Source organism: Bufo bufo, chromosome 11, assembly GCF_905171765.1.
Source record: "Bufo bufo chromosome 11, aBufBuf1.1, whole genome shotgun sequence".
Taxonomy (NCBI): Eukaryota; Metazoa; Chordata; class Amphibia; order Anura; family Bufonidae; genus Bufo; species Bufo bufo.
The window spans coordinates 92,959,817-93,103,995 of NC_053399.1; the positions used below are offsets into that span (position 1 = coordinate 92,959,817).

Genomic DNA, 144,179 nt, shown 5'->3' on the forward strand with positions numbered 1-144,179 from the left:
TCTGTATACAGTCTAACTTCTGACGCTGCAGCAACCCAAAACAGCTGATGGGGGGGGGGGGGGTGCTGTGTTTCGGACCCCCACCACATCTGACATTGATGATCTATCTTGTAGATAGGTGATCAATGTCAGTAGCCCGAAAAACATGGCTGCTTTTTTTTTTTCCAGAAACAGCGCCACACGTTCCATCACACATGGTCAGAGCTAGGTAAGATGGGATATGGTATAGTAGAGCAAGCTGATATGTGGTACCATAGAAATCAATGGACTCCAAGCTATGATGCTTATTATCATGTATATTAATAGATGTTATCATGACTCATTATTCCACAAATATTTTTTCCCTATCTATTCATAAAAAACATGTGTTGTTTGCATCACCCGATATGTCATCATTTCATAGACTCCGGAGACAAAGGAAAGCTGTGTGTAATATACGAAGTCACTTGTGGCGATGGTTGAGTCATGTCTCCGTAAGAAGAGTATTCATTAGCAATTGGAGAATGTGTTACTAATTAGCAGTTAGCTATATTTATATCAAAATCATTAGCAGCAAGATGGACTTCCACATAAATACTTGGCAATACCATCCTTGCAGTGACATGTCATGTAGACGAGGAGGAGACGGCACAATCATCTACGTGTGTCACATGAATTAGTGTGAGCCTCAAAACCGAAGAATAACTCCTATATAATGTGACGGCTGCAGTGACCACATGGAAGGGTACACAAAGGGTATGATATTATCAGGAGGTATGGCAGGATGGTGCAGTGTATGTGGAGGTATGGTAGGATGGTGCGGTGTATGTGGAGGTATGGTAGGATGGTGCAGTGTACGTGGAGGTATGGCAGGATGGTGCGGTGTATGTGGAGGTATGGTAGGATGGTGCGGTGTATGTGGAGGTATGGTAGGATGGTGCAGTGTATGTGGAGGTATGGTAGGATGGTGCAGTGTACGTGGAGGTATGGCAGGATGGTGCGGTGTATGTGGAGGTATGGTAGGATGGTGCAGTGTACGTGGAGGTATGGCAGGATGGTGCAGTGTATGTGGAGGTATGGCAGGATGGTGCGGTGTATGTGGAGGTATGGTAGGATGGTGCAGTGTACGTGGAGGTATGGCAGGATGGTGCAGTGTACGTGGAGGTATGGTAGGATGGTGCAGTGTACGCGGAGGTATGGTAGGATGGTGCAGTGTACGTGGAGGTATGGCAGGATGGTGCAGTGTATGTGGAGGTATGGTAGGATGGTGCAGTGTATGTGGAGGTATGGTAGGATGGTGCAGTGTACGTGGAGGTATGGCAGGATGGTGCAGTGTATGTGGAGGTATGGCAGGATGGTGCGGTGTATGTGGAGGTATGGCAGGATGGTGCGGTGTATGTGGAGGTATGGTAGGATGGTGCAGTGTACGTGGAGGTATGGCAGGATGGTGCAGTGTACGTGGAGGTATGGTAGGATGGTGCAGTGTACGTGGAGGTATGGTAGGATGGTGCAGTGTACGTGGAGGTATGGCAGGATGGTGCAGTGTATGTGGAGGTATGGTAGGATGGTGCAGTGTATGTGGAGGTATGGTAGGATGGTGCAGTGTACGTGGAGGTATGGCAGGATGGTGCAGTGTACGTGGAGGTATGGCAGGATGGTGCAGTGTACGTGGAGGTATGGCAGGATGGTGCAGTGTATGTGGAGGTATGGCAGGATGGTGCGGTGTATGTGGAGGTATGGTAGGATGGTGCAGTGTACGTGGAGGTATGGCAGGATGGTGCAGTGTACGTGGAGGTATGGTAGGATGGTGCAGTGTACGCGGAGGTATGGTAGGATGGTGCAGTGTACGTGGAGGTATGGCAGGATGGTGCAGTGTATGTGGAGGTATGGTAGGATGGTGCAGTGTATGTGGAGGTATGGTAGGATGGTGCAGTGTACGTGGAGGTATGGCAGGATGGTGCAGTGTATGTGGAGGTATGGCAGGATGGTGCAGTGTACGTGGAGGTATGGTAGGATGGTGCAGTGTATGTGGAGGTATGGCAGGATGGTGCAGTGTACGTGGAGGTATGGTAGGATGGTGCAGTGTACGTGGAGGTATGGCAGGATGGTGCAGTGTATGTGGAGGTATGGTAGGATGGTGCAGTGTACGTGGAGGTATGGCAGGATGGTGCAGTGTACGTGGAGGTATGGCAGGATGGTGCAGTGTATGTGGAGGTATGGCAGGATGGTGCAGTGTACGTGGAGGTATGGTAGGATGGTGCAGTGTATGTGGAGGTATGGCAGGATGGTGCAGTGTACGTGGAGGTATGGTAGGATGGTGCAGTGTACGTGGAGGTATGGCAGGATGGTGCAGTGTACGCGGAGGTATGGCAGGATGGTGCAGTGTATGTGGAGGTATGGTAGGATGGTGCAGTGTACGTGGAGGTATGGCAGGATGGTGCAGTGTATGTGGAGGTATGGCAGGATGGTGCAGTGTACGTGGAGGTATGGTAGGATGGTGCAGTGTATGTGGAGGTATGGCAGGATGGTGCAGTGTACGTGGAGGTATGGTAGGATGGTGCAGTGTACGTGGAGGTATGGCAGGATGGTGCAGTGTACGCGGAGGTATGGCAGGATGGTGCAGTGTACGCGGAGGTATGGCAGGATGGTGCAGTGTATGTGGAGGTATGGCAGGATGGTGCAGTGTACGCGGAGGTATGGCAGGATGGTGCAGTGTACGCGGAGGTATGGCAGGATGGTGCAGTGTATGTGGAGGGATGGTGCAGTGTATGTGGAGGTATGGCAGGATGGTGCAGTGTATGTGGAGGTATGGCAGGATGGTGCAGTGTACGCGGAGGTATGGCAGGATGGTGCAGTGTACGCGGTGGTATAGTGTGAGTGTACATGGAGCTATGGTAATATTATATGGAGGTATGGTTACATGGTGCTTACCAAGAATAGGAGGAGAGTTGGCATTTTACCCAGTCCCGGACGTGCATGGAAGGGCAGTAGGGCTCCGTTCACTGACTGCATACCTTGCCCTTTCACAGCGGGGCGTGTCCTTGCGACTCCATCCCTATCACAGCTCAGGGGTTGTGCTCCTTCTGCTGCAGCTCTCTCTCCATCACAGCTTCTAACAATAGGGCTGAGGGCAGATGAAGAATGGAACTGAGCATGTGCAGTCAGCGATGCTACTGAGGCGCAAACAGCAGGTGGCGCTATGAGAGTACTAACAGGACAACCCCGAATAGATCTGGAATATTAGGCTTCATATATAATTACTTCTAAGCAAAATGTTTATATTGAGTTCAGTTTCACTGATAAATATTTACATCAAATTACCGTCACATCATTTATTTCTTAATTACCAGCGAGAAATAATTTGGCCCAATTAGCAGAAGACTGATTTCCATATTTTATCTCAGTAACAGACGACACCTGCACCTGTGCGCGGTTTATCCTCTCTATACTTATTATCAGTTACGGAGCGCAGCTCCGGAGACACCATCATCTCTGTTGTCTTAAGGTAGCCCTACACACTATATGGAGGCGCACATAATTAACTTGACAAAAACGGAAGTCACTCTGACCGCTTGGACAATTAGGGCTCGTTCATATGTGCGAAGCACGTGCTGTGGACGGCAAATTGCGGTCCGCAATGCGCGGGCACCGACCGCGGCCCAGCCGCGAGTGAATGGGTCCGCGATCCTTCCGTTCCGCAAAAAGATACAGCATGTTCTATCTTTTTGCGGTGCGGAGGCACGGAACGGAACCCCAGAAAGCAGCTTCCGTTCCGCATCACCGGATTTGCGGACCCATTGAAGTGAATAGGTCCGCATCCGTGATGCGGAATGCACACGGAATGGTGCCCATGTATTGCGGATCCGCAATACGGCGACGGGCAGCACACGTTCCTGTGAACGAGCCCTTACTTCCCTTTCTTTGAAAAAAAAAATCGGATTAATAATGCAGGTTAAGATGGGACGAAGCGTTACGCGACTATTTCTCTGCTTTTAGTTACGGCGTATGCACACTTCCGTGTTTTTTGTCCCCACCCATTCCTTTTTTTTTTGCGGGTTGGATGCGGACCCATTCACTTCAGCACCCGTTCCTATTCTTGTCCATTTTACGGACAAGGATAGGACTGTTCTATAGACGGCAGGACTTTGCGTTCCACAAAATGCGGAACGCGCACAGCTGGTATTCGCGTTTTGCGGATCCGCAATTTTACATATACGATCTGCGTTTCTTGCGGATCAGATGCTGACACATTCATCTCAATGGAGCTGCAAATGTTTGAGTCAGTTCTGCTGCCCGCAAAAAAAAAATTAGAACATGTCCTATTTTTGTCCATTTTGTGGCCAAGGATAGGACATTTCTGCAGGACTAAAAAAAAAAAAAAATTGGCGGCATTCACGCCGACAGTATTTGTGTTTTCCGGATCCGCGTTTTGCGGACTGCAGTACACTTATGGCTCTGTGCACTGGATACAGGGTGTTTTCATTCTGTCTCTGCACTGGACCGTTACGGTACGATTTACTGCAGACCTATAGGCCCCCCATTAGAGGGTATTTTCGTCCTCCTTTTAGCGACATCCAGTAAAAAAAAAAAAATTTGAATATGGGTGTCCGTAAAACGCAGGCGCATGAGATTTCTGTCCAGACACAGTGTGAAAAAGCACCAAATTCAAAAACAGGTTTCCTTCACTTTTTACGGTCTTATTAATCAGATTTTTTTTTTAAACACATATTCAAGTGTAGAACTTTCTTAAAGAGAAAGTACCTCCTTTTTATTTCGGAATTGTGGAATATTTTTACTCTGCTTTCTGTACATGATTATGAGGACGGCCATCTTGCCTGAGATGTTGTTAGCATTCAGAGATAGGCTTCATAGCAGCGGCATGGACTGTAGGATGGTGCTTTCTGGAAATGACTCATTGGCCTCTATGGGAGAGTATTGTGGGCATGCTCTGTGCAGAGGTCATTGTGCCGGGAGCAGGGAAGTGAGCTATGGTGGATCCTGCGTGAGTTTTTTTTTATTTTAACATAAAAACTTAACCACTGACCTCAGATCTCTATATGTTCCTACAACGTACTATCCCAAACCAACAGAGAAGCTCCCACTCACTCTACCCAAACTTCTAGGCATGACCACAAGTGGTGGTTGCTCTATCCTAACTTTTAAAACCAGAACTTGTTGTGCTTGGGACAAAAAGTTGGATCCTGTAGGACATGAGAAGTGCATTATGCCATGAAAAGGCTTAGCCAGTATGCTCATGGTTCGATTCAGTGCGGCCTCCACCTTGGGGTAGGTCTGTCTAGCCCATAGGGCTGGTGTGAAGTATTTACCTCCACCATTGAACCTTCAGAGAATACTTCTACATTTCTGAGGTCCTTTCATTTGGATTCACTGGGTTTCAAGGAGAGCAGGTGATGACACATGGACCTGTGAGGTCCTACAGAGCACTAGTCAATAACTTCAGCCTGTTCAGGGGACAACCTCAAACCCCAATTACCACCATATTTATAGGGTATATAGAAAAGGCTTGTTCTTATCAGACACCCCCTTTAAAGGGGTTGTCCTATCTGGACATATCCACAGGAAATACCATAAATGTCCTATAGGTCTGGGTTCCATATCTAAGAACCACACCTATCTTGAGAACTTGGGCTAACAAAGCTGAATGTACACAGAGATGCGCATGCGCAGTTACCTCTACATTCACGGTGGAGCAAGATAGGCGTGGAACCTACCTCTGGGAACCTTTTATGGCATATCCTATCTCATATGTGTCCAGATGGGAACCACACTATATGGACCTACCTGTAGATGCCAAGCAAGTAAGACTTGGCCATTGAACTTGACAGACCCCCCTCGGTTGCTGGGCCCCATGCCGGTGCATGTGAAGTTATGCCGTAGAAGATAATAGAGCAGGTAAAACCTACAGAAGAAGCCTCTTCATTGATCCTGCCCAACTTTCATGTCAGGCGACACGCTGAGGTGTACGTTAAACTAACTCAGCGTGAAATTTCTAAAGGCGGGGGGGGGGGTAGAAATCGTCTTTTGACTGGACATCAAACCAGAGCTATCAAACCGCAGAATCTCACAGTCTGGGCTCTATGATTTAACCCTTCTCAAACTCTTCGAGCCGCCAGGGAACGAAGGGGTGAAACCGACTTATGCTAACATCACAAAAAATAACGACGAGACGTTCTATTGGGGACTATGAGGTTAAATCCACTGGGGCCCATCGGAAGGGTAATAGAATGGAATTTAGATAATTTTTTTTGTAGCATGGCCAAAAAATGTCAAAAGTTTGCGTTCATTAATACCGTAGGAATAATCATCATCATTTGATTAATTTTTCTTAATGCTGAAGCTCGGCACCCGCATGTCTGTCTAAAATGTGTATTCTATATTAGAAGAAATTAGACGAGCCTTCATATAAAAGAATAAAATGTTATAAATTCATAATAATCAGTAAAAAGTAGAATAAAACAGTTAATAAACTGATGCCCTCACCTGTTGATACCCCAAAACCCATTCCAAGTTTCACCCACTTTAATAAACTCATGTCACCTTAAAAAAACAAAAAACATTATATATCATCATCACTGAACACAATAAAAAAAAACATAAAACATCAAAAGAAATCTACAATTTTCTTCATTTTTCCCCCCAATCCATTACCCTGTGCCTTCTATTTTTTTTCAATAGACAAAAGGTAAATTTGTGTAGTATTCTAATAAAAAATAAAATAAATGAAACATAATATAAAAAATCAAACTGTAAAATCCAATAAACAGATGCCAGAGAGTGGGTGCCTTCAGCGCGTCCGCGTCCGTGTTTCATGGATTAGGACACCTGTGGAATTCTAACCCTTTATATGTTTTTTTTTTAATTCTTCCTCATCGTTAAGACCCGGAGAAGAAAAAAACGTGAATGACTTACCTTGCGCTCCTGCCGGCTTCGAGAGAACTGAGATATATCACATTGTCAATGCAAATCTCTCATCTTCCCTTGACGCCAACACCCTTCTCAGGCGAAGGCACACACAGTAGTGTGGGTGGGCGAGACACACACACACACAGGCACACACTCACACACCACATACACGGGGCAGTGCTTCTCAAGGCTGTGGCTTTTCTACATTGGCCTTGCTCCCTTTGATTGTCAGCTTGGTAGGAGAGAGAGAGAGGTCTTAATCTGCCTGACATACAAGCCCCTATGGTGCGTGTGTGTGTGTGTGAGAGCTCGTGTGTGTGTGTAGGAGAAGTGCGTGTGTGTGTGTGAGAGCTCGTGTGTGTGTGTAGGAGAAGTGCGTGTGTGTGTGAGAGCTCGTGTGTGTGTGTAGGAGAAGTGCGTGTGTGCGCACAACTGATGTCATCTTTTCATAGGCACAGAAATGACACAATAGAGGTCTCCAGCTTCAAGGAGGATGGGGGGGGGGGAGTTGTAAAAAAAAAAAAAAAGACGATTAACCCTAACGTTGCTGGGTTTACTGTTTATAAAAAAAAAAAGAACGTGACTAGAAAAAAAGAGGAGTAATAAAACAAATAGTCCTTGGGGTACAAGGGTGGAGCTGAGCACTCGTCTCCACAACCAGTTGAGCTACCTAAAAAAAATTAAAAAAACATAAAAAAGCAAAAAAAATAAAAATAAATGGTCTTTGTTGTACACGGCAACCAATCGCAGCGCGGCTTACTTGTCTGATAGGGCTCTTGAAAAAATGAAAGCTGCTCTGTGATTGGTTGCTATGGGCAACAAAGACAGTTTTTCCTTGTAGACCGTTTCATGCTCGTGACCCATAGATTTTGGCTTCTGAAACTGCCCCCCCCCCCCTCCTCTCTCTTCTGTGGCATCTTACCTACGATTAAGGACTCGTGCGCACAAACATATATATTTTTTTCCGTTTATAGGTCTGTCAAAAAAAATACGGAAGTGACTCCGTGTTCATTCCGTTTCAGTATGTTCACAAAAATACAGAAAATTTCCTATTCTTGTCCGTTTCGCAAAATGGATCTGCAAAAAAACGCGGATCCATGTTTTGAGGACCGCAAAACACATACGGTCGTGTGCATGAGCCCTAAAGCATTGCTGTTGAGACCAGAAAGCGGACACTGGTGGGACCCCCATCGATCACAAGAACGGGGAGTCCTGTATCCCCTGTTGGAACGCGTGTAACATGTCCTCCATTTTGTACAGAGTGGCGGTCGAGCATGTGCATTTCCTCTCCAATCAAATTCTGCGGGACGGCCGTGCTCAGTAGTCCTATCAGCTTGGACTGGAGCGGTTATAGCTGATAGGACTACTGAGCACAGCTTGGAGAGCTCGACCACCACTCTGTACAAAATGGAGGACATGGGAGGTCAGGAGTCTCAGCAGTCAACCCCCTACCAATCTAACAGTTATCACTTCTTCAGTGGGTAGGGGATAACCTGTTGCTACTGGAATACCCCTTTAATTTGGGTACTGGTGGCTGTGTCTCCAGACCCCCCTCCTTCTTTTCTGACAAGTAACGGATTGGCCATGTTGAAATCCAACAGCCCGATCCTTCTTTCTTCCAGGAAAAAGCCAGCAGACCCTCAAATGCATTAGATGGTAGACCGGTCCTGTAGGTAGGTGGGTTCGGATGACATACAGTATATGGCAGTGGAATAGACGACGGAGGGACACCCTGGCATTCAGCGGCCACCCCTCGGTGCGGTATAATCGCTGTTTGTCCCCCACATTTCAGAAATGGCTGACCTCAGATAAGCGATATCTTACATTTTTCTAGGAGGGGGGGGGGGGACGCTCCTTTAACACTGACGGAACACAGAAAATCCGGTTATTCATGGGCGACCTTGGCGCTTTATCACACACCGCATTCTAGATCTGAACGCGTACACACAGACAGGTCGCCGCTTTCTGCAGATTATCCAATCCAAACTAAAAGTGATTGTTCTGCCCAAAAAAAGGGGGTCCTGGAGATATATCCCCCCCCCCCCCCGACTGGCTCCCCCCCCCTAACCACTTGACGTCCTGTGTATAATCTTATTATAACTTTAACTCATTCTCGTCCGCAGCATCTGCTTCCAGATCACCCAGAAGGGTTACAATGCTTGGTGTATAAGCGACATCCTCCCCCCAGTAAAAAATACTAGTAATAATTAGATTAATGAGCGGCGTATCTCTGCCTGCTGATTACAGCTAAGAGGCCTCATTTCCTGCCCGTAATGATGGCTTCATGTGGCTTGAGATAATGGTCTGAGGAGCAGGTAAGGAAACACAAGAGGACACATCATTAGTATTGGATTCAATACAGGACATGCCCTGTCCGGGCTCCACAGCAACCGCAGCCCGTATAGCGCCGGCCGTAAGACAGCGGCATCACGACATCCACCCGCTACACAGACTAATGGGACTGTGTATCTAAGCCTATTGTGTGCGATGCTGTCTGCTTGGACGGTGTATCTAATCCTATCCTGTGTGATACTGTCTGCTGAGCTGTGTATCTAATCCTATCCTGTGTGATACTGTCTGCTGAGCTGTGTATCTAATCCTATCCTGTGTTATACTGTCTGCTGAGCTGTGTATCTAATCCTATCCTGTGTGATACTGTCTGCTGAGCTGTGTATCTAATCCTATCCTGTGTGATACTGTCTGCTGAGCTGTGTATCTAATCCTATCCTGTGTGATACTGTCTGCTGAGCTGTGTATCTAATCCTATCCTGTGTGATACTGTCTGCTGAGCTGTGTATCTAATCCTATCCTGTGTGATACTGTCTGCTGAGATGTGTATCTAATCCTATCCTGTGTGATACTGTCTGCTGAGCTGTGTATCTAATCCTGTCCTGTGTGATACTGTCTGCTGAGCTGTGTATCTAATCCTGTCCTGTGTGATACTGTCTGCTGAGCTGTGTATCTAATCCTATCCTGTGTGATACTGTCTGCTGAGCTGTGTATCTAATCCTGTCCTGTGTGATACTGTCTGCTGAGCTGTGTATCTAATCCTATCCTTTGTGATACTGTCTGCTGAGCTGTGTATCTAATCCTGTCCTGTGTGATACTGTCTGCTGAGCTGTGTATCTAATCCTGTCCTGTGTGATACTGTCTGCTGAGCTGTGTATCTAATCCTATCCTGTGTGATACTGTCTGCTGAGCTGTGTATCTAATCCTGTCCTGTGTGATACTGTCTGCTGAGCTGTGTATCTAATCCTATCCTGTGTGATACTGTCTGCTGAGCTGTGTATCTAATCCTATCCTGTGTGATACTGTCTGCTGAGCTGTGTATCTAATCCTGTCCTGTGTGATACTGTCTGCTGAGCTGTGTATCTAATCCTATCCTGTGTGATACTGTCTGCTGAGCTGTGTATCTAATCCGATCCTGTGTGATACTGTCTGCTGAGCTGTGTATCTAATCCTATCCTGTGTGATACTGTCTGCTGAGCTGTGTATCTAATCCTATCCTGTGTGATACTGTCTGCTGAGCTGTGTATCTAATCCTATCCTGTGTGATACTGTCTGCTGAGCTGTGTATCTAATCCTGTCCTGTGTGATACTGTCTGCTGAGCTGTGTATCTAATCCTATCCTGTGTGATACTGTCTGCTGAGCTGTGTATCTAATCCGATCCTGTGTGATACTGTCTGCTGAGCTGTGTATCTAATCCGATCCTGTGTGATACTGTCTGCTGAGCTGTGTATCTAATCCTATCCTGTGTGATACTGTCTGCTGAGCTGTGTATCTAATCCTATCCTGTGTGATACTGTCTGCTGAGCTGTGTATCTAATCCTATCCTGTGTGATACTGTCTGCTGAGCTGTGTATCTAATCCTATCCTGTGTGATACTGTCTGCTGAGCTGTGTATCTAATCCTATCATGTGTGATACTGCCTGCTGAGCTGTGTATCTAATCCTATCCTGTGTGATACTGTCTGCTGAGCTGTGTATCTAATCCTATCATGTGTGATACTGTCTGCTGAGCTGTGTATCTAATCCTATCCTGTGTGATACTGTCTGCTGAGCTGTGTATCTAATCATATCATGTGTGATACTGACTGCTGAGCTGTGTATCTAATCCTATCCTGTGTGATACTTTCTGCTGAGCTGTGTATCTAATCCTATCCTGTGCGATACTGTCTGCTGAGCTGTGTATCTAATCCTATCCTGTGTGATACTGACTGTTGAGCTGTGTATCTAATCCTATCATGTGTGATACAGTCTGCTGAGCGGTGTATCTAATCCTGTCCTGTGTGATACTGTCTGCTGAGCTGTGTATCTAATCCTATCATGTGTGGTACTGTCTGCTGAGCTGTGTATCTAATCCTATCATGTGTGATACTGCCTGCTGAGCTGTGTATCTAATCCTATCCTGTGTGATACTGTCTGCTGAGCTGTGTATCTAATCCTATCATGTGTGATACTGTCTGCTGAGCTGTGTATCTAATCCTATCCTGTGTGATACTGTCTGCTGAGCTGTGTATCTAATCATATCATGTGTGATACTGACTGCTGAGCTGTGTATCTAATCCTATCCTGTGTGATACTTTCTGCTGAGCTGTGTATCTAATCCTATCCTGTGCGATACTGTCTGCTGAGCTGTGTATCTAATCCTATCCTGTGTGATACTGACTGTTGAGCTGTGTATCTAATCCTATCATGTGTGATACAGTCTGCTGAGCGGTGTATCTAATCCTGTCCTGTGTGATACTGTCTGCTGAGCTGTGTATCTAATCCTATCATGTGTGGTACTGTCTGTTGAGCGGTGTATCTAATCCTATCCTGTGTGATACTGACTGTTGAGCTGTGTATCTAATCCTATCATGTGTGATACAGTCTGCTGAGCTGTGTATCTAATCCTATCCTGTGTGATACTGTCTGCTGAGCTGTGTATCTAATCCTATCATGTGTGGTACTGTCTGTTGAGCTGTGTATCTAATCCTATCCTGTGTGATACTGACTGTTGAGCTGTGTATCTAATCCTATCATGTGTGATACTGTCTGCTGAGCTGTGTATCTAATCCTATCCTGTGTGATACTGACTGCTGAGCTGTGTATCTAATCCTATCCTGTGTGATACTGTCTGCTGAACTGTGTATCTAATCCTTTCCTGTGTGATACTGTCTGCTGAGCTGTGTATCTAATCCTATCCTGTGTGATACTGCCTGCTGAGCTGTGTATCTAATACTATCATGTGTGATACTGCCTGCTGAGCTGTGTATCTAATCCTATCCTGTGTGATACTGTCTGCTGAGCCGTGTATCTAATCCTATCCTGTGTGATACTGACTGCTGAGCTGTGTATCTAATCTTATCCTGTGTGATACTGTCTACAGAGCTGATGTATCTAATCCTATCCTGTGTGATACTGACTGCTGAGCTGTGTATCTAATCCTATCCTGTGTGATACTGTCTGCTGAGCTGTGTATCTAATCCTATCCTGTGTGATACTGTCTGATGAGCTGTGTATCTAATCCTATCCTGTGTGATACTGTCTGATGAGCTGTGTATCTAATCCTATCCTGTGTGATACTGCCTGCTGAGCTGTGTATCTAATACTATCATGTGTGATACTGCCTGCTGAGCTGTGTATCTAATCCTATCCTGTGTGATACTGTCTGCTGAGCCGTGTATCTAATCCTATCCTGTGTGATACTGTCTGCTGAACGGTGTATCTAATCCTATCCTGTGTGATACTGTCTGCTGAACTGATCTATCCAAGCCTCTTATGTGTGATACTGTCGCTGTGTTGATGTATCTAAGCCTATCCTGTTTGATACGTCTGTATCTAAGCCTGCCAAGTGTGACACAGAGGTGTATTATTTCAGCATGCAGGGTCTCTATCTGCAGCCCCCATATTGATTTCTTCTTGTCTTGATTCCTGCTGTTTCTCACTTCTCCTTTCATCCCCGTCCACCATCTCTCTGTGAATTTATTGACTTCTCGATACGAGAAGCTGCAGTTTTTACACCTACTCAAGGAAGTTAGGTTACTACAGATGTGACTTACACAGCCAGGGGCAAGCAGCGGCCCGCTTTTCTACTTGCCTGTCATTAGGGTTTGCTTTATGTCCTTGGTATCATTATTATTATATTGTACACAGTGATGTCACAGTACAGGGATAATAAACACAGTGATGTCACAGTACAGAGGTAATAAACACAGTGATGTCACAGTACAGAGATAATAAACACAGTGATGTCACAGCACAGGGATAATACACACAGTGATGTCACAGTACAGAGATAATACACACAGTGATGTCACAGTACAGGGATAATAAACACAGTGATGTCACAGTACAGGGATAATAAACACAGTGATGTCACAGTACAGGGATAATAAACACAGTGATGTCACAGTACAGAGATAATAAACACAGTGATGTCACAGTACAGGGATAATAAACACAGTGATGTCACAGTACAGGGATAATAAACACAGTGATGTCACAGTACAGGGATAATAAACACAGTGATGTCACAGTATAGGGATAATACACACAGTGATGTCACAGCACAGGGATAATACACACAGTGATGTCACAGCACAGAGATAATAAACACAGTGATGTCACAGTACAGGGATAATACACACAGTGATGTCACAGTACAGGGATAATAAACACAGTGATGTCACAGTACAGGGATAATAAACACAGTGATGTCACAGTACAGGGATAATAAACACAGTGATGTCACAGTACAGGGATAATAAACACAGTGATGTCACAGTACAGGGATAATAAACACAGTGATGTCACAGTACAGGGATAATAAACACAGTGATGTCACAGTACAGGAATAATAAACACAGTGATGTCACAGTACAGGGATAATAAACACAGTGATGTCACAGTACAGGGATAATAAACACAGTGATGTCACAGTACAGGGATAATAAACACAGTGATGTCACAGTACAGAGGTAATAAACACAGTGATGTCACAGCACAGGGATAATAAACACAGTGATGTCACAGTACAGAGGTAATAAACACAGTGATGTCACAGCACAGGGATAATACACACAGTGATGTCACAGAACAGAGATAATAAACACAATGATGTCACAGTACAGGGATAATAAACACAGTAATGTCACAGTACAGAGATAATAAACACAGTGATGTCACAGTACAGAGATAATAAACACAGTGATGTCACAGTACAGAGATAATAAACACAGTGATGTCACAGTACAGGGATAATAAACACAGTGATGTCACAGTACAGAGATAATAATCACAGTGATGTCACAGAACAGGGATAATAAACACAGTGATGTCACAGTACAGAGATAATAAACACAGTGATGTCACAGTACAGGGATAATAAACACAGTGATGTCACAGTACAGGGATAATACACACAGTGATGTCACAGTACAGGGATAATAAACACAGTGATGTCACAGTACAGAGATAATAAACACAGTGATGTCACAGTACAGAGATAATAATCACAGTGATGTCACAGTACAGGGATAATAAACACAGTGTTGTCACAGTACAGGGATAATAAACACAGTGATGTCACAGTACAGGGATAATAAACACAGTAATGTCACAGTACAGGGATAATAAACACAGTGTTGTCACATTACAGGGATAATAAACACAGTGATGTCACAGTACAGGGATAATGAACACAGTGATGTCACAGTACAGGGATAATAAACACAGTGATGTCACAGTACAGGGATAATGAACACAGTGATGTCACAGTACAGAGATAATAAACACAGTGATGTCACAGTACAGAGATAATAAACACAGTGATGTCACAGTACAGGGATAATAAACACAGTGATGTCACAGTACAGAGATAATAAACACAGTGATGTCACAGAACAGGGATAATAAACACAGTGATGTCACAGTACAGGAATAATAAACACAGTGATGTCACAGTACAGGGATAATAAACACAGTGATGTCACAGTACAGGGATAATAAACACAGTGATGTCACAGTACAGGAATAATAAACACAGTGATGTCACAGTACAGGGATAATAAACACAGTGATGTCACAGTACAGAGATAATAATCACAGTGATGTCACAGAACAGGGATAATAAACACAGTGATGTCACAGTACAGGGATAATAAACACAGTGATGTCACAGTACAGGGATAATACACACAGTGATGTCACAGTACAGGGATAATAAACACAGTGATGTCACAGTACAGGGATAATAAACACAGTGATGTCACAGTACAGGGATAATACACACAGTGATGTCACAGTACAGGGATAATAAACACAGTGATGTCACAGTACGGGGATAATAAACACAGTGATGTCACAGTACAGGGATAATACACACAGTGATGTCACAGTACAGAGATAATAAACTCAGTGATGTCACAGTACAGGGATAATAAACACAGTGATGTCACAGTACAGGGATAATAAACACAGTGATGTCACAGTACAGGGATAATAAACACAGTGATGTCACAGTACAGGGATAATAAACACAGTGATGTCACAGTACAGGGATAATAAACACAGTGATGTCACAGTACAGGGATAATAAACACAGTGATGTCACAGTACAGAGGTAATAAACACAGTGATGTCACAGTACAGGGATAATAAACACAGTGATGTCACAGTACAGGGATAATAAACACAGTGATGTCACAGTACAGGGATAATAAACACAGTGATGTCACAGTACAGAGGTAATAAACACAGTGATGTCACAGTACAGGGATAATAAACACAGTGATGTCACAGTACAGAGGTAATAAACACAGTGATGTCACAGTACAGAGGTAATAAACACAGTGATGTCACAGTACAGGGATAATAAACACAGTGATGTCACAGTACAGAGATAATAAACACAGTGATGTCACAGTACAGGGATAATAAACACAGTGATGTCACAGTACAGAGGTAATAAACACAGTGATGTCACAGTACAGGGATAATAAACACAGTGATGTCACAGTACAGGGATAATAAACACAGTGATGTCACAGTACAGAGGTAATAAACACAGTGATGTCACAGTACAGGGATAATACACACAGTGATGTCACAGTACAGGGATAATACACACAATGATGTCACAGCACAGATAACATGCACAGTGATGTCAGAGTGCAGGAATAATGCACAGTGATGTCACAGTATAGGAATAATGCACATAGTGATGTCACAGTATAGGAATAATGCACACAGTAATGAACCTTCTAATCTTAATACTATCTGATGTGTATGGGGGTGTTCCAACCCTCCCACGATGGCAGATCTGCGAGGAAAGAAGGTTCAAGCTTGTTTGATTTCAAGATGCCCAATCCTTGTACCTGCAGGAGGTGAGCAGCTGCCAGAGGAGTCTGGTAGGGACTCATTCCCCCTCAGTATGTATATGTATGGCTGGTTGGGGGGAGAAGATGACTAAGATGGTGAAAAGACAATGAAACAATTGTACACAGTCCATATTCAGTAATGTCGATGCTTTCCCTTTATCTCAGTTAAATTTCATACTCGCACAAAATAGTTGCTTCCCGCTGTCTAATTTCTGTATTTTTTGCTTAAAATAACAAAAGAGTGCAATTATACAGATTATGCAGATGCAAATTATTACGTTGCCAGGCGACATTACATGTGAAAATAAGTTTGTCATAACCGTCTTAAAAAATATCCCAAAAAACAATAAAATGCGCATAAAATGTAACGCAACTAAGACAAGTCCTAAATCCACTGATGTCCATAGGTAATGTATCACCTGAACCATCACTTCTATATAAAATCACACTTTTAATGTGTTTGATACAATAGCAGTTGTTTTAATTTCTGTTTAATTAGTTTTGAACCTAGAAGTGAAGGGGTCAGAGAGGACCCAAGACTGGTGTCAGGTCTAAGGTCTGATAATTTATGGGTCTGGTCTAGGGGACAGATGACTTGGCTGCCTGGGATCTCATAAATGAGGCATTTGGTTTGAGGTCTGATCATTTAGGGTTCTGATAATTTGGAGGTCATGGAGCTGATAATTTAGGGGTATAGTCTGGGGTCTGAATAATTTAGGGGTTTGGGGTTTGATCTGGATTATAAATTCATTTTCAAGCCTCAACTGTGATCTAAATGAATTTAGGGATCTGGTCTGGGGTCTTATAATTGAGGGATCTGCTCTGAAGTCTGATAGGGTTTTGCTCCGGGGTATGATAATGTAAGAATTTGGGCTAGAGTCTGAATTTATTTAGGGATCTGCTTTGAGGTCTCATAATTTATCGGTCTGGTCTCCAGTCTGATAACTTGGCTGCCTGGGATCTGATAATTTAGGGGTCTGATAATTTGGAGGTTTGGAATCTGATAATTTACGGGTCTGGTCTGTGGTCTGATGAATTCAGGAGTCTGATAATGAAAGATGTTTGGGATCTGACAAATTTAGGATTCTGATCTGGGGTCTGGGGTTTGATCTGCGTTATAAAGGAATTTTGAAGCCTCAACTGTGGTTTAAAGGAATTTAGGGATGTGGTCTGGGGTCTTATAATTTAGGGATCTGCTCTGGAGTCTGAATTTATATAGGGATTTGAGGCCTGAAAATTTATCATTCTGGTCTCCAGGTCTGATGATTTAGGCATTTGGTTTGGGGTTTAATCATTTAGGGGTCTGGTAATTTGGAGGTTTGGAATCTGATAATTTAGGGGTCTGGTCTGTGGTCTGATGAATTTAAGAGTTTGATCTGGAGTCTATGTAATTTACGGGTCTGTGGTTTGATTAATACAGGAGTCTGATTTGGGTTATAAAAGAATTTTAAAGTCTCAACTGGGGTCTTAATAAATGTAGAAATCTGGTCTGGGGTCCTATAATGTAGGGGTCTGGTCTGGGGTCTTATAATATAGGGGTCTGGTCTGGGGTCCTATAATGTAGGGGTCTGGTCTGGGGTCCTATAATGTAGGGGTCTGGTCTGGGGTCTTATAATATAGGGGTCTGGTCTGGGGTCCTATAATGTAGGGGTCTGGTCTAGGGTCTTATAATATAGGGGTCTGGTCTAGGGTCCTATAATGTAGGGGTCTGGTCTGGGGTCTTATAATATAGTGGCCTGGTCTGGGGTCCTATAATGTAGGGGTTTGGTCTGGGGTCCTATAATATAGGGGTCTGGTCTGGGGTCCTATAATGTAGGGGTCTGGGGTCTTATAATATAGGGGTCTGGTCTGGGATCCTATAATGTAGGGGTCTGGTCTGGGGTCTTATAATATAGGGGTCTGGTCTGGGGTCTTATAATATAGGGGTCTGGTCTGGGGTCCTATAATGTAGGGGCCTGGTCTGGGGTCTTATAATATAGGGGTCTGGTCTGGGGTCTTATAATATAGGGGTCTGGTCTGGGGTCCTATAATATAGGGGTCTGGTCTGGGGTCTTATAACTTAGGGGTCTGGTCTGGGGCCCTATAATGTAGGGGTCTGGTCTGGGGTCTTATAACTTAGGGGTCTGATAATTTAGGGTTTTGGTCTGGAGTATGATAATTTAGGAGTTTGGGCTGGAGTCTGAATTTATTTAGGGATCTGGTTTTGGTCTGGGGGTTGGATTAAGTTAGGCATCCGGTCTGGGGTAAAATTTCAGTGCGTTTCTGTTTGTTACCTGTAAAGGTAAGAGCACGTATGACCACTTCACATATGACCATTTCACGTATGACCACTTCACGTATGACCACTTCACGTATGACCATTTCACGTATGACCACTTCACGTATGACCATTTCACGTATGACCACTTCCCTGCTCAAATTCCGTTTTTTATTTTACAGAACTCAGTAGGAAAGTGTCCTTGTTTTAAAGGGGTTGTCCCATGAAAAATATCCTTTTTTCACATTCATCACAGGACAACCCCTTTTAAAGGGGTTGTGCCACTAATATAAATGTATGTCACCCAACAGATGGTGTTCCCCAAATACCACCATTTATAACAACATTTTTAGTCTCCCATTATCCTGTGCCAAATCTGTTTTGCTCTTCAGTTGCCGTTGGTCACGTCCTGCATTGGAGCCATATAAAGGACGCAGAAGTCTCATTGGTAGAAATAAGGGGCGTGGCTAGTGTCACGTGATCTGCTGATACAAGGACCATTCCACTGTCCTTAGTCATGATGGGACAGAAGACAATTGACAAGCCAGGAAGTAGGAATCCGGCATGGGGGATAAGAGAAAATTGCAAAGGAGGTAAATTTGAAGAAGAAAAAAAATATCCAAGGAAGAAAAGGGAGTTAGAGTAACAAATGAAAACATTTTTGAGTGAAAAGTAGTTTTTCCCTTTAACTTTCACACGGAACTGGTAAATATTCATGCTTGTGGGGTCCCATTGCTATGGGGCCCAGACTTTTCTAATTATGTCCCTGATCTGTCACTACTTCTGACAAGACAGGCTGCCCTAGAAAGAAAGAGACAGAGCCAGAACAGGAGGAGGATGGCCATACTGGGACTGAAGCCTCCTGTAATAAGCGGTCCTCTCACCGCAGGCTTTTACAATTATCCTCGTCTTCTTATTCAAATAGTTCAATTTTAGCTCAGATCTGTTTCCATAATTCATGTGGCGCATTGTCTTTAAGCTATTTAACTTTATAATCAAATCAGCGCTGCCGCGTTTCACTTCTCTGACGCTCAGAAGCGCTTCGCTGCGGCTCCCGTCATTTGTTGTAACCAGCAAGACTAATTAGCAACCTTATTAACAGCAATCAATGAATCAGGAGCATTTCACATGCAGCGGACTTCTTGTAGCCTGAAAACAGCCAAGATCTGCTGTACATATATCATTATATACAGGAGATGCCCAGGTTATACCAGCATGCTCCATATCACTATATACAAGAAGATGTATAACTTATACCAGCTGTACATATATAATTATATACAGGAGATACCCAGGTTATACCAGCATGCTCCATATCACTATATACAAGAAGATGTATAACTCATACCAGCTGTACATATATAATTATATACAGGATATACCCAGGTTATACCAGCATGGTCCATATCACTATATACAAGAAGATGTATAACTTATACCAGCTGTACATATATAATTATATACAGGAGATGCCCAGGTTATACCAGCATGGTCCATATCACTATATACAAGAAGATGTATAACTTATACCAGCTGTACATATATAATTATATACAGGAGATACCCAGGTTATACCGGCATGCTCCATATCACTATATACAAGAAGATGTATAACTTATACCAGCTGTACATATATAATTATATACAGGAGATACCCAGGTTATACCAGCATGGTCCATATCACTATATACAAGAAGATGTATAACTTATACCAGCTGTACATATATAATTATATACAGGAGATACCCAGGTTATACCAGCATGCTCCATATCACTATATACAAGAAGATGTATAACTTATACCAGCTGTACATATATAATTATATACAGGAGATACCCAGGTTATACCATCATGCTCCATATCACTGTATACAGGAAGATGTATAACTTATACCAGCTGTACATATATAATTATATACAGGAGATACCCAGGTTATACCAGCATGCTCCATATCACTGTATACAGGAAGATGTATAACTTATACCAGCTGTACATATATAATTATATACTGGAGATACCCAGGTTATACCAGCATGCTCCATATCACTATATACAAGAAGATGTATAACTTATACCAGCTGTACATATATAATTATATACAGGAGATGCCCAGGTTATACCAGCATGCTCCATATCACTATATACAAGAAGATGTATAACTTATACCAGCTGTACATATATAATTATATACAGGAGATGCCCAGGTTATACCAGCATGGTCCATATCACTATATACAAGAGGATGTATAACTTATACCAGCTGTACATATATAATTATATACAGGAGATGCCCAGGTTATACCAGCATGCTCCATATCACTGTATACAAGAAGATGTATAACTTATACCAGCTGTACATATATAATTATATACAGGAGATACCCAGGTTATACCAGCATGGTCCATATCACTATATACAAGAAGATGTATAACTTATACAAGAAGATGTATATAATTATATACAGGAGATACCCAGGTTATACCAGCATGCTCCATATCACTGTATAGAAGAAGATGTATAACTTATACCAGCTGTACATATATAATTGTATACAGGAGATACCCAGGTTATACTAGCATGCTCCATATCACTATATACAAGAAGATGTATAACTTATACCAGCTGTACATATATAATTATACACAGGAGATACCCAGGTTATACCAGCATGCTCCATATCACTATATACAAGAAGATGTATAACTTATACCAGCTGTACATATATAATTATATACAGGAGATACCCAGGTTATACCAGCATGCTCCATATCACTATATACAAGAAGATGTATAACTTATACCAGCTGTACATATATAATTATACACAGGAGATACCCAGGTTATACCAGCATGCTCCATATCACTATATACAAGAAGATGTATAACTTATACCAGCTGTACATATATAATTGTATACAGGAGATGCCCAGGTTATACCAGCATGCTCCATATCACTATATACAAGAAGATGTATAACTTATACCAGCTGTACATATATAATTATATACAGGAGATGCCCAGGTTATACCAGCATGCTCCATATCACTATATACAAGAGGATGTATAACTTATACCAGCTGTACATATATAATTATATACAGGAGATACCCAGGTTATACTAGCATGCTCCATATCACTATATACAAGAAGATGTATAACTTATACCAGCTGTACATATACAATTATATACAGGAGATGCCCAGGTTAGACCAGCATGCTCCATATCACTATATACAAGAAGATGTATAACTTATACCAGCTGTACATATATAATTATATACAGGAGATGCCCAGGTTATACCAGCATGCTCCATATCACTATATACAAGAGGATGTATAACTTATACCAGCTGTACATATATAATTATATACAGGAGATACCCAGGTTATACCAGCATGGTCCATATCACTATATACAAGAAGATGTATAACTTATACCAGCTGTACTTATATAATTATATACAGAAGATGCCCAGGTTATACCAGCATGCTCCATATCACTATATACAAGAGGATGTATAACTTATACCAGCTGTACATATATAATTATATACAGGAGATGCCAAGGTTATACCAGCATGCTCCATATCACTATATACAAGAAGATGTATAACTTATACCAGCTGTACATATATAATTATATACAGGAGATACCCAGGTTATACCAGCATGGTCCATATCACTGTATACAAAAAGATGTATAACTTATACCAGCTGTACATATATAATTATATACAGGAGATGCCCAGGTTATACCAGCATGCTCCATATCACTATATACAAGAAGATATATAACTTATACCAGCTGTACATATATAATTATATACAGGAGATGCCAAGGTTATACCAGCATGCTCCATATCACTATATACAGGGAGATGTATAACTTATACCAGCTGTACATATATAGTTATATACAGGAGATACCCAGGTTATACCAGCATGCTCCATATCACTATATACAAGAAGATGTATAACTTATACCAGCTGTACATATATAATTATATACAGGAGATACCCAGGTTATACCAGCATGGTCCATATCACTATATACAAGAAGATGTATAACTTATACCAGCTGTACATATATAATTATATACAGGAGATACCCAGGTTATACCAGCATGCTCCATATCACTATATACAAGAAGATGTATAACTTATACCAGCTGGACATATATAATTATATACAGGAGATACCCAGGTTATACCAGCATGCTCCATATCACTATATACAGGAAGATGTATAACTTATACCAGCTGTACATATATAATTATATACAGGAGATGCCCAGGTTATACCAGCATGATCCATATCACTATATACAAGAAGATGTATAACTTATACCAGCTGTACATATATAATTATATACAGGAGATGCCCAGGTTATACCAGCTGTACATATATAATTATATACAGGAGATACCCAGGTTATACCAGCATGCTCCATATCACTATATACAGGAAGATGTATAACTTATACCAGCTGTACATATATAATTATATACAGGAGATACCCAGGTTATACCAGCATGCTCCATATCACTATGTACAAGAAGATGTATAACTTATACCAGCTGTACATATATAATTATATACAGGAGATGCCCAGGTTATACCAGCATGGTCCATATCACTATATACAAGAAGATGTATAACTTATACCAGCTGTACATATATAATTATATACAGGAGATGCCCAGGTTATACCAGCATGGTCCATATCACTATATACAAGAAGATGTATAACTTATACTAGCTGTACATATATAATTATATACAGGAGATACCCAGGTTATACCAGCATGGTCCATATCACTATATACAAGAAGATGTATAACTTATACCAGCTGTACATATATAATTATATACAGGAGATACCCAGGTTATACCAGCATGGTCCATATCACTATATACAAGAAGATGTATAACTTATACCAGCTGTACATATATAATTATATACAGGAGATACCCAGGTTATACCAGCATGGTCCATATCACTATATACAAGAAGATGTATAACTTATACCAGCTGTACATATATAATTATATACAGGAGATACCCAGGTTATACCAGCATGCTCCATATCACTATATACAGAAGATGTATAACTTATACCAGCTGTACATATATAATTATATACAGGAGATGCCCAGGTTATACCAGCATGATCCATATCACTATATACAAGAAGATGTATAACTTTTCCCATCTCGTCCTCTGGCAGCACAGAATGGGTTAACCTCGTCGTCATCTTTTCCAGGACCGCCCACCTAGAACATATTAATTGACAATTAATCAATCAATTTACTCCCCTATAAGGTCTCCTCCCCCACAATGCATCCTTGTGGTTTTTTTTGTCCTCATCTGAGGATGAAGCCCACCTGTATCGTCCGGCCGTTATACCTTGTTGTGACAAGGTGCAGAGGCCTCAGAATGGGGATAGCCATGTGTCTCCTGGCTCCATGTCTGACCCGCTAAGCGCCCTTCGGATCCTACCTGCTGTAGGAAGTTCCGATGCCGATACTTCCGGTTTGGTGGAACGCATGTGGAACGCAGGCGCAGTGTGTCTGACGTCATCTGAAGCGGCCTCTCCCCCGATCTGGCGCCAAATTTGAATTTAAAAGAGCGGTGTTGCTGAGCCTCGGTGCCTGTTGTGCCTGGCAGCCGAGCTCTAGCGTTTTAAAGGTATAGGCCTGTCCTATTGTCAGGCAAACCTTCTAATAATATGGGAACCTGGGTGTTCTGAAATATGCAGCATATTTTATGTTTTAATGCTCTGCTTCTCCATTTAGATGTCCAGCGCGTCCGGCAGAGGAGAAAAAAGTTCCCGCAAAAGCAGGCACAGGATGTGCCAGTCATGTGAGCAGCCACTCCCAGATGACTTCCCTCAGGATCTCTGTGTAAGGTGTCATCGGGATACCCAGGAACCCTCTCCGCCAAGGAAAAAACGGAGGTCTAGCGCTCCCATCTGCATTTCCTGTCTTCAACCCCTACCGGATAATCACGCCACTAATATATGTGAGCAATGTTTTCACCCTGATTCTTCGGATGACGAAACGAGCAAGATGGTTTCCCTCTTTAAAGCCTTCCTGAAAAAATCCAAGGCAAAGAAGAAGGGTACTAAGAGGAGACCGCGTTCCCCATCCTCGTCTGAGAAATCGTCGCGCTCGGAAGGAGAAGTCTCATCCTTTTTGGATTCTCCCGTTATCGAAGATAATTTTTTGTTTGACAAAGCAGATACAAATCAGCTGATTAAAGAGGTCAAGAATATTATGGAAGCTAATAAGGAAAAATGCAGCAAACATAATGAAGAGGATCTTTTTTATTTTCCTAAAAAGAAGGCGTCAGTGTTCCCTGGGCACCCAGTCCTGGATGCCGTGATGTCTAAAGAATGGGAGCGTCCGGTAGGAAGAATAAACCTAGGGTCCAGGTTTAGAAGTGTATACAAAACAGATCCTGCAGAATCATCCTCCTGGGGAACTCCGGCTAAAGTGGACCCGGCTGTAGCTAGATTAGCAAAAAGATCTTTTTTTCCCTCTGACGATTCAGCCCTGTTGAAGGATCCCATGGAGAAAAAGGCGGATGGTCTCCTTAAAAGACAACATACCTATCTAGCCTCCCTTAATAAGGCTGCAATGGCGACCGTTCCTGTTGCTCGAGCACTTGGAGTGTGGCTCAGCCATCTGGGCAGGGACATCGAGGATGGAGTACCAAGAGAGGAACTCCTCAAGCAATTGCCTACACTTAAATCAGCAGCAGAATTTCTCTGTGACTTCCCGGTTGATACGATACGATTGTGTGCCAAGAACATGGCATTGGCCAACTCGATCCGTAGATCTCTCTGGCTGAAGATTTGGTCTGGTGACTCCTCTTCAAAAAACAACCTATGCGCCCTTCCCTTTGAACCTGGGAAGCTGTTTGGATCGCAGTTGGATAAATTGCTGGAAGCTAACAAAGAAGATAAAGCTTTGAACTTTCCGCAACCCAGACGCAGGGACAAAACCAGATTTTTTCGACCCTATAGGGGACAAGATTCAGGAAGATCAAACTTCAGAGGACGTCATGGACGTGGGAGATCTGATCGAAGAGCCTGGGCCTCCTCAGAGAAGTCTAAGAGGAAGGGAGAGGACAACAGACCCCCAAAATCCGAGTTTTGACGCCAGAAGACAGAAAGTAGGAGGTCGGTTATCTCTCTTCTACGAAAGCTGGTGTCACATCACGTCAGACATCTGGGTCCTAGGGATTATAAGAAGAGGTTACCGACTAGAACTCGATTACTTGCCAAGAAACAGATTTGTACTCAGCAAGGGAGAGAATCCACAAGTCTTTCTACTGCTAAAAGAGTTCCTGGGCAAAGGAGTTCTGGAGGAAGTCCCAAATTCTCAGAAAAATTCGGGAGTATATTCCAGGATCTTATGTATTCCAAAAAGAGATGGCAAAAGTCGGTTGATTATAGACCTCCGCTACCTGAACCGTTATATGAAGAAAATCCACTTCAAAATGGAGACGATAAGATCCATCACGGCGGTTCTCAGGAGGAAGGTGTTTATGGCGTCGTTAGACCTAAAAGACGCGTACCTCCATGTCCCAATAAGTCTAGAGTCAAGAAAATTCTTAAGAGTGGCCATCAGGAGAAATGGGGTGACACTCCACTACCAGTTCAAAGCCCTGCCATTTGGACTATGTTCAGCCCCAAGAGTCTTTACGAAGATAGCTGTTGTAATTGCAGTAGCACTTCGCCTCCAAGGGATCCAGATCTTCCCCTACCTGGACGACTGGCTAATTGCGGCCAAGTCGGAAGCCCTACTACGTTTCCATCTAAAGAAAACTATAGAACTCCTACAGTCAGTGGGATTCCTAGTGAACTGGGAGAAGTCGGATATCGTTCCAGCTACCTCCAAGACCTTCTTGGGCTTCACAATAGATACAAAGGCCATGAAGCTCTATCTCCCCCCTGGGAAAATAGGGACGCTGAAGAAAGAAATAAGAATATTGATGTCTCTTCAATTCCCATCGGTCCGCAGAGTGATAAAGACACTCGGACATCTCACATCAGTCTCAGATGCTGTTCCCTGGGCGAATATTCACAGCAGAGATCTGCAACAGGATATGCTACATGCCTGGCGTCGGAACAGGTTCAAATTGGACGCAAGAATGAGGATGAGACCCTCTACTATCCAGAGCCTCAGATGGTGGTTACGCACGAGTCATCTGACTATAGGAAAAAAAATTCAGTTTCTTACCCCAGTGATTATCACCACGGATGCTTCCGGTCAAGGATGGGGGGCTCACCTCCAGGACAAATGGGTCCTGGTCTTCCAAGGAGAGGAAAGAGTCCTCAAACTACAAAGAGATGAAAGCAGTCCTGTTAGCCCTTTACCGGTTCAAAACCTATATATCAGGGAAGCCTGTGCTGATTCGGTCGGACAACCTATCGACCGTATTTTATCTAAACAAACAGGGTGGGACAAGAAGCTCTCGTCTTCTGGAACTCTGCAAGGAAATATTCAAGTGGGCAGAATTACACCTGCTGGAATTAAAAGCAACGCATATCAGAGCTTGCTACAATACGCGAGCGGACCATCTGAGCAGGAAGACGATCAATCAAGCCGACTGGGAGCTCAACCCAATCGTCTTTCACCAGATCATAGCCAGATGGGGGACACCGACTTGGGATCTGATGGCATCAGCAAGAAACAAGAAGCTGGACAGGTTCTGCTCTCTAAACAGTCAAGACAACCCCACTGTAGTAGACGCATTTTCTATGAAATGGAAACATCTGTCGGTCTACGTTTTCCCTCCAGTCCCCCTTATCCCGAGAGTCCTGAGGAAAATAGTAGAGGAGAAACCTCAAGCCATAATAATAGCTCCTTTTTGGCCGAGGAGGTCATGGTTCCCGCTCCTATTCCAGCTGTCCAAAGGCAACTTCTGGAGACTTCCCCTACGTCCGGATCTTCTGATTCAGAATGGGCTGCATCACCAAAGTCTGGATCGTCTACACCTTACTGCTTGGAGGCTGAAAGAAGTAGATTAGAGGGAAAAGGCCTCTCACAATCAGTTGTTAATACGCTGCTTTCTTCCAGGAAAGATTCTACGAATAGAAAATATGGTAAAGTCTGGAGAAGGTTTATGTCCTGGATGTCGGAGACTGGCCATGAAAACATTAATGTTTCCTCCATCCTTCAGTTTCTCCAAGATGGATTCCAGAAAAAGCTGAAGCCCAATACCCTAAGATCACACATGACCGCTATTAATTCCATGACTGAGAATAAATACCTCCATCATCCGTTAATTTTCAGATTTTTTAAGGCGGTCAGAAGACTTAATCCTACGCATAGGAACCCGTTTCCGGTCTGGGATCTTTCCTTGGTTCTGAAAAGACTGACCCTCTCAGCACAAGTATACCCTCCCTAATAAAAAAAAAATTTTTGGCATCCACTATTTGTCGGAGTCTATTTTTTAAAACACAAGGATGCATTGTGGGGGAGGAGACCTTATAGGGGAGTAAATTGACTGATTAATTGTCAATTAATATATTCTAGGTGGGCGGTCCTGGAAAAGATGACGACGAGGTTAACCCATTATGTGCTGCCTTCGGACTCAAGGAAAGTAAAATCCCGGTAAGAATTTTCCCTATACCAGCTGTACATATATAATTATATACAGGAGATGCCCAGGTTATACCAGCATGCTCCATATCACTATATACAAGAAGATATATAACTTATACCAGCTGTACATATATAATTATATACAGGAGATACCCAGGTTATACCAGCATGCTCCACATCACTGTATACAAGAAGCTGTATAACTTATACCAGCTGTACATATATAATTATATACAGGAGATGCCCAGGTTATACCAGCATGCTCCATATCACTATATATAAGAAGATGTATAACTAATACCAGCTGTACATATATAATTATATACAGGAGATGCCCAGGTTATACCAGCATGCTCCATATCACTATATACAAGAAGATGTATAACTTATACCAGCTGTACATATATAATTATATACAGGAGATACCCAGGTTATACCAGCATGCTCCGTATCACTATATACAAGAAGATGTATAACTTATACCAGCTGTACATATATAATTATATACAGGAGATGCCCAGGTTATACCAGCATGGTCCATATCACTATATACAAGAAGATGTATAACTTATACCAGCTGTACATATATAATTATATACAGGAGATACCCAGGTTATACCAGCATGGTCCATATCACTAAATACAAGAAGATGTATAACTTATACCAGCTGTACATATATAATTATATACAGAAGATACCCAGGTTATACCAGCATGGTCCATATCACTGTATACAAGAAGATATGTAACTTATACCAGCTGTACATATATAATTATATACAGGAGATGCCCAGGTTATACCAGCATGCTCCATATCACTGTATACAAGAAGATGTATAACTTATACCAGCTGTACATATATAATTATATACAGGAGATACCCAGGTTATACCAGCATGGTCCATATCACTGTATACAAGAAGATATGTAACTTATACCAGCTGTACATATATAATTATATACAGGAGATGCCCAGGTTATACCAGCATGCTCCATATCACTGTATACAAGAAGATGTATAACTTATACCAGCTGTACATATATAATTATATACAGGAGATACCCAGGTTATACCAGCATGGTCCATATCACTATATACAAGATGTATAACTTATACCAGCTGTACATATATCATTATATACAGGAGATACCCAGGTTATACCAGCATGCTCCATATCACTATATACAGGAAGATGTATAACTTATACCAGCTGTACATATATAATTATATACAGGAGATGCCCAGGTTATACCAGCATGCTCCATATCACTATATACAAGAGGATGTATAACTTATACCAGCTGTACATATATAATTATATACAGGAGATGCCCAGGTTATACCAGCATGCTCCATATCACTATATACAAGAAGATGTATAACTTATACCAGCTGTACATATATAATTATATACAGGAGATACCCAGGTTATACCAGCATGGTCCATATCACTGTATACAAGAAGATGTATAACTGATACCAGCTGTACATATATAATTATATACAGGAGATGCCCAGGCTATACCAGCATGCTCCGTATCACTATATACAAGAAGATGTATAACTTATACCAGCTGTACATATATAATTATATACAGGAGATACCCAGGTTATACCAGCATGCTCCATATCACTATATACAAGAGGATGTATAACTTATACCAGCTGTACATATATAATTATATACAGGAGATGCCCAGGTTATACCAGCATGCTCCATATCACTATATAACGTATATATCTGCTGTACATATATAATTATATACAGGAGATACCCAGGTTATACCAGCATGGTCCATATCACTGTATACAAGAAGATGTATAACTTATACCAGCTGTACATATATAATTATATACAGGAGATACCCAGGTTATACCAGCTGTACATATATAATTATATACAGGAGATGCCCAGGTTATACCAGCATGCTCCATATCACTATATACAAGAAGATGTATAACTTATACCAGCTGTACATATATAATTATATACAGGAGATGCCCAGGTTATACCAGCATGCTCCATATCACTATATACAAGAGGATGTATAACTTATACCAGCTGTACATATATAATTATATACAGGAGATGCCCAGGTTATACCAGCATGCTCCATATCACTATATACAAGAAGATGTATAACTTATACCAGCTGTACATATATAATTATATACAGGAGATACCCAGGTTATACCAGCATGCTCCATATCACTATATACAAGAAGATGTATAACTTATACCAGCTGTACATATATAATTATATACAGGAGATGCCCAGGTTATACCAGCATGCTCCATATCACTATATACAAGAAGATATATAACTTATACCAGCTGTACATATATAATTATATACAGGAGATGCCCAGGTTATACCAGCATGCTCCATATCACTATATACAAGAAGATGTATAACTTATACCAGCTGTACATATATAATTATATACAGGAGATACCCAGGTTATACCAGCATGCTCCATATCACTATATACAAGAAGATGTATAACTTATACCAGCTGTACATATATAATTGTATACAGAAGATGCCCAGGTTATACCAGCATGGTCCATATCACTATATACAAGAAGATGTATAACTTATACCAGCTGTACATATATAATTATATACAGGAGATACCCAGGTTATACCAGCATGCTCCATATCACTATATACAAGAAGATGTATAACTTATACCAGCTGTACATATATAATTATATACAGGAGATGCCCAGGTTATACCAGCATGCTCCATATCACTATATACAAGAAGATATATAACTTATACCAGCTGTACATATATAATTATATACAGGAGATGCCCAGGTTATACCAGCATGCTCCATATCACTATATACAAGAAGATGTATAACTTATACCAGCTGTACATATATAATTATATACAGGAGATACCCAGGTTATACCAGCATGGTCCATATCACTATATACAAGAAGATGTATAACTTATACCAGCTGTACATATATAATTATATACAGGAGATACCCAGGTTATACCAGCATGCTCCATATCACTATATACAAGAAGATGTATAACTTATACCAGCTGTACATATATAATTATATACAGGAGATACCCAGGTTATACCAGCATGGTCCATATCACTATATACAAGAAGATGTATAACTTATACCAGCTGTACATATATAATTATATACAGGAGATACCCAGGTTATACCAGCATGATCCATATCACTATATACAAGAAGATGTATAACTTATACCAGCTGTACATATATAATTGTATACAGAAGATGCCCAGGTTATACCAGCATGGTCCATATCACTATATACAAGAAGATGTATAACTTATACCAGCTGTACATATATAATTGTATACAGGATATCCTGCATGTCATGGTGGACACTAAATGAAATAGTGTCCACACAGGAGTTGATATAGCAACCAAAAGCCGGTATGGCCGTCACATCACCCGTCCAGACCAGGATCAGGTCATCGATGTAGCGGCCATACCACCAAAAATGATGGGTGTCGATGAGGAGGAAGCTCCTCTCCCACCATGCCATAAAAATAGCCCCCATCGACACCCCTGATAATTGCAGAAGAAATTGCGCCTGAGGAGGAAGTCCACCACCAGAAGTACATATTCCTGCAACCCTGCGGTGATGTCACCATAGGTTCTAAGGAACCAGGCTAATGATTTAATAGCCAGTTCATGCGGGATATTGGTGTATAAGGACACAACGTCCGCCGTCATCCATGTATAATTTGATGACCATTCAATGTTCTCAATTATTTGTAAAACGGATGCTGTGTCTTTAAGAAAACCTGGTATGAGCGGTATTAGCGGTTGAAGTATAGAATCGACCCACTGGGAGATTCGTTCTGAAAATGAACCAATACCTTCTACAATAGGCCTGAGGGGAGGTGGAAAGATGTTTTTGTGTGTCTTGGGGAGAGCATGAAAAACCGGGATGACGGGAGATAGAACGTGTATGTATTCAGATTCCCTGTTAGTCAAAAAAACTGATTTAACTCCCAAATCCCAAATATTTTTCAGTTCCCTCTGAAAAGAGGAGAGGGGGTTGTCGCTGAGGGTGACATACACAGTGGTGTCACTTAGCCTAGATTCAATTTGGGTCTTGTATAGACCGCTATCTAATACAACAACCCCTCCCCCCCCCCCTTGTCAGATTGTTTGATAACAATGTCATCCCTCAGTTTCATGTCCTGCGAGGCCTTCATTTCATTTTTGGTTATATTTTTAGTACCAGCCGTATTCACATTCATTAGATCCTGTAACAGGACTAGATCTCGCTCTATCAGCTCCTGGTAGCGATCCAGTGCTGGGGATCTGGATTGAATGGGATAAAAATCCCGATTTTTAGTGTGAAAATACCAGGACCTGTTGTTCAGATCCAGATCACCCAGGACTGTGTTGGATTCCTGTAACCTCACATGCATCATTTCAAGAAAGCTCATGTTCCCAGTATAGTGAGAGCTGGCGTTATCATAAACAAGGGGATCGCTCGTGGGTGCCACAGGGTGCTCCGCGATCCCCATCTCCGCAGCACAACCATCGTGGTCGCCCACCTGGAAATGTCACCGGAGAGTGAGGGCGCGGGCCAGCCTGTGGACATCCGGGAGCGTCCTATACAAATCGGCGGTTTTCGATGTTTCCGACCCGCCCTCCGTTTTTTGAAGCCGCTTTGTGTGAATCAGTCGCTTTCACTTGAGAAGTATGTGCAGGTGAAGAGGTAGGTTCCTGCTCTGAATCAATGGAATCCAGGTCCGTCAAACTAAATGAAACCCTCGGGGAGTTTTTTCTATTCTTTTTACTGAGCAACTTTTTCAGAATCGAACGGGGTGTATGTTGTTTAGAAACCGTCCATGTATGCACTTGGTTCGACTCCTAGTCAAGCAGATCTCGATTATATTTCATCAGCTTAAACTTTATAAGATCGTCTTCCATTTTTTGCAGATCTTCCTTTAGTTTGTTATCCAGTTTGATGAATTCAGGATTATTTATACATACTGCTAGAGTTTCTTGTGTCTTCTTGATATTATCTCTGAACTCCATCAACGCTTGACTTTCATTGCGTATAATGAGATCCATTAATTTCATGGAACATTCGGATAGAAAGTATCCGAATATACGGTAGTTGGTTTTTTCTTAAGTCTGAGCCCTCTGGGAATCATCCCTTTATCTGTGTACTTTTTCAGTGGGGTAAGATCCCACCATGTACGGAGCTCTCTAGACATTAATTTCTTGCCATGCCCTGCTCAGGCTATGTGCGGAGGTCTGCCAGATTAGCAGCACGTGTCTAGCCTTTTGTTTTGGAGTCAAGCTAGATCCGCCTCCCTTCAGGTGCACTGGGTGGGGTCGTTGGTTTCAGTTTAAATCACACCCACTCCCAGTGTTCCCTGCGGGTTATAGCTTCTGTCTGGCTCTGTGTTTGCAAGGAAGGAAGGATTGGCTGTTCCTGCTCAAAAAGTTGGTTTTTGTTCTCTTGTGGTTCGCTGTCTTGGCTGTTAGAGAGACAGGTTCGGAGGGAGCAGGCTGCCTCTATTCCCCTCTCACCATCTTAGGGATTTTTAGGGTATTTTCAGCCCAGGCACGAGGACACGTTATTTCCACCTTAAGGGTCTGAACGTGGGCATAGCAGTATAGGGAGAGCTGGTAGGGATTTATCAGGAGGTGACCTTGATCCCCAGCTTCTCGCCTAGACACTTGTTTGTTTATTTATCTGTGTTTCTTATATCCTGTCCGCCGTGACATTTCTCAAGCGAGGACATTGACACAGTTAATTGTAAATTCTCCTGGATGGATTTGTCAGGTGTATCATAAATGGCGTTCATTCGCTGTAGTCTGTCCTCATCATCCTCTAGAGGACGTAGCGAGACATGTGCCATGACGCACCCTTATGCAAAAACCGCTTATGCAGACAGGGGCAAGGAGTGTTCGCAGTCCTGACAGGTTCAATAGAAGAAAAGAAAGTTCAGCAGCTCTCACCTGACCCACCTTCACCTGGGAGCACGGAGAACCCGTAAAGGAGTGGGAAGCAATTCTATCCGAATGTTCCATGAAATTAATGGATCTCATTATACGCAATGAAAGTCAAGCGTTGATGGAGTTCAGAGATAATATCAAGAAGACACAAGAAACTCTAGGAGTATGTATAAATAATCAATCCTGAATTCATCAAACTGGATAACAAACTAAAGGAAGATCTGCAAAACATGGAAGACGATCTTATAAAGTTTAAACAGATGAAATATAATCGAGATCTGCTTGACTAGGAGTCGAACCAAGTGCATACATGGACGGTTTCTAAACAACATACACCCCGTTCGATTCTGAAAAAGTTGCGCAGTAAAAAGAATAGAAAAAACTCCCCGAGGGTTTCATTTAGTTTGATGGACCTGGATTCTATTGATTCAGAGCAGGAACCTACCTCTTCACCTGCACATACTTCTCAAGTGAAAGAGACTGATTCACACAAAGCGGCTTCAAAAAACGGAGGGCGGGTCAGAAACATCGAAAACCGCCGGTATCCGGTGAGATACAAAAAGAACAAGACGAACTCCAAGTGATCAACTTGTCCGCTTCTATTTTATCATCAGAGGACATTAATGTGCTTAATAGAGGTTTAACTTCTTCTCCCACCTGTCAGTTTGATTTGTATAGGACGCTCCCGGATGTCCACAGGCTGGCCCGCGCCCTCACTCTCCGGTGACATTTCCAGGTGGGCGACCACGATGGTTGTGCTGCGGAGATGGGGATCGCGGAGCACCCTGTGGCACCCACGAGCGACCCCCTTGTTTATGATAACGCCAGCTCTCACTATACTGGGAACATGAGCTTTCTTGAAATGATGCATGTGAGGTTACAGGAATCCAACACAGTCCTGGGTGATCTGGATCTGAACAACAGGTCCTTGTATTTTCACACTAAAAATCGGGATTTTTATCCCATTCAATCCAGATCCCCAGCACTGGATCGCTACCAGGAGCTGGTAGAGCGAGATCTAGTCCTGTTACAGGATCAAATCAATGTGAATACGGCTGGTACTAAAAATACAACCAAAAATGAAATGAAGGCCTCGCAGGACATGAAACTGAGGGATGACATTGTTATCAAACAATCTGACGGGGGGGGGGGGGGGGGGGGTTGTCGTATTAGATAGCGGTCTACACAAGACCCAAATTGAATCTATGCTAAGTGACACCACAGTGTATGTCACCCTCAGCGACAACCCCCTCAGAGGGAACTGAAAAATATTTTGGATTTGGGAGTTAAATCAGGTTTTTTGACTAATAGGGAATCTGAATAGCCCGCATGAACTGGCTATTAAATCATTAGCCTGGTTCCTCAGAAGCTATGGTAACATCACCGCAGGGTTGCAGGAATATGTACTTCTGGTGGTGGACTTCCTCCTCAGGCGCAATTTCTTCTGCAAGTTTCTTCTCCAGGTTATACCAGCATGGTCCATATCACCGTATACAAGAAGATGTATAACTTATACCAGCTGTACATATATAATTATATACAGGAGATGCCCAGGTTATACCAGCATGCTCCATATCACTATATACAAGAAGATGTATAACTTATACCAGCTGTACATATATAATTATATACAGGAGATGCCCAGGTTATACCAGCATGGTCCATATCACCGTATACAAGAAGATGTATAACTTATACCAGCTGTACATATATAATTATATACAGGAGATGCCCAGGTTATACCAGCATGCTCCATATCACTATATACAAGAAGATGTATAACTTATACCAGCTGTATATATATAATTATATACAGGAGATACCCAGGTTATACCAGCATGCTCCATATCACTATATACAAGAAGATGTATAACTTATACCAGCTGTACATATATAATTATATACAGGAGATACCCAGGTTATACCAGCATGCTCCATATCACTGTATACAAGATGTATAACTTATACCAGCTGTACATATATAATTATATGCAGGGGATGCCCAGGTTATACCAGCATGCTCCATATCACTATATACAAGAAGATGTATAACTTATACCAGCTGTACATATATAATTATACACAGGAGATGCCCAGGTTATACCAGCATGCTTCATATCACTATATACAAGAAGATGTATAACTTATACCAGCTGTACATATATAATTATATACAGGAGATACCCAGGTTATACCAGCATGCTTCATATCACAATATACAAGAAGATGTATAACTTATACCAGCTGTACATATATAATTATATACAGGAGATACCCAGGTTATACCAGCATGCTCCATATCACTATATACAAGAAGATGTATAACTTATACCAGCTGTACATATATAATTATATACAGAAGATACCCAGGTTATACCAGCATGCTCCATATCACTATATACAAGAAGATGTATAACTTATACTAGCTGTACATATACAATTATATACAGGAGATACCCAGGTTATACCAGCATGCTCCATATCACTATATACAAGAAGATGTATAACTTATACCAGCTGTACATATATAATTACATACAGGAGATACCCAGGTTATACCAGCATGGTCCATATCACTATATACAAGAAGATATATAACTTATACCAGCTGTACATATATAATTATATACAGGAGATGCCCAGGTTATACCAGCATGCTCCATATCACTATATACAAGAAGATGTATAACTTATACCAGCTGTACATATATAATTATATACAGGAGATGCCCAGGTTATACCAGCATGGTCCATATCACTGTATACAAGAAGACGTATAACTTATACCAGCTGTACATATATAATTATATACAGGAGATACCCAGGTTATACCAGCATGTTCCATATCACTATATACAAGAAGATGTATAACGTATACCAGCTGTACATATATAATTATATACAGGAGATACCCAGGTTATACCAGCATGCTCCATATCACTATATACAAGAAGATGTATAACTTATACCAGCTGTACATATATAATTATATACGGGAGATACCCAGGTTATACCAGCATGCTCCATATCACTATATACAAGAAGATGTATAACTTATACCAGCTGTACATATATAATTATATACAGGAGATACCCAGGTTATACCAGCATGCTCCATATCACCGTATACAAGAAGATGTATAACTTATACCAGCTGTACATATATAATTATATACAGGAGATACCCAGGTTATACCAGCATGGTCCATATCACTGTATACAAGAAGATGTATAACTTATACCAGCTGTACATATATATAATATAATACAGGAGATACCCAGGTTATACCAGCATGCTCCATATCACCATATACAAGAAGATGTATAACTTATACCAGCTGTACATATATAATTATATACAGGAAATACCCAGGTTATACCAGCTGTACATATATCATTATATACAAGAAGATGTATAACTTACACCAGCTGTACATATATAATTATATACAGGAGATACCCAGGTTATACCAGCATGATCCATATCACTATATACAAGAAGATGTATAACTTATATCAGCTGTACATATATAATTATATACAGGAGATGCCCAGGTTATACCAGCATGGTCCATATCACTATATACAAGAAGATGTATAACTTATACCAGCTGTACATATATAATTATATACAGGAGATGCCCAGGTTATACCAGCATGCTCCATATCACTATATACAAGAAGATGTATAACTTATACCAGCTGTACATATATAATTATATACAGGAGATACCCAGGTTATACCAGCATGATCCATATCACTATATACAAGAAGATGTATAACTTATATCAGCTGTACATATATAATTATATACAGGAGATGCCCAGGTTATACCAGCATGGTCCATATCACTATATACAAGAAGATGTATAACTTATACCAGCTGTACATATATAATTATATACAGGAGATGCCCAGGTTATACCAGCATGCTCCATATCACTATATACAAGAAGATGTATAACTTATACCAGCTGTACATATATAATTATATACAGGAGATACCCAGGTTATACCAGCATGGTCCATATCACTATATACAAGAAGATGTATAACTTATACCAGCTGTACATATATAATTATATACAGGAGATACCCAGGTTATACCAGCATGGTCCATATCACTATATACAAGAAGATGTATAACTTATACCAGCTGTACATATATAATTATATACAGGAGATGCCCAGGTTATACCAGCATGGTCCATATCACTATATACAAGAAGATGTATAACTTATACCAGCTGTACATATATAATTATATACAGGAGATGCCCAGGTTATACCAGCATGGACCATATCCCTATATACAAGAAGATGTATAACTTATACCAGCTGTACATATATAATTATATACAGGATATACCCAGGTTATACCAGCATGCTCCATATCACTATATACAAGAAGATGTATAACTTATACCAGCTGTACATATATAATTATATGCAGGGGATACCCAGGTTAGACCAGCATGGTCCATATCACTGTATACAAGAAGATGTATAACTGATACCAGCTGTACATATATAATTATATACAGGAGATGCCCAGGTTATACCAGCATGCTCCATATCACTATATACAAGAAGATGTATAACTTATACCAGCTGTACATATATAATTATATACAGGCGATACCCAGGTTATACCAGCATGCTCCATATCACTATATACAAGAAGATGTATAACTTATACCAGCTGTACATATATAATTATATACAGGAGATGCCCAGGTTATACCAGCATGCTCCATGTAACATACCATCTGTACATACATAATGATATGCAGGAGATGGGATATACAGTTTGTTCCCCCCGGGCTCTTATCATTGGGGCTGTCCTCAGAGAGAGCTTACGTGATGCCCTGAGTTGTACAAGTCTTTCCCTACCACTGAGTATGGTAGATTTCTTATGATCGTCTTCCTCTCACTTGAGCTGTTTGTAGACTTCAGAGCTCAGTATACCCTTGAGATATTAGCAGATATGAAAAAAACAAGTGGATTGTGAGAATGGCAGACATAACATGAGGCGGGGGAGTATCACCCACACCGTTATGTTTGCAAGTAGAAAATTTTGTCACTGTCCGAGTCTGTTCTCTACAAGACGGATGAATGAAACAAAATTCTCATTGATAACATTCCAGCAGAAGAAGAGGATTGCAAGGCCAGTGATGCTAATCCATGCAGAACGGTGGAGCAGGTCACCTATAGAGACAACACGTTGCTCGGTGGAGTAGGTCACCCATAGAGACAACACGTTGCTCGGTGGAGCAGGTCACCCATAGAGACAACACGTTGCTCGGTGGAGCAGGTCACCTATAGAGACAACACGTTGCTCTGTGGAGTAGGTCACCTATAGAGACAACACGTTGCTCGGTGGAGTAGGTCACCTATAGAGACAACACGTTGCTCGGTGGAGTAGGTCACCTATAGATACAACACGTTGCTCGGTGGAGCAGGTCACCTATAGAGACAACACGTTGCTCGGTGGAGCAGGTCACCTATAGAGACAACACGTTGCTCGGTGGAGTAGGTCACCCATAGAGACAACACGTTGCTCCAAGCCTGTGCCCAGAAAAACAGCTAAGTTAAGTTATCCCTAGAAGACAAATTAAAGGCAAACCAGGACCAGCTGGATCCAAGACAGATCATTTGGCCAACAGCAATCTACCATTGGTTGACCCTTAAATTTGAACCTTCGGCTTGGCCAATCATACCAGATTCTTTAATGAGGATGTGGGATCAGCGGGTAGTAGACATTGCATTAATTTGAAATCCAAGACGTCCAACCATCATTTCTCCAATAGAGGACTGGATCAAATCAATAGGACCTGCCAACAACTAGACTGTGAATAGTAGAGTCTACTAGGACATTTACTCTATAGTGTGTGGTCTACCAGGAAAAATACACAAGAGCAGCGGTTACACCAACCTGTGGAAGAAGCTGCAGTCCCTATAGAGAAAACATCAATTTTTGGACAAACGAAAGCAGACGTCTCAGACATGGAGGAGTTTAAAGCAATGTCCTAAACAAGGAAGAAGAAAAAAACAAGACTGAGGAGGTCGAGATCCTTGGGGAAGCAGAGCTTCTGGCCCTGATTCTGTAGCTTCAACTCATAAGGTGAATGTGAGCCAGTCATCCACCATCTGGTGGTGGAGCATCACACATCAGTGGACTACAGTAGACCACATATTATTGTAGAACCCAACTAATTTTGGTCACCTTAAGGTCAATCATGGTTTATAGTCAGCAATGCTCAATGAGGGCTTCCTGTAAGTTCTAGTTCAGTCTAAAGGCTCTTTCTTGGGGTTCCATAGAAGAGTTAATTCATAAAGGTAAAGAGGGCAAGAAGTTACAGTAGAATTCAGAAGGGCGGTACCATCACCAAAATTTTTGTGAGATGGTTCTAGCTTCAGCTTTGTATAGGTGTCCATTGATGGATCCCAACATAGGCATGGGATGGAAAGTGTATCTGTGGACCACCAGCCACTACTCAAACGATTTCTTGTCTTCCACAGATACTAAGGTCAGATTTAATGAATCCCTTTTTGGGCCGTGGGCCTGCCCCCGATATGTCTTCCACTAGGAGCACTAACCCCTCCAAAATAGCTGCCTAGGTAGATGCTTCCTAAAACAAAAAAAAATGTATAAATTGGAACTCAAACCTTCAACTACTCTTGGGGGCTGCTGCGGATGTGGCTCTCAGCTTTAGTTTCTTTGACCATATGTGACCCCAATGCTCCAGCTTGGTCATCAAGGTTTTAGTACCACCTAACCAATCGAAACATAAGTGCTCTGTGAATTTTTTAGAAAAAAAACAACATATTCAAATATTTCCTCAGTGAGGAGAAAAAAAATCTAAAATAAAATTAAAAATATTAAAAGTGAAAAAAAACCAAAAAGGGCTAAGTTGACATTAAAAGGGTTAATATATATGTTTAATTATGTTGATATTGCCTGACATGAAGCAAACAGGATCGGTATACAGCAGGGCACCTGTTGCCATGGAAACAGAAAGCTTTCGCTCCCCTCGCCGGGAGATGTACTCAGTGTAATCATATACATAAAAACAACATCATGTTTTTTTCTGTTGTGATAACAGAGAGCGCTCGACTGGATGTACAAAAGGACAGTTTTTTTGTTTAATTGGTAGGCGGCCTGCCTTTTGTTCTTTCCAAAACATATTTTATTTGTGTGGTTTTTTTATTTTTTTATACTGGATTTATTGTATCTAAAACATAAAAAAATGTACAAAAAAAAAGAACATAAAAAAAAACAAAATAAATAACTAAATGAAGATAAGAAAAATGACTGAATAAAAAAATTTATAATAAAGATAATAATAATAAATACATACAAATAACTAAAAATATAAAAAATAAAGGGCACCATCTTTTATCAAGAAATAGATGAACACATAAAAATGACAAAATATTTGGGATTTTTAATATGACTTTATTATTATTTTTAGCCTTTTATTTTTTTAAATTATCCATTGGTCTCCTTATTGAGGGTGCGACCACTGTGACTCCTCCTCCCCCCCGTCCCCAATTTTGTCCCCTCTGTCCCCATCTGCAGATATATTGATGACCGCTCCTTAGGACACACTGATATTCCTCCTCACAGTTCAGCAGGCACTGCGCCCTCCATTGGAAAGTGCCCGTGCTTGGTATTGAAGTATTGTCACTTAAAGGGGACTGAGCTGTGCTTAAGCCATGTGACCGATGAAAGTGACGTTACTGGCCTAGGAAGAGACCGCAGCTGATTGGTGGGGTGATGGGAGTCAGAGCCCCACCTATCATATACTGATGACCTGTAAAGGGGTTGTCTGGGATCAAAAATAGGGTTTCCCCCCAGTCACAGCGCCACCATTATCCATGGGCTGTGACTGGTATTGCAGCTGTCAATGGAGCCCCTGGACCCTCTTTAAGTGTGAATGGTAGGGTCAAGCCCTGGGTTCCATAGCAATCCCATTAAGAAAGCAGTGAGTGCTGGAAGATAGAAGTTCTGAGGCCTAAGTAATGTATGTACACAGTGACTGCACCAGCAGAATAGTGAGTGCAGCTCTGGAGTATATTACAGGATGTAACTTAGGATCAGTACAGGATAAGTAATGTATGTACACAGTGACTGCACCAGCAGAATAGTGAGTGCAGCTCTGGAGTATAATACAGGATGTAACTCAGGATCAGTACAGGATAAGTAATGTATGTACACAGTGACTGCACCAGCAGCATAGTGAGTGCAGCTCTGGAGTATAATACAGGATGTAACTTAGGATCAGTACAGGATAAGTAATGTATGTACACAGTGACTGCACCAGCAGCATAGTGAGTGCAGCTCTGGAGTATAATACAGGATATAACTCAGGATCAGTACAGGATAAGTAATGTATGTACACAGTGACTGCACCAGCAGAATAGTGAGTGCAGCTCTGGAGTATATTACAGGATGTAACTCAGGATCAGTACAGGATAAGTAATGTATGTACACAGTGACTGCACCAGCAGCATAGTGAGTGCAGCTCTGGAGTATAATACAGGATGTAACTCAGGATCAGTACAGGATAAGTAATGTATGTACACAGTGACTGCACCAGCAGAATAGTGAGTGCAGCTCTGGAGTATAATACAGGATGTAACTTAGGATCAGTACAGGATAAGTAATGCATGTACACAGTGACTGCACCAGCAGAATAGTGAGTGCAGCTCTGGAGTATAATACAGGATATAACTCAGGATCAGTACAGGATAAGTAATGTATGTACACAGTGACTGCACCAGCAGAATAGTGAGTGCAGCTCTGGAGTATATTACAGGATGTAACTCAGGATCAGTACAGGATAAGTAATGTATGTACACAGTGACTGCACCAGCAGCATAGTGAGTGCAGCTCTGGAGTATAATACAGGATGTAACTCAGGATCAGTACAGGATAAGTAATGTATGTACACAGTGACTGCACCAGCAGAATAGTGAGTGCAGCTCTGGAGTATAATACAGGATGTAACTTAGGATCAGTACAGGATAAGTAATGCATGTACACAGTGACTGCACCAGCAGAATAGTGAGTGCAGCTCTGGAGTATAATACAGGATGTAACTCAGGATCAGTACAGGATAAGTAATGTATGTACACAGTGACTGCACCAGCAGAATAGTGAGTGCAGCTCTGGAGTACAATACAGGATGTAACTCAGGATCAGTACAGGATAAGTAATGTATGTACACAGTGACTGCACCAGCAGAATAGTGAGTGCAGCTCTGGAGTATAATACAGGATGTAACTCAGGATCAGTACAGGATAAGTAATGTATGCACACAGTGACTGCACCAGCAGAATAGTGAGTGCAGCTCTGGAGTATAATACAGGATGTAACTCAGGATCAGTACAGGATAAGTAATGTATGTACATAGTGACTGCACCAGCAGAATAGTGAGTGCAGCTCTGGAGTATAATACAGGATGTAACTTAGGATCAGTACAGGATAAGTAATGTATGTACACAGTGACTGCACCAGCAGAATAGTGAGTGCAGCTCTGGAGTATAATACAGGATGTAACTCAGGATCAGTACAGGATAAGTAATGTATATACACAGTGACGGCACCAGCAGAATAGTGAGTGCAGCTCTGGAGTATAATACAGGACGTAACTCAGGATCAGTACAGGATAAGTAATGTATATACACAGTGACGGCACCAGCAGAATAGTGAGTGCAGCTCTGGAGTATAATACAGGATGTAACTTAGGATCAGTACAGGATAAGTAATGTATGTACACAGTGACTGCACCAGCAGAATAGTGAGTGCAGGTCTGGAGTATAATACAGGATGTAACTCAGGATCAGTACAGGATAAGTAATGTATGTACACAGTGACTGCACCAGCAGAATAGTGAGTGCAGCTCTGGAGTATAATGCAGGATGTAACTCAGGTGTTCACACACTTAATACATGATAAGTCTTCATTATGGGACAATCCCTTTAAGTTGACATCAGGGTGGAGCTTACATAAGCCTCTATTAGACAGGCAGATAATGCAGGTGATTGTCGGGAGGGAAGAGTTCCTTCCTGGCAATCGCCTCTTCGTTAGCGGAGGAGACTGCTGATATTACATGCAGCGATCTCCTCCTCAGTATGGGGAAAGCAATAGCTTATGCCATCGCTCTTCCCTATACCGAATCATTGTTCGCCGGCAGCAGATTGTGACAGCATGACCTGCCTCCGGCAAACAATGATTTTCAAACCTGTTGAAAGATTGGGATTGCCCGCTGCTCGTTCATCGGGTAATGGACGGCAGTATTACACCGCCAGTTCATCGCAAATAAGCGTTCATACAAATGATCTGTTCTTGTCACGGGCATTCTATACTATCCTGATTACCGTCTTTTTGCCGGTGATATTTTTGGGGCAAATATGGGTTAATCTGTTCTAATAAGTCGCAAATTTGACCTGGTGTTCCCGTCCCCTTTGCTGGACGTGCTGTACATTTCATCATGTAATAGATTACTGCACTCGTCTCATTCACCCAACCAGAAATGTCAACATCAAAGGAGAAATGACAACTCATTAGAAATCTTCCCTTCTACACGACATGAAAGCTGCGAACATCAGACGGGGAGGCGGTGATAACACCCGCACCGAGCGCCAGCTCTAGTGAATGGAGCACCAGTGCCCACCCTTCATAGACAGGAGCCAAGTGCAGGAGGTGCCGGGGTCTACAGACCCTATATAATCCATAGGGGCCCACTGCCCAATTTCCTCCCCAGGAACACGCCTGCTACTATCTATGTCTGGTTAAGGGCACTTTCACACTAGCGCTATTCTTTTCCGGTATTGAGTTCCGTCCTAGGGGCTCAATACCGGAAAAGAACTGATCAGTTTTATCCCCATGTATTGTGAATGGATGCATCAGGATGTCTTCAGTTCAGTCTTTTTGACTGATCAGGCAAAAGATAAAACCGCAGCACGCTGCAGTATTTTCTCCATCCAAAATTCCGGACCCCTTGCCGGATTCGGCATTATTTTACATTGAAATGCATTAATGCCTAAGTGTTCCAGAAAAACGGATCCAGTTTTGCGGTCAATGCATACCTTTAAAAATGTGAAAAAGATAAATACCGGATCCGTTTTTAACGGATGACAACCAGAGAGCCGGATCCGGTATGGCAAAACATTTGTGAGACGGATCCGCATGCGGATCCGTCTGCAACTGGTATCCGTTTGCATACAGATTGACGGAATCCAGCGACGCTAGTGTGAAAGTACCCTAAAGTGTCCCCATAACAGTGTGTCCTCCATAGATCCCCCATAACAGTGTGTCATCCACAGATCCCCCATAACAGTGTGTCCTCCACAGATCCCCCATAACAGTGCGTCCTCCATAGATCCCCCATAACAGTGTGTCCTCCACAGATCCCCCATAACAGTGTGTCCTCCACAGATCCCCCATAACAGTGTGTCCTCCACAGATCCCCTATAACAGTGTGTCCTCCACAGATCCCCCATAACAGTGTGTCCTCCACAGATCCCCCATAACAGTGCGTCCTCCATAGATCCCCCATAACAGTGTGTCCTCCACAGATCCCCCATAACAGTGTGTCCTCCACAGATCCCCCATAACAGTGTGTCCTCCACAGATCCCCCATAACAGTGTGTCCTCCACAGATCCCCCATAACAGTGCGTCCTCCATAGATCCCCCATAACAGTGTGTCCTCCACAGATCCCCCATAACAGTGTGTCCTCCACAGATCCCCTATAACAGTGTGTCCTCCACAGATCCCCCATAACAGTGTATCCTCCACAGATCCCCCATAACAGTGTGTCCTCCACAGATCCCCCATAACAGTGTGTCCTCCACAGATCCCTCATAACAGTGTGTCCTCCACAGATCCCCCATAACAGTGTCATCCACAGATCCCCCATAACAGTGTGTCCTCCACAGATCCCCCATAACAGTGTGTCCTCCACAGACCCCTATAACAGTGTGTCATCTACAGATCCCCCATAACAGTGTGTCCTCCACAGATCCCCCATAACAGTGTGTCCTCCACAGACCCCTATAACAGTGTGTCCTCCACAGATCCCCCATAACAGTGTATCCTCCACAGATCCCCCATAACAGTGTGTCCTCCACAGATCCCCTATAACAGTGTGTCCTCCACAGATCCCCCATAAAAGTGTGTCCTCCACAGATCCCCCATAAAAGTGTGTCCTCCACAGATCCCCCATAACAGTGTGTCCTCCACAGATCCCCCATAACAGTGTGTCCTCCACAGATCCCCCATAACAGTGTATCCTCCACAGATCCCCCATAACAGTGTGTCCTCCACAGATCGCCCATAACAGTGTGTCCTCCACAGATCCCCCATAACAGTGTGTCCTCCACAGATCCCCCATAACAGTGTGTCCTCCACAGATCCCCCATAACAGTGTGTCCTCCACAGATCCCCCATAACAGTGTGTCCTCCACAGATCCCCCATAACTGTGTCATCCACAGATCCCCCATAACATTGTGTCCTCCACAGATCCCCAATAACAGTGTGTCATCCACAGATCCCCCATAACTGTATGTCCTCCACAGATCCCCTTTAACAGTGTGTCCTCCACAGATCCCCTATAACAGTGTGTCCTCCACAGATCCCCTATAACAGTGTGTCATCCACAGATCCCCTATAACAGTGTGTCCTCCACAGATCCCCCATAACAGTGTGTCCTCCACAGACCCCTATAATAGTGTGTCATCCATAGATCCCCCATAACAGTGTGTCATCCACAGATCTCCTATAACAGTGTGTCATCCACAGATCCCCCATAACAGCGTGTCCTCCACAGATCCCCCATAACAGGGTGTCCTCCACAGATCCCCCATAACAGGGTGTTCTCCACAGATCCCCCATAACAGGGTGTCCTCCACAGATCCCCTATAACAGTGTGTCCTCCATAGATCCCCTATAACAGTGTGTCATCCACAGATCCTTTATAACAGTGTGTCATCCACAGATCCTTTATAACAGTGTGTCCTCCATAGATCCCCCATAACTGTGTGTCATCCACAGATCCCCCATAACAGTGTATCCTCCACAGATCCCCCATAACTGTGTGCCCTCCACAGATCCCCTATAACAGTGTGTCATCCACAGATCCCCCATAACTGTGTGTCATCCACAGATCCCCCATAACTGTGTGTCATCCACAGATCCCCCATAACAGTGTGTCATCCACAGATCCCCTATAACAGTGTGTCCTCCACAGATCCCCTATAACAGTGTGTCATCCACAGATCCCCCATAACAGTGTGTCATCCACAGATCCCCCATAACAGTGTGTCCTCCACAGATCCCCCATAACAGTGTGTCCTCCACAGATCCCCCATAAGTGTCCTCCACAGATCCCCCATAACAGTGTGTCCTCCACAGATCCCCCATAACAGTGTGTCCTCCACAGATCCCCCATAAGTGTTCTCCACAGATCCCCCATAACAGTGTGTCCTCCACAGATCCCCCATAACAGTGTGTCATCCACAGATCCCCTATAACAGTGTGTCCTCCACAGATCCCCCATAACAGTGTGTCATCCACAGATCCCCCATAACAGTGTGTCATCCACAGATCCCCTATAACAGTGTGTCCTCCACAGATCCCCCATAACAGTGTGTCCTCCACAGATCCCCCATAACAGTGTGTCCTCCACAGATCCCCCATAACAGTGTGTCCTCCACAGATCCCCCATAACTGTATGTCCTCCACAGATCTCCCATAACAGTGTGTCCTCCACAGATCCCCCATAACAGTGTGTCCTCCACAGATCCCCCATAACAGTGTGTCATCTACAGATCCCGTGACGCACACTTGCCCAGTCTCCACCAGTAATCCCAGTAACAATGGAACTGGTTGATACGGTTTCTATAGATAAAGCAGCTTCCGCCATCTCCAGATGTGACAGTCTGGGAGGTCAGCGTCCTCGCAGAACCTAATTACCCCATTAACCAGACACATGGCCGGCGCTGACCCAGCCACTTCCTCATGAGACACCGGGAGCCCAGGAACCAATATCCTACAGATGGGAAAGCTGGGTACAAGAACCAATATGGTGCCTGAACCCACCTGGCAGAGAGGTGGGCACACACCATTACAGTCTATGGGAGAGAAGGAAACCCATACATGTCTACAGTGGGGTCACCTCTATAGGGGGCTGTGGGGTCAGCCATGACTGCCCCTGTCTGCTTCATCCACAGGTAGCAGACATGTCCTATGGAATCTGTATTACACACAGTCAGGAGGCTATGGCGCCCTCTAGCCGGGGGGCAGTTCAGGGGGCAGGCTGTGCCTAGTGACAGGTGGGGTGACTGGGGCACTGGGAGCACAGCACGTGTATGGACAGTAGGAGGCGTCTGAGTGACGTCACTTCCGGGAAAATGGCGGCGCCCATGGAGCGCTCCACGCCGGCTCTGCTGTCCAGTTCTGTCCAGTGATTGTTATTTGGGGATTTTTAATTGCTGTCATTGTTTCTGCTCCGCCCCTGGAGGACTGCGGGTGAGGTAAGTGCCCCTGCCTGGCCTCTAGCACCCTCCGTATTATAGTATTATTACTGCTTCTACCTGCTGACACCCTCCATATACACATTATATTACTGAACCTACCTGCTGACACCCTCCATATACACATTATATTACTGCTCCTACCTGCTGACACCCTCCATATACACATTATTACTGCTCCTACCTGCTGACACCCTCCATATACACATTATTACTTCTCCTACCTGCTGACACCCTCCATATACACATTATTACTTCTCCTACCTGCTGACACCCTCCATATACACATTATTACTACTCCTACCTGCTGACATCCTCCATATACACATTATATTACTGCTCCTACCTGCTGACACCCTCCATATACACATTATTACTTCTCCTACCTGCTGACACCCTCCATATACACATTATTACTTCTCATACCTGCTGACACCCTCCATATACACATTATATTACTGAACCTACCTGCTGACACCCTCCATATACACATTATATTACTGCTCCTACCTGCTGACACCCTCCATATACACATTATTACTTCTCCTACCTGCTGACACCCTCCATATACACATTATTACTTCTCATACCTGCTGACACCCTCCATATACACATTATTACTTCTCCTACCTGCTGACACCCTCCATATACACATTATTACTTCTCATACCTGCTGACACCCTCCATATACACATTATATTACTGAACCTACCTGCTGACATCCTCCATATACACATTATTACTTCTCCTACCTGCTGACATCCTCCATATACACATTATATTCCTGCTCCTACCTGCTGACACCCTCCATATACACATTATTACTTCTCATACCTGCTGACACCCTCCATATACACATTATTACTGCTCCTACCTGCTGACATCCTCCATATACACATTATATTACTTCTCCTACCTGCTGACATCCTCCATATACACATTATTACTGCTCCTACCTGCTGACACCCTCCATATACACATTATTACTTCTCATACCTGCTGACATCCTCCATATACACATTATTACTGCTCCTACCTGCTGACACCCTCCATATACACATTATTACTGCTCCTACCTGCAGACATCCTCCATATACACATTATTACTGCTCCTACCTGCTGACACCCTCCATATACACATTATATTACTGCTCCTACCTGCTGACACCCTCCATATACACATTATTACTGCTCCTACCTGCTGACACCCTCCATATACACATTATTACTTCTCATACCTGCTGACATCCTCCATATACACATTATATTACTGCTCCTACCTGCAGACATCCTCCATATACACATTATATTACTGCTCCTACCTGCTGACACCCTCCATATACACATTATTACTTCTCATACCTGCTGACACCCTCCATATACACACTATATTACTGCTCCTACCTGCAGACATCCTCCATATACACATTATTACTGCTCCTACCTGCTGACACCCTCCATATACACATTATATTCCTGCTCCTACCTGCTGACACCCTCCATATACACATTATATTACTGCTCCTACCTGCTGACACCCTCCATATACACACTATATTACTGCTCCTACCTGCAGACATCCTCCATATACACATTATTACTGCTCCTACCTGCTGACACCCTCCATATACACATTATTACTGCTCCTACCTGCTGACATCCTCCATATACACATTATTACTTCTCATACCTGCTGACACCCTCCATATACACATTATTACTTCTCCTACCTGCTGACACCCTCCATATACACATTATATTACTGCTCCTACCTGCTGACACCCTCCATATACACATTATATTACTGCTCCTACCTGCTGACACCCTCCATATACACATTATATTACTTCTCATACCTGCTGACACCCTCCATATACACATTATATTCCTGCTCATACCAGCTGACATCCTCCATATACACATTATTACTGCTCATACCAGCTGACACCCTCCATATACACATTATTACTTCTCATACCTGCTGACACCCTCCATATACACATTATTACTTCTCATACCTGCTGACACCCTCCATATACACATTATTACTGCTTCTACCTGCTGACATCCTCCATATACACATTATATTACTGCTCCTACCTGCTGACACCCTCCATATACACATTATTACTTCTCATACCTGCTGACATCCTCCATATACACATTATATTACTGCTCCTACCTGCAGACATCCTCCATATACACATTATATTACTGCTCCTACCTGCTGACACCCTCCATATACACATTATATTACTGCTCCTACCTGCTGACATCCTCCATATACACATTATTACTTCTCATACCTGCTGACACCCTCCATATACACACTATATTACTGCTCCTACCTGCAGACATCCTCCATATACACATTATATTACTGCTCCTACCTGCTGACACCCTCCATATACACATTATTACTTCTCATACCTGCTGACATCCTCCATATACACATTATATTACTGCTCCTACCTGCAGACATCCTCCATATACACATTATATTACTGCTCCTACCTGCTGACACCCTCCATATACACATTATTACTTCTCATACCTGCTGACACCCTCCATATACACACTATATTACTGCTCCTACCTGCAGACATCCTCCATATACACATTATTACTGCTCCTACCTGCTGACACCCTCCATATACACATTATATTCCTGCTCCTACCTGCTGACACCCTCCATATACACATTATATTACTGCTCCTACCTGCTGACACCCTCCATATACACACTATATTACTGCTCCTACCTGCAGACATCCTCCATATACACATTATTACTGCTCCTACCTGCTGACACCCTCCATATACACATTATTACTGCTCCTACCTGCTGACACCCTCCATATACACATTATTACTTCTCATACCTGCTGACATCCTCCATATACACATTATATTACTGCTTCTACCTGCTGACACCCTCCATATACACATTATTACTGCTCCTACCTGCAGACATCCTCCATATACACATTATTACTTCTCATACCTGCAGACATCCTCCATATACACATTATTACTTCTCATACCTGCTGACACCCTCCATATACACATTATTACTTCTCATACCTGCTGACATCCTCCATATACACAATATATTACTGCTCCTACCTGCTGACACCCTCCATATACACATTATTACTGCTCCTACCTGCTGACATCCTCCATATACACATTATTACTGCTTCTACCTGCTGACACCCTCCATATACACATTATTACTTCTCATACCTGCTGACATCCTCCATATACACATTATATTACTGCTCCTACCTGCTGACACCCTCCATATACACATTATTACTTCTCATACCTGCTGACATCCTCCATATACACATTATATTACTGCTCCTACCTGCTGACACCCTCCATATACACATTATTACTTCTCATACCTGCTGACACCCTCCATATACACATTATATTACTGCTCCTACCTGCTGACACCCTCCATATACACATTATTACTTCTCATACCTGCTGACACTGTCCATATTCAGACTATTACTGCTCCTACTTGCAGTCACCCTCCAGAGCCGGTCACCTACAGGCAGCGGACAAAATGGACTCCCCATCTAATAGCAAGAGCTCGGGCTTGAAGATTGCAGAGCAGCAGATGCAGCGGCACGGCTGGACGGAAGGTAGTCTAAAAGCTAAACGATGTAGCAGAGCAGAGTTTGTAATTGCGTGTGTGCATCTGTATACAGTAGTCCAGAATGTCCCAAAACGTGTAGCTGGCAGACCGAATCCGAACAATTCCTCTGATAGGAAATGAAGTCACTTGACCTATGTGGATTATGGCCAGTAGGGGGCAGCACATAGCTTCGGGCAGCTGTTGGTGCATGTTACCAGCCGTGTTCTGTTCTCTACAGGAAAAGGTCTTGGAAAACGAGAAGATGGGATATCGGAGGCCATTAAAGTCAAAGTGAAGTGTGACAAGGCCGGGGTAAGGGGGCGCTATCATAAGTCCACCTTCTATAGGATCAAAGGGCCAAGACCCCCTGATACTGGGGGGAGGGGGGGGTCTCACATAAGATTTACACCTTGATACACAGAGGCTCCCATAAAAGGTGGTCACGATGGTTGAGGGTTCTGATGAGAATTACACAATAACAGTTGATCCCTGATGCTTGGGGGTCCCCAGAATAGTTGATCCCTGATGCTTGGGTGTCCTCATAAGAGCTAGACCCTGATGCTTAGGGGGGTCCCCAAAAGAAGTGGACCCTGACGCTAGGGGTTCTTTATAAGAATTGGACAGGAGGTCCCATAAAAGATGGAGTTTGAGGCTTGGAGCATCCCCATAAGAGAGGTCGCCATAAAAACTGCAACCTGATCCTTGGGGTGGTACCCATAATAATTGCACCCTGATGCTCGGAGGTCCCCAGAAGAGTTAGATCCTGATGTTTAGGGGGTCCCCATACAAATTGGACCCTGATACTCCGTAAGAATTGTACCTTCATTCTAGGGGGTTCTCCTAATAGCTGAACCCTCAGGCTTGGAGGCTCGTCATCGGAGAGGTCTTCATAAGAATTGCCCTCTGATCCTTGGGGAGGGGGGTCCCCGTAATAATTGCACCCTGTTGTTTGGAGGTCCCCATACGACTTGTACCCTGATGCTTTAGGGGTCCCGTGAAGTGTTAGATTTCTGCAGTCACCTATGGACCATCCTTGTCCTTTCTTGAGAACCATCAGTATGGCCGCCCCTGTAACACTTACTGATGATGTCGCCCTGTAGGTGGGACATAACGCCGCAGAGCAGTTCACTTTCCATTGGTGGGATCACGTGTTCAATAAAACCGCTTCCAGCATCTCCGTGGAGCCTGATCAGGTGAGCAGAAGACGTGGTGACCCATTTGGCCGGGTAAATAAATAAAGCGAGAGTAACGTTATCGTTTCGCCTTCAGGACGGGGTTCAGGTGAAGAAGGTCTCGGGAGATGACGGCACGGTGTCCAGCAGAAAGCCCCGGAAGGCCATGTTGTCCCGTAACATGCTGTACGGACGCTTCATTAAGGTTCGTCTCCTGGGAAGATGCATTTTGTATATGGAGTAATCAAAACTAAGCACAGGTTAGGCCCCACCCACTTAAAGGGTTATCACATGATTAACGTAAAAAAAAAGAAAATCAGATATATGGTACATGTCAGTCTTTGTATCAAAGCTAGAACCAACTTCTACAGCAACTCTCTTCCTATCGGCTCAGGGAGCGTGTCCCTTCTACAGCAACTCTCTTCCTATCAGCTCAGGGAGCGTGTCCCTTCTACAGCAGCTCTCTTCCTATCAGCTCAGGGAGCGTGTCCCTTCTACAGCAGCTCTCTTCCTATCAGCTCAGGGAGCGTGTCCCTTCTACAGCAACTCTCTTCCTATCGGCTCAGGGAGCGTGTCCCTTCTACAGCAACTCTCTTCCTATCAGTTCAGGGAGCGTGTCCCTTCTACAGCAACTCTCTTCCTATCAGTTCAGGGAGCGTGTCCCTTCTACAGCAACTCTCTTCCTATCGGCTCAGGGAGCGTGTCCCTTCTACAGCAACTCTTCCTATCAGCTCAGGGAGCGTGTCCCTTCTACAGCAACTCTCTTCCTATCATTGGACAAGCCCTTTTAGTCCCTCCTCCTTTAGGCACACTAGCTGTAAAACAAAGCAAATTTAGGCTACATCCTCTGTGCAACCAGCAGTGTTTAGAACGCAGCTTTGGGTGTAAGTGGAGTATGACTCAGGATCAGGTATCTACACAGGAGACCTATATAGTATGTGCATCTAAATGTGCAAAGATGGAGTTACCCTTTAATTAGTCCCTGTGTTCTGCATGGCATTTGCAGTCGGCCACACTGATGTCAGGCGGGGAGCAGCCGGTGGAAGAGGCGTCCTCATCTCAAGACACCAGCGACAGCAGCGAAGATGAGGATTCAAAACTTGATCTGTCCTCCGCAACTAAGTACGTTGTGACACGGATGAGGTTTTTTTATTTTTATGTAATGAGATCGGGGCCGGCTTAAGACCACCTTCCCCCAAGATGAGGTCTAAGGGGTGCATTGAGAAGATGGATGGAGTCCGGACTATGTGACTGCTAGTAGGACGCTGCTGCTCTCTTCTTTCTGTAGTAAGGTGTAATGTCTTTGCTTTCCTATAGGTTGACTGATGAGGACCTGGTGAAGATCTGTGGTGGCCGCACAGCTCACAAGTAGGTTCACCAGATGGATAAAGTTTCAGTGCCACCTTTAATGGTCCTTTGTCGCTTCTACTGTCAACCATGTCTTATGTTGAGAGGGTTTGTCCATAGGGCAGCCACCATTTCAGGAGGTCATGATGGGCGGAGAAGCCTTTTTTTTAAATCTTATTCAAGTTTTGCTTTTTGTTTCCACAGAGGAGCAAGGCATGGACTGACCATGAACGCCAAACTCTCTAGAATAGAAGAGCAGGAAAGAGCATTTATGGAAAAGTACGGCAAGAAGGAAATAAAGACGCAACCAACCAAGTCAACGGATGAGATCAACGGTGATGACGAGAAGAGAAAAAAAAAGAAAAAACAGAGGGAAGGAAATGTCGAAGAACAAAACAGCAATCTCTCCAACATAGAAGTGCCAAAGAAGAAAAAGAAGCATAAAAAGAAAGATGGTGAAGAAGTTGTGGCCAATGGTCATGACCAAGAACAGGTTCCTTCTATGGAGGAAGATACAATGGCCTTGCAGGTCTATGGAGGAAGATACAATGGCCTTGAAGAAGAAGAAAAAGAAGCAAAAAAAGGAAGATGGTGAAGAATCAGTGGAAGTTGTGGCCAATGGTCATGACCAAGAACCGGTTCCTTCTATGGCGGAAGATACAATGGCCTTGAAGAAGAAGAAAAAGAAGCAAAAAAAGGAAGATGGTGAAGAATCAGTGGAAGTTGTGGCCAATGGTCATGACCAAGAACAGGTTCCTTCTATGGAGGAAGATACAATGGCCTTGAAGAAGAAGAAAAAGAAGCATAAAAAGGAAGATGGTGAAGAATCGGTGGAAGTTGTGGCCAATGGTCATGACCTAGAACATGATACAATGACCTTTAAGAAGAAAAGGAGCAAAGTTCCAGAGATCGATGAAGACCACAGTGATGACCTTTCTGTAGAAAAGAAAAACACCAGACCATCAAAGAAGAAAAAGAAAACGGTAGAGCGGGAAGAGTCCATGTTGAGCGGTCATGCAGAAGACAGTGTTCAATCTATGGAAGATGGAGACTCTAGACGTGAAGTGGAGGACAGCAAATATGAAAATACAGAAGAGGAGATGCGAAAGTCCAAGAAGAAGAAAAAGAAAAGCAAGAGAACAGAAGCTCACGCAGAGTTGGTCGAGGCTGACGACCACACAGCATATTCAGAAGAGGAGCTTTCAAGAAAACCCAAAACTGAGAAGAAGTGGAAGGTGGATGAGGAAAATGGAGAAGGAAGGTCGAAAAGGAAAAAGAAAAAACTAATAGATAATGAAGACCTGCCCGAGGAAGAAGAAATGAAAGCCAAGAAGAAGAAAAAGAAATCGAAAGGCAAGGACAGAGGAGTCTGAGCAGAGGCCAAGGAGAAGCTGGGATAGAAGACGTTGTGAATGTCATGTTGTTGTGGCAGCATTGGAAGGTAATATTTTATCTTGGTTTATTTCCTCGATTCTCATTTCCCAAAAACACATCTCTGGCGGCTTTTAAACCTCTGAAATTGTTTTGATACTTGAGACTTACAAGAAATAAGTCCACGTGGGACGTGAGGAACCTGCCAAGGAATGTTGTGGACTCTTAAAGAGCCTTTTTTTTAAATATGTAACATATAAAATATCACATCATTGTAATAAAACATGAATTATGTAGTAAAAACCAGAGTCACCTCCATGGTGTACGCCGCGGTAGTGTGACTGAGGAGAAGGTCCTCACTCTGCAGAACCTCATCTTCACAGACATCAGTAGACCGTGTCCTACACTCAGAGAACCTTATGTTCACGTCATATATCTTCCCCATCTTTACCGGTTACCTGTGATACATGTCTGATTTCACCGAAACTTCTCCACACTAGTAAATACAAACAGCGCCACTTTGGCTAGCAGGCTGAGTTTGGTATTGCTCAGTGAAGTGAATTCGGCCGAGTTGCAATACCAGACACATGTGAGGGGAGCGGTTTCTGGAGTGTAATTTACTGCCATATTAGGGGAGTATTCCACCATGATGAACACAATTATTTATTGGTTTTCTTCAAAGTCATGAAACACACTGAAACGGCGCAGCAGCTGTGTAAGCACTGGGCACTCCGATGTAGCTGTCAGTTTCCGTCTTCAGAGCAGTCTGTGGACACATTCTGTACCAGGGTAGTCCGGGAGGCTGAGATTGTACTTCTTCTGTAAGGCCATGGGGACAAAGCGGCCGCCCAGGTAATGGTAGCGTCCGGAGAAGTGAACGGCCGACTGCTTGGGGGCGGTCAGGGAGATGAGCATGTCTGGCTGCAGGCCCTCAGGATTTCCTTTCTCCACGTCCCATCCTAAACATGAAATACATACGATGTTAGAAGACTGTAGGTAGGGGGGGGCGCACGGGTGTTATACAAAGCAAGGGTTTAAAGGGGTTGTCCAAGACTTCAATACTGATAACCTATCCTCAAGATAGACCATCAATATCTGATGCCCCCATAGATCCACTGGGCGGAGCTGTGTAGTTCTTGTGCTGGTAGAGGTGTCGGGAGTCGGACCCCCCACCAGTCTGATAATGATGGAAATGAATATGCTCGTTCCTTATCTCCCCCCAATATCTGCCATTAGGGTGAGGAGTTGGGAGGCCACCATACAGATTGGTCAACCAATCTCCATCTCGTACTTGAAAGTGGCTCCTGATCGCCAAAAAGTTGGGCACCACTAGGTCTGTGCAGACACTGAACAAGCAGGGAATACTGGAAGAATTGTGAATGCAGCTCTGGGGCAAGATATAAGAATGCAGATCTGTGACGACTGACACTATCATAGATGTGGAAAGGGCATGCTCACTAGGACAGGTCTATCTCCACTCAATCATCTACTTAGTAACCTCTTGGTTCTGGGTGGAGGATACGTTGGCGTGGACCCCCCAAATCTATGTCTCTATGCAATGAAATGGATGTATCCCTGGATAGACGGGCTAGTTTACCACTCGGGGGCGAGGAAAAGCCGTACCTGATGGGATGTCCACGCTGGCAATGGGTATGGTGATACGTTTCAGAGTATTCAGGATGCTGCCAAAGGGTTCACGCACCGCGCCCTTGAAGCTGAAGCCAAAAATGGCATCAATGACCAAGTTGTAGGCTCCATCGATGACCTCTGCCTGGAGGGAGAAGACAGGGAGCTCTTTGTACGATATTCTTACTATAGGACCATGACGCTTTTCAGCAAGGAGAGGACGATCTCAAAACCAGTCTGAGCATTGCAGTACTACCAGATGTGCACTAGGGGGCGGCACAGAGCATGGGAGAAAGCTCCTCCCAGTGGGCGGTCCTGTCACACGGAACAGAAAGGAATTGGTACCTCTTGTGGAAACTCGGAGAGAAAGGGGATGTCCATCTTCTGGCACTGTGTGGTTAAATTCTCAAACAGGGTCTTGTTTGGACGCTTGGGGTAAAATATGGCGGGTTCATAGCCCTGCGAAGAAAGAAGAAAGATGAAGGATCTCCAGGAAGGCAGTGGTCCTATACACAAACCTGCCAGGTCCCAAGCACAAGGAACAGACCGTGGTCCTCTTCCTCCCTCTGCTGGTGGAGTAGAACATTACACCAACCGCATATCACAGTGGGAGGAAGAAGTCACCGACAACACGCAAAGCCTACCGACGTGTAATCCAATGTCCGTCTGCGTGTGTCATTACTAGATCCACAACATGTCACGTCGGGAGATTATACTCCATTGCTGTATTACTTGCGTTAAGGTTTTCCGGTATTGAGTTCCGTCCTAGGGGCTCAATACCGGAAAACAACGCTTCAGTTTTGTCCTAACGCATTCTGACTGGAGAGCGATCCGTCCAGTGTCTTCCGTTCAGTCCCTCTTACAGTATTTGGCCGGAGAAAATAACATTTTCTCTGGCCAAAATTCCAGAACACTTGCCAGATCCGTTACTAAGTGTTCCGGAACCCGATCTTCGCATGCGCAGGCCTTTAAAAATAAGAAAATACCAGATCAGTTTTTCCGGATGACACCGGAGAGACGGATCCGGTATTGCAATGCATTTGTCAGACTGATCCGGAAACAAATGCTATCAGTTTGCATACGGATTTCCGGATCCGGCAGGCAGTTCAGGCAACGGATACTCCAGAGCTGCACTCACTATTCTGCTGATGCAGTCACTATGTACATACATTACTTATCCTGTACTGATCCTGAGTTACATCCTGTATTATACTCCAGAGCTGCACTCACTATTCTGCTGGTGCAGTCACTGTGTACATACATTACTTATCCTGTCCTGATCCTGAGTTATATCCTGTATTATACTCCAGAGCTGCACTCACTATTCTGCTGGTGCAGTCACTGTGTACATACATTACTTATCCTGTACTGATCCTGGGTTACATCCTGTATTATACTCCAGAGCTGCACTCACTATTCTGCTGGTGGAGTCACTGTGTACATACATTACTTATCCAGAGTTACATCTTGTACACAGTGACTACACCAGCAGAATAGTGAGTGCAGCTCTGGAGTATAATACAGGATGTAACTCAGGATCAGTACAGGATAAGTAATGTATGTACACAGTGACTCCTCCAGCAGAATAGTGAGTGCAGCTCTGGAGTATAATACAGGATGTAACTCAGGATCAGTACAGGATAAGTAATGTATGTACACAGTGACTGCACCAGCAGAATAGTGAGTGCAGCTCTGGAGTATAATACAGGATGTAACTCAGGATCAGTACAGGATAAGTAATGTAATGTACACAGTGACTCCACCAGCAGAATAGTGAGTGCAGCTCTGGTGTATAATACAGGATGTAACTCAGGATCAGTACAGGATAAGTAATGTATGTACACAGTGACTGCACCAGCAGAATAGTGAGTGCAGCTCTGGAGTATAATACAGGATGTAACTCAGGATCAGTACAGGATAAGTAATGTATGTACACAGTGACTCCAGCAGAATAGTGAGTGCAGCTCTGGAGTATAATACAGGATGTAACCCAGGATCAGTACAGGATAAGTAATGTATGTACACAGTGACTGCACCAGCAGAATAGTGAGTGCAGCTCTGGAGTATAATACAGGATGTAACCCAGGATCAGTATAGGATAAGTAATGTATGTACACAGTGACTCCACCAGCAGAATAGTGAGTGCAGCTCTGGAGTATAATACAGGATGTAACCCAGGATCAGTACAGGATAAGTAATGTATGTATACAGTGACTCCACCAGCAGAATAGTGAGTGCAGCTCTGGAGTATAATACAGGATGTAACTCAGGATGAGTACAGGATAAGTAATGTATGTACACAGTGACTGCACCAGCAGAATAGTGAGTGCAGCTCTGGAGTATAATACAGGATGTAACTCAGGATCAGTACAGGATAAGTAATGTATGTACACAGTGACTGCACCAGCAGAATAGTGAGTGCAGCTCTGGAGTATAATACAGAATGTAACTCAGGATCAGTACAGGATAAGTAATGTATGTACACAGTGACTGCACCAGCAGAATAGTGAGTGCAGCTCTGGAGTATAATACAGGATGTAACTCAGGGTCAGTACAGGATAAGTAATGTATGTACACAGTGACTGCACCAGCAGAATAGTGAGTGCAGCTCTGGAGTATAATACAGGATGTAACCCAGGATCAGTATAGGATAAGTAATGTATGTACACAGTGACTCCACCAGCAGAATAGTGAGTGCAGCTCTGGAGTATAATACAGGATGTAACTCAGGACCAGTACAGGATAAGTAATGTATGTCCACAGTGACTGCACCAGCAGAATAGTGAGTGCAGCTCTGGAGTATAATACAAGATGTAACTCAGGATCAGTACAGGATAAGTAATGTATGTACACAGTGACTGCACCAGCAGAATAGTGAGTGCAGCTCTGGAGTATAATACAGGATGTAACTCAGGATCAGTACAGGATAAGTAATGTATGTACACAGTGACTCCACCAGCAGAATAGTGAGTGCAGCTCTGGAGTATAATACAGGATGTAACTCAGGATCAGTACTGGATAAGTAATGTATGTACACAGTGACTGCACCAGCAGAATAGTGAGTGCAGCTCTGGAGTATAATACAGGATGTAACTCAGGATCAGTACAGGATAAGTAATGTATGTACACAGGGATTGCACCAGCAGAATAGTGAGTGCAGCTCTGGAGTATAATACAGGATGTAACCCAGGATCAGTACAGGATAAGTAATGTATGTACACAGTGACTGCACCAGCAGAATAGTGAGTGCAGCTCTGGAGTGCAGTACAGGATTACATGGATGTGACCTATTTTTTTTTTTGCGGGGCTACAGAATGGACATACGGATAGCACACGGTGTGCTGTCCGCATTTTTTGTGGACACATTGAAATGAATGGGTCCGCATCCTATCCGCAAAAAAACGGAACGGCCACGGAAAGAAAATGCGTTGTGTGCATGAGGCCTTACGGTGATATTCGGCAGGGCTTCAGGGCACTATCCTCGGCGGAGGACTTGTATTTTGGTGTAGTGGCTTCCCGCAGCGCTCCACATCTCTCTAGGATACACGTTCTCCTCCGCGCGGGGGCGGCGGCTGCTCTGTGAATGCAGTGTGTCCTTGAACAGCCGCCGCCGCGCTGCAGGGAATAGAGTCAGACACGACGCAGAACTTCTACCAAAACTTCAGCCATTTACATGTGAAAGTGGAGGGTGGGAGTGACGGTAATCCTCCTCCGCATAAGGGGGTCACTAAGGACGGAGGGGGCTGAGCAGGAAGAGCGCCCCCTCATGGTGCACACAAGGATTCTCACCGGTCCAGGGTGAGGTCGGAATGAGAGAGTGGTAGTGGCTGAAGATGGCGCGAGTAACATCACTGTGTAAAGGGAAGGACTGCCAATTTCAAGACCTCTGCTTGCTCATATTCATCGGCTGAAACTCCCTACAGACCTAACAGTTGCCACAGCTGGGACTTCGTTACTATTGTATCCAGCCCAGACTATCCTGATACCTTTTTACCTGCACTGATACATTGTAACAAACTGTCCCCTGATGCCTTTAGCTCACAGAGGATTGTCCAGACGCCATACCATTGGAACAAGCCCTCAGCTGTGAGATCTATTAGATCAGTGCAGAGGTTGTTGTTTTTTTGCCCCTGGATGCAAACAAGACCATTCAAGGCAGCAAGCGGAGATCTTGAGAACAATCAGACACACAGGGTACGATGTTTGCAGTATTTTTCATTTTCAACTACAACTCCCAGCATGCTCTTTCCACTTGTGTGGCAGTTTAGAGAACAGCCAAGCAAGTGTGCATGATGGGAGATGTAGTTTCACAACACCTGGCGTGCCGGATAATAGACGGCAGTCACCAGCAGGAGGCGCACTGCTCTGCGGAGGATAATAGACGGCAGTCACCAGCAGGAGGCGCACTGCTCTGCAGAGGATAATAGACGGCAGTCACCAGCAGGAGGCGCACTGCTCTGCGGAGGATAATAGACGGCAGTCACCGGCAGGAGGCGCACTGCTCTGCAGAGGATAATAGACGGCAGTCACCGGCAGGAGGCGCACTGCTCTGCAGAGGATAATAGACGGCAGTCACCAGCAGGAGGCGCACTGCTCTGCGGAGGATAATAGACGGCAGTCACCAGCAGGAGGCGCACTGCTCTGCAGAGGATAATAGACGGCAGTCACCAGCAGGAGGCGCACTGCTCTGCGGAGGATAATAGACGGCAGTCACCGGCAGGAGGCGCACTGCTCTGCAGAGGATAATAGACGGCAGTCACCGGCAGGAGGCGCACTGCTCTGCAGAGGATAATAGACGGCAGTCACCGGCAGGAGGCGCACTGCTCTGCGGAGGATAATAGACGGCAGTCACCAGCAGGAGGCGCACTGCTCTGCGGAGGATAATAGACGGCAGTCACCAGCAGGAGGCGCACTGCTCTGCGGAGGATAATAGACGGCAGTCACCGGCAGGAGGCGCACTGCTCTGCGGAGGATAATAGACGGCAGTCACCGGCAGGAGGCGCACTGCTCTGCGGAGGATAATAGACGGCAGTCACCGGCAGGAGGCGCACTGCTCTGCGGAGGATAATAGACGGCAGTCACCAGCAGGAGGCGCACTGCTCTGCGGAGGATAATAGACGGCAGTCACCGGCAGGAGGCGCACTGCTCTGCGGAGGATAATAGACGGCAGTCACCGGCAGGAGGCGCACTGCTCTGCGGAGGATAATAGACGGCAGTCACCGGCAGGAGGCGCACCGCTCTGCGGAGGATAATAGACGGCAGTCACCAGCAGGAGGCGCACTGCTCTGCGGAGGTCATTATCCAGCTCTCCAAAGGGGTTGTGTGGCCCTGTAAGGCTTTAACATGTCGCCCCCCCCCAACCCCCCGCAATCAGTAGGGACCATCAATCAGGTCCAGGATCTGACCACCTTCTCCCATAGGGCTGTCATACGCGGCCATGCTATGTGTCACTTAAAGGGGAAGTCCTAATCCAAGACTTACGAAGAGCTTCATGTGCCTGGCACACACCAGTCCGTCACCGCCGTTGTTCCCGGGGCCACAGATAACCAGCACGGTGGGCAGACCGGACGTGAAGGAGCTCACTGGATACGCCTGCAACATAAGCAGCATGAGGTTCACACAGAGAGCAACCTGACAGCAAGCAGAGATCTTTTATCACAAACGACATATCCCATGAGCACCTAGGGCAGCCCTCCCCCGTCTCTATTTACACAGGTAAGAAGCCGCTAATGTCGTCCTTGAAGAACCCGTTTTCTCGATGCCTCCACGGCTCCTACGCAAGCCTATGTACACTGGCACAGCCGACTTACCTTGGCGATGGCGGTGGCACAGCTCAGTCCTGCCAGCTCCATCAGCTGATCCACACTGAACTTGTACTCGTTGAACAGCTCCTCGTCCACCGCCTGCGCTTCCGCCTGACTGAGAAATCACAAGTAATTACCTGGCAGTCACCACTAGGGGGAGCTTATTGCAATACAAGCATGTCTGCACGTTAAAGGCGGTGCCTGCCCTGGACGGGCTGCTGGGTTTCTGCTCTTCTACACAGCAGGAGGCAACGTCTACGATCGGCGATAACGCCAATCGCTGATTTTTTTTTTTGCAGCTCATCCCCATTCACTTCTATTGGGGAGCTGCTCCTAGGTCATGTGACCGACAAAGGTGACGGAAAGCGGAATTGCGTTCCCCCCCCCCCCATTTGGAATTTTTTCCAGCTTCTTACTAACGCTATATAGGATAGTAAAAGGTGACTTAAAAAAGTTATAGCGCCAAGGAGTAAAAATCAAACGCAAAACATGGAAATTTGCTCCCGTCCTCAAAGGGTTACTGATAGAAATTAGTTTAATTTGCATATTTACAGGAAATCACTGTGGGGCCATTTTGATCCCTTGACCAGGTGAGAAACTATTGGCGTTTCCAACGGCAACCAATCAGATCACGTCTATTATCTTCCATCCAGCCTTACTGATATGAAAGCTGGAATACGATTGGTTGCTAAGACCAACCTATCCGGTGGTCCCCTCACTGAGGCTGTACCACTGAAAGCCGCCAATGGGGGCAGCATAGAGCACATAGAGAAGACCTCCCCCCTCACCTGAGGTATCTGAGCCCCCCCTGCTCCATGGCTGCCCCTGCTCGGTATTTCCTGCACTGAGCTCCACTGTCTCCCACGGTCCGCAGGCAGGTATCCGCCCTCGCTGCGAGGCGAGCACCCCCAACCAGCAGGCCGAGGCCGAACAGCGCCCGGATTCCGTACATACGGCACGGGCCACGCCCCTTCCAATCCGAGTTACTTCCGGGTTTGTGCAGTGCGCAGGCGCATGAAGTGCTTTATATTACGGGTGGCTGCGGGCACGAGTGCTTCTGCCCCCTACTGGAGCCTGGTGTGTACTGCGGGAGGAGGTAAAGGCGGACATTGACTCTGTAATCCCCATAAAGAAGCAACAACAAAAAATATTGCAAAATATATAATTATTTTAATATATGTTCGAAAACTAAAAAAAAATTATGCAAATCACCACATTTAGTACAAATTTTAATGTAAACACATACGATTTGGTATCTACAAAGTAAGTAAAAGGATCTGCTGCTGCTAGAGTAGGTCTGCTTGGGAATCGGGATGGCATAAAAAGGCGGCACAATGTGGGCATATTACTGGGGGGCACAATGTAGGCATATTACTGGGGGGCACAATGTAGGCATATTACTGGGGGGCACAATGTAGGCATATTACTGGGGGGCACAATGTGGGCATATTACTGGGGGGGCACAACGTGGGCATATTACTAGGGGGCACAATGTAGGCATATTACTGGGGGGCACAATGTGGGCATATTACTAGGGGGCACAATGTGGGCATATTAATGGGGGGCACAATGTGGGCATATTACTAGGGGGCACAATGTGGGCATATTACTAGGGGGCACAATGTGGGCATATTACTAGGGGGCACAATGTGGGCATATTACTAGGGGGCACAATGTGGGCATATTACTAGGGGGCACAATGTGGGCATATTACTAGGGGGCACAATGTGGGCATATTACTGGGGGCAAAACTGGGCATATTGCTGGAGCACATAACTGGGCATATTACTGGGGGCACATCTGGAAATATTACCGGGGGCACATAACTGGGGGCATAACTGGGCATATTACTGGGGGCACAATGTGGGCATATTACTGGGGGCACAATGTGGGCATATTAATGGGGGGCACAATGTGGGCATATTAATGGGGGGCACAATGTGGGCATATTACTGGGGGGCACAATGTGGGCATATTACTGGGGGGCACAATGTGGGCATATTAATGGGGGCCACAATGTGGGCATATTAATGGGGGCACAATGTGGGCATATTAATGGGGGGCACAATGTGGGCATATTACTGGGGGCACAGCTGGGCATATTACTGGGGGGCACAATGTGGGCATATTACTAGGGGGCACAATGTGGGCATATTACTGGGGGCACAACTGGGCATATTGCTGGAGCACATAACTGGGCATATTACTGGGGGCACATCTGGACATATTATTGGGGCACATCTGGAAATATAACTGGGGGCACAATGTGGGCACAGCCGGGAATATTACTGGGGGCACATAACTGGGCATAATTCTGTGAAGGAGGTACAATGTGGGCATAAATACTGTGCAGTGACATCAAGGTGGAATACTTACTATATGGGGCATTAAAGGGTAGGATTAGGTGTATAGTTATGTTTTGGGCGGAGTTAGAGGCGTGGCCTAGTGTGGAAAAAAAATTGTGCGCCGCACAATGTGTCCCTTTTTTTTCACTTACATAGTTGGGAGGTATACCTTTCATTACTTAGAAAGGCTTGTTTTGTCTAGGGAGCAAACATTAGGGGAAATAAAATGGCCGCCGTCCTATCAGTACGCACAAAAACTGTCCTGATCACACAGGAGGACAAGTTACTTTACAGCACTGAGGTAAAGAGCTGCCTCATCCTCCTCTCTGCTTGTCAGGAATCATGATCCTAAATACGGGTGAATCTCTGTGGGGATGGAGATGATGAGGAGACATGAGAGGAGGGCGAGGTGTGGTAATGAGCAGCAGCACTTGTATGCAGTCACCATTACCACAGCCTGTCCTGTCCGTCCTCTCTGTCCTTCATGTCTCCTCATGAACTAAATTCCCCAGACATTCAGCTGAAGATCTTATCATCTGTATTCAGGATCATAATCCCTGACAAGTAGAGAGGAGATGGAGAATGAGGCAGCTCTTTACCTCAGTGTTGTAAAGTAACAGGTTTTGTGTGAACTAATGGGACAGCGGCCATTTTGTTTCCCCTGATGATTGCTCCCCAGATAAAACGAGCCATTATAACTAATGAAAGGTATTTGAGAATGTATTTATAATAAAGTAATATTTAAGTGTTTTCATTTTCTTAATTCCCGGAGAACCCCTTTAAGTGCAATAATAAATATATAGAGAAATCAAAATGGAGGATTTGTTCATGAGCAGGGAGTCTCTATGAGGTGCGCCGCTGCTCGTATTAATCCTAACCGCACAAAAGATGGCCGCCTCTGTCAGACCCGTGAAGGACATGTAGAGGCGCTTTCCTTCTGCCGCCGCCATGTCTGGTAATTTTCTGGAGAACTTTTCGCTGATTGAAATAAAAACCTGTAATCAACAATATCAGCGAATCCTCTTGAGGGAAATTGCCTCTCCAGCCGGCGGCCATCTTCCCTGTCCTGTGCCCGCATTAATACCAGAGCAATCTTCTACTTGTTTCACAAATTAAAGCTCTTTCCTCGCGGTCTGGCAATCACTCTCATTTTCTAAATTGACCAATCAGCCGGGGCGCCCGTCCTCCATTATTAAAATGGCTGACAGCGCCCCAGAGCTCTTTCTGATGTACTCATCCCAGAGATGGAGGACGCTGATGAGATGATAGCCCCCGGCGCTGATCTACTCATGGCTGACATACCTGACTGATATAGAGCGGCGGCCATTTTAGTGCTGTATTGTCTGCCTATAAGAAATGTCTTCAGGGAGGATGGTCTGAACACGTCCCTATAATTCCTGTAAAGTGCCCCCACCACTACAGCCACAGTAACCCCATAAGAGTGTCAGGCACAGTGCCCCCACCACTACAGCCACAGTGCCCCCACAATACTGACAGCCACAGTATAAGAGTGTCAGCCACAGTGCCCCCACAATACTGACAGCCACAGTGCCCCCATAAGAGTGTCAGGCACAGTGCCCCCCATAAGAGTGTAAGGCACAGTGCCCCCCATAAGAGTGTAAGGCACAGTACCCCCATAAGAGTGTGAGGCACAGTACCCCCATAAGAGTGTCAGGCACACACACACAGTCAGGCACAGTGCCACCATAAGAGTGTCAGGCAAATTACCCCCATAAGAGTGTCAGGCACAGTGCCCCCATATGAGTGTCAGGCACAGTGCCCCCATATGAGTGTCAGGCACAGTGCCCCCACAATACTGACAGCCTCTGGATCACACACACACAGTGACTGGCACAGTGCCCCCATAAGAATGTCAGCCACAGGGCCCCCACAGTACTGCCATTCCCCTGGACCACAAACTAGGGGGTAACAGACAGCTACAATGACAGCCGTAGTGTGCCCATAGCAGTGACGGGCACAAATCCCCATAACAATAACTGCCACAGTGCTCCCATTATAGTGCCAGCCACATTGCCCTCATAAGTGTCAGCCACAGTGCCCCCAGAACAGTGACAGCCACAGTGCCCCCAGAACAGTGACAGCCACAGTGCCCCCAGAACAGTGACAGCCACAGTGCCCCCAGAACAGTGACAGCTCCAATGTCCTACAGATAAAAGAGTATATAAAACAGACATCTTATAAAGTGTCTATACAGCGAGGGGCAGATAGCGGCAGGAAGTCCATTCACTGACTGGTGACAGACCGTTTGCCCGCTGTACCCCATTTTCCATGGTTGATATGGACGTGGCAGCCATTTTTAGTCCTCTCACGTGCTGATGGGTTTTTTTGGCGTCAAAAGTGAAAAGTGTGACTTGACAGCGGCGGTAATGGAGGGGTCACATGACTGCGCACATCCTGGACTGGAGCCTGGATCTTCTCGTCTTCTCCACATGTTCTGGTCTGGGTATGTGAAGATCATCCGAGGACTGAGCCCTAAAAACAAATATTACTGACATGAGCCTACAGGTCACCCATAGGAGAGGGCAGTGGGAGGTACACGAGGAGAACGGTGACCCGCCCCCTGATGATGTCACACACTGCACTGACTGACACTTTCTTCTTGGTGATGTCATAAGATCTGCAGCCATGAAACGATACCAATTGTATTATACTGCCGAGCTCACACTCACTGTGTACCCTGCTGGTCCAGTGTCTGTGCACATCCTGCTCTAGTGATCTGCATTCTAGAAAGAGACATCTGATATATGAAAAAGTAACTGCCAAGGGCAGAATAGTGAGTGCAGCTCTGGAGTATAATACAGGATAAGTAATGTATGTACACAGTGACTGCACCAGCAGAATAGTGAGTGCAGCTCTGGAGTATAATACAGGATGTAACTCAGGATCAGTACAGGATAAGTAATGTAATGTATGTACACAGTGACTGCACCAGCAGAATAGTGAGTGCAGCTCTGGAGTATAATACAGGATGTAACTCAGGATCAGTACAGGATAAGTAATGTATGTACACAGTGACTGCACCAGCAGAATAGTGAGTGCAGCTCTGGAGTACAATACAGGATGTAACTCAGGATCAGTACAGGATAAGTAATGTATGTACACAGTGACTGCACCAGCAGAATAGTGAGTGCAGCTCTGGAGTATAATACAGGATGTAACTCAGGATCAGTACAGGATAAGTAATGTATGTACACAGTGACTGCACCAGCAGAATAGTGAGTGCAGCTCTGGAGTATAATACAGGATGTAACTGAGGATCAGTACAGGATAAGTAATGTATGTACACAGTGACTGCACCAGCAGAATAGTGAGTGCAGCTCTGGAGTATAATACAGGATAAGTAATGTATGTACAAAGTGACTGCACCAGCAGAATAGTGAGTGCAGCTCTGGAGTATAATACAGGATGTAACTCAGGATCAGTACAGGATAAGTAATGTATGTACACAGTGACTGCACCAGCAGAATAGTGAGTGCAGCTCTGGAGTATAATACAGGATAAGTAATGTATGTACAAAGTGACTGCACCAGCAGAATAGTGAGTGCAGCTCTGGAGTATAATACAGGATAAGTAATGTATGTACAAAGTGACTGCACCAGCAGAATAGTGAGTGCAGCTCTGGAGTATAATACAGGATAAGTAATGTATGTACACAGTGACTCCACCAGCAGAATAGTGAGTGCAGCTCTGGAGTATAATACAGGATGTAACTCAGGATCAGTACAGGATAAGTAATGTATGTACACAGTGACTGCACCAGCAGAATAGTGAGTGCAGCTCTGGAGTATAATACAGGATAAGTAATGTATGTACAAAGTGACTGCACCAGCAGAATAGTGAGTGCAGCTCTGGAGTATAATACAGGATAAGTAATGTATGTACAAAGTGACTGCACCAGCAGAATAGTGAGTGCAGCTCTGGAGTATAATACAGGATAAGTAATGTATGTACACAGTGACTCCACCAGCAGAATAGTGAGTGCAGCTCTGGAGTATAATACAGGATGTAACTCAGGATCAGTACAGGATAAGTAATGTATGTACACAGTGACTGCACCAGCAGAATAGTGAGTGCAGCTCTGGAGTATAATGCAGGATAAGTAATGTATGTACAAAGTGACTGCACCAGCAGAATAGTGAGTGCAGCTCTGGAGTATAATACAGGATAAGTAATGTATGTACACAGTGACTCCACCAGCAGAATAGTGAGTGCAGCTCTGGAGTATAATACAGGATGTAACTCAGGATCAGTACAGGATAAGTAATGTATGTACACAGTGACTGCACCAGCAGAATAGTGAGTGCAGCTCTGGAGTATAATACAGGATGTAACTCAGGATCAGTACAGGATAAGTAATGTCTGTACACAGTGACTCCACCAGCAGAATGGTGAGTGCAGCTCTGGAGTATAATACAGGATAAGTAATGTATGTACACAGTGACTCCACCAGCAGAATAGTGAGTGCAGCTCTGGAGTATAATACAGGATGTAACTCAGGATCAGTACAGGATAAGTAATGTATGTACACAGTGACTCCACCAGCAGAATAGTGAGTGCAGCTCTGGAGTATAATACAGGATGTAACTCAGGATCAGTACAGGATAAGTAATGTATGTACACAGTGACTGCACCAGCAGAATAGTGAGTGCAGCTCTGGAGTATAATACAGGATAAGTAATGTATGTACAAAGTGACTGCACCAGCAGAATAGTGAGTGCAGCTCTGGAGTATAATACAGGATAAGTAATGTATGTACACAGTGACTCCACCAGCAGAATAGTGAGTGCAGCTCTGGAGTATAATACAGGATGTAACTCAGGATCAGTACAGGATAAGTAATGTATGTACACAGTGACTGCACCAGCAGAATAGTGAGTGCAGCTCTGGAGTATAATACAGGATAAGTAATGTATGTACACAGTGACTGCACCAGCAGAATAGTGAGTGCAGCTCTGGAGTATAATACAGGATGTAACTCAGGATCAGTACAGGATAAGTAATGTATGTACATAGTGACTGCACCAGCAGAATAGGGAGTGCAGCTCTGGAGTATAATACAGGATGTAACTCAGGATAAGTAATGTATGTACACAGTGACTCCACCAGCAGAATAGTGAGTGCAGCTCTGGAGTATAATACAGGATGTAACTCAGGATCAGTACAGGATAAGTAATGTATGTACATAGTGACTGCACCAACAGAATAGGGAGTGCAGCTCTGGAGTATAATACAGGATGTAACTCAGGATCAGTACAGGATAAGTAATGTATGTACTCAGTGACTCCACCAGCAGAATAGTGAGTGCAGCTCTGGAGTATAACACAGGATGTAACTCAGGATCAGTACAGGATAAGTAATGTATGTACACAGTGACTCCACCAGCAGAATAGTGAGTGCAGCTCTGGAGTATAATACAGGATGTAACTCAGGATCAGTACAGGATAAGTAATGTATGTACACAGTGACTGCACCAGCAGAATAGAGAGTGCAGCTCTGGAGTATAATACAGGATGTAACTCAGGATCAGTACAGGATAAGTAATGTATGTACAGTGACTGCACCAGCAGAATAGTGAGTGCAGCTCTGGAGTATAACACAGAATGTAACTCAGGATCAGTACAGGATAAGTAATGTATGTACACAGTGACTGCACCAGCAGAATAGTGAGTGCAGCTGTGGAGTATAATACAGGATATAACTCAGGATCAGTACAGGATAAGTAATGTATGTACACAGTGACTGCACCAGCAGAATAGTGAGTGCAGCTCTGGAGTATAATACAGGATGTAACTCAGGATCAGTACAGGATAACTAATGTATGTACACAGTGACTGCACCAGCAGAATAGTGAGTGCAGCTCTGGAGTATAATACAGGATGTAACTCAGGATCAGTACAGGATAAGTAATGTATGTACACAGTGACTCCACCAGCAGAATAGTGAGTGCAGCTCTGGAGTATAATACAGGATAAGTAATGTATGTACACAGTGACTGCACCAGCAGAATAGAGAGTGCAGCTCTGGAGTATAATACAGGATGTAACTCAGGATCAGTACAGGATAAGTAATGTATGTACACAGTGACTCCACCAGCAGAATAGTGAGTGCAGCTCTGGAGTATAATACAGGATGTAACTCAGGATCAGTACAGGATAAGTAATGTATGTACACAGTGACTGCACCAGCAGAATAGTGAGTGCAGCTCTGGAGTATAATACAGGATAAGTAATGTATGTACAAAGTGACTGCACCAGCAGAATAGTGAGTGCAGCTCTGGAGTATAATACAGGATAAGTAATGTATGTACACAGTGACTCCACCAGCAGAATAGTGAGTGCAGCTCTGGAGTATAATACATGATGTAACTCAGGATCAGTACAGGATAAGTAATGTATGTACACAGTGACTGCACCAGCAGAATAGTGAGTGCAGCTCTGGAGTATAATACAGGATAAGTAATGTATGTACACAGTGACTGCACCAGCAGAATAGTGAGTGCAGCTCTGGAGTATAATACAGGATGTAACTCAGGATCAGTACAGGATAAGTAATGTATGTACATAGTGACTGCACCAGCAGAATAGGGAGTGCAGCTCTGGAGTATAATACAGGATGTAACTCAGGATAAGTAATGTATGTACACAGTGACTCCACCAGCAGAATAGTGAGTGCAGCTCTGGAGTATAATACAGGATGTAACTCAGGATCAGTACAGGATAAGTAATGTATGTACATAGTGACTGCACCAACAGAATAGGGAGTGCAGCTCTGGAGTATAATACAGGATGTAACTCAGGATCAGTACAGGATAAGTAATGTATGTACTCAGTGACTCCACCAGCAGAATAGTGAGTGCAGCTCTGGAGTATAATACAGGATGTAACTCAGGATCAGTACAGAATAAGTAATGTATGTACACAGTGACTGCACCAGCAGAATAGTGAGTGCAGCTCTGGAGTATAATACAGGATGTAACTCAGGATCAGTACAGGATAAGTAATGTATGTACAGTGACTGCACCAGCAGAATAGTGAGTGCAGCTCTGGAGTATAACACAGAATGTAACTCAGGATCAGTACAGGATAAGTAATGTATGTACACAGTGACTGCACCAGCAGAATAGTGAGTGCAGCTGTGGAGTATAATACAGGATATAACTCAGGATCAGTACAGGATAAGTAATGTATGTACACAGTGACTGCACCAGCAGAATAGTGAGTGCAGCTCACGAGTATAATACAGGATGTAACTCAGGATCAGTACAGGATAAGTAATGTATGTACACAGTGACTGCACCAGCAGAATAGTGAGTGCAGCTCTGGAGTATAATACAGGATGTAACTCAGGATCAGTACAGGATAAGTAATGTATGTACACAGTGACTGCACCAGCAGAATAGTGAGTGCAGCTCTGGAGTATAATACAGGATGTAACTCAGGATCAGTACAGGATAAGTAATGTATGTACACAGTGACTGCACCAGCAGAATAGTGAGTGCAGCTCTGGAGTATAATACAGGATGTAACTCAGGATCAGTACAGGATAAGTAATGTATGTACACAGTGACTGCACCAGCAGAATAGTGAGTGCAGCTCTGGAGTATAATACAGGATGTAACTCAGGATCAGTACAGGATAAGTAATGTATGTACACAGTGACTGCACCAGCAGAATAGTGAGTGCAGCTCTGGAGAGTAATGTATGTACACAGTGACTTCATATCCTCACCCCTCTGCCTCCATTGTCTTCAGCTTCAGAGTTTCATAGTCATGATTACCTGATATATAGAAAAGAACGTCAGAAATTTTCTCTTAAAATGTCAAATTCACTAAACTAAATCTAAAAACCCAGGATGATTCATGATTTGGTGACAATAAAACTGACATCACCATTCACATAAGCATGCTGGGAGTTGTAGTTTGTCACAGGTTGGACACCACCAGCCTAGGGTAATCCGCTGTGAGCTACCTATGGCATGTCTCCATTAGTATGGGGGGCATGTCTCCATTAGTATGGGGGGCAGGGGGGCATGTCTCCATTAGTATGGGGGGGCAGGGGGGCATGTCTCCATTAGTATGGGGGGCATGTCTCCATTAGTATGGGGGGCATGTCTCCATTAGTATGGGGGGCATGTCTCCATTAGTATGGGGGGGCAGGGGGGCATGTCTCCATTAGTATGGGGGGGCAGGGGGGCATGTCTCCATTAGTATGGGGGGCATGTCTCCATTAGTATGGGGGGCATGTCTCCATTAGTATGGGGGGGCATGTCTCCATTAGTATGGGGGGCATTTCTCCATTAGTATGGGGGGCGGGGGGCATGTCTCCATTAGTATGGGGGGCATTTCTCCATTAGTATGGGGGGCAGGGGGGCATGTCTCCATTAGTATGGGGGGGCAGGGGGGCATGTCTCCATTAGTATGGGGGGCATGTCTCCATTAGTATGGGGGGGCATGTCTCCATTAGTATGGGGGGCATTTCTCCATTAGTATGGGGGGCGGGGGGCATGTCTCTATTAGTATGGGGGGCATTTCTCCATTAGTATGGGGGGCAGGGGGGCATGTCTCCATTAGTATGAGGGGCATGTCTCTATTAGTATGGGGGGCAGGGGGGCATGTCTCCATTAGTATGAGGGGCATGTCTCTATTAGTATGGGGGGCAGGGGGGCATGTCTCCATTAGTATGAGGGGCATGTCTCTATTAGTATGGGGGGCAGGGGGGCATGTCTCCATTAGTATGGGGGGCATGTCTCCATTAGTATGGGGGGCATTTCTCCATTAGTATGGGGGGCAGGGGAGCATGTCTCCATTAGTATGGGGGGCATTTCTCCATTAGTATGGGGGGCAGGGGGGCATGTCTCCATTAGTATGGTTAGTATGGGGGGCATTTCTCCATTAGTATGGGGGGCAGGGGGGCATGTCTCCATTAGTATGGGGGGCATGTCTCCATTAGTATGGGTGGCAGGGGGGCATGTCTCCATTAGTATGGGGGGCATTTCTCCATTAGTATGGGTGGCAGGGGGGCATGTCTCCATTAGTATGGGGGGCATTTCTCCATTAGTATGGGGGGCAGGGGGGCATGTCTCCATTAGTATGGGGGGCATTTCTCCATTAGTATGGGTGGCAGGGGGGCATGTCTCCATTAGTATGGGGGGCATTTCTCCATTAGTATGGGTGGCAGGGGGGCATGTCTCCATTAGTATGGGGGGCATTTCTCCATTAGTATGGGTGGCAGGGGGGCATGTCTCCATTAGTATGGGGGGGGGGCGGGGGCATGTCTCCATTAGTATGGGGGGGCGGGGGGCATGTCTCCATTAGTATGGGGGGCATTTCTCCATTAGTATGGGTGGCAGGGGGGCATGTCTCCATTAGTATGGGGGGGGGCAGGGGCATGTCTCCATTAGTATGGGGGGGCGGGGGGCATGTCTTGCAGAGCCCAGCCCTCGCGCACAACGCTGCCCCTTTACTTACTTTTCTGGGTATGCTCCAGAACGCAGTTCTGGTAGAGCGGCTCTGGATGCAGGTACGTATTATTCAGATTGCTAAAAGAAAGCGTCACAGGTCAGTGATGATATCCAGCAGGTCGGCGGCATCTGGTTTCCAGTGGTTTGGGTATAATGGGCATAGTGGGCCCTTGTGCTTTAATGGCTTCACATGGGGGAGCAGGTTCTTGGACTCACGACCGTATGTATTATGCAGGCCATAAATTGCGGATACACAAAATACAGATACCACCCGTGTTGCATTCAGATTTTTTTGCGGACCCCTTGACTTCAGCGGCCAAGTATAGGACATGTTCTTTCTTTTTGCAGAATGGACATATGGATGTGGAAAGTACACGGATCGTCCATGTGCCTTCTGCATTCTTATGTCCATTCCGCACAAAGATGGACTATGTCCACAAAATGGCGAACACGGACCCATTGATTTCAATGTGGACAGCGCATGGACCACATCCATATTTTGAAGACCGCAGAATACATACAGTCGTGTGCATTAAGGCCTTTTATATATATATTATATCCAAAATGGAAGCAGTTGAAGACCTCATGCACTACAACATCCCCCAAAATGCACCACCTATCCTTGGCATACATGGTGGCAGCGCCAGGATGACTTGTTGAGGACTGATGGGGCAGAAAGGGCAAATGCCCAGAGGTCTCTACTACCCAGTAACGCCCCTTCTCATTATCCAGCCCCTGCCATGATGTGAGTTTGGCTCCTGACAGGGCCCTGGAAAGTTCCAAGGGTAGGGGGCCACAATGTGTTGCCAAGGGGCCCTATGACTCCTCTCTCTGGTCTGTGGAGGCGCATGGCATAATATGTGTTGCTCTTTTTTCCCCATCTCCAAACTGGTCGATGATCAGGTGCAGCATTAGGTGGTCTTCAAGGATTTCTTCATATTGATGGGGCAATGTCTTGGATGTTCCTTAGGCCATTCGTGGTTTAACCCCTTCCATTACCTGTTGGCGTGAGGATGATTTCTGGAGCACACAGCAGCAGCGGTGTCGTCCTCCTCGCAGTCCTCAGAGTATGCGTTGGTTACCACTGTGAGGGTGTCGGAGTCGTCCTCCTCTTCCCCGGCTCCATCTGCAAAAACAAAGCAGCAGGTCTTCTACAGCTGGTCTCTTTGTTTAGGAGAACAGATCGATGTTCTCATCAGAAAAACACAGGAAGGAACGATGCGACAGTAAGAACACACGGAGCAGGTGCAAAGACAAATCTGCCGCAGGTGGAGGAGATACATCCTACCAGGAGACGTGACGGCGAAGACACTCAAAGTAATTTGTCACTCCCTCGGTGTGTCTCTACATTCAGGGACAATTATATGTGTGTTTAGTCACCTACCTGCTCTCCTATCCACTCTTCAGGACTCTTCAGTCAACGAAAATGAAGCCACCAAACTTATCAAAATGCTACATATGGAATAATATAATCTTACACAAATTGCTAGGCCATTTAGAAAAAAAAAATCTGATTACTAAAGCAGTAAGAGACAGATATGTTCTGTTTGAGTTCAGTTACGATTCTGAAAGACCTCAGGCAGATCATTGAGGACTGACCATTCCACGTCCCTTGGGACTTCCAATCAAGGTTGGACTGTTAATCCTCAGCCAGCCAGCATTAGTAATCAGATTTTTCAAAAACTTACCTGAAACTCTGTTTTCTACGGTTGGCTGCCCGTTGGATGTGGTGGTCACCCTGGTTTTAATTGTGGCATACGTCTCTTCAGGTTGTGTTGGGTGGCTCATTCTTCTGGACGGTCTTCGAGATCTGAAGGTGAATAAAATGTGGTGGGTGGAGGAGGATAGCTGTCAGGTGTCTAAGGTGTATGGGATGACTCTCTTATTGGTCTTAAAATGAAGGGTTGCAGATTCGTACTCACTGTTGGGCATTTTGAGGAGACATGTGCCTCACGGTGGCATAACCTTGGTTCACACTTGAAGGGTATCTTGCGAGCTTTGCCCCAGGAATCTTCCCAGCGAAGCCCCTCTAGATAATGTTATGAATGACAAACAGAAATGGAGTTATAGTCCATCCAGTCAGTGACCAGGAATTGAGCCATTGTGATGTCCCTTCAGCCATTTCCATTATCTTGGTCTCATTCATGATACCAGATTCTGGGTGACAACCACTAACGTCTTCCACAGGTCGGGATTCAATCTGCATTGTTAGGGTATGCAGATTTGGATGTGTCTTGTATCATCTATCATCATGGTCACCACCACCCATTGAACTGACACAAGACGCGTGATGCTTCATTCGATGCCTAGGTCACAAATTTTACGTGGTCAGTGACATTTCATATTGTCACTACTGGGACAGTGACCGGAAGTAGCTAACTTCTCCTCCTGTTGACGTTCCACCATCTTGAACAGTTTTTGAGGAACACCCTGGAAAGCTCGACAACTCCTTTAAATACCAGCTCAGACGGTCCAGCTACAAATGGAATTTTTATACCAAAAATAATATTACTGGAAATATTCGGTGGTTTTTATCAGGAGACACTTCGCCCTCAGTTATTTGCAGTAATTAAACCGTAATCAGCCGCAGATTGTGGTTTCAAGGTTGTGTTAATCAGGAGCGGCCGCAGGAATGCGAGGAGCTGGAAGGTTCTTCTGACAACCACACACAGCGCGGATCGGGACGCACTCACCAGCGGTGCGGCCGGGGGTGGCCCTCCCTCGTGGATGGGGTGGCGGTTTACAGACAGCTTGTACTGGAGGGCATCTGTCAGCTTGTTCACGATACGTTCCTGAGCGTTGTGCGAGTCCTCCTGGAAGATGTTAGACCATGGTCTGAGGATACCCGGCAGATATATCAAGCCCTCCCACACATGCATGCTCGGCTCAGAACAGAATAAGAGAAGTAAACTGCTGCCTGCTGGAGATCTGACCTTGGCTTTGGAGAGTAAGGCCAGCGCCTGCTTGTAGTACAGGACGGCCTTCCCCGGATCCCCCAGGCGGAATCTGGCAGCTCCGAGACCTTCGCACGCCTGCCACTGACCATGGACATCATCTAGTGCACAAGAGGGAAACACCAAATATCAGATTGATAGGGGGTGTGGGAAGTTCCATCTAATCATCTCCAATATCCTGGGGCTACGGAGAAGAGACTACTGGTGCCTGATAATAGGAAGCATGGAGGGCCACAACTCTATACAGGACTATACACCCCCTAGGACTATAATGTAGGCTTTGGCTGTATAGCAGTGGTGTCTGGGCGCTATCTGGCACTGGATGATGGCCTATAGCGCTGTATGGCACTGTTATGTAGACACCAGGTGTTGGCACTATGGTATATATACGACTGCACATATCACTTATATCTCTCCGTCCATACGTTAAGAGGTAAGTACCTGAATCTTTAAACGCTTGCAGTGAATGCAGATAATATTCTCCTGCGCCCTCGTGGTCATCGAGCTGACTCATTGCATAGGCCAAGTTTCCAAAACACTGGCCCTGCGCCCTGCGGTTACTGAGCAAACCTGCAATACACACCACAAGGTTACATACCGTCACTAAGTAACAGGTATTTACCATCTATACAGTGTACACTGGTCAGACAGCGCCCTCTGCTGCTCACATGACATCATGACATCCCTAGTATAAAGTCACTCGTCATTGGTCTCATACTGTGTAACGATGCCGCCTTCCTGTGATACTCCAGACCCTCCTCATACTGCTCCAGCGTGTTGTATGCAGCCCCCAGGTTCTGGAGGACCACCGCCTCCTTGTGTCTGTCTGCTTCATCCTCTTGACAGAGCGGCAGCGCCATCTGGAAACAGTCTACGGCCAGGGCGAAAACCTTCAGCTGGGCATAGCTCAGGCCAATGTCATTATATAGCTTAGCTGCAAGACAGAAAGAGAGATCTGTGATAAAATGAATGTCATACAGTACAGACCAAAAGTTTGGACACACCTTCTCATTCAAAGAGTTTTCTTTATTTTCATGACTATGAATATTGTAGATTCACACTGAAGGCATCAAAACTATGAATTAACACATGTGGAATTATATACATAACAAACAAGTGTGAAACAACTGAAAATATGTCATATTCTAGGTTCTTCAAAGTAGCCACCTTTTTCTTTGATTACTGCTTTGCACACTCTTGGCATTCTCTTGATGAGCTTCAAGAGGTAGTCCCCTGAAATGGTTTTCACTTCACAGGTGTGCCCTGTCAGGTTTAATAAGTGGGATTTCTTGCCTTATAAATGGGGTTGGGACCATCAGTGGCGTTGAGGAGAAGTCAGGTGGATACACAGCTGATAGTCCTACTGAATAGACTGTTAGGATTTGTATTATGGCAAGAAAAAAGCAGCTAAGTAAAGAAAAACGAGTGGCCATCATTACTTTAAGAAATGAAGGTCAGTCAGTCAGCCGAAAAATTGGGAAAACTTTGAAAGTAAGGGCTATTTGACCATGAAGGAGAGTGATGGGTGCTGCGCCAGATGACCTGACCTCCACAGTCACCGGACCTGAACCCAATCGAGATGGTTTGGGGTGAGCTGGACCGCAGAGTGAAGGCAAAAGGGCCAACAAGTGCTAAGCATCTCTGGGAACGCCTTCAAGACTGTTGGAAGACCATTTCAGGGGACTACCTCTTGAAGCTCATCAAGAGAATGCCAAGAGTGTGCAAAGCAGTAATCAAAGCAAAAGGGGGCTACTTTGAAGAACCTAGAATATGACATATTTTCAGTCGTTTCACACTTGTTTGTTATGTATATAATTCCACATGTGTTAATTCATAGTTTTGATGCCTTCATAGTCATGAAAATAAAGAAAACTCTTTGAATGAGAAGGTGTGTCCAAACTTTTGGTCTGTACTGTATATTATTATATAGAGGAGATACCCAGGTTATACCAGCATGCTCCATATCACTATATACAAGAAGATGTATAACTTATACCAGCTGTACATATATAATTATATACAGGAGATACCCACGTTATACCAGCATGCTCCATATCACTATATACAAGAAGATGTATAACTTATACCAGCTGTACATATATAATTATATACAGGAGATACCCAGGTTATACCAGCATGCTCCATATCACTATATACAAGAAGATGTATAACTTATACCAGCTGTACGTATATAATTATATACAGGATATACCCAGGTTATACCAGCTGTCCACCATGTATTACCTACTACTTATAGTAATCATACCCAGTAGGTCTCTTCTGGTAACGTGCTCGCACACCATACGGGCCTCATTAAGTATCTGGAGGACATGTCCCGAGTCATAGAGTTGACTTTGCAGCATGTAGTTGGCGGCATCGTTGAGAGCCACTGCTGCCATATCCAGCCTCTGAGCCTCCATGTAGGAATCTGCAGCTTCTTGGAAGCATTGAGCTGCTCTTGCTTTGTCCTTCATGCTCACATAGCAGCACCCCATCTTCATGTGGGCGTCCGCCTCATTCCCGAGCTGTGAGGGTTTGTAGAGGAGAACAGCTTTCCGAAAATGTTCAATTGCTTTGGGGAAATCTTGTAAGGATTCGTAGGCCGTGCCGAGGTTGAAGTAAAGGTCTCCACTAGGTTCTTCTCCTTCTCTTGGTTGGGACTTCAGGAGGAACTCAAGCCCCTTCTCTGGTTTCCCAGTCTCTACGTATACAGCCCCCAGATTGAAAGCACAGGCTCTTTGGACGGCCTTCTGCTTCGAGCTAAGTGACAGTAGGAAAGCCCTCTTGAAACAGGACATGGCCACCTGGAGTTCTCCAGACGTCAAGGCCTTGTGTCCTGCCTTGGTTAAATCTTCTATCTCGGCTTGAGAGATGGAAGAGTCCTCATCTCTCCTCTTGCCTTCATCTCCAGACGGTTTCATCTCCTCTTTTCCCTTCTTCTTCTTTTTGATGGGACGAGGCTCTGGTGGTGGCCCAGAGCCTTCAGGGTTTGGTGGTTCGGTTTGCAAGTCCCCAGAAGCCATGACTGATATCTGACTGGTACAAAGAGAAAGAAGGTCAACCATGACGCCCAGAAGGCCCAATGGTTTAACCACAAAACTCAGGTCATTTAGACCCCACCTCTAAAATAGGGTACATGTGTATATTTCACGCCCTTTTGGCCCAGTTAGTGGGACTGAAAACGCCCCCAACAGGACCCTCCATAGTCAAGAATACAAATACCAAAAATACCAGTGACAAATAAAACCGCCCAATACTTTGCTGCATTTGACAACTCCTCTAGGCCTCCTCTTCCTCGACCTTTTAAGACATTAAAATTGGTCACGGGGCATACTATCCATTAGTAAGTGTTCTCCATTACCTATATCTGTAGCATCACACAGTACCCACATAACAGTGCCATAAGGAGTAACAGTACCCCAGAAATGTTCCATATATTACCCAAATAATACCCCCATACAGTACCCACATAACAGTGCCATAAGGAGCCTGCACTATAGTGCCATACAGTAACAGTACCCCAATAATGTCCTATATATTACCCTAATACCCCCATACAATACCCACATAACAGTGCCATAAGGAGCCTGCACTATAGTGCCATACAGTAACGGTACCCCAATAATGTCCTATATATTACCCTAATACCCCCATACAATACCCACATAACAGTGCCATAAGGAGCCTGCACTATAGTGCCATACAGTAACAGTACCCCAATAATGTCCTATATATTACCCTAATACCCCCATACAATACCCACATAACAGTGCCATAAGGAGCCTGCACTATAGTGCCATACAGTAACAGTACCCCAATAATGTCCTATATATTACCCTAATACCCCCATACAATACCCACATAACAGTGCCATAAGGAGCCTGCACTATAGTGCCATACAGTAACAGTACCCCAATAATGTACTATATATTACCCTAATACCCCCATACAATACCCACATAACAGTGTCATAAGGAGCCTGCACTATAGTGCCATACAGTAACAGTACCCCAGAAATGTTCTATATATTACCCTAATAATACCCCCATACAGTACCCACATAACAGTGCCATAATGAGCCTGCACTATAGTGCCATACAGTAACAGTACCCCAATAATGTCCTATATATTACCCTAATACCCCTATACAGTACCCACATAACAGTGTCATAAGGAGCCTGCACTATAGTGCCATACAGTAACAGTACCCCAATAATGTCCTATATATTACCCTAATACCCCCATACAGTACTCACATAACAGTGCCATAAGGAGCCTGCACTATAGTGCCATACAGTAACAGTATTCTATATATTACCCTAATACCCCCATACAATACCCACATAACAGTGCCATAAGGAGCCTGCACTATAGTGCCATACAGTAACAGTACCCCAATAATGTCCTATATATTACCCTAATACCCCCATACAGTACTCACATAACAGTGCTATAAGGAGCCTGCACTATAGTGCCATACAGTAACAGTACCCCAATAATGTCCTATATATTACCCTAATACCCCCATACAGTACCCACATAACAGGGCCATAAGGAGCCTGCACTATAGTGCCATACAGTAACAGTACCCCAGAAATGTCCTATATATTACCCTAATACCCCCATACAGTACCCACATAACAGTGCCATAAGGAGCCTGCACTATACTGCCATACAGTAACAGTATTCTATATATTACCCTAATAATACCGCAGCCCGTGTCATGGTGTCGGTTCCCTACAAGCCTCCACAGAGGCCCCCACACCCCACTGCGGGATGCATAGACCTGTATGCCAGGCGGTGATCCCCTGGCACAGTGAGCAGGGTGGCGCACACACCGGGGTAACACATACCGGCAGTGAGGAGCAGCCGCGTCCCTTTCCCAGCCTCTGCAGACTCTATGGCTGAGCCCTATTGAGTTTCTTGGAGGAGATCATCTTGCTTTGTCAACGTCTCCAAGGGCAACCGGCATCAACAATGCAGAAACCGCCCTCCCCCCACCATTAACCTATTCATATCCAGACAGTTTTCAGCGAGAGTTTCGAATTCCACCCATCCACTTTGTATGGGCTGTGTGTCAGTCTACACTGTAGTTCTAGAATTCTATTCCTGGATCGGGAAGCTCAGGGTGAATGTGGCAATACGTTACAAGCAACCATACAGATCCCTGAAGTCACCCCCCCTATACAGTACTAATGGGTGACATCTCCACATACTTGGACCCCCCCCCCCCCCCCCCCCTAGGCACTAATCACTTTCATCCTGCTTTTCACAGACCCTGAATGGCTTATACTTCTGCATTAGGAAAAGTTATATCACCCAGGCTGTATGCGTGTCAGTCTTTACTGCTGGATTCTATTCATGGACCAGGAATAAAGCAGTTTTCAGTCCCTCCTGTAATACCCATTGATACTGCAGTATATATAATATCATGATGTACTGTGAGCCTAGTGCTCAGGAGCGACTAGAGACTACAATTCCCGGCATGCCTCCGCCTCTGGTGACGTCATCATATAGCTCATGATGTACTGTGAGCCTAGTGCTCAGCAGCGACTAGAGACTACAATTCCCGGTATGCCCCCGCCTCTGGTGACGTCATCGCTGTGCGCCCACCAGTGGACAGTTAATCCGGAAAAGGCTGGCGGCGGGACATTCGAATCCAGAGTAAACACGGGAGAAGAACGGAGACCAAACCTGGCGGACATGGGGACCAGAGCCGGGCCGGCCACCAACGGCTGTGAGTGCGAGGCCAGCAGGGAGGGGGCGCTCTGTAGATATCCAGCTGCGGTGGACTACACGGCCCAGCATGCTCCTGTCACTTAGTCACGTGACGGCCAGTCAGATATCCTATAGCCAATTTGTTATTGTATTTATTTTCTATTTTTTTTAATACTTTTTATTTTTATAGGAATCTTTTAGTTTCATTGGATTCATATGATTTATGTAGATTTGTGTTTTTGTCTTATTTTCTTTCTCAAAAATGTGGGGTTTTTGAACATTTTATTTTATTTTTTTCGGTGTGTTTTATTTCGGTGCCCGCCTCTTTGTCCTTGTAGTCCGTAGTTCAGGGGTCAGCGGGCTCACGCCGCGCACTTTTGTCAAACTAGGACTCCCAGCGTGCGCCATTCATTTCTGTGGGACAGCCAAGCGTTGTGCATGCTGGGAGTTGTAGTTTCACCACGGCTCAGGCGTCGTTTTAGCACGATCCCAATCCATGTGAACCCGGCCTTAGTTTTTTTATTAGTTTTTTTTCATATACCCTGCTTTATGGTCCGTGAACTGAGGCGATAAAAGCTCCTCCGTCAAATATTTACCCTGCAGGGTGCGGTGCATGGAACAGGACATTCCAGATTTGTGTGAAAGCCTAGAAGAGCGCCACCCCTGTGCATAGGTTGTGTGCGGTATTACAGCTCGGTCCCATTCACTGCTGCAATACCGGACACAACCTGTGGAGGGGTGGCGCTGTTGTGGGCAGAAAGCAGCCATGTTTTTCTAACCCCCCTGGAAATATTTCATTATCCTACAAATATCTGGACTGCGGATGTTCAGCCACTACAACTCCCAGTATACATTTTTCTCTTCTCTGTCAGATGAGCGCCTCACGGCGGATGAGATGGACGAGCAGCGGCGGCAGAATGTCGCTTATCAGTACCTGTGTCACCTGGAGGAGGCAAAGCGGTGAGGAGGATGGGAGTAGTAGTGACCGCCGCCGGAGTCCTCTCTGCCTCTCTTAAGTAATGGCGGCGTCTCTTGGTTTCCTTTGCAGCTGGATGGAGTCCTGTCTGAACGAGGAGCTGCCGCCCCCTACCGAGCTGGAGGAGAGCTTGCGCAATGGCGTCCTCCTCGCCAAGCTGGGGAGTTTCTTTGCGCCGGAGATCGTACCGCTGAAAAAAATCTACGACGGCGATCAGCTGCGTTATCAGGTACACCCCATCCCCCCATGGTTCCTATTCACTGACAGCAAGCAGAGGAACTGACACCCACACTCTGGAGGACCCACGCCTATGGGTTTCATTGTGTAATACTTAGTTTCTCCTGTGGTGGCGCTGCAGGGAAACTGATAGCTTACCTCCTGGCTCGCAGATCGCTTGGGATGACCGCCGTTGCGTCGTTTAACCCTTGTCTTGCTGTGTTGCAGGCAGCTGGCCTTCATTTTCGGCACACGGATAACATCAACCACTGGCGCCACGCAATGAGCCACATCGGTCTGCCCACGGTGCGTCCTCCAGCCATAGATGGCTAAGAAACAGCGCCCCCTACTGCATCCAACTAGATGGCTCTGGGGGTTTGCCATGCTGGGACTTGTAGTCCACCCACCAATAATCCGCCTCTTTCTCCGATTTGCAGCTTTTCCAGCCGGAGACGACGGACATCTACGACAAGAAGAATATGCCCCGCGTGGTCTACTGTATTCACGCCCTCAGGTGAGGTCAGGGCCACCTACCTTCTCTTCTCCGCTAGGTTCAGAAGTCTGCTAGTGTCCTGTTGGCAAAGAGCAGTGCATTCTGGGAGCTCAGCTGTCAGGTCACATGTCTGATCGTGGGTGGAGCCAACCGCTTGCCTGTTTTTTTTTTTTCCCGCACAATCGGAAGCAGCTTTGGAAGTGAATAGAGTAGAGCCAAAATAAGTCCAAATCTGTCCAAAAGCGTCAAGTGAAGACCTGAGTTATTTAACCCTTTATGTAGAGTGAAATAACGAAAAAGCGGAGTCGTCCTTTAAGTTGCGCTTCACCATGTCTTTAAGTCCACCATTTTTTTTTTTTTTCCAGTTTGTATCTCTTTAAGCTGGGGCTGGCTCCTCAGATTCAAGATTTATACGGGAAAGTGAACTTTACAGGTCAGTATGCGATAATTGAAGTGAATGGTGCCTGCTGGGAGTGGTAGTGCCACACGTGATCGCCCCTTATGATATCACGTCTCGTGTTCTCTCTCTCCAGAGGAGGAAATCAGCCACATGAAAAGTGAGCTGGACAAGTATGGGTTACAGATGCCGGCCTTCAGCAAAATCGGGGGGATCCTGGCCAACGAGCTGTCCGTGGACGAAGCGGCAGGTGAGCGGCCGCGATCGCCTTACCTGGACAGGATAAAACGTTCTGCGCTCGCCAACTATACATTTCAAGATCTCTGGCTCTGCTGATGTGAAGGTTTCTATTCACTGACAGCAAGCAATCTCTTTCCCCTCAGCTCTCCTAACCTATACCTGTCCGTCTGTTCTAGTGCATGCAGCGGTCATTGCCATCAATGAAGCGGTGGAGAGAGGAGCGGTGCCGGACACCATGGCCGCCCTGCGGAACCCCAACGCCATGCTGGCGAACCTTCAGGAGAAGCTGGCGGCAGTGTACCAAGAACTCCTCCACCAAGCCAAGGCAACCAAGGTGGCAAATGCCCGCCAGAAGGTGAGGCGTGTGTTTTATTTATCATCTTATCCTCCAGAGCTGCATTCACAATTCTACTGGAAACAGTCAGCAAGCTCGCTGACTGGTTCCATTAACACCGGCTGAATTGTAGCTTTCTGGCGGCTAATCCCCTGTGCAGGTTCTGCAGGACCCGTCGGACAGTCAGGACATCTACGACCACTGCTTGACGCAAGCCGAAATCCAGGGGAACGTTAACAAAGTGAACGGTAGCCTAACCCCTTTGACACGTCCCTGTCATGTAGCTGATGGCGGGCATCCCGCTGACCCTCCTCCGTTCCTCCTCAGTGCACGCAGCTCTGGAGTACGTGGATGAAGCGCTGGAGAGGAAGGATGCGAGGAGCCTGTACGCCGCGTTGCAAGACTCCGCCCTCTTACTGCGCAGACTGCAGCGGGAGAACTCCGACTGGTACTTGGAGCAGCTGACCATTGACCGCGAGCAGAAAGCCCTTGTGAGTGCCTGGCGTCGTTACGTCGCGGTGAGAGACCCCCCCCCTCTGTTCTGTACACTGACGGGGGTGTTGTCTTCCAGGAGCTGGGCTGCGTGGATCTGCTGGAGAAGGAGGAGCTACAAGCCGGAGTGGACGCAGCCAATCAGAATGCAGTCAGAGAGCATGCCAGTAAGTGTTGGGTCTTAACCCCTTCACGCAACATCACGTACATGTACGTGGGGGAATGTGGTGCCTCACCGCATTCCCACGTGCATGTACGTGATCGGCTTTCACTGTCAGCGCAGGGAGCGAAGCGCTGAAGCTCCAGTGAAGCCGGCGTGCTGGGGTTGCTAGGCAACCAGAGAAGCCGGCAGGAGCTGTATTGGAGCTCTGACCCGCCCGCGATCGCTGTGATTGGTCCATTACTGCAGAGGGACCAATCGCAGCGCATCGGGGCAGGTAAGGGGGGGTTAGGGAGGGACTATGTGCTTCTCCTTCTCTGATCGCCCCAATTCCTGTCAGGGAAGCGATCAGAGAAGGAGAAAGTGTGAAAATATTCCCCACCTATGACGAGTATACTCGTCATGGAGCACTGCTACTTAGCGCGCCATGATGAGTATACACGTCATGGCATAAACTGTCACCATGTCTGCAGACATGGTGACAGCGCTGAGATCCCCGCTGTCACACACAGCCGGGCACCTTAGGTCAATGCCGAGGGGGGTCCTGTGACCCCCCCCATGTCGGCGATCGCTGCAAACCGCAGGTCAATTCAGACCTGCGGTTTGTAGCGCTTTCTGCGGTTACTGATCCCCGCGGTCCCTGACCGCGGGGATCAGAAACTTTACTATGCCCAAAATAAAGCTTTTTCACCCCCCCTGCACCCCTGAATGATGTTATGTGGGCGGGTGGTGCAGGGGGGGTGTCGCAGGCGGTGGGGAGGTGCGGTAAGCTGCGGGAGGCGGGCGGTGCGGCAGGCGGGATCGCGATCCCCCGCCCGCCTCCCTTTCAATGATCGTTGGTGTCTAGTGGGGATACCAGGGTGCCAGCACATTGCTGGCACCCTGGTATAAACGGCTGACATCTGCGATGCGATGTCAGCCGTTTAACCCTTTCCATACAGCGGTCCGTACGGACCGCTGTATGGAAAAGGTTAACAGCGCAGGGAGCTCTCTCCCTCTCTCATCGGGGGGCTGCTGTGCCTTTGCAGCCCCCCGATGGGAGAGGGAGAGAGCTCCCAGAGAGCCCCCCTCAGCCCTGTACTTACCCTTCCCCGTCTGCGCAGTTCTGAGCAGTACTGAGCAGACGGGGAAGGTTCCCATGGCAACAGGACGCCTCTCAGGCGTCCTGCTGTCCATGGTGCTGAACAGATCTGTGCTGAAAGCATAGATCTGTTCAGACAAGTGTAAAATACAGTGCAGTACAATATATATTGTTCTGTACTGTATTATACAGACATCAGACCCACTGGATCTTCAAGAACCAAGTGGGTCTGGGTCAAAAAAAAAGGAAAAAAAAAGTGAAAAAAGTAAAGTTTCAAAAAAACACATTTATCACTGAATAAAAAAAAAAAAAAAAAAATACACTACACATATTAGGTATCGCCGCGTCCGTAACGACCTGATCTATAAAACGGTCATGTTACTTTCCCCGCACGGTGAACGCCATAAAAATAAAAAAATAAAAACTATGAGGAAATTGAAATTTTGCCCACCTTACTTCCCAAAAAAGGTAATAAAAGTGATCAAAAAAGTCGCATGTACGCCAAAAAAGTACCAATCAAACCGTCACCTCATCCCGCAAAAAATGAGCCCTTACATGAGACAATGGCCCAAAAAATAAAAAAACTATGGGTCTCAGACTATGGAGATACTAAAACATGATTTTTTTTTTTTGTTTCAAAAATATTATTGTGTAAAACCCTGATAAATTATAAAAAGGTAGACATATTAGGTATTGCCATGTCCGTAAGAACCTGATCTATAAAAATACCACATGACCTAACCCCTCAGGTGAACACTGTAAAAAAAAAAAAAAAAAAAAAAACGGTGTCAAAAAAGCTATTTTTTTGTTACCTTACATCACAAAAAGTGTAATAGCAAGCGATCAAAAAGTCATGTGCACCCCAAAATAGTACCAATCTAACCGTCATCTCATCCCGCAAAAATGATACCCAACCTGAGACAATCGCCAAAAAACTGAAAAAACTATGGCTCTCAGACTATGGAGACACTAAAACATGTTTTTTTTTTGTGTCAAAAATGATATTATTGTGTAAAACCTAAATAAATAAAAAAGTATACATATTAGGTATCGTCACGTCCGTAAGAACCTGCTCTATAAAAATAGCACATGATCTAACCTGTCAGATGAACGTTGTAAATATTAAAAAATAAAAACAGTGCCAAAACAGCTATTTTTTGGCAAATTTTCCATTTTAATTCATTTTTTCCCATAACAAAGCAAGGGTTAACAGCCAAACAAAACTCAATATTTATTGCCCTGATTCTTTAGTTTATAGAAATGCCCCATATGTGGTCGTAAACTGCTGTACGGGCACACGGCAGGGCGCAGAAGGAAAGGAGCGCCATATGGTTTTTGGAAGGCAGTTTTTGCTGGACTGGTTTTTTGACACCATGTCCCATTTGAAGCCCCCCCGATGCACCCCTAGAGTATAAACTCCAAAAAATGACCCCATTTTGGAAACTACACCCCTCAAGGTATTCAAAACTGATTTTACAAACTTTGTTAACCCTTTAAGTGTTCCACAAGAGTTAATGGCAAATGGAGATGAAATTTCTGAATTTCTATTTCTTGTTACTTTGCCTCACAAAAAAGTGTAATATAGAGCAACCAAAAATCATATGTTCCCTAAACTAGTACCAACAAAACTTCCACCGTATCCCGTAGTTTCCAAAATGGGGCCACTTTTTTGGAGTTTCTACTCTAGGGGTGCATCAGGGGGGCTTCAAATGGGACATGGTGTCTAAAAACAATCCAGCAAAATCTGCCTTCCAGAAACCATATGGCATTTCTTTCCTTCTGCGCCCTGCCGTGTGCCCGTACAGCGGTTTACGACCACATATGGGGTGTTTCTGTAAACTACAGAATCAGGGCCATAAATCAAGAGTTTTGTTTGGCTGTTAACCCTTGCTTTGTTACTGGAAAAAAAATATTAAAATGGAAAATCTGCCGAAAAAGTGAAATTTTGAAATTTAATCTCTATTTTCCATTTATTCTTGTGGAACACCTAAAGGGTTAACAGCGTTTGTAAAATCAGTTTTGAATACCTTGAGGGGTGTAGTTTCTTAGATGGCGTCACTTTTATGGAGTTTCTACTCTTGGGGTGCATCAGCGGGGCTTCAAATGGGACATGGTGTCAAAAAAACAGTCCAGCAAAATTAGCCCTCCAGAAACCATACGGCGCACCTTTCACTCTGCGCCCCGCTGTGTGGCCGTACAGTAGTTTACGGTCACATATGGGGTGTTTCTGTGAACATCAGAGTCAGGGCAATAAAGATACAGTCTTGTTTGGCTGTTAACCCTTGCTTTGTTAGTGGAAAAAATGGGTTAAAATGAAAAATTAGACAAAAAAATGAAATTCTCAAATTTCCTCCCCATTTGCCAATAACTCTTGTGCAACACCTAAAGGGTTAACAATGTATGCAAAATCAGTTTTGAATACCTTGAGGGGTGTAGTTTCTTAGATGGGGTCATTTTTGGGTGGTTTCTATTATGTAAGCCTCGCAAAGTGACTTCAGTCCTGAACTGGTCCCTAAAAATTGAGTTTTTGTAAATTTCGGAAAAATTTCAAGATTTGCTTCTAAACTTCTAAGCCTTATAACATCCCCAAAAAATAAAATATCATTCCCAAAACAATTCAAGCATGAAGTAGACATATGGGGAATGTAAAGTCATCACAATTTTTTGGGGTATTACTATGTATTACAGAAGTAGAGAAACTGAAACTTTGAAATTTGCAAATTTTTCCAAATTTTTGGTAAATTAGGTATTTTTTTGTGCAAAAAAAATATTTTTTTTGACTTCATTTTACCAGTGTCATGAAGTACAATATGTGACGAAAAAACAATCTCAGAATGGCCTGGATAAGTCAAAGCGTTTTAAAGTTATTAGCACTTAAAGCGACACTGGTCAGATTTCCAAAAAATGGCCTGGTCCTTAAGGTGAAAATGAGCCCGGTCCTGAAGGGGTTAAAGGTGAAGTCTTGTAATGCTGCGGGCCCCCCTTCCCCACCCCTGTGTTGGGTTGCTTCTGAAGCTGAGAGTTTTAGGGGCCACCCTGTGTTTGCATGGATAGATACACCTCCAAGTAATCATCCTGTCCTTAAAGGGCTTGTCCAGTTTTTATTTTTGCAAATATTGCTTAGTCGATGCCTTACATACTTTGAGTTTCTGCGAATCATCAGTAAGATCTCTGCTTGCTGTAAACAGAAACATTCCCATTTGCATCTGCAAGTTATATGGGTAAGTTATACACGATTAGTCGAGTGCATTCATTCACTGACAGCAAGCAGAGTTATTGAAAAACAAAGTCTATTAGGGCGTTTATTTATATGGAGCACCCCTTGCGGGGGTGTTGTCCCTCACCTCTAGGGGGCGCTGTTGCCTCCAGAGGTTGAGGGGCGCTGCAGGGTGACCCAGATTCTCTTTCTTTAGTGCAGCAGGCTGTCTCCCGTGTTAACGCCGCCATCCGGAACGGAAACGCCGCACTGACCGCGAAAGAGCTGGCCAGCCCGGACGCGCAGCTGCCGGACGTCTTCCCCTTCGCGGCAGATCTGTACCAGCAGGAACTCTCCACTCTCCAGGGGCAGAGTCCGCGAGTGAGTTTAGTTCCTCGGATAACAACGCCATCTGTCTGCGTCTGGGGAAAGCTGGGCGACGACCAATATGGCCGCCAAGTCCCCCTGCAGACCTTTTTCATATAACCCATCTTCCGTTTCCTCCCTCAGGGTTCCCTGGTGCAGGAGGAGCTGTTTGTGGCCGTGGAGATGCTGTCTGCCGTGGCCCTCGTGAACCGGGCCCTAGAGGCCGGGGACCTGAATACGTTCTGGGCGGCCCTGGTGAGCGCCGCACTAGGCCTGTCTGATGTGGATGAGGACAACATTCAGAGGTGAGGAGACGAGCGCCACACAAACCCTCGGGACTAAGCAGATCTGTTAGGGCGTGTTGACTTCTGCAACCAGTTCCCAATAGGTTCATTGCATCAGAAGTAAAAAAATAAATAAAAATACTTTTATTTTATAATCAAACATTACAGTTTGGTGTCTACAGCTCCTATGTGTCTCCATGGTAACAGACTACAAGCAAACCTCTGTGTAGTCTGATGCCGCAGTCCTAGATCAGCTTCATTATACATGTCTCTTTCCATGGAGATGGTATTTTTTTTTATTTTATTTTTTTGTTTCCCCCCCCCCCCAGATACTTCAATAAACTGTGTAAGCGGAAGCGGCGGTCTCAGGGTGGGTGTGGCTTCCTCAGCTGGAACGATCTGCAGTCCTGTGTCAATAACACTAACGACTCCATACAAGAGGAGCATGACCGTAAGTGGAAGAGCCCAAGCGCCTTTGCCTTGGCCAACCCCCTTTCCTGTTGGTACATTCCTTGCAGGCTAGCAGTCCTGCTGATAGGACCTCTGCATACAGCTGTTATTAGGGGGGGGGGCCTAGCGCTGAAATCAATACGCCCTCTAGTGGGCGCTCCAGACACTCTCTTGAGCGAGAAAGCTGCGGGGTTTTAAGGTCTCGTTCACATTTTATTTTTCCCTAGAAATCCTGGCGGTCAGCCTCATTAACGAAGCGCTTGAACAGAATGACCCCCAGAAAACCTTCACCGCCTTGCTCCTGCCAGCGGCTGCCCTCACCGACGTCACCCTCCCAATAGCCAGCCTCTACCACCAGATCCTCACCAGCGACCTGCGGCACAAAAAGGAGGTGACGCCATCACCGTTGAATAACAGGCGCAACAACGTTGGGGCACTTTCACACTGGCGTTACTCTTTTCCGGTATTGAGTTCCGTCCTCGGGGATCAATACTGGAATTTTTTTTTTTTTTTTTTTTCGGATGACACCGGAAAGACGGATCCGGTATTTCAGTGCATTTGTCAGACTGATCCCGGAAATGTTATCCATTTGCACACCGATTTCCGGGTCCAGCAGGCCGTTCCGGCGACGGAATCCAGCAACGCAAGTGTGAAAGTCGCCTTAGTTGTGTTACCAGCAGCTGCCACCAGAGGGAGCTCACTTCCAGTTCCAGCCACCTATTATGAGCTCCCCCTAGTGGTGGCTGCAGGCCAGGCAGCGGCACATTTTGAATGAGATATTTCTGAAGAAGCTGCTGCTGACCAAAATAATTCCATGTTGTGGTTGTTGGCACAGGTGACCCGGGATGACTCCGCGGTTCTGTGGTTGGAGGAGATACAGAGAGGAGTGTCTCAGGCAAATCAGGAAAATACAAGAGCCCGGAGAAGTGAGTAATTAAAGGGGCTGTCCAGTAATTATCCCGTTTACAGAATAGGTGACCCATCCCAGCGGTCAGAGCAGTTGGACCCTTGTCCCCTATAATAATTCTGCACTTTCTCCTATTCCGATTCTCAGTGGCTCTGGGCATAGCGGCCATCAACCAATCCATAAAGGAAGGAAGACCCTCTCAAACCCTGCGGGTGTTACGGAACCCGGATGCTTTGCTCTGCGGGGTGGTGTCGGACTGCGCCGATGGATATCAATCTGAACTTGCCGCAATCATGAACGGCAAACGCAAGAGAGGTGAGCGCGACCGTCCGATGCCGCGCATGGCGGTGCCCACCACAAAGAATCATGGTATGTATATTCTCTAAACTCTGCTGCCCTCTTGTGTCTGTCCATGCTAACTGCAGGCGATGCAGCCAATTATTGGCTGAGGCACAAGGTAAAGGACAGAGGTGACTATTACTTCCACCTGCGCTCCTTCGAGGGGTCGTGGGAACAACCGCCAGGCTTCAGTCCCAGCAACACGCACCTGTCCCGGGAGGAAATCCAGGTAAGGGAGAAGGGATACCTCGTGGTGCCTCCTAAGTAATTTGGGGAAATTATTTCCTGTTGTCGTCTTATTGATCTGTCATCCACTCACTTCAGTCCACAATTCAGAAAGTGACAAGCGGCTTCCGGCGGGAGAAGCAGTGGGAGGCCAGCGTGGACATGCTGGTGAGGCTGCAGGCGCACATGAGAGGCTACCTGGTGCGCGGGAACTTCACCGAGAGGAAGGATCTCCTGCACAAGCAAGTGCCCGCCGTCACCGCGATCCAGGTACAAACCTCCGGTCCTGGGGATGGATTCCTAATGAGACCCGAGTATTATAATTATTACTCCACCCTCGATATTGATGTGGGCTGTTCACAGGCGCAGTGGAGGGGGTATAGGCAGCGACAGGCGTATCTACAGAGGCTCCGATATCTACACAGGAACGTAGCGGCTGTCATCAAGGTAAGAGCTGAAAATGGATGAGTAATGTATGTACACAGTGACTGCACCAGCAGAATAGTGAGTGCAGCTCTGGAGTATAATACAGGATGTAACTCAGGATCAGTACAGGATAAGTAATGTATGTACACAGTGACTGCACCAGCAGAATAGAGAGTGCAGCTCTGGAGTATAATACAGGATGTAACTCAGGATCAGTACAGGATAAGTCATGTATGTACACAGTGACTGCACCAGCAGAATAGTGAGTGCAGCTCTGGAGTATAATACAGGACGTAACTCAGGATCTGTACAGGATAAGTAATGTATGTACACAGTGACTGCACCAGCAGAATAGTGAGTGCAGCTCTGGAGTATAATACAGGATGTAACTCAGGATCAGTACAGGATAAGAAATGCCATGTACACAGTGACTGCACCAGCAGAATAGTGAGTGCAGCTCTGGAGTATAATACAGGATGTAACTCAGGATCAGTACAGGATAAGTAATGTATGTACACAGTGTCTGCACCAGCAGAATAGCGAGTACAGCTCTGGAGTATAATACAGGATGTAACTCAGGATCAGTACAGGATAAGTAATGTATGTACACAGTGATTCCACCAGCAGAATAGTGAGTGCAGCTCTGGAGTATAATACAGGATGTAACTCAGGATCAGTACAGGATAAGTAATGTATGGACACAGTGACTGCACCAGCAGAATAGTGAGTGCAGCTCTGGAGTATAATACAGGATGTAACTCAGGATCAGTACAGGATAAGTAATGTATGTACACAGTGACTGCACCAGCAGAATAGTGAGTGCAGCTCTGGAGTATAATACAGGATGTAACTCAGGATCAGTACAGGATAAGTAATGTATGTACACAGTGACTGCACCAGCAGAATAGTGAGTGCAGCTCTGGAGTATAATACAGGATGTAACTCAGGATCAGTACAGGATAAGTAATGTATGTACACAGTGACTGCACCAGCAGAATAGTGAGTGCTGCTCTGGAGTATAATACAGGATGTAACTCAGGATCAGTACAGGATAAGTAATGTATGTACACAGTGACTGCACCAGCAGAATAGTGAGTGCAGCTCTGGAGTATAATACAGGATGTAACTCAGGATCAGTACAGGATAAGTAATGTATGTACACAGTGACTGCACCAGCAGAATAGTGAGTGCAGCTCTGGAGTATAATACAGGATGTAACTCAGGATCAGTACAGGATAAGTAATGTATGTACACAGTGACTGCACCAGCAGAATAGTGAGTGCTGCTCTGGAGTATAATACAGGATGTAACTCAGGATCAGTACAGGATAAGTAATGTATGTACACAGTGACTGCACCAGCAGAATAGTGAGTGCAGCTCTGGAGTATAATACAGGATGTAACTCAGGATCAGTACAGGATAAGTAATGTATGTACACAGTGACTGCACCAGCAGAATAGTGAGTGCAGCTCTGGAGTATAATACAGGATGTAACTCAGGATCAGTACAGGATAAGTAATGTATGTACACAGTGACTGCACCAGCAGAATAGTGAGTGCAGCTCTGGAGTATAATACAGGATGTAACTCAGGATCAGTACAGGATAAGTAATGTATGTACACAGTGACTGCACCAGCAGAATAGTGAGTGCAGCTCTGGAGTATAATACAGGATGTAACTCAGGATCAGTACAGGATAAGTAATGTATGTACACAGTGACTGCACCAGCAGAATAGTGAGTGCAGCTCTGGAGTATAATACAGGATGTAACTCAGGATCAGTACAGGATAAGTAATGTATGTACACAGTGACTGCACCAGCAGAATAGTGAGTGCTGCTCTGGAGTATAATACAGGATGTAACTCAGGATCAGTACAGGATAAGTAATGTATGTACACAGTGACTGCACCAGCAGAATAGTGAGTGCAGCTCTGGAGTATAATACAGGATGTAACTCAGGATCAGTACAGGATAAGTAATGTATGTACACAGTGACTGCACCAGCAGAATAGTGAGTGCAGCTCTGGAGTATAATACAGGATGTAACTCAGGATCAGTACAGGATAAGTAATGTATGTACACAGTGACTGCACCAGCAGAATAGTGAGTGCAGCTCTGGAGTATAATACAGGATGTAACTCAGGATCAGTACAGGATAAGTAATGTATGTACACAGTGACTGCACCAGCAGAATAGTGAGTGCAGCTCTGGAGTATAATACAGGATGTAACTCAGGATCAGTACAGGATAAGTAATGTATGTACACAGTGACTGCACCAGCAGAATAGTGAGTGCAGCTCTGGAGTATAATACAGGATGTAACTCAGGATCAGTACAGGATAAGTAATGTATGTACACAGTGACTGCACCAGCAGAATAGTGAGTGCAGCTCTGGAGTATAATCAGTTTTTCTGAACTCCTGCTATAACAATAAGACATTGGTTAACTCATCGTATGGTCATGAACCAGCTTCACTTTCAAGACCTTCCTCCCCATTTTCTACTCTCTTGGTCAGATCCAGTCACTGGTGAGGATGTGGCTCGCCAGAAAGAAATATCGAGAGAGGCTTAGATATTTCCGGAGGAACGTACGTATTGCTCTAAATGTTACATTGTATCATCTCGGGGTTGGTGGTATTATAATTGTTATGCCCTTAAAAGCCAAATTGTTGGGGGCAACCAATAGTAATCATTCCATTATGGCCACCCTATGTAATAATACAGGGCGATTTATAGAAATACATGGAGTTGTATAAGCTGCAGGAGGGCTGATACTAAAGTTGTCAGCCATGACGGTTTCCGTCCGTGTTGTCAGGTTCACACTGTAATCTATTGTACCTGCAGATCGCCAGCGTTATAAAGATCCAGGCCTTCTTCCGAGCCAGCAAGGCCAGAGGGGACTACAGGATGCTGGGTGAGCAGGCCATCGAAGGCCTATCGCTAGAGTGGTCCGTGGTCTGCGGCATCTTTTCTGGAGCTATAAGAGGACTCCTTGCAGGCATTAAAGGGGTTGTCCCATTCTCAGCCGCTTCCTATCCCCACAGAATCGGGAAGTGGTTTGGTACTACTGCCATGTACTGTTCAAACAGATGTGACCGCTGAGGCCTGTGATTGGCTGCAGTGGTCGCCAAACCAAGCCACTGCCCGGTCCTGTGGGGTACACCATATGCCACCCTCACCTTTTTATTGAGACAACCCCTTGAATCATGGATGGAGCAAGACTGAACTCTATTCTTCCTTGTCACAGTTCACGCCAAAAACCCCCCGCTCAGCACCCTGCGGAAGTTTGCCCACTTACTGGAGCAGAGTGAACGTGACTTTTGGGAGGAGAGGGAAGTGATGAAGCTGCGGGAGGAGGTGGTGAAGAAAATCCGATCAAATCAACGGCTGGAGAACGACCTCAATATGATGGACATCAAGATCGGCCTGTTGGTGAAGAATCGGATCACCTTGCAGGTGCTGAGCGGCCGCTCAATAGGGCACTGCGCCATCTTATACCTATATTCTTGGGTATGATCTACCTCCTAGTGTTTGACCCATCCCTTTAATCTGTGACGCAGGAAGTCGTGTCCCATTGCAAGAAGCTCACCAAGAAAAACAAGGAGCAGCTGTCGGACCTGATGGCCCTCGACAAGCAGAAAGGGTTAAAGTCTCTGAGCAAGGAGAAGCGGCAAAAGCTTGAGGCATACCAGCACCTCTTCTACCTGTTACAGGTGAGGCCCCGGCCAACGTTCCACGCCAGACTGGTAATCTGGTTTGCACTTTACGTATTAAATACGAGATCTCTGCTTGCTTTCTGTGAATGGGACATTAAAGGGGTTTTCCAGACGTTTAATATTGATGACCTATCCTTGGCGGACGGGCAGGTATCGGACCCCCACCAATCTGATATCGATAGCCTGGAAAACCCTTTTAAGACCACACAGGGTATCAAACCTGCGGCCGCGGATGGGTGGATGTTTCCATTCACTGACAGCCACAAAATCATAATCTTGTTCTCAGACGAACCCCGAGTACATGGCCAGGCTGATCTTCCAGATGCCTCAGAACAAATCCACCAAGTTCATGGAATCTGTAACCTTCACCCTCTACAACTACGCTTCTGATCGCCGGGAAGCTTACCTGCTCCTCAGGCTCTTCCATACAGCTCTGCAGGAGGAGATCACGTGAGTTCCCCTTTAAGTACACGGGGGGGAGCTCCGAAAGTCATTGGCATTCATTGATGATGTGATTTATTTGCCCACCCCCCCCCCCCCCCCCCCCCTCCCCTTTACAGCTCCAAAGTAGACCGAATCCAAGACATCATAACTGGGAACCCTACAGTCATCCGCCTGCTGGTCAGCTTCTACCGCAGCGCCCGCGGCCAGAACGCCTTACGCCAGATACTTGGGAACATGGTGAAGGAGGTTTTACAGGACAAAACCATCAATATTCGCATCAGTCCAGTCGAAATCTATAAGAGTTGGGTGAATCAAGTGGAGTCTCAGACCGGAAAAAAGAGGTACGGCGCGAAATATGTCCATGGGTCCCCTGGAACGTGTCCCTAGAATGGGTCCCCCAAAGTGAACGGAGGGCAGCCTTGCACGAGCGGGGAGAGTGGGACCCACATCTATCTGACATTGGTAGCAGGCAACCGACAGTTCCCTTTTTTTGGAAGCTCTTTTTGAGGGTGATTTCTTATGATGTCTTGCAGCACGCTCCCATATGACGTCACTCCAGAGCAGGCGCTCACCCACTCCGAGGTTCAGAGGCGTCTTGATATCTCTACCAGGAACCTCATTTCTGTGACTGACAAGTTTTTCTCCACCATCTTTGCCAATGTTGACCAGATACCGTAAGTTTTGTGATACAAAGGGGTGCAGTAGCGGTGGCCCATAGAGTACAGATTTACGAAAGTTTTTTTTGTCTTTTTATATCTACCTAAGTTACGGCATGCGTTATATCGGTAAGGTGCTGAAAAATTCTCTAAGCCAAAAATTCCCAAGGGCAAGAGAAGAGGATATCCATAAGGTAAGTCATAAACTTTTCAGAGTTTTTGGGATTCCCCTTGCAGTCCATCTCCTCTCCGGTGACTGCAGTTGGTCTTCTCCTTTTTGTCTCTGTTGGGCAGATTGTGGGTAACTTGCTCTACTACCGCTTTATGAACCCGGCCGTGGTGGCTCCTGATGCTTTTGACATAGTGGACATGTCAGCGGGTGGGACTATTCATCCAGATCAAAGACGGACATTGGGCTCCATCGCCAAGGTTCTTCAGCATGTGGCTGCCAATAGGTTGTTTGAGGATTCCCACCTGGGACTCGTCAACCAGTATCTGGCTGAGACGCACTGGAAGTTTAGGTATGTGTCCTGCTGCCTCTTGATATCTTGGACTATGTCTTCAAGCTCTGATGGAAATCTGTTCTTCACCTGTAGGAAGTTCATCCTCACAGCTTGTAATGTCCCGGAACCAGAGGAGCGATTCAATATAGATGAGTACTCTGAAATGGTCAACACCATTAAACCAGTCATATACATAACAGTTGGGGAGCTGATAGACACACACAAGGTGAGGGATTGGACCTCGAGTCCTATTGTCTTCACCTGTGAATTGTGATGGACAATGTGATTTGATCTGTTCTCCTATTATTTCCAGTTGTTGTTAGAGCACCAAGATGCCATTGCTCCAGACCATAAAGATCCAATTCATGAACTCCTTGAAGACCTGGGAGAGCTTCCTACGGTCCAGTCCTTGATCGGTATGTTGGATTCTTGGGTCCAGCTCTAAAGACTTATCTGCTGCCGGTCACTCTAGATATAATGCAGACCAGGGTTTCCCAACTTTTTTAGCATTAGGAAAATACTGGAAAAAATAATTTTGAGGAACCACTACCAACTATCAAGAGAAGAAAGGATGAAGGGTCGCAGACCCCTCAGTTTAATTGAGACCCCAGACCAGACTCCTCAGTTTGAGACACTAGACCAGACCCTAGATCAGAACATACAGTCTACTAACCTAAAATGAATGTGAGCCCTGACAGATCTCCTCTTCTCTGGACCACAGGAGAAAGCACTTCCAACCTACATGACGTGGCCTCAGAACAAGCTTTGGCCCAGCTCCGCAAGCTGGAGATGTCTCTAACTCTTACTAACAAGTTTGATATGGTTGGGACCAATGCAGAAGAGATGGACACTCACAGCCTACTGCTCAGGTGAGGGAAGAGCCCAGAAGTGCCTACATACTTGCCCCACTGGAAACCTCACCAGACCGAAGCTCCTCATAGGTGGTAGTTGTCCTTAAGTGTGCGTGAGGTGGGTTTCCACTCTTTTGATTCCTGCTCTTCTTCTATCTAGTACCAAGCACATGTTGGTGGACATCATCCAGTCCCAGCCTGGAGATTCTCTGGTGGAAGTTCTGAACAACTCCGCCTCAGCGCAGCAGGTAAGTACCACTCAAGTCGGAAGTGTGGCTGATCAGGAGATGGCAGATATAATGTTTATTTCTGGGCAGGAGGCATCCCACTACCACCTAATGCACCAAAGAGCTGTCAGAGATGCCCAGACCCCCGAGAAGATGAAGCGCCATCGATCTCTGCTGGGCAACAGTAAACTATCGATTGAGGACAAGAAACGCAAGGTCATCCGCAACCTGCGCAAACTGGAGAGCCTGGGACTGGTGTCCTCCCATAACCATTACCAAGAAATAATCGACATGATTGCTAAGGTATCTGTTCACAAGGAGAAGTCGTCTCTGAGTGTAATCAGCTTATTATAGCCCAGAGCTGCATTCACAATTCTGCTGTTTGTAACAGTGGGCAAGTCTGGCAACCCTCAAACAACTCGGATGAGCTGCTATAAAGTAGGACACCTATTACTATACAGTACAAGCGGAAAATGCTAGCAGAACAGTGAGTGCAGCTCTGGAGTATAATACAGGATGTAAGTCGGGATCAGTACAGGATAAGTAATGTATGTACACAGTGACTCCACCAGCAGAATAGTGAGTGCTGCTCTGGAGTATAATACAGGATGTAACTCAGGATCAGTACAGGATAAGTAATGTATGTACACAGTGACTCCACCAGCAGAATAGTGAGTGCAGCTCTGGAGTATAATACAGGATGTAACTCAGGATCAGTACAGGATAAGTAATGTATGTACACAGTGACTGCACTAGCAGAATAGTGAGTGCAGCTCTGGAGTATAATACAGGATGTAACTCAGGATCAGTACAGGATAAGTAATGTATGTACACAGTGACTGCACCAGCAGAATAGTGAGTGCAGCTCTGGAGTATAATACAGGATGTAACTCAGGATCAGCACAGTATAAGTAATGTATGTACACAGTGACTGCACCAGCAGAATAGTGAGTGCAGCTCTGGAGTATAATACAGGATGTAAGTCGGGATCAGTACAGGATAAGTAATGTATGTACACAGTGACTCCACCAGCAGAATAGTGAGTGCTGCTCTGGAGTATAATACAGGATGTAACTCAGGATCAGTACAGGATAAGTAATGTATGTACACAGTGACTCCACCAGCAGAATAGTGAGTGCAGCTCTGGAGTATAATACAGGATGTAACTCAGGATCAGTACAGGATAAGTAATGTATGTACACAGTGACTGCACCAGCAGAATAGTGAGTGCAGCTCTGGAGTATAATACAGGATGTAACTCAGGATCAGTAATGTATGTACACAGTGACTGCACCAGCAGAATAGTGAGTGCAGCTCTGGAGTATAATACTAAACTAATATCCAATGAAGTCTTAAAGCTTTTTTTTTTTTTATCTTTTTATTGATATTTTATATAGAGTACATAACCTATAAAAGGTGTCGGAGCGTCATATAATAGTAGTGGAGCAGAATGAACAAACTCCAGATCTTTCAGTACTTTTCAATAGACCTCTGTTGAGGGAGAGTCCCTTGCAGGAGCTCCTTGTAGGTTTGTTGCGGTTGTAGACACCCTAGAACATAACAGAGTGAACTATTCATATAACAAACAGTGACCGCCGGTATGTGGTCGCACCCGGGCAGTCAGGCAAACAAAGTAAGTCATCTACAGCTTTTGTGGTTTATAGACGGGAGGAGGGAGAAGCCCCTCTCAGATTTTCCATTTAACCATGTGTGTGTTCTATATTTTCGACTAGTCAGAGGGTCTGTGAGAGAGGTCACTTTTGAGCGTCGAAAGAGGACATTTTTTAACTCGTGTTTTTGCTTTTGTATTCTCTCCAAGGAGCCCAAGTTTTTAGGAATCTAGAGTGAGTTCTATTTGCCCAGCTTGCGAATTCCTCCATGAGGCACAGCTGGTCGTGGGTTTTTTTTTTTTTTTTTTTTTTTTTTACTCCCATTGAGTAATAGATGGGGATTAGGTACCTAGCTGCTTGGACCATCCAAGTAGGCAAATCAGATGCCTTCGGGGTCCAGTTGTCTGACGGGATCCACAATAAGACCGACGAGGATGATAGATGAATTGAGGTGCCACGTATTTGGTTTAATTTGTGTTCTACTTGTTCCCAGAATCCCCCTTATTTGAGGGCAAAACCAGAATATGTGGCCTAATGCAGTGTTCCTCAACTCCAGTCCTCAGGACCCACCTACCGGTCATGTTTTTAGGATTTCCTTAGTATGCCTTAGGACTTACCACAGGTGTTCATTCTGTGGGATATTCTCAAATCCTGACTGGAAGGTGGACCCTGAGGTCTGGAGTTGGGGAACTCTGGCCTAATGTGTCCCCTTCCTGAGAACATCTCCAGCAGTCGCTCCCGTAATCCCATTTTATGGAGTTTGTGAGGGTGGTTGTACCACCTGGTCATTGTTTTATATGAGTCTTCCTGGATTCTGACGCAGCGTGAAAAGCCATGGGATCCTAAATGTATCTGGTCTATTTCTGCTGTAGAAAAGGATCTCTATAGGTCCTTTTCCCATTGCCTGGAGTATCTGTGGTATTAGGATGGAGTAGGAAAGGGATTAGAGAAGATAGATGTCTTGGAGGATCAGAGAATGGGTTGCCGCTAACCATGAACACCTGGTTAGACTATGTAACGGAGGTGATGAGGTTCCACCTATACCCTATAGACCAGCAAGGTGACTAGTTCTAAGTCCGAGCCCAATATTTTATGTTGTTGGAGCCATCTTCTCAACAATATCGCTCTGTGGTAATTTTTTGCATCAGGGAGGCCAAAGCCTCCATGAAGACTATCTCTTGTTAAAGCCTTATCGTAGGTACCGAAAATTCATATTTTATCTCCACTTCCAGGATATTCGGAACCAGAGGAGATATCGTCAGCACAGGAAGGCCGAGTTGGTGAAGCTACGTCAGACCATGCAAAGGCTGCAATGCAAGACTGCCTTCCATGAAGAACAGATCGACTTCTACAACCAATACATCAAAACCTGCCTGGACAACCTCACTGCCAACCAGAAGTATGGTGCCCGCTGGTCTTCACATCTTCACGCCAGGCATTTAAGTCTTGCCTAAGAGTCTAATTTTTCTGCATTGTGTTTCCTTCCAAGACCGACAGGGAAAAATAAGAAGCAGAACTCTCTGAACTACACGGCGACCAGACTGCACGAGAAGGGCGTCCTACTGGAGATAGAAGACCTTCCGTTCAGCCAGTCAGTACTTCTCCTCGAAACCTAGGAGTCATCACCGTCTTCCTGCTCAATGAGTATCTCCATGTTTTGTCTTCTAGATTCCGTAACGTCATTTTTGACATAACCCCCTGTGAGGAGCCCGGGAAGTTTCAAGTGAAGACCAAGTTTTTGGGTGTTGACATGGAAAAATTCCAGCTTCATTATCAGGTCAGTGGAAGATGGTGACGATCCTTGTATTTGAGGACCAAAAACTGTGAGGAGCTTCAGCTATGAATAATGTTAGCTTTGTATAGACGGCAAGCGGAGACCTTCAAAATTATCCTTTTGTGGCCAGCTTGAGTTTGAAGGCCTCCTTTAGGTCTAGCTAATGTTTAACCCTATGTCATCCATGTCTTCTCGTCCCAGGACCTCCTCCAGCTGCAGTACGAAGGAGTCGCTGTCATGAAGATGTTCGATAAAGCCAAGGTGAACGTCAACCTGCTCATCTTCCTGCTGAACAAGAAGTTCTTCCGCAAGACCTGAGCTCCGGCCTCGTCTTTCTGCCTCCATTAGTCCTCGCACGCCGCGTTTCGCCTGTGTGACAACCGCTCTCTTGTGGCCAAAAGGGAACTGCGGCTGTAACGATTGCACTTCCATGCATGAATCACGTTCGCTTCCTAATTAATATCAATGCTGCAGATTATTAACCTGAACGCTGCTTTATGTTTCCGTGGAAACGTTAAGGAACCGGCTGCACCTTGAGCTCTGCACCGCAGCCCCGTGGTAGTGTCGGACAGAAGAAATCATCTCGTCAGCGATTTGTGCAATATTGTGACTTTTTTACTACACGGCTGCACTGATTTATGGTCAAAAGGGCCGGGGCTGATTAACCCTTTGTCCTCCATGACATGGCGTCGCCATCCTCTGCACTCTCCTTAGGTCACACGTGTGTTGTCTGCACTTATTAACAAGGAACCTCATCTATCAACCACTTGACTTTTTCCAAAGACTGCAGGAGAACTAATGGTTAATTGCTTTGAGTGACCTAGAACACTAGAATCATAGCTGAGCGGCATTTAAAGGGTTACCTGGGATGACCGAATTGATGGTCTAGCCTTACAGTAGGCGGTCTTTAGAATATCACTGTGGGTCTCGCTCCTGCCTCCCCGGCAGATGAAGGGGCATCTTTATTGGTTAGCAGACACAGCGCCATACTTCTAGTGGCCGTGCCTGGTACTGCAGCTAATCTCCATTCCTTGGAGTGTGCTGCAATACCAGGCACGGCCACTAAGAGAAGCATGGCGCTGTGTCTGGCAAATGGTGATGGTCTATCCCAAGGACTGTACCCAGCAGAATAAAAAGTGTGCCTGCTATAAGAGTTAATTAGAATCCAGTACCTAATTAGGAAATCTGACAACCATAGATCTCATAAGGGACATTTTTTTTTGTCATGTCACGTTGTACATGTATAGTGCTGTCTCCATGTATTTGTCTCCCCCCCCCCCCCCCCCCAAATATATTTATACCTCAAACCTTTGTCTAATTATTGCCTAGACCAAATCTGTAGTCACAATGGCTGCCGCTGCTCTGTGTACAGCTGACTGGAGTCCTCTGAATCACAGAATCACTGGCATTGTCTTGGTTTTTCGTGAATTTTATTAAAGCTGAATTATTCTGCAAGTGCAGCCTTGTTCATTGTGGTTAATTCATGTTAATCGGTCTTTACTTATCCTGAACTGATCCTGAGTTACATCCTGTATTATACTCCAGAGCTGCACTCACTATTCTGCTGGTGCAGTCACTGTGTACATACATTACTTATCCTGTACTGATCCTGAGTTACATCCTGTATTATACTCCAGAGCTGCACTCACTATTCTGCTGGTGCAGTCACTGTGTACATACATTACTTATCCTGTACTGATCCTGAGTTACATCCTGTATTATACTCCAGAGCTGCACTCACTATTCTGCTGGTGCAGTCACTGTGTACATACATTACTTATCCTGTACTGATCCTGAGTTACATCCTGTATTATACTCCAGAGCTGCACTCACTATTCTGCTGGTGCAGTCACTGGGTCCATATAGTGGGAGCAGAGAATGGAACCATCAGATCTTAGACCCTGGTTCTGCCGGTCATGGTTGTAGAGTAATACCGTATTTGCTGGGCAGCTGTTGAGGAAACGTCTGGTCACAGATGCCCGCCTGGTACGATGGCGCCACATGGCAAATGTAGAACAGAGAAAACACAGAATTTATCGGGCTGTATGAGGTGTAACTTCTTAAAGGGGCAGTGAACAGAAAGCTTTATTTTGCATGCAGTACTGTAATGGTTATAGACAAGCGTATACAGGGGGTAAATATATACTGCTGGACCGGAGCGGTCAGTCAGAGGGGTTCGAGGCGGGTCTACCCTGCACCCAACGACCTGCCGAGAGGGACCCAGGAAGATTATCGGGATCAGTGAGGTGTGTGTGACCGCTTTTATTAAGCCTTTCTGAACTACTTTTAAAAAACAGTTTTTATCCTTGGGTTTAGTAAAAATTGAAAATGTAAAAAAAAATGGTTTCCTATTATTTTGTTAAATACCGGTAGGTTACTTTAATACATTTTTTAAATAAGTAAATTTTACACTAAAGTATTTTTTTTTTTTTTACTATTTTATTTTTTTATGTATTTTCTGTTTAATGACTAATTTTTATTCTCTTTTTAAATGGTTCATTGTTTTCCTTTATTGGTTAATGTATATATATATATATTTTGTTTTTATTATTTTTTTCATTGGTTCATTTGGTTTTTGTTTAATGGTTAATTTTTATTCTTTTCATGGTCATTTTTTTTTAAATTATTTTTTAATTAAATAGCACATTTTTGTTTAATAGATATTTTTTTTTACTGATGCCCTATACTCCTAGATGGGTGATTATCAGTATCTGATCAGAGCGTCAGCTCTTTGGCGTTTGCAGTAGCGCCGCGGCTTTCCCGTTTTGCGGGCAAGGACAGGAATTGTTACAATGTATCTGCCTGAAAAAAAACGGACGCAACATGGATGAATCTGTTTTTTTGTGTGTTTTTTTTTTGCAGACTGCGGTTGTGTGAATTAGCCCTTAGGAAAAGCTGTGAGAAAGACGTAGCGCTACGGTGAGCCTTCTCAAACAGCGATACTGAGTAAAAAAACTCCTTTAATGGTTAGTTTTTATTTTTTTTATAAATTTTTGTTTAATGGTAAATTTCTATTATTTTTCTGGTTACTTTTTTACCATTTTTTAAATTTAAATGGTACATTTTTATGTTCATTTTTCGTGTTTTTTTAATATATTTTAAACGGAGGCGAGAAGTAAACCTCTAATTCCTCCAGGCCCACATTCCACAGCAGGATTACCGGCATGATCCCTGCTCGGTCTGGCTAGCCGCAGTGGGCTTGGCGTGGGATTTGGTCGGTGGCATCCTGGCGCTCGCCCTCACACACATTTTGCCTATTCATGAGTCAAAAATAGCATCATTGTTTTTCCAGGGCAGAAACTGCAGCCCCATTGATAACCCTGCTGCGTGCGTAGCCACTTCCTGCGCTGCGCTCTATAAAGGGACTTTGGTCTTGAAGACACAGATCGAAAGAAACTTTTTTTTTTTTTTTTTCATTCCAAAAACTCCTACTGCGCTATAAAGGCTAAAAATATCCCAGAGCTATAAATAGCCGGCGGTCTAGACGAGGCACCGGCTCACTTCCTATTAGGCTTTTTTTTTCTTTTTTAATGGATAATGTCCCGGCCTGCAAGTTATTCATCCACCACATGGGGGAGGAAAACTCCAGAAAATAAGCAGAGAAAAGAAAAGCTAGAATCGCGCAGTTACTGAAGATACGGTTTTGCTGCCTTTAAATGACCATGGCCGACCTACCGTACAAGCAACCAACTTTGGCCATAAGGACTGGAAAAAAAACCCATTTTTATTAGAAGAAAATGTCATATTGGTTTAGGGAAACCATCAGCAAGGTGCTGTTGATGGATCGGATATTTTTAAGATGGCCTTAAACCAACTTTGGCCATAAGGACTGAAAAAAAAATATTTTTATTTGAAGAAAATGTCATATTGGTACCGGGAAACCATCAGCAAGGTGCTGTTGATGGATCGGATATTTTTAAGATGGCCTTATGGATCACATTGGGTTCCTGACTACATTAATATCCTTATGTCTGATCAGACGGTGATCCCCACAGTCCTGTTTGGGAATCTAATAGAAAGCCTTCACAGAGAAGTGGGGGACAGGTATAGCGCCTAAAGGGGGGCCACATCCATAGACTTTAAAGGACTACCCTCAGCATAGACTAATGTTCTCCAACCCGTGCCCTTTTGGCTGTTGTGAAACTACAACTCTCAACATGCCTTGATAAGTAGTTTTGCAACAGCTGGAGAGACATAAGAAACTAGTCTGACCTCTGGGACCCCCACTGATCAGCAGTATGGTGCACCACATGGGATGTCCATAGGGGCTTTCATTCCCCTGATGGAGGGATTTTCCAGTCTAGGTATTGCTCACCTATCCTCAGGACAGATCATCAATATCAGATCATTGGGTATCTGATGCCCAGCCAAACAGTGGAGAGAGCTGGAGGCAGAAGGCCCCATCCATGGTGTGGCAGCACACCCATTTGCTTGACAAGCCTTGTCTTCTTCCCATGCGCCAACTGTTGCCCAGGTAAGTGGTGCACACGGCTGTTCGACATAATGTAAATGTGACCCATCAGACCAGGCCGCCTTCGTCCACTGCTCCATGGTCCAGTTCTGATGGGGTCCTCATGGGCACTCCGACTACTCTCCGGGACACCGCCCCTACACAGCAAGCCTGTGTGTCCTGACAACCTTCTATCAACTTTTCAGCAATTTTCATTGTGGGATCGGATCAGACCTGTGTGCACCAATCAGCCGGTTCACCGCTTGTCCTTCCTTGCACCATTTTTGGTAAGTTCTACCCACTTCTCAGTGGCAATTCGGAAATCGTCTTATTTTCTCAGGACAAGTAGTGACTGGATAAGACACGTACGCCCGAATATTGTTGGTCGGGGGCAGCAGTTGGATGATTATAGCTTTGCTGTAGAGGTGTTTGGCACACTGATAAAAATATCCCTATATTTCTGGTGTCAGAGCGGCCCGGTAGTCTCGTTTCCAGCTCCACTTCTCAAAGAAGGAAATCAGCTTGTGTGGTAGGCAAACAGAGGTTAACCCGACTCAGGCCACAAGTGGGCTGCTGACTGTGTCCTCCATAAGAAAACATTATGAATCATCAGTTCTTTTGGATGGCTTACTCGGCTACTTCTAGGCCAAAGACATAAATCTCTGATAGATTAGTCAGCCTTCGGGATGTGAAATCTTAAAGGAGTACTAGCACTAACTGTCTTAGGCATGTCACGTTGTAGAGCTCTCCTTGCAGCTTAAGACAATGCGTCGGCGGTTCCTGGGCAATGTTATGGTATAAAGTTTTTCTGTTCTCAAGACGAACACTGTGACTGTTGGCACTGTTGCATTGAAGTCTATTGGAAAAATTATTGTGGTGAAAAAAGGTACTGCATTTCACAACCTTGTGGCCTTCAGAAGCCTTGTCCCTGTTGGTACCTACCTTCCTAACCGTTAAATCCATGTGTCCCTTTTTGAGTATGCTGTAGACTCTCCTTCTCTCTATATATATGTATGTGTCCCACAAAGTAATTCATGGTACTCTACTAATCCCCACTGTTGGTAGTCATGATCTGTTTGACATTAATATAAGTCTTCCTACTAACATGGCCGCTATCACAGTGCTGCCAGGGGGTTGACACCCAACTCTTTTAGTCTTCTGAACGGCAAAGATTTTATGTAAGGTAAATGGTCTGGGTCCCAGAATGTCCAATAAAACTGCTATATACGTTCTCTGTCCTGGAATGCCAGTTACATTGATTTCTATGGAAAGTAGGAGGAGAAGTAAGCTACTTCCTGTCTCGTTGATGTACTCCATGGACTACGAGAGGGATAAGAAGTGAGAAGGTTATCTGACTGTGACTGGTTGACTGCCAGGAGGAGCCTTGGGTAACTGGTTGACAGAAAACTTAGACCCATCAGAGCAAAAATGGCTGACAGGGGAAGACAGACAGCTACTTCCTGTCTCGATGTACTCCATGGGCTATGAGAGGGATAAGAAGTGAGAAGGTTATCTGACTGTGACTGGTTGACTGCCAGGAGGAGCCTTGGGTAAGTGGTTGACAGAAAACTTAGACCCATCAGAGCAAAAATGGCTGACAGGGGAAGACAGACAGCTACTTCCTGTCTCGATGTACTCCATGGACTACGAGAGGGATAAGAAGTGAGAAGGTTATCTGACTGTGACTGCTTTACTGCCAGGAGGAGCCTTGGGTAACTGCTTGACAGGAAACTTAGACCCATCAGAGCAAAAATGGCTGACAGGGGAAGACAGACAGCTACTTCCTGTCTCAATGTACTCCATGGACTGCGAGAGGGATAAGAAATGAGAAGGTTATCTGACTGTGACTGGTTGACTGCCAGGAGGAGCCTTGGGTAACTGGTTGACAGAAAACTTAGACCCATCAGAGCAAAAATGGCTGACAGGGGAAGACAGACAGCTACTTCCTGTTCCAGAAACGGAAGGAAGACATACAGCCTGAGACTGACAGGTTTTTGGTGCCCTTTTAAAACTATAAAAGCAAATTATGTCTGAGGTAAAAGAAAATCCCAGTGCTCAAGAGGAGAATTTAAAAGGTTGAAGGTTGACCTTTCTGGAGGACGGGCGGCCTCCTGGTCTCGTCTATTGAGTCTCTGTCTCATCTCCTTCAGGAGTAATTACCTTCTCCTCAGCCGGTCTCCTCTACTGAGAGGCATTGAACATGCCAGACACACGATGCATCAGGAAAGAGACCGTACTAAATCCTCTTCGGTCACCAGATGACGGGGTGTTGTTTCATGGGTGACACTGAATAGGATATTAGACTGGGCAACAGTCCTCGTGATGGCAGACCTCATCACATACAACCAGCCAAACCCTATAAAATATAAAGAAAAATCGAATTTTTTTCCCTGGTTTCCGTCAACAAGCTGCTGTTGACAGATCTATAATTTTTTTTCCACGTGGCCCTAGGCCATATCGATCCACCAGCAAGTGCTTGATTTTTACTGAAGTTCTTCAGGTTAAATAGATATGAATCCCCACAAGCTGCTGTTGATGGATCTTATTACAGCTTTAGCATTCAGGAAAAATCATGTGTGAATATCCAAATGTGACGTTATGACATAGTTAATGAGTCAGGATACAGGGGGTATGAAGCAATATGGCCATTCACAATATTATATGAAGAACTGCTCCACCAAAAGCATCTTGTTGACGGTTTCCACAAAAGTAAATGTCCATAAAAATCGATCTTCCAAAGACGCAGCTATAATTGGTCCACAAAGACCATTTCCAGTGATAATCTCACACTTCTGGGCCACTCGGATATAGAATCTCTGTAGGTGGGATTTCATATCTCATAGTCGCCATATATGAAGCTCTGGAGAAACCCAAATATAGAAACACTGGTGGCGAAACCGGCACAGTCACCGTCAGCTCAGTGACTCCTCGTATGACCGCACACCCACAATACATCGTTTCTGTTTCCCAATTCTACCCTCTGAAAGTCCCCAGGTCACACATTACTCAACATTTATCCATTTCCCCTGATGCAATATCCTACGACGGAGCTCGGTCTGGTGACTGATTGTGCGCTGAAGTGAAAGCAAAATGGGGCACCTTTCTTGGCACTTCTCTGTCACCACTGGTTGCAGAAGTCACCATAACGCCCCCTCACCTACTTCCTGGATTGACAACGCCCCCCCCATCATCTTCACATGGCCTGAATCAGCTGAGGAACCACATTACCAGCCCCTGAATACATCATCAGTGCTGAGTGTCCTGTCACATGTAATGGGGGATGAGGCTACAGCTCAATGCTCGTCACCATAAGGGGTACAGGATAATGACACTGACACTTGGGGTACAGGATAATGACACTGACACTTGGGGTACAGGATAATGACACTGACACTTGGGGTACAGGATAATGACACTGACACTTGGGGTACAGGATAATGACACTGACACTTGGGGTACAGGATAATGACACTGACACTTGGTGTACAGGATAATGACACTGACACTTGGGGTACAGGATAATGACACTGACACTTGGGGTACAGGATAATAACACTGACACTTGGGGTACAGGATACTGACACTGACACTTGGGGTACAGGATAATGACACTGACACTTGGGGTACAGGATAATGACACTGACACTCGGGGTACAGGATAAAGACACTGACACTCGGGGTACAGGATAATGACACTGACACTGGGGGTACAGGATAATGACACTGACACTGGGGGTACAGGATAATGACACTGACACTCTGGGTACAGGATAATGACACAGACAGTCGGGGTACAGGATAATGACACTGACACTGGGGGTACAGGATAATGACACTGACACTTGGGGTACAGGATAATGACACTGACACTTGGGGTACAGGATAATGACACTGACACTTGGGGTACAGGATAATGACACTGACACTCGGGGTACAGGATAATGACACTGACACTCGGGGTACAGGATAATGACACTGACACTCGGGGTACAGGATAATGACGTTGACACTCGGGGTACAGGATAATGACACTGACACTTGGGATACAGGATAATGACGCAGACACTTGGGGTACAGGATAATGACACTGACACTCGGGGTACAGGATAATGACACTGACACTTGGGGTACAAGATAATGACGCTGACACTCGGGGTACAGGATAATGACGCTGACACTCGGGGTACAGGATAATGACGCTGACACTTGAGGTACAGGATAATGACACTGACACTTGGGGTACAGGATAATGACACTGACACTTGGGGGACAGGATAATGACACTGACACTTGGGGTACAGGATAATGACACTGACACTTGGGGTACAGGATAATGACACTGACATCTGGGGTACAGGATAATGACACTGACACTCGGGGTACAGGATAATGACGTTGACACTCGGGGTACAGGATAATGACGCTGACACTCGGGGTACAGGATAATGACACTGACACTTGGGGTACAGGATAATGACACTGACACTTGGGGGACAGGATAATGACACTGACACTTGGGGTACAAGATAATGACAGTGACACTTGGGGTACAGGATAATGACACTGACACCTGGGGTACAGGATAATGACACTGACACTTGGGGTACAGGATAATGACACTGACACTTGGGGTACAAGATAATGACACTGACACTTGGGGTACAGGATAATGACACTGACACTTGGGGTACAGGATAATGACACTGACACCTGGGGTACAGGATAATGACACTTGGGGTACAGGATAATGACACTGACACTTGGGGTACAAGATAATGACACTGACACTTGGGGTACAGGATAATGACACTGACACTTGGGGTACAGGATAATGACACTGACACCTGGGGTACAGGATAATGACACTGACACTTGGGGTACAGGATAATGACACTGACACTTGGGGTACAGGGTAATGACACTGACACTTGGGGTATAGGACTATACTGTGCTCCTGACGTGGCCCTGTGGCCCCTGCGTCCGGTGACCCCCGCCTCCTTCATTGTGCTGCATATTGACTCTCTATCACAGGTCCGGATGCAGCCATTCTGTCAGTGACGCCTGCGGTTTCGGCTCTGGGTGGAGGGCCCCTGTTTTCAAGCGCAGTGAGGTAGGTGATGGGCCCCACCCTGATAAGCACTTTCATGGCCTGTCCACTATTCACACTGTCTCATTTATAATGAGAGCTGCCCCGTGTCGGGGTTATCGGGACCACTCCTCGCCTGTACGTTCAGGTTACTGTTAGGAGGGGCCCGGTGTTTGCATCCAAGGGTCACAGAAAGCCATTATTGTACTCACCCATTTACTTCCAGGAGCATGCACGACTGGAATGTGAGCACTGCGCTGACACAGTGTGACAAACTATCAGCTCCAAAGAGACATTTGTGCAGCTGCTATGTTTAACTAGTTACAAGAGTGACAAACCCTCTGCTGTGAGAAGTATTAGGTCTGGTACAGGGTCTTCAGCTTTTCAGCTTCTGGATGTAAACTGGAAGGTTCAATCTCACTGACAGCAAGCAGGGGTCTTGATCATCATGGAGTAAAAAACAAAGCATATGTCAATATGAACCAAATGGCCTTCTGCTTACAGTATGATTTACATATACAGTCTAATACCACAAGCCCCCATATATGAGCAGCAGGACCACCCATATACAGTATCAGCTACAAGCCCCCATATATGAGCAGCAGGACCATCCATATCCAGTATCAGCCAATAAAAAACCATATATGAGCAGCAGGACCACCCATATACAGTATCAGCTATAAGCCCCCATATATAAGCAGCAGGACCACCCATATCCAGTATCAGCCAAAAAAACACCATATATGAGCAGCAGGACCACCCATATACAGTATCAGCCATAAGTCCCCATATATGAGCAGCAGGGCCTCCTACATACAGTCTCAGCCACAAGCCCCCATATATGAGCAGCAGGACCACCCATATCTAGTATCAGCTACAAGCCCCCATATATGAGCAGGAGGACCACTCATATCCAGTATCAGCTATAAGCCCACATATATGAGCAGCAGGACCACCCATATACAGTATCAGCCATAAGCCCCCATATATGAGCAGCAGGACCACCCATATCCAGTATCAGCCAAAAAAACACCATATATGAGCAGCAGGACCACCCATATACAGTATCAGCTATAAGCCCCCATATATGAGCAGCAGGACCACCCATATACAGTATCAGCCATAAGTCCCCATATATGAGCAGCAGGGCCTCCTACATACAGTATCAGCCACAAGCCCCCATATATGAGCAGCAGGACCACCCATATCCAGTATCAGCTACAAGCCCCCATATATGACCAGCAGGGCCGCCTACATACAGTATCAGCTACAATCCCCCATATATGAACAGCAGGACCACCCATATATAGTGCTGTTAACATTTGCTCCGTATCCAGTATCAGCCACAAGCCCCCATATGTGAACAGCAGGACCACCCATATCCAGTATCAGCTACAAGCTGCCATATATGAGCAGCAGGGCCGCCTATATACAATATCAGCTACAAGCCGCCATATGTGAACAGCAGGACCACCCATATCCAGTATCAGCTACAAGCTCCCATATATGACCAGCAGGGCGCCTACATACAGTATTAGCTACAAGCCCCCATATATGAGCAGCAGGACCACCCATATACAGTATCAAGGACAAGCCCCCATATATGAGCAGCAGGACCACCCATATATAGTGCTGTTGTAGTGTCCCACTAGGTAAATGTGGGCAGTACACAAGGGTTAATATGATCAGTATAATTGATATGATGTGTTATGTGTATTTTTCCTGTGTTAGCTGGGTATCAGGCCTGTTAGGGTGCAGTTCCTCCTCCTAGACTGTAGAGGGAGCTAGAGAACCCCATATATATATAGCTAGGCCCAGACAGGAAAGAGCAGTGTAATCCAGGAGGCTAGTGAGTGCAGACCAGCCTGAGGATAATGAGCCTCTGTTAGCTCAGAAGACTCACCCCAAGAGAAGAGTTTGCCTCCTGGGAGAAACCTGCAGTTCCCTAACCAGAGCAGAGCCAGTGTTCCAGCTCGTTAAGTAAGCTGAAGGGCAGAAGGATCATTAAACTAAAGCAAGGGATATATACCTGAGGAGGATTGTTACCAAGGATAAAAGCCAGCATTAGGGCATACGGGCCTTGGGATACAGACAGCCAGGATATCTGAGGAATAGTGCAGCCTGGTCTGTGAGTGTGGATTTTACCCTCTGAGTATCTTGCTAAGAACATTACCTGCCATTGTTGTAAGAGCCTGCTATTGATTACTGCAGCAAAGTGGAACTGAATTCAAATTGTATAAAGTTGAACTGTTTCCAGTAAAGAAAGTTTGGTTCACCCCAACAACGTGTTCCTCACTTATTACTCCTACCACTACCAACCGGTGTGCCACCGGTACAGGCACTAGCGTCAAGAACCTTAAAAGGACCTTGCCCCCGGCACATTAAACATCTGCAACATCCAGGGCACCTCACCCACCATCAGGCCTGGTCCCTAAATACAGAGAGTGCCCCAGAGGACTTCTGTGCCAGCCTCTCCATCACTGCTGTACGCTGCCCAGGGTCATCCTACAAACTGTGAGTAACCCTCGTATGCCTATTAACCGTGACCTCACATCGCAATAGCCTGCAGGGCTGCGTACTGCACTGTTAACATTTGCTCCGTATCCAGTATCAGCCACAAGCCCCCATATGTGAACAGCAGGACCACCCATATCCAGTATCAGCTACAAGCTCCCATATATGACCAGCAGGGCCGCCTACATACATTATCAGCTACAAGCCCCCATATATGAGCAGCAGGACCACCCATATACAGTATCAGCTACAAGCCCCCATATATGAGCAGCAGGACCACCCATATATAGTGCTGTTAACAGTTGCTCCGTATCCAGTATCAGACACAAGCCCCCATATGTGAATAGCAGGACCACCCATATCCAGTATCACCTACAAGCTCCCATATATGACCAGCAGGGACGCCTACATACAGTATCAGCTACAAGCCCCCATATATGAGCATTAGGACCACCCATATACAGTATCAGCTACAAGCCCCCATATATGAGCAGCAGGACCACCCATATATAGTGCTGTTAACATTTGCTCCGTATCCAGTATCCGCCACAAGCCCCCATATGTGAACAGCAGGACCACCCATATCCAGTATCAGCTACAAGCTGCCATATATGAGCAGCAGGGCCGCCTACATACAGTATCAGCCACAAGCCCCCATATGTGAACAGCAGGACCACCCATATCCAGTATCAGCTATAAGCACCCATATATGACCAGCAGGGCCGCCTACATACAGTATCAGCTACAAGCCCCCATATATGAGCAGCAGGACCACCCATATACAGTGCTGTTAACAGTTGCTCCATATCCAGTATCAGTCACAAGCCCCCATATGTGAACAGCAGGACCACCCATATACATTGACGACCACTTATGGAGGTTTGGGTTGTTTTACATTATAAACTTATATATTTTTCCCCATAAAATCGATGTGTAAACCTGCCCCCACAGTATACGGACACTTTCTGGTCACCTCCAGTCTCCTGTGAACGCACAGATTGAAGGTTTTTTTCTTAGACATCTCGGCCTTCCCGTTTCGCAGACCCCACCGGGCTCCTGCTGTTGTTTACCAGCTCGGTTGCCATGGTGACAAATGACAAGATGGCAGGACAGAAGCCTTTTCTTGCATTGCTGAGGAAGTGTGAAAACTGGTGTTGGGGAAGGTGATGGCATTTTGCTGCAACAGAAAGAAATTAACCCCTTATCAGTCTCAGAACTGGTCAGACATTCACCGGGATAAATCGTCTGCTCCATGAGGGCCGAGCGCAAAAATACAAGGGGAGCACAATGGAGAGCCCCCCTGCGCCAGGGCAAGAGGCAACATCTGCACGGGCCGTGGTTTCCTCCAGGTCCTATAAATCTGAAAAACCACCCACTTTGGCCAATCAGGCCGATCAGATAGTGACATCACAACCCACTGCTGTCCCGCGTGAGAAAAGCGCATTACAAATGTTTGTTGTTGTTGTGATAAGCGGTGGGAGTCACGGGCAGCATCCAGTCTCCTCCTTCAGCTCCTGGGGTGAGTGACGCTACAGACAGGGCCAGCAGCATGGGCGCCCCGCAAACTTTTTAGATGTGGAGTGAGAGGGAGCCCGGAGCAGGTGTGTCCCCAGCAGGTAAGTGCGCGGCGTGCACCCCTCTGACTGCAATGAGTGGGAGCGGAGTGAGTGCTGAAGTTGGGGTTCACCTTGCAGCCAGGCTGTTCTTATAGTCTGGAGGGTAGTCATGTGGAGATGGTGACTTGCTTTGCTGAAGTGGGTGACCCCGACCCTCTGATAAAGTGGCAATGATAGAGGGGCTTTGTGGGGATCTGCACCCCCTGATTGAAGGGCTTTGTGGGGACCTGCACCCCATGATAGAGGGGCACTGTGGGGACCTGCACCCCATGATAGAGGGGCACTGTGGGGACCTGCACCCCATGATAGAGGGGCACTGTGGGGACCTGCACCCCATGATAGTGGGGCACTGTGGGGACCTGCACCCCATGATAGAGGGGCACTGTGGGGACCTGCACCCCATGATAGAGGGGCATTGTGGATACCTGCACCCCATGATAGAGGGGCACTGTGGGGACCTGCACCCCATGATAGAGGGGCACTGTGGGGACCTGCACCCCATGATAGAGTGGCTCTGTGGGGACCTGCACTCCATGATAGAGGGGCACTGTGGGGACCTGCACCCCATGATAGAGGGGCACTGTGGGGACCTGCACCCCATGATAGAGGGGCACTGTGGGGACCTGCACCCCATGATAGAGGGGCACTGTGGGGACCTGCACCCCATGATAGAGGGGCATTGTGGGGACCTGCACCCCATGATAGAGGGGCATTGTGGCGACCTGCACCCCATGATAAAGGGACATTGTGTGCACCCCCATATACAGTTGCAAGAAAAAGTATGTGAACCCTTTGGAATGATATGGATTTCTGCACAAATTGGTCATAAAATGTGATCTGATCTTCATCTAAGTCACAACAATAGACAATCACAGTCGGCTTAACCTAATAACACACAAAGAATTAAATGTTACCATGTTTTTATTGAACACACCATGTAAACATTCACAGTGCAGGTGGAAAAAGTATGTGAACCCTTGCATTTAATAACTGGTTGAACCTCCTTTGGCAGCAATAACTTCCACCAAACGTTTCCTGTAGTTGCAGATCAGACGTGCACAACGGTCAGGAGTAATTCTTCACCATTCCTCTTTACAGAACTGTTTCAGTTCAGCAATATTCCTGGGATGTCTGGTGTGAATCGCTTTCTTGAGGTCATTCCACAGCATCTCTATCGGGTTGAGGTCAGGACTCTGACTGGGCCACTCCAGAAGGCGGATTTTCTTCTGTTTAAGCCATTCTGTTGTTGATTTACTTCTATGCTTTGGGTCGTTGTCCTGTTGCAACACCCATCTTCTGTTTAGCTTCAGCTGGTGGACAGATGGCCTTAAGTTCTCCTGCAAAATGTCTTGATAAACTTGGGAATTCATTTTTCCTTCGATGATAGCAATCCGTCCAGGCCCTGACGCAGCAAAGCAGCCCCAAACCATGATGCCCCCACCACCATACTTCACAGTTGGGATGAGGTTTTGATGTTGGTGTGCTGTGCCTCTTTTTCTCCACACATAGTGTTGTGCGTTTCTTCCAAACAACTCAACTTTGGTTTCATCTGTCCACAGAATATTTTGGCAGTACTGCTGTGGAATATCCAGGTGCTTCTTGTGCAAACTGTAAACGTGCAGCAATGTTTTTTTGGACAGCAGTGGCTTCCTCTGTGGTATCCTCCCATGAAATCCATTCTTGTTCAGTGTTTTACGTATCGAAGATTCGCTAACAGGGATGTTAGCATATGCCAGAGACTTTTGTAAGTCTTTAGCTGACACTCTAGGATTCTTCTTCACCTCATTGAGCAGTCTGCGCTGTGCTCTCGCAGTCATCTTTACAGGACGGCCACTCCTAGGGAGAGTAGCAGCAGTGCTGAACTTTCTCCATTTATAGACAGTTTGTCTTACCGTGGACTGATGAACAGCAAGGCTTTTGGAGATACTTTTATAACCCTTTCCAGCTTTATGCAAGTCAACAATTCTTAATCGTAGGTCTTCTGAGAGCTCTTTTGTGCGAGTGTAACGGGGTGCTGAAGGCGCACTCGGTCTCCCATCAGCCGCAGACCTGCTGCTTAGCTTCGGGAGCGAGGATCTGTGTTTGACCTCGTTCCCAGGGCAGCTTTGCTAGCTGGGAGGCTCCCTGCTCCTAGGTCTGCCTTGAGCGCTGAGCTGATCATTCGGTGCTCGACTGGTCGGTCTGTCGGTCATGTGATGCTGGCCACGTCACATGACCCTCACTCCCCACTATAAATACAGGCAGCCTGCTGGCCACAGGTTGCCTGTTAATTTTAGGTATCTGGTGATTGTTTTGTTCCTGCATACTTACCTGATCCTGTGTTCCCTGACGATTCTCTGCCTGCTCCTCCTGTACTGCGCATCTCTCCTGGTATCCTGACCCCGGCTTCCACCTGACGATTCTTTGCAGACTCCTGTTGTACTTCGTTTCTCTCCTGGTATTTGACCTCGGCTTTTCCTGACTATTCTCTGCTCATTCCTTAGTACTGCATAGCTCTCTAGGTATTGACCCGGTCCGTTCATGTTCCGTTATTTGTCTTGTCTGTCTTCCCAGCACGTATCCTAGGTTAGGGACTGCCGTCTAGTTGTCCCTTGTCATTAGGACTTGCAAGGCAAGTAGGCAGGGCCAGGGGTGAGGTTGGAGCGCAGTGGTCACTATCCTCCCCCCTGTGTGTAGTGTACGTTACCGTCACAGCAAGGCATCAGTCACATCAGGCAATGCTTCTTGTGAAAAGCAAACCCAGAACTGGTGTGTGTTTTTTATAGGGCAGGGCAGCTGTAACCAACACCTCCAATCTCATCTCATTGATTGGACTCCAGTTGGCTGACACCTCACTCCAATTAGCTCTTGGAGATGTCATTAGTCTAAGGGTTCACATACTTTTTCCACCTGCACTGTGAATGTTTACATGGTGTGTTCAATAAAAACATGGTAACATTTAACTCTTTGTGTGTTATTAGTTTACGCAGACTGTGATTGTCTATTGTTGTGACTTAGGTGAAGATCAGATCACATTTTATGACCAATTTGGGCAGAAATCCATATCATTCCAAAGGGTTCACATACTTTTTCTTGCAACTGTGTGTATGTATGTATATATAAATATATATATATATACACACATACACGCGCGCGGCGTGTGTGTTTGTGCTTGACAGCCGGTTCAGACCTGAGCGTTTTACAGCACGTTCCTACGCGCTGTAAAATGCTCAACAAGGAGAAACCAATGCTTCCCTATCGGCATGGTTCTCACCTGGGCGTTTTACAGCGCGTACGATCGCGCTGTAAAACGCCCGACGCCCCAAGAAGTTTAGGAGCTTCTTTGGTGCGTAGTGTAGCGCGTTCCCGTACATAGACTTCCGGGAACGCACGACACTGGGCGTTCGCTTGTCTCTGTATGCGCGATTGTAAACGCCCGTACAATCGCGCATACAGAGCGTACGTTCAGTACGCTCTGGTGTGAACCCGCCGTTAGGGTGCACACCCTAATGCAATAGGCTGCACACGCCTATAGGTGAAATCACAAATCACTGGTGATAAATGGTGACATCCCAACTCACTGGTGACAAGTGGTGACTTCACAAGTCACTGGTGATAGGTGGTGACATCACAACTCACTTGTAATAAGTGGTGACATCACAATTCACTTCTGATATGGGGTGACATCCAAATTCACAGCTGATAAGTGGTCACATCACAACTCACTGGTGATAAGTGGTGACATCACAACTCACTTATGATAATGGGTGACATCACAAGTCACTGGTGATAGGTGGTGACATCACAAGTCACTGGTGATAGGTGGTGACATCACAATTCACTCATGATTAGTGGTGACATCACAACTCAATAGTGCTAAGTGGTGACATCATAACTCACTGGTGCTCGGTGGTGACATCACAACTTACTGGTGATAAGTGGTGACATCACATCTCACTGGTGATAAGCGGTGACATCACATCTCACTGATGGCAAGTGCTGTAATAGTAGGAATTCAGTCCACGCTGACTCAGTGCTGAGACGAGGCGGCTGCACCTCCACGCAGGTGGCAATCATCTCTGTGTCTTCTGGGTGAGGTTTAACTGCCGGTCACATCTGTCACCACAGGAACCAGCTGCGGAGCCCCAAGGTGGGGGAGGAGGTCATAAGAAAGGGTCCTGATGAAGGTGACGGACCCGTCCTCTGGCAGGACCGTTATATAGATGAATGAACTAGATCTATAGGAAAGCAATAGCGCCACATTCCTGACTCTCCCTCAAATACTCTGTGCTGCTGTGAGACCTTGCTCCTTCCAGCCAGGGGCTGCGATCTCCCACTTCTCACTATCCTGTACTGACTGACCGACTCTTCTTACCTGCCCAGCATTAAAGGGGTTAAACTCTTTATGCGGGCATCATACTTCTATCCCCCCTCCCATCCTCCGCCATCTCTCCGTTAGTTAATATGACCCCTCATTACACGCCGCAGGCAAAGCCTTGCTATGGGTTCCCTGGCAACCGCCCGTTACCATGGCAGCCCCTGACAACCTTATGCTCATTAATTTAAGACGGAAAAAAAGAGGGTTCAGAGTGTAACAAATGATATTGTTATCATCTCATCACAAGCGGCAGAGCGAGACAGCGGGGAGGGGACGCGTCCAACTTCTATGGGCCTAATGTTAGGGTGCAGACACCCGACTCACATCTCAGCTCCTAATATAGAACCTAGGGGCCCGATTCTAAACCCCCGAAGTGCGGGCCTTTGTCTGGAGGTGACAACCGGCAGCAAGGCATTCTGGGTAATGCCTGTCACCACCCTCTGGTCCTCCATGGAGCCACCACTCACCAGTGGGCTGCCCTCACCATTACACTGGTGGAGGCTCTCGTTACCAGTTTTCCCAGATTTGTGACTTTTTAAACGCCATCGAGCCTGAATCTAGGCAAGTGGCATTTCTACACCACCTCTGCAATTTCCGAAAAGGGAAGTCACTGTGTACATACATCATCTATTATGAGGTGTGCACCTTGTCATATATTAAGCGCATCCTCTGGCAGCGCAGGGGATATCAAGACCGAAGTAAAATTACCCCCAATGTGTACATACATTACTTATCCTGAGTTACATCCTGTATTATACTCCAGAGCTGCACTCACTATTCTGCTGGTGCAGTCACTGTGTACATACATTACATTACTGATCCTGAGTTACATCCTGTATTATACTCCAGAGCTGCACTCACTATTCTGCTGGTGCAGTCACTGTGTACATACATTACTTATCCTGTACTGATCCTGAGTTACATCCTGTATAATACTCCAGAGCTGTACTCACTATTCTGCTGGTGCAGTCACTGTGTACATACATTACTTATCATGTACTGATCCTGAGTTACATCCTGTATTATACTCCAGAGCTGCACTCACTATTCTGCTGGTGCAGTCACTGTGTACATACATTACTTATCCTGAGTTACATCCTGTATTATACTCCAGAGCTGCACTCACTATTCTGCTGGTGGAGTCACTGTGTACATAAATTACTTATCCTGAGTTACATCCTGTATTATACTCCAGAGCTGCTGTCAGGATTTGAACCCGTGACCAGCCATATCCCAGGCGGTAGCCCTGCTTACTAGGCTACTCTCCTCTCAGGACATTCCTCCCTGAAGCCTATTATTTAACCTCAGTCTTGCCAAGCCTTGCTCATCACCCTTGATTCCCCACACCTGGTACTTCCCTATATAAGTCCAGCCCCTTGCACTCCAGCTTGCTGATTATTGAGCTCCTGAGCCTTGATCAAGCTTCTCCTCATCTGCTGCTCTTGCTACTACTGTAAGTCCACTGCTGACCAGGAATTGACTACCGACTACTCTTCTGCTTTCTCCCTACCTACTGAACTGCTACCACCGTTGCCATCCGGATTGTCTGACCACGCTTACTGCCGCCTGCCCTGACCCACCTCCTGCCTACCGACTACGCCTTTGCCAGACTTCCTGCACCTACTACCTGCCTGCGGTCCTTGCCACTGGGCTCCACTCCTACCCCCAGCCAGCTGTCCTCTGACTCAGGTGAGCCTGTAGGACAGTTACAGAATAATCAGCCACACAATGGAGTCCGCAATGGCCACTCTGCGTAAGCAGGTCACCGAACTTCAAGAATTTGGTACTACGTATCAGGAGAAATTTGCCCAGCTCCAAGGCGTAGTCCAAAGCCAACAGAGGGAGATTACTGAACTACAGAGGCAACTCCTGGACGTCCGCGGCGCGGCCGCAGACACCCGCATGCCACTCCCATCAAGATTTGGCGGCGACAGACGCCAGTATCGGGGGTTTCTAAACCAATGCCGCATCTATTTTCAGATGTACCCGGCCCCCTTCACCACCGAGAAAAAGAAGGTGCTCTTCATGGTCAATCTCCTGACGGATGAAGCATTAGCATCGGCATCACCATACATGGAGACTAACAGTCAGCTCCTGGACAACCTAAACAACTTCATCACCGCCATGAGCCAAGTCTTCGATGACCCCAACTGCTGTGCGACAGCCGAGGCGCGACTACATGGCCTGCGGCAAGGGAGACGCTCCGTCGCCGAATACACCGCCGAGTTTCGCCGTTGTGTCACGGACACCACCTGGAACCCAGCGGCACAGAGGAGCCAATTCCGGCGAGGCCTGTCTGAATTAATAAAGGACGAACTCGCCAGAGTTGAGGCCCCGGACGATCTGGATGACTTCATTCAGTTATTCATCCGGATAGATTAAAGACTCACCGAGAGGAAGAAAGAAAGACTCTGGTCCTTGGACCACAGACCCACTTACTGCTTCTCCTCCACCACCCAGCGCAACCCCCAGTCAGCAACTGAACCTATGCAGGTCGACGCTCTACGTAGGTCTCTATCCACAGCTGAGAAGGAGAGATGGCTGGCCGAAAACTTCTGCCTCTACTGTGGGGAGCCGGGTCATTTTGCCATCAAATGTCCTAATAAGATCCGAAAAACTATTGCCGTCACAGAACTAAATGAGCAACCACAGACTCCAACCCCGCCAGCAGCCCCTGAAAATAACAACACGGCGGCTAATGGATCCCACTTCATCATCCCCATCCTCATCGACATTGAGGGGCGACTACTCCCCTGTTCAGCGATGTTAGACTCCGGGGTGGGAGGCAATTTCATGGACCTAACCTTCGCCCGCGAAAAGAACATTCGACTGACAATCAAGGCAGCCCCCGTTGACCTGGAAACTGTCGATGGATCCCCACTCTCCTCGGGGCCGGCCACTCACGAGACCACCGAACTACAACTCCTCATAGAACCCGATCACCGTGAAAAGATCCACTTTTCGCTGATTGCCTCCCCGAAGTTCTCGGTGATCTTGGGAATCCCATGGTTAGCCACCAACAACCCCTCGGTGGACTGGGAAACCCGCTGCATACGGTTCCCGTCCGAGTTCTGCTCGCTAAATTGCTCCCACAAACCCATCCTTCCACCCGAAGACACCACCATCTCAAAACTATCCCTCAAGGATCTGCTACCCCCTCAATACCGCGAGTTCCAGGATGTCTGTGACAAGAAAAACGCAGACAAGCTGCCACCACACCGACCCTACGACTGCCCTATAGAACTGCTGCCCGGGCGCGAAATACCCTTTGGCAGTCTCTACCCCCTCTCAGAGCCTGAACTCAAGGCTCTGAAAGAGTACCTGGACGAGGACCTGAGGAAGGGGTTCATCCGGCCCTCTACCTCCCCCGCGGGAGCCCCCTTTTTCTTCGTAGAGAAAAAAGACTCCTCCCTGCATAGACTACAGAAAGCTTAACGACATAACCGTAAAAAAAACGGTACCCCGCTCCCACTGATTTCAGAACTCTTTGAGAGACTCCGGGCAGCGAAGATCTTCACTAAACTCGACCTTCGAGGGGCCTACAACCTTGTCCGAATCCACCCTGGGGACGAATGGAAGATCGCCTTCCGGACACATTATGGTCACTTCGAGTACCTGGTCATGCCTTTCGGACTCTGCAATGCTCCTGCCACCTTCCAGCACTTCATTAACGACGTCCTCAGGGACATGCTGGATCTGTTTGTAGTCGTTTACTTGGACGACATCTTGATCTTCTCTGAAGACCTCGAGCAGTACCACGAACACGTCCGCAGGGTACTGCAGAGACTCCGACAGAACTCTCTCTATATCAAGCTAGAGGAATGCGAGTTTGAGCGAACCACCACTCAGTTCCTCGGATACATTATCTCCCCAGAGGGCCTAAGTATGGACCCGGGGAAGGTCCAAGCCGTGATGAATATATATATTAGATGGCTGTGCAGTATGTGGTATATAAATGACACTTCTCAGAATCTGTAAACTCTTTGGAGATACTGAACAAGCAGGAAATGAGAAATTAGAGCTCTGAAGCTTGCAGAATTGCAAATACAGCTCTGGAAGGTTGGGGGCAGTTGAGAACCATTATGTTATAACGTTGTCATCTTGTATTCTGTAATCTACCGCTTATAAGGAAAATGTTGGGACAGTTCATTGGTCACAACTGCGCCGGTAAAGAGATCATCAAACCGGTTCCTCGCCATCAGCGCCGTCCTATTGAATGTCCCCTATTATTTCATCTGCTGAAATACCGGGGAGAGACGCAACCGTCCCAGATGGAAATGAGGACAATCCGCTCGACCCAATTACCGGCGCGCCCCTGTTTTATCCCTCGGCTGGCTTTCATCTGCGGTTTTACACCCAGGTTCCCCCCCGAAGTGAACCCATTTCTCAGGAACGTTCTCCTCACTCCATTTTCTTATGATATAAACCAGGAATAATGTCTTTTTTTTCTCGACATCAAAGATCCGCGGTGCTCAGAAAATACGTCTTTTATCTCTGCCGGATTCAGCCGCGTCCCACATTTTAAAGGGCACCCAGCCTCCCTTGATCATCGGCGAAGGCTGAAAGTTGAACATCTAACAGGCTTCCATGGCTGTGATTGTGCTCTCCAGACGCAGCTCCGTTCCTTGGGGAACTGCTCATAATACCGTCCTTTACTGCTAGATTCAAGAGTTTAACATGGTTTAACCCTGACTCCCGGCAGGAGGTTCAAGCCTTGTGCCCAATAAGTAGACTGGCGGTGTGAGCCGGCGGGAGGAGATCAGGAGGACGGGGCTCGTCAGTGTCAGCCATCTACTGCCCGCCAGGACGGGGCTCGTCAGTGTCAGCCATCTACTGCCCGCCAGGAGGACTCCCAGAGAATGAGACTGAAAGTGATCGAATAAACCGACCATTTATCCTGAAAGAAGAATTTATCCAATTATCTATCTATCTATTTATCTAATATCTATCTATCTCATATCTATCTATCTATCTATCTAATATCTATCTATCTATCTCATATCTATCTATCTATCTATCTATCTATCTATCTATCTATCTATCTATTATCTATCTATCTATCTATCTATCTATCTCCACTGGTTAAGATACTACATGTTGTCAGTCACATTATAGAAAATGTTGCTCACAGTAGCCAATGATATTCCGGCTTTCATCTTCCAACTAGCCTTACAGAAATGAGAGCTGCGCTGTGATTGGCTGCTCTGGGTGACACCCCTGTTTGCTCCCTGCACTAGTAATATAGATTTTCCCCGGCCTCTCTGTGTCTTCCATTAACAGATTGTCAGTGGATAAAGCAGATAAATGTGTACGCGCTGTGAGCCGCCGCCAGGACCTGTCCTCCCTGATCACAGAGGGGATCAGACAACTTGTTTTCAGCAGAGGCGAGGAAGTCGATGTCCCAGGGCACAGCCTGAGATTTTTAATAGATATTACTAAATAATTTAAGGGCTGCAGCTTGAAATAGCACAGATAGGGCTGGCTGCGGCGGGGGATACGGTCTGGACTGTGTGCGCGTCTGGGAGAGAAAAGACGGTAGATCCGCCGGGTACCACATAATCCCACTGTCACCTTGACACTTCAGAAATCGCTAGTACAGGCGGCCATTCATAGAGGGTACTGCTGCCTTCTTATCTTCTAAACCTCCGACACTGAGCTACTGAGCTGGTGTATCTAAGCCTAGCATGTGTGATACTTCCTACTGAGCCGGTGTACCTAAGCCTAGCATGTGTGATACTTCCTACTGAGCCGGTGTACCTAAGCCTAGCATGTTTGATACTGCCTACTCAGTAGGTGTATCTAAGCCTAGCATGTGTGATACTGCCTACTGAGCCGGTGTATCTAAGCCTAACGTGTGATACTGCCTACTGAGCCAGTGTATCTAAGCCTAGCATCTATCATACTGCCGCATCTGTTGCTCCGTAAAAAAAATAGAACATGTCCTAATCTTGTCCGTTTTGCGGACAAAAATAGGCATTTCTACAATAGGCTGTCTGTTCCGTTCCGCAATTTGCGGAAGGCCCGCGGGCGGCTAAGGTTTTTTGCGGATCCGCATCTTTTTGCGGCCCCATTGAAGTAAATGGGTCCGCATCCGAGCCGCCAAAACTGCGGCTCGGATGCAGACCAAAACAATGGCCGTGTGCATGAGGCCTTCACCACTACATATCTTTTGAAGGATTGACTGCTTTCTTTCGGCACTATTTCAACAGCTCTACATTCTTATTTATCTGGTTTACTGCTCTATATGTGTTTATCTGCTGTAGCAGAGTACGCAGCGTTGATTAACCCTTTGTTTCCTACGTTTTCTAGCTGCTAGAACCCATACTGATGGTATTTTTTCTTTCCTATAGATGCCTTCCTCTCAGCAGGCCCAGATTATCTATCAGCTGTGATCAGCTCACATCTGAAGTCTGCCGGCAGTGTCCGTCTCCTGACAAGGTCTCCTCTGTCTGTTCTTCTCCAGGTTTTCTTGGTTTAAAAACAAACTAAACTCTGTGTTTGAGGAATTTCAAGCTGCACATAAATATAAAAGACAGAGGAAAGAGTCACGTGATCCATAGTGTTGATTGCGAATATTCTAATCGCCAATTTTTATTGATAATTTTTATCACAAATTTTTATCGCAAATTTTCCAATTGCCGATTTTCACAATCAAGAAAATAATGACTGGAGATCACGAATTCGCGAATCTATGATGAATATTCACCCAAATATTTGTGTAATATTGTGAATTCGAATATTGCCCCTGCCACTCATCACTGGTGATCTTTCTCCGCAGCCATTATCCTCTGAGGTCTCTGTGTATCTGAATTGTCCGATGACTTAGACTCAGATGACCCAGAGGAGTTGTTTCTTCTTCAGAAGGTCAGATTACATGAACTTGTTAAAGATGTCAAAAGAGACCATAGAGTCTTAAAAAGACGTACAACATAAATCCAGGAGCTAAATCAAGGTTTGGTCGCTGCCTGGTCACCCAGTCCTTGATGAGAAGCTGAGAAAAGACTGGGATAAGCCAGTGAAAAGAACAGATCTTGGAGCTAGATTTAAGTCTACATATAATTTGAAAGAAAAGTTCTCTGAAGATTTGGAATCGTGTTCTAAAGTTGACTAGGCATTGGTCAGATTATCCGAAAGATCTGTTTCCATCAGAAGATGTTTCTTTGTTCAAAGATCTCATGGACGAAAAAGCGGACTCTTTGTTGAAAAAAGTATATACGTCATCCGCTGCCACATCTAAAATTGCTCTTTCCTCAGTTTAGGTGGCTAGATCTCCATGTGTTTGGCTCTGTCAATTAGGCCAAGACATTAAAGATGGAGTACCTGGAGAAGCTCTTCTAGAAAATAAACTTGCCCCTACTCAAGGCAGCTTCGGGATTATTCTGTGATTCCCCTTTTAGAATATGAAAAGTTCTGCTCCAGGGCTATGGACTTGTCAAACTCTGTCAGACGTTCTTTATGGATCAAACAATGGCCTGGGGATAATAAAAAAAAAATATATATATCATTTTTGTAACCTGCCATTTCAACCAGGGCACATGTTCAGTCCACAGTTGGACAAAATATTGGAAGCCCTGAATGAGAAGAAAGAAACTACATTTCCAGATTTAAAATTATTTTTAGATTTTCCGACAGACACAGAAGATTTATATGCAAAAGATAAGGCTCACCTGAGCAACATCTTGGCATCATGCAATGGTGCTCACAAAGACCTGGACAAGATGGTGTCCATTCATCTCTCGATCTCTTAAGACTTTCAGTGGTGGCTGATTCCGACTCATCTCCAGAGAGGTCATGGTTTGTTTCCTCAGCCCTGGATTCTCCTCACCAAGGATACCTCTATTTGTCCAGAAGATGGAAATGCCAGACTTGGATGCCATGGCATCAAAGGAGTATGCATAGCTAGGATAGCTCTGCTCTCTCCATTGGGAGAAGCAAGCTTTGACTGCAGATGGTTTATCTATTGCCTGGATGGGAAAACTGATATATGTATTCCCTCCGTTTCCTCTAAAACCCAAGGTCCTGAGGAAAATATTGGAAGAAAAGAAAGAAGCAATAGCAATGCTTAGCGTGGTTTTGTCTGACATTGATGATTTCGAGTGGGATCTTCTGGAAGCTTCTACTGTGGCCCAATCTTCTATCCCAGAGAGGAATCCTTCATCCCATTCTGAAGATGCTCCATCTAACTGTCTGGAGGCTGAGCGGCAAACCTTATTAGAATTATGCCTCTCTTCTGAGGTTGTCAGCACAATTCTAGCCTCCAAAAGAACTGCTACTATTAAAAGCTATAATAGAGTCTGGAAGATCTTCAAGTCATGGTGTACCAATCAATCTTGGGTTCCTAAAGCTATAACCAGCATTCTTCAGTTCTTGCAAGAGGGTGTCAGTAAAGATCTTAAACTCAACACTCTGAAATTACAGTTTACAGCCATAAACACTCAGCTTCAGGGATTATTCTCCAATAACTGCCTGGTAAAGTCGTTCTTCAGAGCCCTAAAGATCGCTAATCCAGCGGTTCATCCTCTGCTTCCTTCCTAGGACCTTTCTCTTGGTTTGTTGGTGCTCTCCAACTCACCATTTGAGCCTTTACAGCAAGTATCTCTGCACTTGAAAAACATTCTTTCTTATGGCCATAACATCAGCCAGAAGAATAAGTGAGCTCCAAGCTCTGTCTATCCGGGACCCATATCTCAGAGACCTGGGTCACTGTCTGGTTCTTTGAACAATGCCTGGATCCCTTTCAAAGTTGGCTTCCAGCAATAATATTATAAATCAAGACATCACCTTACCTGTGCTATGTCCAGATCCTGTTGGAGAAGAACAGGCATCACTTCATCTGTTAGATGTAAGAAGAGCCATCTTGTGTTATCTACAGAAGAGAACAGTTTAGATCAGCGGAGAATCTGTTCATACAGCATCATGGTCCAAATAAGGATAACAGAGCGAGCAAGGCCACTCTTGCCAGATGGATACACAGTACAGTAGAAAGATGCTATTCTCTGAAGGAAGTTCAGTATCGCCTTAACCAGATCAACGGCATCTTGATGGGCAGAGCTAGCGCAGGTGTCCCTTCTCCACATCTGGGGGGGTTGGGGGGGGGGGGGGCTTAGGGTTTTTATTATTTTTGCTGCCACCACCATGCTTCACTGTGGGGATGGTGTTCTTTTGGTGATTTGCAGGGCTGTTTTTGCACCAAACATATCTTTTGGAATTATGGCCAAAAAGTTCCGCCTTGGTTTCATCAGACCATAACCCCTTTTCCCACATGCTTCTGGGAGACTTCAGATGTGTTTTTGAAAAATGTAGCCTGGCTTGGATGTTTTCCTTGGTAAGAGAAGGCTTTCGTCTTGCCACTCTACCCCATAGCCCAGACATATGAAGAATACGGGAGATTGTTGTCACATGGACCACACAGCCAGGACTTGCCAGATATTCCTGCAGCTCCTTTAATGTTGCTGTAGGCCTTTTGGTCCCTCCCAGACCAGTTTTCTTCTCGTCTTTTCATCAATTTTGGAGGAACGTCCAGTTCTTGGTAATGTCACTGTTGTGCCATATTTTCTCCATTTGATGATGACTTCACTGTGTTCCATGGTAGATCTAATGCCTTGGAAATTATTTTCTCCCCTTCTCCTGACCTTCTAACAATGAGATCCCTCTGATGCTTTGGAAGCTCTCTGTGGACCATGGCTTCTGCTGTGGGATGCGACTAAGAAAAGTTTAGGAAAGACCAACTAGAGCAACTGAGCTTTATCTGGGGTTAATCAGAGGCACTAACATGATGGCCGTTGTATGCTGACTCCTATCTAACAGGATTCTGAATGTGATTGCTTAATTGTGAACACAGCTACATCCCCAGTTATAAGAGGGTGTGCACACTTATGCAACCACATTATTTAATTTAAATTGAGTTGTACAGTTTATAGATCACATTAAAGGTGGAAAAAGTTCTGAAATGATTTATCTTTGTCTCATTTTTTTACATCACAGAAACCTGATATTTTAACAGGGGTGTTTAGACTTTTTATATACACTGTATATATATATATATATATAGTGAAAATATGGCAGCACTAACCAATATTGAGAATGGGTCTAGCTCCAGACGAGAGGCTTACCCAAATTGTATAATTGAAAAGTAGAGCGGCACTCCGAGATTGTGATAAAAAAAAGGATGTGTTTATTTACCAATAAGTGGCGCGACGACATCGCAATCTCGGAGTGCTGCTCTACTTTTCAAATATATATATATAGTATATTGTCCTCTGTATTATATATAGTATACTGTCTTCTTTAGTGTATATATAGTATACTGTCCTCTGTATTATATATACCCCTACGGTACCCCATCAGTGATGGTGACCCCTCCAATACTGACCCCTGAGGTACTCCACTAGTGACAGTGACCCAATCTGAGTATGTACCGTTAATAACCACCCTCTGTTTTCTATCCCTCAGCCAGTTACTTACCCACATACAGACGTTTTCTCCCAGTCCGAGCATTCTCATTTTATATACTAACCTTTCATGTGGTACAGTGTCAAATGCTTTGGAGAAGTCCAGATATACGACATCCATTGATTCGCCGCTGTCAAGTCTACAACTTACCTCCTTATAGAAACTGATTAACATAGTTTGACATGACCGATCCCTCACGAAGCCATGCTGATACGGCGTTATACACTTATTTTCATTGAGATATTCCTCCAGAATAGCATGTCTTAGAAAACAGGCCCTTGGCCACGTTGCAGTGCACAGAGCATACACACGCACTGAACCATCACTCGGAGGTGGAGTGATCACTGTAGGCCTCTATAGGGAGCAGATGTTGTGTGGTCATGATTATGGTTCCCTATAGCCGCTGTCCTCTAATGCATCGCAGGCCCCGTGTATGGGGAGAGCAGCCATGATTGTAGGGATGTCATCTATTTACTCTCCCATCATCTGGAATCATTATACGTCTCAGAGGAAAATGTTCTGCCCCTCCCCCACCTCCGGGCAGTCAATCCACAGTTATAGCAGAACCTGTACTGCTCTGCAATCCCCAGTATCAGGAGATGTAACCTGGGAATTGCCTACTTTTGGGGTAAATTTACAGAAACGCTGCCCCGCTCCATTGTTGTTCACATAACAGATTCTGTCTATACTGTATATATGGCGTATTGTGCTGTGTATACTGTATACATGGTATTGTGTGCTGTGTATATACTGTATATATGGCGTATTGTGCTGTGTATACTGTATACATGGTATTGTGTGCTGTGTATATACTGTATATATGGCGTATTGTGCTGTGTATACTGTATATATGGTGTATTGTGCTGTGTATACTGTATATATGGTGTATTGTGTTGTGTATACTATATATATGGTGTTTTGTGCTGTGTATACTGTATATATGGTGTATTGTGCTGTGTATACTGTATATATGGTGTATTGTGCTGTGTATACTGTATATATGGTGTTGTGTGCTGTGTATATGGTGTATATATGGCGTATTGTGCTGTGTATACTGTATACATGGTATTGTGTGCTGTGTATATGGTGTATATATGGCGTATTGTGTGCTGTGTATACTGTATATATGGTGTTGTGTGCTGTGTATACTATATATATGGTGTATTGTGCTGTGTATACTGTATATATGGTGTTTTGTGCTGTATATGGTCTATATATGGTGTATTGTGCTGTGTATACGGTATATATGGTGTTGTGTGCTGTGTATACTGTATATATGGTGTATTGTGCTGTGTATACTATATATATGGTGTTTTGTGCTGTGTATACTGTATATATGGCGTATTGTGCTGTGTATACTGTATATATGGTGTTTTGTGTTGTGTATACTGTATATATGGTATGTGCTGTGTATACTGTATATATGGTGTGTGCTGTGTATACTGTATATATGGTGTTTTGGGTTGTGTATAGTCTATATATGGCGTATTGTGCTGTGTATACTGTATATATGGCGTATTGTGCTGTGTATACTGTATATATGGTGTTTTGTGCTGTGTATACTGTATATATGGTGTATTGTGCTGTGTATACTGTATATATGGTGTTTTGTGCTGTGTATACTGTATATATGGTGTTTTGTGTATAGTCTTTTCCTTCATCCTTCGGGGTCTTCTCGCCCACCACAGCTGGACAGTTCGGGCTCAGATATCCGAGTCCAGCTGCTCGGGCAGCCGGGGACTGACAGCTATCCCTTTAACACTAGATACGTGCAGTCTGGTAGCACTGGAGACAGTGACGCCATTGTGACGTCAATTGCAGCTTTAGGAGAATTTAAGGGTAGGGAGAATAGAGAGTTTTGAAAAATCATAAAACAATTATAGAGCAAAGAAGAAGAGAAAACAGAGGAGTGAGGCGAAGGGCGAAGGCGGAGGGAACAACCTCCATGCCGTGCAGATCACTACTGCCTGCATGTAAACAATGTGTCCTTCCGCTGGAGAAAAGTAGTCCCTGTCAGTGCACATCACTTATACAACTCATCTGGACATGCACATTACTGGAGTATCTTTGAGGTGGCCCTGTAATGGAAATAAGGGCCCATCAAAAACTGAAAGTGAAGGATGACAGTCCAAGCTTCATTAGTGGAAACACCAATTTACCCTGACCCACAGGAGGTGCACGATCACACCCATCTAATTTCTAGTTTAATCCTAAAATTACCAAGCAGAACATCAGGTCATGTCAGATTCTACATAACACCAAATGTACTGTCACCTGCAACCGGGGCGACAACGCCTTTCACTTTCTTACGTTCTCGCATTACATCAGCCCAGCTGTGGACATCTTAACTCCTCAAATATCCACCGGGATAAATGATCTCTTCTATCAATGGTTGTGATGGAAAGATATTACTATAATACTGCTCCTATGTATATGGATATAACGGCTATAATACTGCTCCTATGTACAAGAATATAACTACTATAATACTGCTCCTATGTACAAGACTATAACTACTATAATACTGCCTCCTATGTACAAGAATATAACTACTATAATACTGCCTCCTATGTACAAGAATATAACTACTATAATACTGCTCCTATGTACAAGAATATAACTACTATAATACTGCCTCCTATGTACAAGAATTATAACTACTATAATACTGCTCCTATGTACAAGACTATAACTACTATAATACTGCCTTCTATGTACAAGAATATAACTACTATAATACTGCCTCCTATGTACAAGAATATATCTACTATAATACTGCTCCTATGTACAAGAATATAACTACTATAATACTGCCTCCTATGTACAAGACTATAACTACTATAATACTGCTCCTATGTACAAGAATATAACTACTATAATACTGTCCCTATGTACAAGAATATAACTATTATAATACTGCCTCCTATGTACAAGAATATAACTACTATAATACTGCCTCCTATGTACAAGAATATAACTACTATAATACTGCCTCCTATGTACAAGAATATAACTACTATAATACTGCCTCCTATGTACAAGAATATAACTACTATAATACTGCTCCTATGTACAAGAATATAACTACTATAATACTGCCTCCTATGTACAAGAATATAACTACTATAATACTGCTCCTATGTACAAGACTATAACTACTATAATACTGCCTTCTATGTACAAGAATATAACTACTATAATACTGCCTCCTATGTACAAGAATATATCTACTATAATACTGCTCCTATGTACAAGAATATAACTACTATAATACTGCTCCTATGTACAAGACTATAACTACTATAATACTGCCTCCTATGTACAAGAATATAACTACTATAATACTGCCTCCTATGTACAAGAATATAACTACTATAATACTGCTCCTATGTACAAGAATATAACTACTATAATACTGTCCCTATGTACAAGAATATAACTATTATAATACTGCCTCCTATGTACAAGAATATAACTACTATAATACTGTCCCTATGTACAAGAATATAACTATAATAATACTGCCTCCTATGTACAAGAATATAACTACTATAATACTGCTCCTATGTACAAGGATATAACTACTATAATACTGCTCCTATGTACAAGAATATAACTACTATAATACTGCCTCCTATGTACAAGAATATAACTACTATAATACTGCCTCCTATGTACAAGAATATAACTACTATAATACTGCTTCTATGTATAAGAATATAACTACTATAATACTGCTCCTATGTACAAGAATATAACTACTATAATACTGCTCCTATGTACAAGAATATAACTACTATAATACTGCCTCCTATGTACAAGAATATATCTACTATAATACTGCTCCTATGTACAAGAATATAACTACTATAATACTGCTCCTATGTACAAGAATATAACTACTATAATACTGCTCCTATGTACAAGAATAAAGCTACTATAATACTGCTCCTATGTACAAGAATATAACTACTATAATACTGCTCCTATGTACAAGACTATAACTACTATAATACTGCCTCTTATGTACAGGAATATAACTACTATAATACTGCTCCTATGTACAAGAATATAACTACTATAATACTGCTCCTAGGTACAAGAATATAACTACTATAATACTGCCTCCTATGTACTAGAATATAACTACTATAATACTGCTCCTATGTACATGAATATAACTACTATAATACTGCTCCTATGTACAAGAATATAACTACTATAATACTGCTCCTATGTATAGGAATATAACTACTATAATACTGTTCCTATGTACAAGAATATAACTACTAGAATACTGCTCCTATGTACATGAATATAACTACTATAATACTGCTCCTATGTACAGGAATATAACTACTATAATACTGCTCCTATGTACATGAATATAACTACTATAATACTGCTCCTATGTATAGGAATATAACTACTATAATACTGTTCCTATGTACAAGAATATAACTACTAGAATACTGCTCCTATGTACATGAATATAACTACTATAATACTGCTCCTATGTACAGGAATATAACTACTATAATACTGCTCCTATGTACATCAATATAACTACTAGAATACTGCTCCTATGTACATGAATATAACTACTATAATACTGCTCCTATGTACAGGAATATAACTACTATAATACTTACCGCCGTGGTCCTGGCTGCCGTGTTCAGCGGTGGTCTGCGGCCAGTGCTTCCCATTCACCGCTGCAGTCCTGGGCTCTGTCTGTGTAGGTCTGGAATCCACTCCACAGTTTCCTCTCAGCACTGGCCACAGCATGTTTGCTGCTTGTTTCCTGCAGCACTTCCTTAAGTGTCGGTGTGTGTCACTTCCTGGGCTTTATGGGTTAGGTCATGTGACCTCGCTGACCAATCCTAGCCCTCCTGCACATATATAAATGGCTCAGCTCCCTTCCCAGATGCCTCAGTGTCAAGGTCCTTGTGTCCTGCTAAGGTTCCTGATATCGGCTTTTGTTCCTGACTCGTACTTGTATTCCTGGACTCTGCTACATGTTTGATCCCTGCCTGCTTGCCTTGACTCTCCTGTTGCCGATCCGGATTGCCTGACCTGTACCTGTGCCTCCTGCCCTGACCTTGTGCCTTTCTGACTTCGCCTCTACCTCATCCTCTGGTCCTGCACTGTTGCTTCTGGTAACTACTCAGCCTGCTGACAACTCCTGTACCTCTGGTACCTTTCTTAGGTACCTCCTAGTCCACCAGGACCAGCTGCCCTCTGTGCCTATCTTCCTCAAGCGGTAGTGACCTGGTATTCCCCTCAGGAAAATCTCTCTCCACCATCAGGGGTACTGTGAAGATCGAGGGGTTCACTTAGACAACGCCCTTAGAGAAGGTAGGACACATGGCACAGTGGGTTTACACCCGCTGGTTTGTGACAGTACACTAAGGCCATGGACTCCGCTGGTCACCCCAAGACTGTCGTTCAGGAATTGTTACATGAAGTGAGGCGTCAGAGCGAACGTCAGGATGTCATGATGCAGTTCACGCAAAATGTTGCTGCTCGTCTGGATGCCATCTCTTCTTCAGCTACTGCAAGGTCGCCAGTTGCTGCTACTCCTGCAATTCCCACACCGGTGAATCCGGATTTGGGTGCCGCTGGTGTGCAACTCCCTCTGCCATCATGCTATGGTGGAGATCCAAAAACCTGTCGTGGATTCCTGAACCAGTGCCTGATCCACTTTGAGTTGCATGGGCAGAAGTTTCCCACTGAGCGATCCAAAGTTGCTTTCATTGTGTCCCTGCTGTCTGATGAGGCCCTTGCTTGAGCAAATCCTATTTGGGAACATGGAGGTCCAGAGACCACTAATCTGCAGTCTTTCCTGGCTACCTTCCGGCTAGTCTTTGAAGAGCCGGCCGCACATCAGCTCTGCTGCGTCTACGACAGGGTTCCTTGTCTGTGGGTGAATACGCCATCCATTTTCGTACCCTGGCTGCCGAACTTGCATGGAACAATGAGGCTCAACTGGCAGTGTTCTGGAAGGGCCTTTCTGACCGGATTAAGGATGAATTAGCTGGTCGCGACAGTCCGTCTACCTGATCACCTTGGCCACAAGGATAGATATGCATTTCAGGGAACGTTCTTAGGAACCTTGTTTGGCTCCATCCTTCCAGAAGACGGTTCTTCCTCTAGTGTCCACCCCATCTGAAGAGCTCATGCAAATAGAGCGCCTTTGATTGTCTGACCAGGAACGTTTATGCAGCAAAACAGAGAACCTGTGTCTGTATGGTGGAGGCAGGGCCCACTTTGTGCGTAATTGTCCACAGAAGTCGGGAAACGACAATGTCTAGGATCAGTTGGAGAGGTGATCCTAGACAAGGAGAAGTCCTCCCCAAAACTTTCAGTTTCGGTGACTCTCTCTCACAAGGGAGTCACACTGTCTGTGCCTGCATTCTTGGACTCTGGGTCAGCCAGTAATTTCATTCAGAAAGCTCTGGTCCATCAGTACCGGCTTCCTACCATCCATCTAGAAAGGCCTTTGTCCAGTGGCTTCCGTAAATGGACTGCCACTCCCCTGAACCTGTGCTCTCTGTTACTATGCCCCTTAAGTTGCAAATAGGGGTTCTCCATTCAGAGATGATCTCCTTCTATGTGCTGCCAGTGTCCGTTAATCCGGTTATCCTTGGTCTTCCCTGGCTGCGTCAACACACTCCAGTACTGGACTGGCACTCTGGTCAGATTCTGCGTTGGGGATCTTCCTGCCAGTCCATCTGCTTATCAGAGGTCCAACCTGCTTCCTCGCCTACTGTACCTGAAGACCTGCCTGGACTTCTGCAGCAGTATGTCAGGTTTGTGGATGTCTTCAGTAAGAAAGAGGCCGAGACCCTGCCTCCTCATCGTCCTTATGATTGTCTGATTGACCTTCTGCCTGGTGCCTCTCCTCCTCATGGTCGAGTCTACCCACTCTTACTTCCTGAGACCCAAGCGATGTCTGATTACATCAAGGAGAATCTTGAGAGTATGTTTATTCGAAAATCTACTTCACCAGCCGGTGCCGGGTTCTTCTTTGTGCAGAAAAAAGATGGATTCTTACGGCCCTGTATCGACTATCGAGGTCTTCCACTAATCTCCAAACTCTTTGACAGTATCCAGGGAGCTAAGGTCTTCACAAAATTTGACCTGCGCGGCTCATACAACCTTATCCTCATTCGAAAGGGCGATGAGTGGAAGACTGCTTTCAACACTCTTGATGGACACTACGAGTATCTCGTCATGGCCCTTTGGTCTGTGCAATGCCCCCACGTATTCCAGGAGTTGGTAAACAATATCTTCCAGGACCTGCTCTATGTCTGCGTGATAGTGTACCTGGACAATATACTGATCTACTCTCCAGATTTTACCACTCACCGGAGCGCATGTATGTTTAGTTTTTACAAGCGGTTGAGAAAGAATCGATTTTATGCCAAACGTGAGAAATGCATCTTTGAAAAATCTACCGTACCGTTCCTCGGATACTTAATCTCGGATGCCGGGTTGCAGATGGATCCTGAAAAATTTAATGCAGTAATGGACTGGCCCCGCCCACAGGGTCTTTGCGCTATACAGCTCTTCCTTGAATTTGCTAATTTCTATCGTCAGTTCATCCCAAATTTTTCGTCTCTTACATCTCTAATCTCCGCTTTTCCAAAAAAAATTGGCTGAATGCCAAGCACTGGACTCCTGAGACGGAGGCCGCCTTTGTCCAATTAAAGAGGTACTTTGCTTCTGCACCTGTTCTGCTTCATCCCAATGTCTCCTGCCAATTCTTTTTAGAAGTGGACGCCTCCTCCATATGTAGCTGTTTTACTACAGAAAGGTTCCAAGGGCAAGATGTTTACATGTGGATTCTCCTCCAAACTCTTCTCCTCTGCTGAGAGGAATTACTGTATAGGAGACAGAGAGCTTCTGGCCATAAAACTTGCCTTGGAGGAGTGGCGTTATCTATTGGAGGGGGCCCAGCATCCAATGATAATCTTCACTGACTACAAGAACCTTACATATCTGCAGATGGCCCAGCATCTGAACCCTCGCTAAGCCAGGTGGGCACTCTTCTTCTCCCGTTTAAATTTTGAGCTTCACTTTCGCCCGGCCGAGAAGAACATCAAGGCGGATGCTCTGTCTCGGTCATTTGACTTCTCCAACCAGCAGGAGGAGCCCCAGTACATTGTAGATTCTGCTCGCTTGATCAGTGGCTCCTGTTCTGGTAAGACATCCCTCCCGGGAAGACATTTGTGCCATCTGCCAAGAGAAAACGTATTCTAGCTTGGGGGCACAACTCCAAACTGGCTGGTCACCCAGGGATCCGCAAGACCACAGAACTTTTGTCTCGCCACTACTGGTGGCCCACACTGTCTAAGGATGTGCGTGATTATGTGTCTGCCCTCACCGTCTGTGCTCAGAATAAAGTCTCTAGGACCAAACCACCCGGGCTGTTACCTCTTCCTGATGCCCCATGGCAACACATTGCCATGGACTTTGTTGCAGATCTGCTCTCTTCTGCCGGATGTACAGCTATCTGGGTGGTCGTGGACCGCTTCTCCAAGATGGCGCACTTCGTTCCTTTGGCTGGACTGCCCTCGGCTGCTGAACTTGCTAAACGGTTCATGAGACACATATTCCGCTTGCATGGTCTACCTTGGCATATTGTTTCCGATCGCTGAGCCCAGTTTACCTCTAAGCTCTGGAGAGCTCTTTGCCGGCTGCTCGAAATTGAGCTGGACTCAATACCGGTTATCATACCCAGACCAACGGGCAAGTAGAGCAGGTCAATCAAATATTAGAGAACTATCTCTGGCATTTTGTTTCAGCCCAACACGACAACTGGGTACAATTGCTACCTTACGCTGAATTCTCCTATAACAACCACTTTAGTGAGTCTACTGGATCCTCTCCATTCTTTGTCGTTTATGGACAACACCCTCGTACTCATCATGTTCCTACATCTTCTGGGGTACAAGCTGCGGATTCCTCTTGTAGGGATTTTTTGAAGATTTGGAGTGACACCAAGGACTGCATCAACAAAGCAGTGACCCGCATGAAAACGAATGCAGACAAGAGAAGAAGAAAACAGCCTCAGTTCTCGTCTAGAGATAAGGTATGGCTCTCCTCTAAAAACATCCGCTTAAGGCTTCCCAGTTGCAAGTTTGCTCCTAGGTTCCTTGGACCCTTTGAAGTATTGAGGAAGATCAACGAAGTGACATATAAGTTACGTCTGCCTCTCTCTATGCATATTCCTAATGCCTTCCACGTGTCCTTACTAAAACCAGTAGTCCTTAATCGCTTCTTGATGGCTCCTTCTACTCTAACTCCGGTATCTGAAGATTCTGACAAGATATTTGAGGTCAAATACATCCTGGACATAAAGAAGCGTGGCAAGAAGACCTACTATCTTGTGGACTGGAAGGGCTTTGGTCCTGAGGAGAGGTCTTGAGAACCAGAAGAGAACATTCATGCTTCCAACTTGATAAAAAGATTGGGGGGGTTCTGTAACAGCGGCTGCTGTGAGTCGCTGTACCCCTGCTTACCGCCGCGGTCCCGGGCGCCGTGTTCAGTGGTGATCTGTGGCCAGTGCTTCCCATTCACCTTTGAAGTCCTGGGCTCTGTCTGTGTAGGTACTGTTCTGGGATCCGCTCCACAGTTTCCTCTCAGCCAGGGGTGTTGCTAGGGTCTCAAAAGATCCTGGGCCCAAGCCCCAATGAATATGGCCCAGTTTTCTAAGTCCCCCCCCCCCCCCCCCCCCCTACACACCGCATTTTGCTGTACTTGCTATACAGAAGCACATACCTGTCACATCCAGGGCCTCCCAGGTGATGTCTTCTCTGATGTAGATCTTCTCTGTCATCATCTTCTCCATTCGGTCCGTACACAGAGTGTGACACACAGACATCTTAGCTTCCTCACATTTCTATCATCATCCCCCAACCTGGAGTCCCAACAGTGTTATCCTGCTGCTCGCTGTGCCCCCCCAATACCCCCAAATACTATCCTGAAGAAAAATTTGTGCCCCCATAGTAATAGTCCTCATCATAGTCCTACCAATAGTAATTCCCTTCTAGAGTGCCCCCATTAGTAATACTGCCCCCTACAGTGCCCCCAACCGTGATAATGTTCCCCAAGAGTGCCCCCATTAGTAGAAGATCCCTCCAGTATTAATAATACCCTCACAGAGCCCGCAGTACAAATAAGAACCCCTATTGTTCCCCCAGTGGTAATAAAGCTCTCTACAGACCCCTCAGTAGTAATAAGGCCCCCCCATAGTGCTCAGAAATAAGGCGGATCTATAAGTCCCTCCTAAAGAGCCCTCAGTAGTAATAAGAACGCCTATAATGTCCCCTGAATTTGCAGTGCCCCCTGTTGTTATATTCCCGCCTTCACCATACAGTCCTATGTAAATAACATCACACCATCTCTACTGTCCCCTCCAAAACACAGTCCTATGTAAATGACATCACTCCCCTCCCTTCACCCCCTTCAACATACAGTCTTATGTAAATAACACTATTTCCCTCCCTCCCTTCGCCATACAGTCCCATGTAAATAACATCACACATCTCTCCAGCCCCCTCCAATATACAGTCCCATGTAAATAACATCCCTCTCTATCTACAGCACCCTTCAAAATACAGTCCCATGTAAATAACATCACCTCCTCCCCAGCCGCCTTCAACATACAATCCCAAGTAAATAATATCACCCCTTCCCCAGATGCCTCCAACAAGCATTCCCATGTAAACATTACCCCCTCAACATTCAGTCCCATGTCAATAACATCATTCCCCCCACCAGCTACCCTCAACATACAGTCCCACGTAAATAACACCCCCCTGCCCCAGCCCCCTCCAACATACAGTCCCATGTAAATAACATAATCCCCTACCACAGCCACCTTCAACATACAGTCCCATGTAAATAACATCACCCTGCCCCAGCCCCCTCCAACATACAGTCCTATGTAAATAACATCACTCCCTCCTACAGCCACTATCAACATACAGACCCATGTAAATAACATGAACCCCTCCCCAGCCACCTCCAACACACAGTTCCATGTAAACAACATCCCTCCCTTCAGCCCTAACATACAGTCCCAGTTAAATAACCACAACTTCCAGCATTGCTCTGCCTCTCCCTTCACTTACCTCTCCTGATGTAGCAGACATCACCTCAGCTTCTTCCCCTCTTCACTGTTCCCCTTTCCTGC

The 144,179-nt window shown here is 45.2% G+C and overlaps 4 protein-coding genes across 5 annotated transcripts; 2 read left to right on the forward strand and 2 right to left on the reverse strand.

Annotated features, from left to right (window-relative positions):
- Nucleotides 1-48,538: 48,538 nt before the first annotated feature.
- Nucleotides 48,539-56,826, forward strand: GPATCH4 (G-patch domain containing 4). 2 transcript variants are annotated; one of them, XM_040411544.1, is made up of 9 exons: nucleotides 48,539-48,676; nucleotides 52,215-52,332; nucleotides 52,564-52,637; nucleotides 53,426-53,518; nucleotides 53,595-53,702; nucleotides 54,504-54,619; nucleotides 54,815-54,865; nucleotides 55,049-55,373; nucleotides 55,405-56,826. In XM_040411544.1, the coding sequence occupies exons 2-9, from the start codon at nucleotides 52,254-52,256 to the stop codon at nucleotides 56,215-56,217; spliced, it is 1,659 nt and encodes a 552-aa protein (XP_040267478.1). In that variant the 5' UTR covers nucleotides 48,539-48,676; nucleotides 52,215-52,253; the 3' UTR covers nucleotides 56,218-56,826. The 2 variants fall into 2 exon arrangements, with proteins under 2 accessions (XP_040267478.1, XP_040267479.1); XM_040411545.1 differs by having other exon boundaries at nucleotides 55,411-56,826.
- Nucleotides 56,827-56,857: 31 nt separating this feature from the next.
- On the reverse strand, nucleotides 56,858-64,638 carry NAXE (NAD(P)HX epimerase). The gene is made up of 6 exons (XM_040411547.1): nucleotides 64,434-64,638; nucleotides 63,652-63,760; nucleotides 63,323-63,433; nucleotides 58,187-58,300; nucleotides 57,839-57,986; nucleotides 56,858-57,174 (listed from the first exon to the last, which is right to left on the reverse strand). Exons 1-6 carry the CDS (start codon nucleotides 64,595-64,597, stop codon nucleotides 56,972-56,974), a joined length of 849 nt encoding a protein of 282 aa, XP_040267481.1. The 5' UTR covers nucleotides 64,598-64,638; the 3' UTR covers nucleotides 56,858-56,971.
- Nucleotides 64,639-68,153: 3,515 nt separating this feature from the next.
- Nucleotides 68,154-81,489, reverse strand: TTC24 (tetratricopeptide repeat domain 24). The gene is made up of 11 exons (XM_040411103.1): nucleotides 80,691-81,489; nucleotides 79,143-79,358; nucleotides 78,866-78,994; nucleotides 78,404-78,525; nucleotides 78,164-78,283; nucleotides 77,393-77,499; nucleotides 77,159-77,280; nucleotides 76,470-76,596; nucleotides 75,478-75,548; nucleotides 73,739-73,787; nucleotides 68,154-68,483 (listed from the first exon to the last, which is right to left on the reverse strand). The coding sequence occupies exons 1-11, from the start codon at nucleotides 81,487-81,489 to the stop codon at nucleotides 68,387-68,389; spliced, it is 1,959 nt and encodes a 652-aa protein (XP_040267037.1). The 3' UTR covers nucleotides 68,154-68,386.
- Nucleotides 81,490-84,060: 2,571 nt separating this feature from the next.
- On the forward strand, nucleotides 84,061-105,588 carry IQGAP3 (IQ motif containing GTPase activating protein 3). The gene is made up of 38 exons (XM_040412176.1): nucleotides 84,061-84,161; nucleotides 85,015-85,102; nucleotides 85,191-85,347; nucleotides 85,563-85,640; nucleotides 85,772-85,848; nucleotides 86,193-86,260; nucleotides 86,361-86,474; nucleotides 86,641-86,819; nucleotides 86,959-87,046; nucleotides 87,126-87,289; nucleotides 87,370-87,457; nucleotides 91,945-92,108; nucleotides 92,238-92,398; nucleotides 92,707-92,828; nucleotides 93,055-93,218; nucleotides 93,663-93,753; nucleotides 93,882-94,049; nucleotides 94,160-94,302; nucleotides 94,398-94,568; nucleotides 94,662-94,745; nucleotides 97,240-97,311; nucleotides 97,568-97,637; nucleotides 97,971-98,179; nucleotides 98,284-98,436; nucleotides 98,726-98,889; nucleotides 99,000-99,224; nucleotides 99,417-99,557; nucleotides 99,649-99,733; nucleotides 99,834-100,060; nucleotides 100,136-100,268; nucleotides 100,356-100,458; nucleotides 100,764-100,911; nucleotides 101,054-101,141; nucleotides 101,211-101,423; nucleotides 103,963-104,129; nucleotides 104,220-104,321; nucleotides 104,399-104,507; nucleotides 104,706-105,588. Exons 1-38 carry the CDS (start codon nucleotides 84,128-84,130, stop codon nucleotides 104,820-104,822), a joined length of 4,929 nt encoding a protein of 1,642 aa, XP_040268110.1. The 5' UTR covers nucleotides 84,061-84,127; the 3' UTR covers nucleotides 104,823-105,588.
- The last annotated feature ends 38,591 nt before the right edge of the window (nucleotides 105,589-144,179 follow it).

What these genes read in the sequence shown, in the direction of transcription:
- IQGAP3 (XM_040412176.1), top strand. Translation starts at nt 84,128, where the DNA reads ATGGGGACCAGAGCCGGGCCGGCCACCAACGGCT. An exon ending in TGGCAAATGCCCGCCAGAAG is followed by an intron (nt 86,820 to 86,958) that starts GTGAGGCGTGTG and finishes TCCCCTGTGCAG; the next exon opens with GTTCTGCAGGACCCGTCGGA. An exon ending in TGCAGTCAGAGAGCATGCCA is followed by an intron (nt 87,458 to 91,944) that starts GTAAGTGTTGGG and finishes CTCTTTCTTTAG; the next exon opens with TGCAGCAGGCTGTCTCCCGT.
- TTC24 (XM_040411103.1), bottom strand. Translation starts at nt 81,489, where the DNA reads ATGGTTGACCTTCTTTCTCTTTGTACCAGTCAGATATCAGTCATGGCT. An exon ending in CCTTACTCTCCAAAGCCAAG is followed by an intron (nt 78,284 to 78,403) that starts GTCAGATCTCCA and finishes AACATCTTCCAG; the next exon opens with GAGGACTCGCACAACGCTCA. An exon ending in AAGACAATGGAGGCAGAGGG is followed by an intron (nt 68,484 to 73,738) that starts GTGAGGATATGA and finishes ATTTGTTTTTAG; the next exon opens with GGCTCAGTCCTCGGATGATC.
- NAXE (XM_040411547.1), bottom strand. Translation starts at nt 64,597, where the DNA reads ATGTACGGAATCCGGGCGCTGTTCGGCCTCGGCCTGCTGGTTGGGGGT. An exon ending in GGGGGGCTCAGATACCTCAG is followed by an intron (nt 63,761 to 64,433) that starts GTGAGGGGGGAG and finishes GTGATTTCTCAG; the next exon opens with TCAGGCGGAAGCGCAGGCGG. An exon ending in CCAGGCACATGAAGCTCTTC is followed by an intron (nt 58,301 to 63,322) that starts GTAAGTCTTGGA and finishes CTTTCTTCGCAG; the next exon opens with GGCTATGAACCCGCCATATT.
- GPATCH4 (XM_040411544.1), top strand. Translation starts at nt 52,254, where the DNA reads ATGGACTCCCCATCTAATAGCAAGAGCTCGGGCTTGAAGATTGCAGAG. An exon ending in GCGGCACGGCTGGACGGAAG is followed by an intron (nt 52,333 to 52,563) that starts GTAGTCTAAAAG and finishes TGTTCTCTACAG; the next exon opens with GAAAAGGTCTTGGAAAACGA. An exon ending in TGTACGGACGCTTCATTAAG is followed by an intron (nt 53,703 to 54,503) that starts GTTCGTCTCCTG and finishes TGGCATTTGCAG; the next exon opens with TCGGCCACACTGATGTCAGG.